The sequence below is a fragment of the Centroberyx gerrardi genome, chromosome 24 (assembly GCF_048128805.1).
Source record: "Centroberyx gerrardi isolate f3 chromosome 24, fCenGer3.hap1.cur.20231027, whole genome shotgun sequence".
NCBI lineage: Eukaryota > Metazoa > Chordata > Actinopteri > Beryciformes > Berycidae > Centroberyx > Centroberyx gerrardi.
The window spans coordinates 7,333,436-7,477,614 of record NC_136020.1 but is presented as its reverse complement, the minus strand read 5'-3'; the positions used below and the strand labels follow the sequence as shown (position 1 = coordinate 7,477,614).

Genomic DNA, 144,179 nt, shown 5'->3' with positions numbered 1-144,179 from the left:
ACACACACACAGACGCAGGCTTGCTAATTGCGAACTGTCTCCAAAGCTTGGCTAGAGACGGGCTAAGAAAGTCTTGATGATCGCTGCGCTCTCAGCTCCTGCGAAGACTTCAGAAAAATAAAAACCGCTCCTCCGAAACTTCATAAACTAGTTCAGACCCTTAGCTCAATCTAGTGGGAGTTCTATTATCATTTTGAATGTGTTTTTGTCTGTCTGCAGCGTCCCTCTGTTGTCTCCCTCTTTCGCTCCCTCTTTCGCTCCCGCTCTTTTCATGGTGTTGTTTTGAAGATTTGGAATGATTGCTGTGTGTAAGTGGCTGAGCGTGAAGAAGGGCGTTGCTGAAAACTGAAAGTATGCTCAGTCGGCATACCCTGGAATACAGATTTAATATAAACACACACACACACACACACACACTGATATGAATGTCCTGTCATTCATCATGTAACTGATACAGAGCCGGAGCTGGGCACACATCAGCTTCATACCAATGCAGAGAAAAAGGGTTTTGGAATTCCACACATTCAGTCCAGGATTGTCTCAATGGAGACATCGCTCCTCTTTCAGACATACACACACACACACACACACACTCACAGATCCCCCCCCCCCCCCCCCCCCCAAAGGACAATCCAATAGATAAGCAGCTAGCTCCTCATTATCACTCTCGGGCCCAAACAGCGGCGTGTCGCTTGGCTAAGCTACATTTCCTCTCCAGCGAAGCCAACATTTGTTGCTGCCCGCTACTGTCCCCTGATCCTCAGCCAATTGTTGTTTACTCTTCCTGGGCAATGAGGCTCGACAAGGACTGGAACTGCTGTAGGGAAGAGGAGGAGGAGGAGGAGGAGGAGGAGGAAAACAGCAGTGGTCAATATATGTTAATGAACAGTCCTCCCTCTCTCTCTCTCTCTCTCTCTCTGCAGCAAGGATCCTGATACCGAAAGTGAATGTAGGTCATGCATTAAGCCCGTTTTGTGGGCATGTGTGTGGGTGTGTGTGTGTGCGTATGCTTTCATGTGTTAATAGGAGTGTGTGTGTGTGTGTGGAGAGATGTGTGGATGCAGTGCAAGTGATGACAAAATGCATCCTGGCCTAACACCTCAGTGTTTGTGTGATTTGGAGACCTAGAGAGGCAGAAGTGTTAACAGAGGAAAGGCAGGTGCTAGGTTCAGTGTGTGTGTGTGTGTGTGTGTGTGCGTGTGCACTCAGCCATAAAGGCATAAATCCTGCACACTAAATGACAGAATTTAGACACCTAAAAGAATTACACTATGTCTAGTTGGGCGGAAAATAATTCAGACACCCCCGCGTTCTAAATTGAATCATTTGTTTAATTTACCGTTACGGCCCCTCAGTTTTCAGCTTCCTTGGAAAATGGATACACTCGGCGGTCTAGGTGGACAGAACAGAAGCAGAGCCTTGTTAATGGAACTCCAGAGGTAAACAGGGAGGAAAACAAATCAATACAGGCACCGGCATGATGCACGTCTTTGCTGTCGGGCGAAAACCACGGATCTCCCAAATGTCAGCTTTTCAGGAACGAATAAACGCAGCCTTGTTTTCAGATTGACTGCCGTGCATTCTGGAGTTTATCCAGTAGGGTTTTAAAAGGGGTTAAAGGCCAAAGGGGTTGTCAGACTTTCTCAATCCATAGAGGAGCATGTAATCCTTCCAGTGAAGTTAAGACATGAAAATCACCTAAATTGGAGTTACGAGGTTTCCACACGACAACAGCGATATCCTTTTGTGTTACATCTGGTTCTACAAATTACATTCGATCGGCACGCACCATACTAACATTTCACACTCTGGGCTACACTGGCCTGGATTGTCAGAAGTTATCAGAGTTATCGGCCATAATCAGGGGTGGATTCATTAATTTAAAAAAATAATCTAATAGATATATTACTGGTTGCCTGTTTAGAATAGGAGCAGCATAATCCATTATAGCACACCTCAGAAATCTGATTTAGTAAGTCTTTAGAATATAAAGATAAATAAACAACATATTTTACAGGTTGCAATTTCAATAGCACTATGATCTTATTACTGGCTGATTTCAGTTACAGTTTCCCTATTTTGCAAACCAATGGCTGTACTCCCATGACATATAATCCATTACAGCCATACTTAAGCCATAATATGCAGACATTATTTTGAGGAAAGGGAAATGGAAACCAATTTTGCCATCAGAGAGAGAGAGAGAAATAGATACAAACAGCGATTTCGACACAGTATTTCTCTCCTCTGCTCCCCATAAACTCACTGCATTATCCACATTCATTTAGTCCCTGTTGTCCATCCCTATTCCTGCTGCAGGCGACACGGCCACTTCCAGCAGTATGTAGCAGTATGGCCTTTGGAGGTGATGCGGTAGGCAGGGGCGGAGAATAAACAGTAGTAAACAACAGTAGCAGTGGGGAGTGGGGCCTCCCCGCTGTGTTGATTATTGGAGGGCTGTAAACAGGCCCGGTCCCCCGGGAGCTCGCCGAGCGGGAACGGCTGCTGCTCGCTGCCCACAGAGAGGCAACAACATCTGGGCCTCAGCTCAGCTCACCTCATCACTCTCGTAATGTTGCGGTGGCGTGGTGTGTGTGTGTGTGTGTGTGTGTGCATCATCACTGGGGGGAGAGAACGAATAGCAATAACAAGCGAGCGTTTAACAGAAAATGAGGAAATGACGCTGCAATTTACTGTAAAACTGCGAGCTGTTATGGAAAATGATGTGGCGAGCAGTGAGTGAGCTGTAATCAAGAAGCAGGAGCTAGTAGCCCATAGTCAGAATCTTAAAATTGGACCATTTTCATTACAAACAATTCCAACAATTACTAGGATTCAGAGTTTTCCCCCAGAATTGCATTCTTTTCAGGGTGGAAAAGCCTCTGAAACTGCATTTAGACCATCATGCAACTCTAAAACTCTCCACTGAAATCTCCTTTAAGGCAGGGTGGGACAGGTTTCATCGCAGGTTTTACACACTGACACCTGCAGGGGGTCAAGTGAAATATTGATATGAAGGTCCATCATATCAGCAGTGGAAGACACTGTCTGGTCAATATCTGATTTTTATAACAAGGCCAACACCGGCCTGGTATATCAGTCTACCTCTCTCTCCCTGCACAGCACAGCGGTCTGTTGCAGAGACTGTTGCAACCCCTCTTGTTTAAAGCAGAGTGCCAGCAGAATGAGCCTGGGTACCACTGCTAGACTTGGCAGTTGAGCTACTTTATCCAAACAAGTGGATTTAGGTGACTTGCTGGAAGGCATTTTGGCAAGGCCGAACACACTGTGGAACTGTGGTCAGATGTGTATTCTTTAATTATGTATTCCTTGATCTGTCATAGGACTATAACAGAACCTTTCTGAAATGGCAGCAAGCCAGTTGAACATATGTTTTCTAATGGCTTGTGGTGGGGGACTAATGCATTACATTTGTACTATCCGTTCACCATTGTGTTATAGCACCCTCTGCTGGTGAAAGGTCTGCTGGAACTATCATGCAGGTAAACTTATAGTAAACTAAAACTCAGATGAAAACTAGGTGTTAAAAAACTGAAATAAGAACATAAACAAGACTTATGAAATGATTTAGATTTTTTCTTTTTGCTTATGTGCAGGGTAAAAAAAGAATGAATTTTGGGCAGAGAATTTGGGCTATTTTTACAGTGCTATTTTAAAAATGTATGTAAATAATTTTTTATAAGAATTTGATTTATTTGTATCACACAATATCCGTTTCAAACAAAAATACCTGTTCTGAACTTCTATCATTATACCTTTGAAAAATACCAGGCCTACCAAAAATACTAAAACTAGAACTGAAATTAAATAAAAACTAAAATAAAACATTTGTAAAATAAACACACAAAATTAAACATACAAACCCACATGAAATTGAAACTGTAATAAAATTTGAAAACTACATAAAAAAAAACTACTGAAAAACCCACAACTATAATAATACTGATGTAGGCCTATATAGATTTTGGTGGAAGCCTCTATAGTGTTTTTTCAGCAGCTAACTACATGTCAAGTATTCCGGGTGGTTATGTGCAGAAACTACAAACTACTTGTACATAATAAAGCAGTTTCACTTTAATTTTAGTGATGCCTGTAAGGAAGTTCTCCTTTGTCTCATCCCCCTCAGAGGTCAGAGGTCAGCTACAGAGCAGCAACCCTGGAGCTGGTGGGGATTCAGTGTTTTGCTCAAGGACACCAATTAGTTTAATTTCTTTTTGTGTGCAATATTGAAGCTGACAAAGCATACTGGTGGCTTAATATTCAGAGGCTCCCCCAGAACTGCAAACAAGCTGACACTACATCTAGTAGCCAAGGTGAATTGATGTGCATTACAACTCACGTTACTGTCAACTGTTGGTCCATATGCATCTCAGTATCCAGGACACTATGCCTGAGTGATATGCAGTCCATGTCTATTTTTTTTTTTTTTTACATATTTTACATATTGTTTTGTATTGAGTATTTTCTATATCCATTAGCACAGTATAAACTTTGCAATGTTGCAAAATATATACCTATGCCTATTTAACATTATTAATCTTTTTTTTCCATTTTAGCTTAATGATGCTGTTTAGACAAAGGCGCAAACAAAGACTAAATTACAAATTGATTAACTGAGATAGTAATGTCTGACGTCATCAAGGCAACACGTGATGCCACAAAGTGCTGTCCCATTCCTCATATACCATTTCGAGCCCTCATGACTTCTCACACTCAGGCACTACAGCTGCGCATACAGGTGACGTCAATTAAGTCTGTGAGGGCTCAGGGTTCAGTCCATAGGGGGGACATTGGGATTGGGCCTATGTGAGGTCCTGTTACAATGGATTATCATGCATCAGTATGTACAGTTAACAGAGTGCTACATCTCTGCAACTGTGAAACCAAGACAAATTCCTGTACATTTATTGTATTTGGAGGAAAAATAGATTCTGATTCAGCAAGAAAACATCCCTGCTATAATAAGGTATAAGGAAAATAAATTGTTATGAGCAGGCCATCTATACAATTTATGAATTTTAAAAAAATGACAGAAACGGCATTCCTTTCTTCCTCAAATTTATTATGAAAATGTACAGAGGGATTAACGGTAGGACTTCTGGTAGCGGGCACGAGCTCCAGGTCCACCGAACTTCTTGGACTCGCAGCGACGGGGATCAGCAACCAGCAGGGTCCTGTCGTACTGGATCAGGATGTCCTTGATCTCCTTCTTGGAGGCCTCATCCACATCTGGAGGAAGACACACAGTTCAGGTTATCTAGCAGCTCTTCACAAGCTCCATGTCCTTTAATCCATATGTGTGTGCACACCAGGGCATGTTACATTTAGTCTTAGGGACTCTTCATGAACTTGAGCATGATTCAAATTTGTTAAGTGCGCCGCTCCATCTGCAGATCTCAAAATTCTCTAAATCGGATAGCAATTTCAGAGTCTGAACATCAAGACAAACAAAAAAATCATGGTATACCACGATATATATATATACTACAGAAATGTCATCACAAACAAATTTAAATAAAAACATCTTTGATCATGACAGTTTAGCACTTGTGGGTTATGCGCCATTTCAAAGACTGCCAAAACTCATGTAGATGGGAACAGGTTTCAACATACTGTCAAAAACAATTTTGCAAGCTGTGGGCTATGTATTGGCTACAGTGCGGGCAAGATGTCGATCTAATTTTCAGCAATTTAGCCAGGAGAAAAACAGATGCAGATCAAGCAGGGAAGTCAATTTAGAAGTTCATGGAAATGCAGACAACTAGAAGAAATTGGCTTACACAATATTCAGGAAGACAGCAATAATTCTATCCAAAACAACCATCTCAAAGAAAGAAATGGAACAGTTTGATGATGCATATCCTTTGTTTTTTCTTAATTCTTGTACACTGTGCGTGACAGTGCACAGCTTGATGCAACTCCCATCAACTGAACACATTTTCTGATTCCTCTACTTGAATAAAAAAAACACTTGGCTCATTTTAGCCAATTCATGCGAACCATTCCCCTCATACCTGACAGTGGTATCTTTAATTGAAGTATTTACAACATACATGTTCAACAGAAACATCTGAATGTAATGTACCTGTAGAAATGATAGAGGATACGACATGAATCACTTTGAATGCAATCTTAATACTTACACTTCTGGTAGTATGCGACCAGGGATTTGGAGATGGCCTGACGGATAGCTGGAAGATAAAAAGTAATATGTAAGGTGATTGGAGTCTCCTCTAAAACCAATACTCATCACAAGCCCTACAACTCAGTCTGACAGGTGAATATGGATCAGATACCGACATGTCATTCTTGAGGGGGGAAAAAGGTTTTGCTTACCATAGATCTGTGCGACGTGTCCACCACCCTTCACTCTGACTCTGATGTCAACTCCAGCAAAGCGCTCCTTGCCCAGCAGCAGCACGGGCTCCAGAAGCTAAAGAAAGAGAGATATAAATCAGCTATGTTGCATTTTCAATATATGATCATCCCAATCAGTGACACTGGTTACAAATCATGGCCTACCAGCCTAAGACATGTGTGCACCTTGATGCTAACCAGATGTTCACCATGAGGACTTACCTTGTACTGGAGAGTGGCAGGCTCAACCATCTCCAGGGGTCTGCCGTTAACCTTGATCAGGCCATTCCCCCTCTTGCAGTGAGCAACTGCTGTGGCGGTTTTCTGTTAAGTGACAAAAAAACCATCATGATCAGCAAATGTCTTTCCAGTAAGGAAACTACTAACTACTACAAGTGAGGGATAATCTATCAACATGTTTAAGTGTTACAGACTGAGTTGAATCATATTTAGTGCCCTAATGCCTAGAAGCGTGATAGTTACAAATTCGCACATCCCTGTCTAACCATTTAGTTGACGATGCTAACCAATGATTTACTCTCGTGATGGAGTAATATCGACTTAGTTCTAATACTTACCTGACATTAGCTAGTTAATTACGGTGCAAGACATGTGATAAGACTGTCATGCCCTGGAAAGTTTCAGAAATTCAACGTTTTCTGGCTAGCTGGCTGGCTAGTAAGGTAAGCTAGTAAGCTCCAATACATAGCATGGCCGGCTGGTGGCTAAACTAGCAACAACCCTATGCTTGTGCTTGGTAAGACTGAATCACCGGGGCAGAGTGAGAAACATTCAATTACGTTTTAGAAAATTTAGTGACAAGAACCATATAACTATACATAAATGAGTACAGTCTGCCCGACTGGGGTGCCACAGTGTAAAGATCGAAAGACAACCAATTTGCTAGCTAGTTAGCTTATGTATGCTAGGGTAGCAGGGTAGGCAGAACATCACACGTGGAATAAATCTAGATATTTACTCACTTTACGTCCAAAAACCTGGACAGACTGCAGAGGACCTTTAGCTGGCATGTTTCTGAAACACACAATGCACAATAATTACATCAAAACTCAGTTAATACATGTATTTTTTGCCATTTTAATGGTTCGGGCTGAAGAACATACCGTCTTCAGCTTGGGTGCCGTACGGAGAGGCCGACGGGGTTTCACACGCCGAACATCAGGGGCAATTGCACGACAATTTAGACATGCTTTGTGGTACAATTTACGACAGTTGCTCTCGCTCTACCTCCATTTTGCACTGCGGTTGAGACCATAGAGACTGTATATATAGAACCTCCTTGGACTGTTAGCTGCTGCAGTTGACTTTGGTAATGAAGCATAGGTATTTTTTTTTTATTATGCACTGATATCTGTTTGTAAATAAGGTCTACCAGGGGTGATTTGTCCAGATTTTGTTAGAACTTTAATGAATACCTGCCTGGTAGATTCACACTTACACGTTACACTCCGTACACCACAAGATTGTTTTGCCTACTTTTTCAATGCAATATGCTTCTAATGCCGCAGAAAAGCATGTTTGCAAAAAAATATTCAGGATACCTGTGAATGAAATGGAGGCGGAAAATAGCCAAAATGAACAAAGTTTTCACACGCACACAAAAATCCACAATTTACATGACACCTCCAGGAAACCTGTGTTCTTCAAATCCTTCTGGCCCAAGGAGATTTTGGCCCAAGTAGGGACAACATCAAATGATATGTGACCAGTTGTCTCCATTAAAAGCTACCAGTAGGCCTATCAGTGATTTCAAAACCTTTTAGGGAGTTAAAGTCATCATGTCTCCCTCTGGTGTACATTGTATGAAATATGACAATATTCCAAAAATAGTCATCCTTAACCCTAAGACAGCATACAGTTTTTACATGGTTTTATTGCAATGAGCTTTATTGTAGGTTCATGTTTATAATAGTATTTATTCAAAATCATTGTTCTGGTAAAGACTATGCAGTTACTTGAATGGAAATTCTTTTGAATTTGTAGCTAAAAGGCAAAATGAATGCGGATTTGCTCAGGAATGACCACTTTAACTCCCCATGGAGGCTTACTGCCAACAGACAAACTGACTCTGAGTTTGCAGACAGTTTATCTGCATATAATGGGCGCATTAACTCCTGAACAGTCTCTAAATTTGGAAACAGGTGACTTTGGAGCTCATTTTCCTCAATGATAGTAATTCTGAGGTGACATTTTCTGTAGCCGTAGAGGAGAAGAGACATTTTACATATAGTTCTTATACTTTTGAGGGCCAAAATACAATATATTTTGGATATACTGTCAGCAGCAAAGAAAATGTATTTTCAATATAGGCTATTTCTAATTAATGTTATCTAAATGTACAAATACATTTTTGCCAGATTTTTGTATATTTTTAAACATATCTCTAAACATTTGGAAGTATAGATGAAATGTATTTTTTACTGTATGATGTATGCTTACAGTGTGACATTTGGGCGACCTTGATCTTCTAGGGATAAGACTTTTTAATGTACTTGGAATTGCACAAAGAAACCGTTTCACTGAAAGAAGAATGGGACTATGACTGGTGAATGTACTGTTGGCTATAGAGCACTAAGTTGGCTGGTTGGTGAAAATGTGACGTCAATTTCCTGGATCGCCCATCCCAGGAACAGTAATAAAGTGGTAATGATTAATATAATAATAATAAACAACCAAAATAACAACAGCAACAATAATAAAGTGGTAATGATTAATATAATAATAATAAACAACCAAAATAACAACAGCAACAATAATAATAATAATAATAAAAGTATTTTATATTATATTATAATAATTTGTTCACTTTTGTCAATTCAACAAGATCAGGTGGAACCAAATCACAGCTGATTTCAATCTATATTTTAGTATGTTTTTGGTTTCTGAATTTGACCCCAGAAGACTTTGAAAATCATGTTGAAAAATCCCTGAATTGTTATGTTTTCATAGGAGTCCTGGTAGCCTGGTAGTAGCTTTTTAGACTGGGCTCATATTTTTATATCCAATAGTTTAAAAGTCAGTCTACTCCTCATCCACTACTCTAAAGCCCCGATCAACAGCACCCTCTGGTGTTGTGAATCAATATCACAATGTTAAGTGTCACGTCATTCCCAGCTCTAACTGGAGGCCAGGTTGTAGTTTACCTCAGTGGCTGACTGGATCAACAACCAGAAGCTCTGGCAGAGTTCATTGCAGATGATTCATTTGCTCTGCATTAAAGCCAGATTGTTGGTCTTTACCAAACAATACAGCTTGATCTCATCAAACCTAACTTCTAAGCTTGTGGTGAATCTGACCACAGAGATCATAAGGTTCAACGCTGCTTGGGGTGAGAGAGCTGAGGGTCAGGCTATGGGAATGGGACATGATGTGGGAAAAAGGAAGTGGGAAGCTTTTTGGACACCAACTATCTAACTGTAGTCCAACACAAGAGACAATCTTTGATCTGACCACAATGCTGGACGATCTTTCATCTGACCAAACTAGACCCTGCAGTTTGTGGGAGAAACTGGCGTCAAACGGTCCCCACTCCGCGTTCTCATGATTCACCGTGGCACTGCTGTTGACGAAACAAAAACGAAATGGAGTTTTTGTGGTGGCGATTGATGGAACTTGATTGATGTGAGGATGAAACATTGTACCAGGACCCTTGAGTGGGACGCTTCTCAAGAATGTCAAGCGCACGCAGCCCGCGGTCCGACACTGGACGAAAGTGTCGGCATCTAGACACCGTCTTACCCTTAAAGGAGGGAAGCGGCGAGGCCATTCCCGGGGCAGGGGAGGGCCCGAAGACAGATAGCATCTTGGGAATCTGTACACAGTGGCATGAGTCATGTGTGCGGTGTGCAGTGCCTACCTATGCCTGACATTTACTGCGGGGAGAGTGGTGTTTATAGTGTCGGCCACGGGTGAACAGGCACCTGGCTTCTTTTATTGTCAGAGGGAACGCTTACTCCCCCCGGGGGCAGTCCGCTGATGAGCTGTCCCGGACGCCTAATGGTTTTGCTCCTTCCAGTCTCATCTCTGCTCCGGTACTGACCGGACTCCCCGGCTCTGGCCCGGAACAGTGTGCGGTAACCCGCCTCGCTTCTGTCCGTCCATCCATCTTCTCCCGTAGTGTTACCTCACTTACTTCTTTTATGGCGCAGGCCTATAAACATTTTGAAAATAAAGCAAGTGTCTTTTCGCCTTCTATTTTTGAAAGTAGCACACGTCTCCAAATTCGCAAGGCTGCTTTTCCTCCGCCAGTGAAGTGGGAGCAGAGGAATGAGAAGAGGTCTGCGGTGAAGTTTAAGTGAGTGAAGACATGCAGTAGGTGTTTGGACCTTTTCCCCCCTAATGCTCTTCTAGTGACTGATGGAGCCTGCTCCATTGTTGGGTCATTATATGAAGGGCCCAGCGCAGCCCAATCTTTTTCTTCTTCTTTTTTAGAACACTCTATTCAGCAGAAGCTTCGCAGTCCAAACGCTACATGATGTGCCCTCCCCTTCTGGGATGAAGCCACGGTTTATGCGTGACAAATCTGAGGAGTTTATTAGCCAACCGATAACTGGGAGGGATGTTCCAGTACTATAGGCGTAAGAGTGCCAATGTCTACAACCCAGTGAGGCAGACAGAGAAAGCACTGTTTGGGAACCCAAGGCTGGATGATAAGCGTTCAGATAGACCTGTGTTTGTGTTATAGGTCAGTGGGGGCCCCCCCTTCCCCGTCTGCATAGGAAACATGCTAAGGCCGCTGAATCGTCCCCTGATTTCCTGCTCTGTCCGGCGGCCCGCTAAAGCATACAATCCCTTTGTGTTCCCAACTGTCAAGTTCATCTTACAGTGTCCAGGCCTCTCAACCATTTGAAGTTAAACGCTCTCAGATTACCGCTTCGGTTATGGCATTTTGAGGGAACTAAAAACCCAGCGCCATCGCAATATAACTCATTCTGCTTACATACGGCGGATCAAAACGTAGCTTTAATAAGAGAGCCGGATTCTTAAATCCCAGACCCCGCGCTTCACTACACTGGAAGAAGTGCAGGGCTTGCAGAAGAGAAGAGTCTGCGGTCATCCAGTAAAAGAGCCGGCAATAAATAAAGACCACACCATATATGTGCATTTCCTCTCCGCGGCCTCTTATGGAAACACATCACCTGGAGGCGCGACCCCTCGACCTTATCTTGTCACAGCACCCCGAGCATGAGACAACGCTTGCAGATTTACAGGGGAGGAGACGCTGTTTCTGGCCGGCCATATCGTCTCATTTGACCATAATAGGCCTTGCGGTGGTTGAAAAAGTGTTGCCGGTAATTGAAGTTTCCCCGAGCAGAAGGAGAAGATCTGCTAAACCCAGGAGGCGGAGAGGGGGCGAGGGGAGGGGGGGGGGGGGGCGCAAAGGTTTTGTGAGGTATACAGTAGTGCGGTTGCCATGGGAACAAGGAAGCACTCTGTCGGGCTTATGAGGCAGAAAAGTGACATCCCTGAGAAGCACCCATGAGGCCCACGGATCCGCTAGCCAAGAGAAATAATGATTCAAGACAACAGGTCTTACCTTTTATATCCTTGTGCGAGGAGCCATGAATAGCTCCTCTCCACCTTACCGTTTTTCTGTGAAATGTTCAAATGCACTTTCACATTCCCAAGTTTATGGCACTGTAAAAACCAGGCTGTGTCTTAACTAATCAGACCAAGTAGGAATCCTTCAATCAAATCGAAAAGAACAGATTACTTTGGTCTTTGGTTGATATTTCTTCAGCTTCACCAATATGTAGTGAGGTTTGTGCATATGCCACTGACAGCCTTTCCCATAGTTATACAATCACTGAGTGGCGGACATCTCGCTCTGTATTTATGTAACACTCGAGCCTCTTTCTCAGAAACAACAATCCCCAGGTGGGATAACAATGGGCCACGGAAGGGGGGATTTCCTCAAACTGGCATAACGTTAGGGGGCTTAGAGGAGGGCACCAAAATGGCTGCCAGCGCCCCCTTTTTTCGCCCGTCGCTGTGCCATGGCAGCAGTAAATATTGATGTCTGCTCCGGTGGATGACAGCTCATAGCAGTAAAATGTAGCCCGGTGCTGAACCCCGGTTTGGACTTGAGCCCCTTCCATTAATTTGGCTATTTCAGCACGCATTTGCCACATAGCAATGGGCCTTGCAGCTGTCCCGTGGTCTGTCATCCCCCATCTGGCCTTGCAGTCGGGGCCACAGGCTAAAGCTGAGGTGAGCGGGCTCAGTGGGGCAGCGGACATGTTGTCTCCCCTCCCAGAATGCAGTGCTCTCCAGATCCCGGGCATTAGCTTGTAGTAAGAGACGAAGAGGGGAAAGGAACGGCGAGGGAGGCATGCTGTATGCGTTGAAACCACCTAGGCTGCGTTGTTGTGGGCGTGTCTTGACACCTTTTGAAGCAGTCTCATTGGCTGATGAAGTCCGTTAGTGGATGATGCTCACCTGTGCCCCATCAAAAGTTCAACTAGCTTCAACTTGAAATACATGGGATATTGACGTATCGCAAATGCTTATGTGAACGAAGCCTAGAAAAAATTCACTTGTTTCCAATGCAGTTTCACCTGTTGATTTGCACTGGAAATAGGCAAAATAATTTCACCCCATTGACATTGACTGACCCTATTTTTTCAATTATTTTAAGAAGAATAGGATTTTATGACTCAATACTAGACGTAATGACTTGGTAAGATGAATAGTTTTTGCAGTGTGAGCTTCATAGAACATTAGCATTCAGGATATAGACTCTAACTGAACGGATGTTATGGTTTGGCTAAATGTAAAAAAGCAATTCCTCATGCGCCTTCATTTTGACTAGATGGGATGTGATATATCCCATCGGTTCTGTTCGCACAAACAAATCTTCTTGGTCCAGATCACTCGTTATGTATTTCACAGAGGGTTGTTGTTTATAGAGCGGGTTGGATGGCTCAAAGCGTCCGTCTGAAGCTGCACTTGAAACATCGAAACACATTGAGCTAATCTGGCAGCGGAGCGGGGCCTGATGTGAAAAGAACCAAGCTTGCCAACATAACAGCCTTTCACTCGCCATTTCTCTGTTCTGTCACACACCGCATCGGTACTTCCCCTCTATCAATCTCTCTCATACACACACACGCACACACACACACACACACACACGTTTGCCCACACAATCTGCTACCTCACCCTCCCTCTTCACTTGCTCCTTCTTCGTCTTTTTCTTCTTCTTTTCCTCCATCTCTCCCTGTCTCTGTGTGTGTGTGGGTCCACTCTGAGGGTTCATGTATGAGGCAGTGTACAGGGTGTGTGTGTGTGTGTGTGTGTGGTGGGGGGAGGTGAGGGTGAGAATGGGGCCATGTAGGGTCTCGCTGACATCAGCAGTGATATGGCCAGAGAGGGTCACCGCTACAGCAAAGCCCTTTTTGTTCCTCGCTTTTATTTCTTTTCTTTTTCTTTCTCTCTCTCTCTGTCTCTGTCTCTCCCTCTCCCTCTCTCTCTCTCTCTCCATCTCCTCAGTGTTTCTATCTGATGGGCTCCGGAACACTGAGCTCTTTGGCCCTTGACAACATCTGGGAATACAATGATGAACACGACTGCTGCCAGCAACTAGGATCCCCTCGTTTCTCTCTCTCTCTCCCTCTCTCTCTCTCTCTCTCATACAAATATTAAAATGTCACGCAGATGATGAAGTGTAACCTTGACAAGATGATAACCACGCTTTCCACTCGAAGTCCATTTCCCTCACAATCGCACATAACAAATGGCGGGGGAACGCCACCGTCTTACTTTCCACGTAGTTCCTCTTCCAACCTTTGAGTCGATTTATTCTGTACGGTGTTTTTCGGTACGTTATGAAAACACACATCCCATATCCTTATTGTCTTTCTTGGTGTCCATACTGTGTGTGTCTATGAGTCTGTGTTCAGTCACTCCGTGTTCCAGGCTCCCAGGGGGAGCGGGGACGAGGCTTGGGAAGCTCTGATGGGAAAGTGGGCCAGCGCTCTCAGGCCTCCTCAGCTCCTTAAAAGGCCTGGAGAGATGATGTCGTGGACTCTTTCCTCCCCCCCCACCTCCCCCCTCCCCCCCCCCCCCCTCTCCTTCCTACAGCAGCGGAGAAGCCCGGCAAGCGGGAGCGGAGCCAGGCTTTGGCCAAGCTCATCATGCACATCGGAGAAACACACACACACACACACGACACTGATGACTTCATCGGGCCGAAATAAGGCTCCCATCCATCAGACGCTGGAAAGCACTTGTTACGAAAGATAGGGTTTTCCTAGATTGGGAATTATTCTGCCCCGCTGTTCCCTACTGGGCTGCAGCGGAGGTACAGTGCCACTGAATCTGCTTGAACTGTGCACTTTTTGGTGGATTTCAGAAGGTGAACACACTTGTGGACCAGCTTTGCGGAACTGCAGCGAGGTTCCCTATATTTGCAAAAGCAGAAATGAAGAGGAAATGCAATATCACGATAGCGACAGTGGATGCAGAAGTAGTCTTTTGTACAATGCGCTTGCCTCATAGCGAAACACACAGCTGCTGGCCTCTGTCCGTTTCAGCGAGTGCGACAAAGTTTTTCCATCACGGCCTCTGCGACGGGGGTCAAGAACCGCCTCACGTACGCAATGCGTGTAAAGCCAAAACAGATCCCTACGCCCCCGTTAACCCCCAACCCCCCCCCCCCCCCCCCATTCGGGAGCTTTTGTCTCGGCTTTCCCCAGGTGATTTCCAGTACCTGCAGTGATTTGCGTCAAGCGTGTGCGGGCGAGCTCTTCACCACTTATTCCCCCGCGAGGCCCGAATCTGGGAGCCATCTGCTGTTATCTGGGGAATGTTCTCCGCACACTTCATGGACATATATGTACCAGCGCATTGACGTCTTCGGCTATTTTTAGCCCCGGCCCGCTGCTGGAGGTTGTTATGATGATGTCACGCAAAGCTCTGAAAATAAATCAGATTGTTTGTCTTAGGTTGCGCTTCCCGCCCGCTTTTCACGTCATGTTTGTTTGTGTTTACTCGTCGGTCAAGCTGCATTTTTTGGGGTTGCGGGCCTCGTTTTGCTGCAGCATAACATCCATTTTCAGCTTTTCAGTAAAAGTATTTTCAAAGTGAGATCCGTTCAAATCAGAGCTTGCGCCAGCTTGTTAATGTTAACTCTGGGGAGTGAGTGAGGCGTGTGTGTGTGTTCTTGTACTTCTAGCCTTGTGCAAACCAGTGAGTTCTAGACCTTCAAAGTGAGGACATATTTGCAAAATGAGGTCATTTTGGCCCGTCCTTCAAGGGGCTAGTTTAGTGTTAAGGTTAGTTTAGGAGTAGGACTTGGGTCTAGGGTTAGGGTTGGAGTTAGGATTAAGTTTAGTGTAGGGTACAGGATGGAATTAGGGTTGGTTTAGGGTTAGGACTTGTGTTTAGGATCAAGTTTAGAGTTCCAGTTTTAGATGAGTTAGGGTTAGGGTTAGAGTAAGGGTTAAGGTTAGGGTCAGGGGTGAGGAAAGTAATGTAGATACTGGAAGATCTTCACAAGTATATAAGGACAAATGTGTGTATGCGTACACATGTGTGCAGTTGGGGTAGAGCAATTCACAAGTCATGGATTGACACGTGCCTCGCTAATCGGGTAACGGTTTGGTATGTTTCCAGTATACCGGGGAAAAAGTGTCGGTGCCTGCTGGTTGCATTCATTCAAGTGTGTGTATGTGTGTGTGTGTGTGTGTGTGAGAAGACAGACAGAGGCAATGGGTTGCACTGATCCTGTGTGACAGGAGAATTGTGTTCTGCTCTGTCTGAATTTCGAAGCTCCGGCATGGGAAAGGGGAAGTCACCTCGAGGTGTTTTGGGGGAGCGTGCAAAGGAGACAGGCTGCGCAACACTTCTGTCACGCACACACACACACACACACACACACACCCTCCCCCCCAGCTGCCCTCCGATCACTTCCCACCCCCTCTATCACCCTCCTCTCCGGTGCAGGTAAGGAGTGGGAGCAGATCGGGGCTGTTGACAGAAACCATATGTGATGAACAGTGTCAGTCGTCAGCCTGTCAGCTCCGACACACTCACACCTTGCTGTGAGGCCCATGCGTAGCAGATAACACCGCTCCATCAAACGCTACGCCATTGTGATTGAAATGCTTTATGTTGTCCGGCACAGATCGGACCTCAGTGTTCGAAATGAACTTCATTTGCATTCGTCTGTTTGGACTTTGGACATGGGAGACCAGGATTGTGACTATGGGCACTAAAACGGCGTTGACCTAATTTAGTCTTGGACTCTAAATTTAAACCACATCACAGAGAGCTGTCCGCTAGTTGGCTGCCTCCATCACAAAAGTGTACTAATTTGCATTTGCGTCATCTATTTCCATGGCTAGAATTATTAGAAATTAATGGAAGCAAATGAAAACAGTTTAATAGTGAGATGACACATCAACAAGAGCACTGTGTTTTGAATGTGATTGTATCTAACCTATTTCACTCATTTTAATGAGGAAGGTATCAGTGTTATTTTTTATTTTTTTTGTTGCACATCTCAGTTCCCTGCTACTTCAGAGACCCATCAAGATAGTTGGTCAGTGGTCATTGGTGTCTGTTGTCCAAAATATACTTTGAAGTTGCATTGCAGTTCATTGCTCATAAAATCCTATAATCTGAAACCCAGTCAAACATCCTGAAGAAAGGCAAAGCATGCAACAGGTACTATATAGGTTTAGTTTAATATATAGTTTAGGCTAGCCAGTTTTATCACCTCTAAACAGATAATTGATTTTTCAAAATATGTGAGGTGAAGGGATGCGTTGTTTATGTTTTTTTTCAAATATCAGCCTGTGTTATACTAGCTTTCATGCTGCATAGGCTACTGCTGATAGTGGTGGCAGATAGCAGCATAAAGTGTAATAATAATCAGTGGGTGGCTTCACTGCAAGAGGAGAGAGCTGAGCAGCACAAGTAAGACTTATCTATTTATAAATTGCTGCTTGAGGGCTTCCTGTGTGAAATGTCTGGATGGATCTTGACTGAACACTGAGAGCTAAAAAGAGATAAAAAGATAGATTTTAAGACCGGTCATAATGCCTGCTGAAGTCATTCTGAACTGAATCGGACATAATATTCTTGATTTAAAGACAAAAAATTGCCCTGTATTAGTTTTGGAGTACCCTTCGAAAATATACCTGATATACTCAAAGACATTCCCGGATTGGGGCTTCAACCAGTCACTGAAACAAAGTGAATATGATTGATGCCGGTTACAGGAAACGCTGCAGCCAACAGATATCCATTGTAACTTGCTGTAGATTTTAGGATTACCAAGGTCGTGGGAGATGAGCACAGTTAGGAAACAAGATATATGACACCTGTTAATTGAAACATGAACCTGTCCGCATGTGGACCGAAGTGCCTTGAAGAACTGCCCATGACAAATGAGATGGTTTGTGACCTTTGACCCCAGAGAACGCACCCACCGGGCTTGTACCCCCTGATCATCCACAGGGTTGACTTCAGTTCACTCTGTGCACGCGGTATGTAAACCCGATAGGCCTTCGGCTTTAAAGACTGAACGTGGCTCTATTTTTCCTCTCACGCTTCTTTTCATCAAGGTGAATGGAAATAATGCAGCGGCTAAACCAAGAAGTCTAAAACAAGAAAGCCAGTGCCTTTGAAATGATCCAAGAGATGAATGGTGCCACTGAGAGAGAGTCCTTTTGGTTTGAGGATCAGCTTTCGAGGAAATCATTTTGAAGAGGCTATATTTACTTTGAGTATGTTATCATGCTATTACCATGATGTACAGCAACAATTGACCATTATTACATGTTGATTGTGTCAAAGTGTGGATGTGCAAAAGCCTCTTCAATCTAAGTTTTGTTAACTATAATGTATTACAGTTGCTGTTTTGTAGTTTGTTATCTTATTCATCTGAATAGAGACAAAACATGCTCATTTCCATCTAGCTACCCTATCAATGGAACATGATATTCATTTTTGACAGCAAAAATTGATGCTCTTTTTTCCATGCGCTGCTTGGCTGGAATGACTCATTGTAGCTTTTAGCACTAACCCATTACAGGCTTCACCGCAGCTCCAGATTTGGCCTATTATTAGCCTCTTTTCTCTAGGAAACAAGGTCACTCAAATAGCCTTGTCTTATTAGGCTGTCACTACTCATTTGGCCTTAAAGAAACATGCGTCCCAGAATTAAAAGTGTCTGTAGCATATACTAAGTCCTCTGTTCATTTGCACATACCTGACATAACACCATCGCCGCTCATTTGAATTGACTTAGCGCAATCAAACATCCATTGTTATCATGCCAGCATAATGGACTGGGATTGAAAGAGCAGAATCGAGTGATACTACAGCTGTACGGGCCGCTAAGTGAAGGGGGCTGCCCTATTTCTGTCCAGGGCCGGAGCTCAGCTGTCGTCTGGGAGTCGATCACCTCATGAGCCCCGCCCCGCCCTCCGCCACCCTGCGCGCCCCGGCCCTGCGCCCCGGTTCTGGCGAGGGGCGCTCTTGCTGAGATAGCCCCCCGTGTCAGAACGGGCCGTTTAGACTGCCAGGTGGCACGCATTACTCCGTCCAGCTGGTATTTTCAAGAAGCTCCCCGAGCGCTCCCCGTCAGGCCAGTATGCCCCCAGTCCATGTTAAGACACATGCTCACTGGTGTATCTATCATATGAGCGAGTAATAAATGTGACAAGCTCTCTGTGACGGCAGGGAGAAGCTGCAAAACATCCCCCACAGTCCAGTAAGAGATCCAGTGTGAGTGTGTGTGTGTGTGTGTGTGTGATGACCCAAAGCTTCAACAGGCAGATCTGTGTCGATCACTCAGTGTCTGTGCATGGAAAGTTGTTGCTGCAAGTTAACGCTTGTCTTATTTGGTTCAAATAATAAAGGGGGCATCTAATGGATTTACACTGCACACACACACACACACACACACACATAGAGGAACTCAGACACAAGCACGTACAGCAGAATTCACAGCTGAGGAGATGACCACAGCATGTGACCACTGGCGAGATCAGGTTGCTATTATTACTCCCCTTGATGAGAATGGTCTGAAACCCCCCCCACACACACACCTCCCCCTCACACACACACACACCACCGCCACCATTCTGTCTCCAATTGGTTTCTATTCCTCTACTTGACTGCCTGACTATTATTATTCCGCTCTTCCCCTACATACCTTGAGAGCTGAAGCCCCCAGTCACATTGGAAGGTGAGGTGAAGTCCGACCCATAGCATGCTTAACATGCGGTCAAATGGAGGCCCGTTCATCAGTGATGGACATGGGTCGGCGGTGTCACCTTGGGCCTGCTGCTCCCTGGAGGAACGCGCCGTACCCTTCTGAATATTATTATATTCCAATGGCTTATTACAATGCAGAGTTGCACCGTCTGCAGACCCGCTAACTCTCGCCTGATACCGCGGGCCGGGACGAGCTTTACGACCCGACAGTGACTAATTGGAAGGAGCTGAAGGGCTGAGCCAGCGCTATCAGGGTATTTCTTGCCGCCACTTTTTAGACGTCCCGCGATAACATCAAAGCGCGACTATTTCTATCTGTGCGATAGCGCTGCCGTCTGGATCCGACGGGTCTGGGAGGAGATGAGTGTGACGGTGTCGCAGGCGCCAAACGACAGGCAGCGGGGCGACGCGGGAGCGCGGGCCAGCGGGCATCTGGCTTCTCTCAGATGCTACTCAGCTGTCCGCACTTCAGCAGTCACCCCGCTCTGAGTGCTGCTGGTCTGGGTTACCTGCGCTGACATGCTGGGGGAAGTGTCTGCATAATGGCTTACAGTTACTGTATGGGTACTGGAAGTGAGGTATCCGACCGATATGGGTTTTTGAAGGCCGATACGATACGATATATAGCTGATATTTTGTCTATTTTCATGCCAAAGTCAGTGTTTCCACCAGAATTTTATTCTTGTCAGGGTGGAAAAGCCTCTGAAACAGCATTTAGACCATCATGGGACACTAAAACTCTCCATTGAAACCCAGACTGATGAAATTCTTGTAGTGTTAGCAGCTCTTTAAGGCAGGGTGACCCACCTGTTCAATAGTAGGGAAACTCTTGGATACATTAGGCCTTTAAATGAAGAATTGATTTCCAATAAAACATAATTGAACAATTAAATGAATAAATAATGTGCCAAGAAGATCAAATTTCATGCGGGTTTATACAGACTGTTTTTATGTTTTTAACCTCCATCATATCAGAGGTGGAAGACACTGATTGGTCCATATCAGATATTTAATGAAACCCAATATATATGCAAACCAATATATCGGTCTAACCCTATTTTTGACTATCATGAATTTCCAGTCAAACAGCCTCCCCTCCCGAGAAACTCCATCACACACACACACACACACACGCAAACAAACAGGCCTCCTCCCCCCCTTTGCCAGCTGTCTTTCCAGAACACTTGACTTACACACCTCATCTGGCTTCACAAACCACACCAGAGAACAGTCGTTTCGGAAACACTCAATTACTACAGTAAACACAGGCTTCCTCTCAGGCATCAGTCATAGGTGCTGAGGCTCTGACAGTGATGTCACGCCGCTGAAAACACGCCTACAGTGAGATGACTTTGAGATCTCTGGTTGGGTTTTTTTTAACGCACATCGCATTGGCACAAGGCAAACAGTGAGAGTGCGCCGCCGGTTTAATTGTGTGGTATCGATGCACTTGAGTCAGTCCCAGACACTTTGATCCTCGCGAGGAACGGGAACAACAGCAAACAGTCATCTGACTTCAAAGTGAAGGGTAATGAGAGAGTTTGTCTAGAAGTCTGATGACACACGCACTGTAGCTCTGCCCCCCTTTATAGTCACAATTGTCTGTCAGAGCTGCAGCTGATAAATGATTTTCCTCTGCTGCTGTATGATTTATTTCCTGACAAATGATAAGCACATCCTCTGACGTGACAACATCTAAAAAATATTGGTCTTTGACAGCCTCTCCATCTCAAGTGGGGACATTTGCGTTGATTGCGTTCATTTGCAGGAAGGCATGGCAAAAGCACTTAAACAGGCAGTTTTACAATAAATAAATTCCCTATAAGATTAGTCAAGGAAATCTTGTGACTGCTAATATCTGTACTCAGGTCAGCCTTACTGTGCTATAGGTCATGGGAGATCTCAAGTTGATGTCATCGTGGTAATACAGCTGTTGAGCGGGTAAGGCAAGATGCATAAACATTTACTATACATTCAAGTGGTTTGTAATTATATAAAATGGAGTAGGCGGATATACAGTGATGAGTTGTTGGGTCCTCAGTGCAACAAATAGCCCCTCTTAGATAACTGTGTGGTGACATGGATGTTAAGCTGTTAACTGTTGGTGCGATCTGCAAGGTTAGAAATGTACAGTGCCTTCAGAAAGCATACAAACCCTTTGAACCCCTTTTTTCCACATGTTTTTGGTGTTACAGCCTGAATTCAAAATGGATTCAATTAGGATTTTTGCCGCATCGTCATTATAGAGTATTTTGTGTAGACTGTTGACAAAAAATCTCAGTTGAATCCATTTTGCATTCAGGCTGCAACGCCACAAAATGCAGAAAAAGGCCACTACATGCGAGAGTTGACGGCGTATGAATTTACCTTTGCACCACTGATGGACGCGTTTGATTGGACATTTGATTAGAAGGCTGTGACAAATTACCACCTCGGACGTCTCCAAGTTCCTCAGCCTGGAGCTTGTCGGCTGGGCTTGGCAAAAAAAACCCAGCGGCAGATGGTTTCATGGCTGCCCCGGTCTGCCCTGCACAGCAAAGACAGCCAGCATGAAACTCCTCCATGTTGGGCCCGCTGAAGCATCGAGGCATTCAAATGTCCTGAAAGTGCATTCTAGATTCCAAGCAAAGACAGCGCTGAAACTCTGTATCACACCAAGACAGAAAGACTGATACACACACACACACACACACACACACACACACACACACACACTACACTCAGGTCCTGAGCTGGATGTGGCCCACATGGCTGCCCTCACACTGTCCATCACAGCCAGGTCTGCTCTCCTCGCCGAACAGCAGCTTACGCATCACTTTCCCTCCAGCTCTCCTGATATCAGCACATCCAAGCCTCTGGCCAACAGCCTCCTGACACTCCACCATCCCCGTGACTCACTACACCCACTGCTAGGAAATCTGCCATGATATTTCTGTAGCACTAAGGCCGGTGGATGCCGGATCAGAACGAGCCGAGCTGCTCTTCTTCTGCATGTCTTAAACCTTCTTGTTCTGTTCTGGTCCGGAATCTTCTGTGCCTGAGCAGAAAAGACTCATTTGCTGCATGTGCCGAAATATGAATTACTGCAAATCTGTCTTCCTTCAATGTCAGTGGCGTGATGAATGACCCACTGAGATGGGGAAAAAGAGAGGTAGCAGGTCTTCACACGAGAGCTGACGGTCCCGGTTAGTTGTATAAATGTTTTGGATCACGGCGCTGCCTGAACAGCCCGTTGGCTCTGGAAGTCGACTGCAAGTTCAGTAGGTGGGTGGTATCTAATCAAGCGCGAGCAGTAAAAATTTCATGCATTTTTAAATGTTTTTAAAGCCACAAGCACTATCATTATCATCTGCTAATGGCACCTCAATTTGAAAAGTGTTGCGGCATGCTCCGGAGACACAACCTGCGTATGACGAGGCAACACCGCACCCCCTACTGAGTACACATGGGAGTCTGCCAACAATAACACATGGCGCTGCCAGAATTAAAAAAATAAAAGACTTTTTGCCAGGCCACCTTGTTTTCACTTCAAGTTGAACTGGACCACCCCTGTGCTTGAGTCCACTAGACATTCCTAGCACTTTAAATGTTACCCATCAAATCATTACAGGTACTTGCTTGTATTAAAATGGCCTTTATTTTCCCTGTGCGAGCAATATGTTTTTTATTAACATGGGAACTAAGCATGTTACATGTGGCCTAGTTGGAATAGACATTTCCATTTGTCCTTTTTTGACTCATCCATATGTGGAAGAAATGGGAAATACCTCTAACATGAAATATAGCTTTAGTCAGGTTAGCACGGCTGAATGCCACTGCCCATAATAAAGAGTAACAGAAAGACTCAAGTATCCTCGATATGAGAAATGCTAATGCACTACCAAGTGAGAGCAAATGTATTACATCAAATTGAACCAAATTGATTTAGAGTGCATTTCACACAGCGGGGTCATAAGCTGCTTTACATAAAAAGTGAATGAAAATCACTAGAAGTAGTGAAAAAAATTCAGTTACAAAGAAATTAAAAACGTAACACAAAAAATGCATCAAAATACATATAAAAACAAATGGAAAAGAGAAAATGAAAAGGGACAAGGGAAAAAAACAGTAATGAAAGAGTTGGTGGGATAAACCAAACAAAGCCCCATTCAGGGTTGGGGGGGCTATAGTTTTTGGTGGGGCGCTTAGGTCAATAGTCAACTCCATATAGTCTGCTGTTCATGATCATGGGGGGCCGAAACAGGAAGGTAGATGGTCTATGTCTCAAGTTTTTATTGACATAACACATCACAGCCACTCCACATTTGTCCACATGTTTTTTTTTTTTTTTTTTTTTTTTACATACTGGTTTCAAAATGTTATACTTGGTCAGTTGCTCAAAACATCTTACGCAAACAGCCTGCTCGATGTTATCTCCCATTAACTGCCCTAATTAGAGCTAAGGAATGTACAAAAACACCAGTATACATAGAATGACTAACTGAATCATGGAATGAATAACTACAACAATGCAATACAATAACATAATTACAAGAAGACCTTAAAGGAAAGACACATTTATGAATTTGAATTTCACAGATTTCTTCATGGAAGAGTATAGGACAGTATCCATATACTGTTCAATATACTTACAAATATAATATATAATATAAATAAATTGTTTTTGTTTGTTTTTGCTCGTGTTATGTTGCTCATGTGATGGAGTGGTGAATAAAAAGGTGGGCAAACTGTGACCTCCAGTCAGTGATCATCATAGGTCAAACATCCACCAATTTAAACAAAAATCAGCATGTTTTTCCCCAACAAATGCATTAATACTGTTTCTGGGAGGACATTACAGAATGTGCAGTTTTTCTACTGCTGGCCCTGTTCAATTTCTATTGAAAGCTTTGAGTACAAAAAGGTATTGAAACACTTCACTACAAAACAAGAAACAGCATTACAAACACAGATGAACAAATTAAATAGAACTAAATTTACAGAAAGAAAAATAGTTGAAACAAACAAGCAAGCAAACAGACAAGCAAAACAGAAAAGACAGGTCCTTGAGAATGAAAAATGTTATTATAGGAGACAGGCTTTTATTGGTATGACATTTTAAGGAATCTATGGACAATGTGTATTCCAATTCCCTACTGTATTTATATATAGCTTGCTCATAAGTATCATCAAATTAACAATGGTGACTCTGTTCACTTGTAATTGAACAATACTCCCAGTGACTACTCTAGCAGTCAGGGTCAATGGGTTATCTCACAGAATTAAGTCAACAAATTGTGAACTGTGAACAAAAACAGTCATAGGCTATATTATAATTACATTAGATTAAATACATCTTATAGCTGTTGGTTTGTAGCTGGAGCGAGTCTAAAGCGGCAAATTCATGAGAGAAGGCTTGAAATCAAGAGTTTCAATTTTGAAGATGTAAAAATAAACTACATTTCCCCCATTAAGATCATTATGATTACCATATGATCTGCTTTCATGTCTTTGTCGCACAACATCCTTTATATTCAAAGTGAAGTTATAATGGGAAATCTTTGTAAAGTGTGTAGATAAACATACCCAGAATTTAGCAGTAATATTACAATCCCAGAATAAGTGACTCTATTATACAGACTCTTGTTTCAGCGCTACAGAAAGAGCAGTTTCCATCAGTGTCTGCAACCTCTGAAGCGAAAATGCTTGTGAGGTGAATGTTATGTAATATGTTCAAATGCTCTTGTCTTATTTGGTATACAGAGTCTATAAGGGATGACCCTGTTCACTCTCCCCCTATAATCTGCTGATGATGACGTTATACTGCAGATCCTGAGCTGACGTTTCCAGATCTCGCGAGATTATGGAAAACAATCCAGACGCCCTCTCAGTCCCCCCTCCTCCACACCCCTCCCTTCCCACGCCCCAGTGCGCTGTGGGATAGTGGCACTATAAAGTATATCCTCTCTCGGAGAAAGATAAGAAGCCCAAGACAGGAGGGGGATGAAGATGGCGGACGCCAAGCAGAAGAGGAATGAGCAGTTAAAGCGATGGCTGGGCTCGGAAACGGACCTGGAGCCTCCTATTCTGAAAAAGAAGAAGACGAAGGTGAAGTTCGATGATGGCGCCGTGTTTCTGGCCGCCTGCTCAAGCGGCGATACCGAGGAGGTGCTCAGAATGCTTGACCGGGGCGCTGACATCAACTACGCCAATGTAGACGGTCTCACCGCCCTCCACCAGGTTTGTGTTAGCCTGCTATACATGTTAACGTCAGTCTTCGACGCTGCCACTAGCATAAGTATGAGACATAAATATCGTTTTGCTGCCAACAACTGCTTGTCCTGGAACACCTGTCAAATGGAAGCCATTCTCATTCCGTTGTTTACCTACCAAGCACACCCGTCCGTTTCGACGCAGGGCAGAGATGAACACACTGGCTTCTTTTCTGAGCTGTGGTTGTGGGTTATTTAACTCTGGAGGTGTGCTAACGTTAGCTGTGAATGCATTTTTCCGAGTGCAAATCACAACGAACGATCAAGTTAAATGCTTTGCTTTCTGGGTTACTTCTTGCTTCACAAAACCAACCTGAGTCTAGAGTCTCTGTCAGTGGGTGCAGTCTAATTGCTGTAATGCTGCATCTATGATTGTAACGTCAGGTCTAACGTTACGTTAGCTGGCTAGTTTATGTTGTATAATCAAGCCCAATATCCATCAGTATTTCCATGGTTCAATAATATTGTTAGTTAAAACTCATATATGGGTACTAGAACCCCATAAGACTAGCAAGATCAATGTTGTCATTGATTGAGTCGCTCTATCCAGGCAAGTTGGATTCCATGATTAGCTATATAACCCGGCTAGCAGCAAAAGTCGATTTGTATAAACCACCCAGCGCGGTTCAGACTAGCCTCTGGAGAGGAAGCAGAGGCTAGCTGTCTATACTCTGTTACAAGCTAACGCTATGTTTACAAAGCCAGAACAGTGATGTTATATCAGTCAATTACGGTCCATGTTGTTTTATTAGTACATTTTTTTCAGATTTGTTGAAATCTGATAACAACATGACAAATGATGGTAAACGTTAGTTGCAACGTAATGTTAACCAAGCCGAGTTAGGCTAACGATAGACTAGCAAGCTCAGCTAACTATCGTTAGCCGTTGTGCAGGTTTAGCTAAGGTTAATTCATTCGTTAGCTAGCTTGCTAACTAACGTTAGCTGTTAGCGTTCGTTTGGTCTCCAAACATTGGTGACCATCGTAGCTTGGTTTTCTCAAAAAGTATCTGTTGGCGAGCTACCTTGCTATTTAGCATTAATGTCAGCAGTGCAAAGCTAAGTCTTTGCCCGCTAACGCCAGTAGCTACATTAGCTAGCCCCTATACACAGTCCGAAATGAAAATGGCAGCTGATGTTGGGTATATCGTTAGCCAGTAACGTCAGGTGCTAGCTTATGTATGTCGCTTAACCTTAAATCAAACAGGAAAATGGCTGATGTACTCACCAGCAACAACAAAACGCAAACCAATGTTTTGACTCACTAAAACCTTGATTGTGGCAGTAGGTGCTGCTTCTCTTCACAACCTGAACCGAGAGTCATGTCTAAGTTGATATTTGCCAAGTTGGATTCAGTGTTTTGCAGCCCACGGTAGATTTGTGGGTTAACTTACATTGCTTCACTTAGGTTTGAGTATACAGTACCTAGTTTGTCAACAGTTAAAGAATTCTTCTTCCTTGGTATCATCTACCATATGGTTTATTATGTATTGCATGCTAGATGTGGCCTAGTACCCCCCAAGCTCTATGTGGTAACATGTCAGTACTCAGAATTAACTGCTGTCATTCAATAAAAAGGTTTCTTAACTTTTGAGAAATGGAATGGAAGTATGAGTCATTGTTGGTGGAAAAATGAGGAGTTTCACCTTGTCAGTCATTGTATAAGCCTTGTGCAAAGATGCTTTCTAGGTGTCAGGTTGTTTGGATGGCAACTGCTAAAATGATTAAAAGATTAACAGAAGAATTCTTACATTAAATGTTTCAAACTAGCATAGATATCCAGTGATGTCATCTCATTACTCATTGCCCACGTCTAGTCTGAGTAAGCCTGAGGATTGCCGTGTGCATCTTGCTTCATGCAGTATTAAGCATGTCTCAGTGTTTGCTGTCCAGGACTTTCTTTAACATATTAAAAGTTTTGCAAGCAGTCTTCCAAGATCTGTCATTAGTTTTATCTTTGGGTGAATGAATGGATTTAATTTGCATCAAGACTTTTCTTAGTAGTTTTATCGATAGTGTTGTTAAATCAACCCTTTGTTGTGTTCAGAGTCTGTTATAATTTCATCTGGAATCAGCATGCCCCCCTGCGCAAACTCATTGGGTGGAAACGTTGCCTTTTTTTGGGCCGATGTCCAGGGATGAGCTAGAGTGAGGAAAGAATTTGCAGTGCCGCTCTTCAGACCTAACCATCTCTGGAGACGAGAAGCTGCTCTGTGTGTGTATGTGTGTGTGTTCTTGGCCAGCATGTGATCCGTGGGTTTTGGGGTCTGAAGGAGTTGAAGGCGATATAGGGATTTGCGTTTAACGTGCTAATCCTAGGATTGCAGGGAGGTCAAGCTGATATTGGTTTCCTTAGACGAAGTGAAGAGGAGACGGACAGCCAGAGTCACCTGACGTTCACAGCAACAGTCTTTCTTGCTTTCTTTGTCATGCATTTCTTTTTGATTTTGGATAATAGATGTGAGATCATCCCATGGCATGATGTCTATTCTTTTTTGGAAAACAAACAAGATTGTTATTGGCAAACACTTACACAAACACGTATTTATCTTTTTTTTTTTTTTTTTTTAAAGTAACTTTTGTTTCTTTTTACCATCAGCTCTAAGCCTGTCAATTACTGATGACATCACAGGCAATTTTGACAGTTTCATTTTGTCGCCAACTCAAATTCCTGTCTTCTGTTATTGGGCTAGTGACCTCTGGCTTTGTTGTGAAGTGTGTCATGTTTGTACAGGAGGGGTCACTCCTCCTTGGGTGCAGTGATATCGCTCCCAACACTGGTGAGTGGTGCGGGGTTATAAATACCACTACCACAAGTTCCCCCTAACTGGGTTTCAGGAGATGATACTAAGTTTGGGTATGACTCAGAGTCTGTAGCTCTGCTTTGTAGTGCAGGCCTGGCATAAGCTTACATTTAGGCTAGAGGTTGAGTCTCTGTGTGAGTCATACCATCGACTTTGTGTCATTTAAAATGACTTGTCTCTGAAGGACTCGTAAACATGTTCTCAGTCATGGTCTGTGTGATGTGATTCACAATGAAGGCCATTTCTGCCTTTGGTGTGCATTTGGAGGTTAGGGATGAGGTAAGGAGAATTTAGCAATGATAGTAATGTATGACGTTATCAGTTTTTTGATATACACGCAAGAACACCATGATGAAAAGTGTCACTTCGGATAGCCTCTTTTTGAGTTTTTAGAACACATTGCCTCTTTGTAATGTGGATGACTGAGACGGGTCGGCTTCCCCCTTGTCCAAAAACCCAGCACAAATCGCATAGATTCGGGTGGAGGGGTAGAGAGGATGTACAAGTGAATGAGCGGTTCAGTAGACAAGTGGAGATTCCAGATCTCGTCAGCTAAGCTAGTCTCAGAGGGTAGCATTCCAGGTCCTGTCGTCCTAGCCCGTGCATTCCTCACATGACAGTCGTTGGAAACCATGGCAAAGGGAGAGCAGAGCAGGCATTCCTCAGCTGTCACCTAACCCCCTCCCCTCCAGTCATTCTCTCTCGGGCTTGTCTGCCTGCCTCTCCCCATGCGATGCCAAGGCCCAGCTGACTGCTGCCCACTGAGCTCCATCAAGGCCATTAGTGGGGAGGGAGCCAGAGAGCCTTGTTGCTTTGCACAAGAAAATCTCCACACTGACCTGCACCTGAACCTTTTTCCTTTACCGTCGATAGCCTTCACTGATCCCAGGGGCCGAAGTGACAGGAGTCAGCTCGGCTAAACATGTCAGAGTTGGGTATTACAGTGCCTTTTGCTCTGTTGACATTACACACCCTCGTTATGGCCCTGAAATCTATGAGCATTATCTTGTGCTGTCTCCATGGCAACGACTTGGGGCAGGTTGCTAGTCACTTGTGTTGGTGGATTTGCATGTACAGAGAGGGAGTTACATAACAGACTGAACAGAGAAAGAGTCTTCGGCAGTGCTCAGCAGTTTAGAGTGAGATAGAGCTGCATGAATCTTGAAATGGAACAAATATGGAGCACATGAAAGGGTGGGGGGGAGGCGGCTCCATTTCTTCTCATCCAGATCAGCATCAGTCATATTAACACATTACATAATTGCTGCAGCTCTAACTACAGCCCCAGCCCTGAGATTCTCAGCTGTGCCCTGGGCTCCCAGTTGGCCAATGAGAGGAGCAGGGAAGCGATGTCGCTGACATGTCCCTGTCCTCCTGATAAAAGCATCATGGCGTCCTCTTACAGACCCCAACCCTTCTGTTTGTCTGCCTGAGGGAGAAAATCCCGCCATCTCATGTGGAGAGGCCCCGTGGCCGAGACAGGCAAAACATCTGTGCATCACATTGCACCACAGCTCTTCCCTGTTACTCTCACCTGTTCTGGTAGTCTGCACAACAGAGACGCAGGTCAGTGACTTTGCTGTTGAGGAAAGCTCAGTCCACTGAAATACCTCTGGCCTTTAGCCTGGTAAACTGCCTGCATAATAAGCCTCAGACCTTACAACTACTAGAGAGAGACTACACACTATGAGGCAAAGTCCTTCGCTTTAAGGTAGCCTTAGGAAGGAGATGCATGCTCTTTTCAGTTAAAGATGCTTTTCTGATTGTTCTCTTTTTGGAATGATAAGTGAGACTGAGTACTTTGTCTTAAGTCATTGTTGGACATCAAGGTCCAGGTAGTTAAGACATCACTCAGGTTGACTTGGAAGTGTAGCATTTCGGTCAGTATTCCGTCCATTGTTGAAGTGTTTCTCAAGTGTTTGTGTGCTATAAATGGCCTATTCATTGGATGCGCTCGTTTTTGCGACATGATCTGATGAGCATGGCCATTGCCTGGAATACAGCACATGGCAGTGTGTTTTGGTGTGTAGATGGGTCTGCATGCCATGTCCAGAGCCAACACGCCTATTTGTTTTGTTGATTTAACGCAGAGAACTGGTCTCTGAGCCAATGCCTCTGTGACATTACCAGCATTACCTGCCTTGAAGAGAGGCCATTAAATGGACTTGATAAAGGTCAACAGCATTAGAAATGGCGGCTGAATGAAATGTAATTGTATCGTTAGCTTTCTATGTTAGAGTGCTACAGCATTTAGGCTGCAGCCTCCTGCTGTAATAGGATCTCGGCACCCATCAATGACTGCCCAAACTGTCTTGAGGCATTTGATATCTGCCCATTTTGGAAAAAGTCTGCTTTCAATTCACTTTTCTTGTAAAAGGGTGCGCTGGGCTTCCAGCTTCTTTGTTATGATTTAAGGCTGACTTATGGTAGCAGCCAGCCACTCATGCATTTGTAACATATTGCAGAATACATTAAGATGCCACTCAATAATTCATAGACTGGAATCTAGACAATCTAGATTTTATTGTTCTTTGTCCAGCCCAAACAGCCAACTGCCAGTACTCCTGAAAGGTTAATGGTTAATACCATGTTTTGGTATTTTGTTGTGGCTAATATCTAGACCTAATTGCTACTTGCCATATGAGTTATGGGTGTGTATCTCTGTCAGTTAGACATCTTCATTTGGTATTTCAACACCTAGTCTACGATGCAATACTCTGAATCATGTAACCATTTAACAACATTTGTTATAGCTCTGGTTTAGTGCAATGTGATACTACACAGACTAATCTAGTTATCTTTCTTGCAGTGGTCCTATTTTCATTTCACTTCAATCCAATTTAACATCTTTGTTGCCATTATTTCTAGTTTTGACTAAACTGAATCTTATTTGTAAATCATTTTACAAAATGAAGTATGATTAATCATTCTTTTAATCATACTTCAGTCACATCCTTGAGGCTACAGTAGAGCATGTTATATTGCATCGTGACATTATTAGTCACGTAAAACAAAAACAGGTCTTGCAGAAGTAAGCTGGGACCTTCCTATTAGGTTCAAACAGATGGTAGGAGCAACATCACAAATTATAGAAAGAAAGCATGGAAACAACTCCACGTCTGGGTGTATGTAGATTACAGCCAACCAAACCTTTACACAACAGCAGAGACAATAGGGGATGGACAGTATGTGTATAGTTCAGTGATGCCCAGGTAGATCTAGGAATGTCTTGATAGGCTTTGCTTGCTCTGCCATTACTATTCCGTTTCAGCCTGACACATGGAGAGGCAGCTGGTTTGTGTGCTGTGGTTGACCAATCCTGAAGGTGTAAGGATGTATCTTTACCTTAACACAACACAGACACAAGTAGGCCCTAACTTTGGGCTCCTTTGGGTGTTTGAACTGGCAAAGTTGTTTGGCAAATGCATTAATCAGTTAAATGTTACGCCCTCGGTTCAGCTTTTCATTCAGCAGCATAGGTCAACCAATGCAATGTTGAATTCTAGTCAGCGGTGAATCACTGTACTGCTATTGTAACCTCCGCCTGATTGATGACTGAGGACATTAATTTTAGAACCGGAGTCCCAGAACGTGCACATTTTACCTGTATATAATTGGCAGGTCTCGCCTTGTCAAGCAGGCCACGCTGACGGTTTCATTCAGCCTCTCTACCAACCCCATAATCAACAGCAGGAAGTCCTTGTGGTGTTTGCGCGCCAATGCTTTCCAACATGCCAGGTCATCTGCTGATTGTGACACGTCGGTGTTGTTTCCTTGCACACTATCTCTGGAAGTCAGATATGGCTTTGAAAACAGCCCGCCACAATGTAAACTAAATGGCTTTCAGAGATAGTCTAAAATCATTGAAATTAAACAGCCACCATGCACAAAATGTCTTAAAACAGACAGTCTATTTCTAAATGTTGCATCTTGCTAATATTGAATTCACATTGTTAGCTTAGATGGATTTCTAATGATCCCCCTGGGGAAAGTGGGTCGTTGTGGCAAAAGTGAATATGATTTATAGATAAGAACAAGGAAAAATGGAGAGTACTGAAGATGAGATCAACCAAGCATATTGAAAATAATACAGTAAATGTATGAAAATTTGTCTTAATTGACGGATGTTGTATCTTTATCAAGTTTGCTGATAAGTTTCCTTGAAACGGGTTGGCCTTTCAAGAAAGGGTATAGAGTTTCTCTCAAACTAAAAATCTACTTGGTTAAGTTGATTCCTTTTTTGTCGGATCATTCCTATGGAGCCCAACTCCATTTGTGGTGTTGCTATTGATAAAACCTTAGCAAGGATAAAATGCTGGAGGCATCCCCACTAGAGGGTTTGGAATGGTGAGGGCTCTCTGAAGTATTTCAGATGAGCGTTGCTGCAGGTTGGAACTGGTTCACCTGGGGTCGTAAGGAGAATTCCTCAGTAAACCTATTGCCACGTATAGGAGCTGTGCTGACTTGACAGCCAGGCTACAGAGATTGACTTGACCTTGTCCAATAGCATGTTTCGCTGGGTCCAAAAGAGGCCATTCCATGTCATACACACGTTTTTGGAACATTGTACTGATGAAAGAAAATAAGGAGTTGATTTGAAACCAGAGGCCGCCATATCATACCTGTCCCTCTCTGCTGGATGCCTTTTGATGATGTCAGTGTGTGTGTTCCTGTCTATGCAGACCAGGGTATTTCTCGCCCATGCGTCAGGACACTGCTCTCTCATTGCATCGTGGAAGGGCTCCTCAGGTTGATGAGAAATAGCCTGAGTTAATACTTACCTGCTGATACTTTTGTGTAAGATAAATTAGTGTAGGACTCTGCCAAGTGCTTTGACAGACTTGCTTTTCTGTCTGCTGCCACATTTCCAGGCAGACTACGGCTGTGCATAGTATGGAGCTGCTGTGAAATGTTTGTGGGATGACTTCAGCTTGTTTTTTTTCCACCCTGTGGCACATAGTGTCTGTCCTCTACTTAAGCTTGGTCTTCTTGAAGCCATCCCACTGTTGTTTGCTTGGCGGCAGTCACATGCCTCACGCTGAGTGTTTTTTATGAGCTGTTTTTGAACTGAAAACACCTGGACCCGGAGACTGTGAATTCCTCATTGTCTTACAGCGAAGTGAGCACAATTAAGGCAGGGAACGCGTGTCCATTTGTTGTCTGTGGGAGGGTGAGGTTACATTCTTTCCATTTAATCTCAAAATGGCTGCATCTTCAGCTGACGAAATGGGGGGTAAAGGTGAAAATAGTGTCATTGCTGCTATGGAACGTAATATCTTCATGTGTTGTTTACAGTTTGCTGCCTATAGCTTCTGCAACCTATCGTAGAACGTCATAAAACAATACTTGACCCGTCCAACCATGTGAGGCAGTCTACACATCCTTTTCCTTCACAGCTGATTGATATTGATCTTAGTTTATGCTGATCCATAAGAGCCCACAAGAGTGTTTGCCAATGAAACTGCTTTGTGCTGTGATGCAACCCCATTAGTGTTTGTGTGTGCAAGTGCAAGTGAGTGATGCTCGGCCCGCAGAGGAATAACAGTGTCAGTAAATGGGCCTGAGCCTTAACAGTCAAAACACTTTGGCTTGTGATTCAAACATAGTGATCAACGTGGCCTTTGATCAAGATGGACTCTGTCTTTATACAGATTGGCTTACGCAGAGTGATCAACGTGGCCTTTGATCAAGATGGACTCTGTCTTTATACAGATTGGCTTACGCAGAGTATGAAAATAGCAAAGACTAGGCCTTTATTGTTGGCAACATTACCTACTGGTACCATATTTTTTGTATTAATCCTTCAATATGATGGATTCTTGGGTTTAGAACTCAACTTTATGGGTATTTTAATTGAAGAAATCAACTGAGCATGAACTAATTCTAGGCTATTTAGTAACAGATGGCACATGTAAATGTTAGACTAAAATGTAGTACATAAGTGCTTTCATTCATCACAGAAAGGAAACAAAAAGCATGCAATTGTAAAAACAAGACTTGATATCGGTATCACACATTAATCCAGCCCTATATTCAAATCAATGCACTGTTTCCAGGGTGAGACAGATAAGATGGATATGAAATGAAGTCATTACAGCATCATAACCTAGATTTGATTTCCATATTTTATAGAGCATAAATGTCAGGTCAGTGAGTCTAATCGAGCTGAGATGTTAATAGACTGTTAAATGAATAAGTAATGAGCCAAAAAGATGCAGGCTGCTGTATACAGAACTCCAGAATTAGTGCCGTTGCAGCACTAAGCCGAAGTCAACTAATAGCCCTCTAGGTTTAGGCCCAGACACATAATGAGAGTAAAAGCAAAGTGGTAGTAAAAATAAGACTTTTTTTTTTGGTCGAGCATGAAGGAAATCCCACCCATAGGTCTTAATCAGTTTGTTTGAGGGCCAGTGAAAGGTGTATGCCCTCTGCTGTCCATTTGCAGGCCCAGGACTAGGGGAGGAAGGGGCATTGCTCTTCTTTCCTCAGTGAGGTGGTGGTGGTTGTGGTGGTAGGAGGGATCAGGGTGTTGGAGATTTCAGGCCAGAGAGGAACAGGAAGTGGCTGTTTATTTTTCTCATTTCCTCTTTGAGGCTCCACTGTGAGCCCTGCTTCTTCCACCCCCTATGCTTTTATCACTGCAGTTAGCCTAACAGACACACACATGTATACATACAGCTATCTACACTCTTGCCTAATAAATCCCCAGTAACCGACCAAACAGAACATGCATCCTGCATCTTTTAAATCTTGTTGTAAATTCAACAGAGCTTGGTTCCTAGATTGCGTACACTTTTCTCAAATGGAAGAGGACTGAGATCTGCGCTGTATCAGTGTCAGATATTATGGCTTTGCTATTTCTGAACAAACTCCCACTCTGAAATGCAAGTCTTGCCAGTGGCCTACAACTTGCTCTTGTTTCTAATGTTGCACAACTGATGAAAAGCAAATCAAAATTGCAATATCGACTATTGCAATTTCCAAATTGTAAGAGGCTGCCATTTTTTCTTCTTCAAACAATAGGCGTTTCAGACAAGTTATTCTGTGCAGAATTCTGGGCCGATTCCTGGCAAATCTTAGAGAAAATTAGTACTTTCATTCAAACTGAACAGCCTTATTTTCTTGCTTCGACAATTGTTTTTTAAAGCACTGAAGAAGTCCTGTAGACAAAAGTTGCATTGCAGTATTCAGTAAAAAATGTCAATACATCTTTTCTCAATATTTTTTCCATTAGGTTTCCTTCTCACTAAATTTGATTTTCAGCAATATTGATGGTGTATCAGTGTATAAAGCATGTTTATATATTTGAGTGGGTTATTATAGTTTGGTCTGACCAAATTTGTGGAATCCATCTTGTCCTTAGCGTGACAACATAGTGTTGTGATGCATGGGTTACTAGCTAGTATTATGCCAATAGCTTTTGGTGACAATCCATATTTGTGCTGGTAATGGCTATGGATTGGTAGAATGCCTGGAGGGCAGACCCTGGCATCCACACTGTCCGTTTAACCTCTTGAGGTCGGAGCTTGTTGGCATGAGCGGTGACACAGTGCCAGTACGCTGGGGGTGGGTGGGGAGGGGTGATGCTCTGTGGAACATGCTCAATGCCTCTTTAGTGGCCTGTTATGTCAATGACTGCTGACTGAGCCATCTACTGTCCTCCGTATAGTAGCCTCCACATAAGGGTCCTATTATATGGAAATATCAGCGATTGTGTTCTGCTGTCTCTCTCTGTGGCTATTTGACCTCTCGGCCTGTCCCCTCCTGGTGCCCCCCTCTCGCCTTTGGACCCCCTCACATGGAAACAAACTTGGCTCTCAAGTGGGGCTATTGTTTTGGCTGCCGAGCATAAGCCCAAGTGAAATGTACAGTTACGATCTCCATGGCCTTTTTCCCCCTCGTCTTCCTCAATCCTGGCCTTCTTTTTCCATGGGAATCCCAGGGCCATATATGGTTGTCCTCAGTAGCAGCAGCAGCAGCTAGAGCAGTGAAGGCAGAGGCTGTGTGTGTGTGTGTGTGTGTGTGTGTGTGTAGTCTGGCTCCCAACAGGGCTCATCTAGTAGAGGGACCCAGCTGGTCGCCCTGCAGCGCTCTAACCCTCCCCCCGTACCCTCTGGTCTCCCTAACCCTGCCATAGCACAGGAGCTGTGTGCTCTTTGTCTGACACACACACACACACACACACACACACACACACACACACACACACACACACACACCACCTTATAGAATGAACATTAAAGCATAGTCTCTCACACAAGTACAATTTCACTCTTCTTTTTCGGTCTCATCCTTTTTGTCTTTTACACCTCTTGTTTGTTCCCAATTTCATTTGCTTTTTCACTCCATCTCTTTCGTTTTCTCTCCCTCTCTCTGCTGATCTTTCCCTCTCTAACACACACGCAGAAACACAGACACACACACTCATACACACATACGCAGGCGGTAAGAAGGAATTCCTTTTGTGGAAGTGGCTGCGCGCCTCTGAGCCGATGACGTAGCCCCGCGAGGAGTGGCCAGAGCGCTGATGCCTGAAGCCCCGAGGCTCGGAGTATTACTTATCTGGGAATTTCTCCACTGGTATGCTAGTCCAGGGCCCTGCTGCTGCCTGGCTAGGTGGTTACAGAGAGTAGTCGTACTACTAGAGGGGGAGGGAGAGAAGCAAAGCGAGAGAGAGAGAGGCCAACTCTGTGATCCAGAAGAAGCTGCTTTGTCCTCCATACTGTTGCTTTATAAGGGAGTAAACTGGTCTTTCCCTGTAAGAAAACAACGCCTGTGTTATTAAGCTCCACTGTGGATGCCCTATCTCCCGTTACTACATAGGCCGCTGACTCTGACAGCCAGCCGGCCTTTTCATTTATTTATTTTTTTGTACATGTGATATTTTAGAAACCATACCCCATGATAGATGATGTTTTGGTTTTTCTGACAGATACTCAAAGGGTTCAGCCTTCATCCGTCTCACCGCAGAAATTAGATTACTAGTTTCACCCCCTGCCCCCCTCCCCACAAAAAGCCTAGAGAGGCCTGTCTGGAAGCGGCACACGATGGCAAGGGGCTGCAGAAATGACCAAATGGAGAGAACCGTACTCATCATTTGGTGTTTTAATAGGTGTTTTGTAGATAGAACGGTAGCGCTATCACTTTGTGTTCTGACATGCAGTGTTTTCAAAGAGCTCTTGAGTGCCCGGTGGCGGTGTTGGTGCTTTGATCCCAGCCAACGTCCTGATCGCTATCGTAGTGAGAGTGACTCAGGCCTTCTGCGGTTTGGGGGTTTGAACAGCTGCTCCGGTACCAAACAGCTCTCCAATCACGGCGCGCTGCCTCTCGGTTTGTTGCGGTCATTGTTTACGAGCTGGTTCAAAAGGGAAGACTCGTCTGGTTGCTCTTTCAGGACAGTTGATTTGGCTTGATCAAACTGTAAAGGAAATGGTGACAATTACAGTTTTGTGATTAAGTGGTGTGATTTGCCCACTTTCCCTCAACCTGCCTCGTCTACTTCTGCTTCAGTTACTGATGTCCTACATTTCCCAGGATGGCTTTCGACAGTCCAGAGAGAGGGGGGTTCACAGTGCTGCATACGTTTTGGTTGAGAGAGCAATAGTGATATAGCGTAGTAAGTTTTTCCAGTTGAGAAAAAGTGAGAGTGGAGAGAGAACAATGCCGTGCTTTTCTGTGCCCGGTTGGAGAAATTGGTATCTTTGCCTCTTCAAAGATGGGTTTTTTGCTGTATGATTGTTGAATGTCGGTGCAAAATGGTGGGCAGCCTTTTCTCTTTCTTTGATTCTGAGGGGCTGACACCAAAACCTGATGTTTACCATTGATGTTTTAGATATGAAAATTCTTCTGCTATCAAACTCCACAGTATCTGCGCTGGAAATATCTGGATATGACGTCACGTCGTCTACGTTTGGCCAGTTATCCAAAACAGACAAATGCCACCAAACAACAAAATGGGCCCAGAAATGCAAGGTACATCGACGGTAGCTGTGTTTATAGTGCCAAGTGTTTTAGCTTGGATTTTCCCCTGAGTACTGTATCACTCTTGAGCGTATGGCAACAGCCACAGGTCTCACTGCTTTAGTCTCAACCACAGGACTGCTTTAATGGCCGCTGTACCACCCAGGCATGCTGGTGTCAGTCGTGGGATGTTAACCATGGGTATGTACCAATGATACCGGCATTGAATATAGCATAGCTGCTAGCACAGTGGGATTAGCTGACTGTCGGGACCTGGGTGTTCCCTGCCTCTCTGAGCAGTAAAAAGTGCAGGAGCCACAGGAGCAGCTTTCTGCAGGGTGTTTAAGTTGGCCATCTGAGGGTGCTACTAGAGGAAGTGAAGGAGGGGAGGGGTCCTCAAGTGTCTCTCCTTGATGTGGAGTGCTGCTAAATTAAGCTTGGAGCTCTCTGCACGATGACCCGGTAGATAATAAGCCTCCCCTTTTTATACACACACAGTAGCTATACCCCTTTCCCGGAGCAGGAGGAAGACGATGCCTTTGAAAGTGCTGAGGGAAAAAAAGCCAGACGTGTCCATCTGTAGAAGGGGAAGCACATGGTAGAATAATTCAGCATTGTATTATAATTGTCATGTCATTGTTTAGCTACTACGGCGACGGTTTGGGCGGCTTGAATCCTATTGAGTTACAGTCTGTGTAAAATGATGCTCAGGCCCTGTGTGGGTGTGACGGAAATTACCTGAAGGTTTCTGTCTATGTGCTTTACACCCAAACTAGCTGCATAATGTGTTGACCTAGCTTGAAGATTAGCTGGTGTGGTTTTATCATCATACATGCATCTAGCAGGCTTCCATCTATACCTTTTACAGTCAGTACTTTATGAGTTTTCCTAGAGGTCACAAGCTGTTATTCAATAGGAGATTTCGATGTGAGTAACCTAAATATATGTTTGGTAGATGTCATATGTAGCCCAGGCCTATTTACTACAAAAATGTTGAGTCTGGTGTCAGTCTTTCACAATCAAGTCTGCATCTGGAAAAAGGAAGTGACTGTATTACAGATTCTGAACACACAGGGTACAGTTTTTAGCAAGCTTTTTTTTTTTTATGTGGTTCCTTGTTTTTTCATGGCCTACATCACCATTCACTGGGTGATGAGATTTTAATAAAGAGCAGTGGCATCTGCTCAGATGTCTGACTCCATTGAGGAGCACCTCTCCTTTGGCCATAACAGGTCATGAGAATCCTTCTAATAAGACCTAAAACTCTTGCCCGCTAGAGGTTAAAAAAAGAAAGATGGCACCTCGAGACACTCCTCTCAAGATTAGCTTTTTGATCTTGTCTTGCAACGGTCCGCTTTCTGCGCTGCCTTCAGGGGCTATCCGAGCAACCCCAGTGTGCTTTAAAATGAAGTCTTTTCTCTATTTATTTATGTTTCTTACAAAAGCCTGACAAGGCCTGAACCCAAGTCCTCTTTTGGGCTTTGTTGTCGTGGCAACAGACCGGCCTCCTTTCTTAGGTGCACGTCATGGGTGCATTTTTGGTCCCGCTCCGAGAACGGCTTTGCCCATCTTCTTTTGCGGCGCTAGTAGGGAGTAGGGCTCGAATTCCTCCATATTATTTTAGGATTAGACTGGTGCATATGATGGACACTGTATTGTTTCTGGACTAATCTTTTCCATATTTATCCCTGCTGGTCTGGGGAGGTTTATTGAGTTAATCTATAGATAGCGCCTGTAATCAGCCCCATGTGGGTGCGCTAAATTGAAGAGAATGTGTGAGGTGGGAGATGCAAGGTCCTGCTTCACTTACCTCTCTGTCTTAGGAAGTTGTAGGCTAATTGTGGCTCTTCTCTGTTGAAGCCTTGGCCTGATGTGACAAAAGTGGATAGCGAGTAGACAGAGCCAAACGAGTTTTATCACAGTTGTGAGGTTAGTATTTGTTGACTTTTCCTGTCAACTTGAGCAACAGAGAGAGAGAGAGTATTTGCATATACCCAACATTTATGACTTAATGCAGTGACATCTATTTAGCTAGCAGGCTTAGCCCTCATGACATGTTAGCATTTGCCTGTGCCAACAGTGTGGTTTCCAGTTGCAAGGCCAGTATATGTGTGTGTGTGTTTTTTTTTTTTTCTGTGTCAGGTTTCATTGGGGTGCTCTGCATTGACTCCGGCCTACTAAGGGACAGGCTTTTCTTCCCGCCTCGGCCACTCTCATGTGAAGTGGCACTCGAGGCCAGTCCTTTCTTGACAAATACAGGCTGACCTTCCAGTGACGTCTGTCTGATGTTCATTTTAATGTGCTTCCACCACAGAGTACACCGGCTCATAAACACAGTAGACGCGTTGGTGATTTAGGAGCACACGTTTTGAGGAGTTGGAACAGAACATGTTAAGAGCAGTCCTGTGTTGTGAAATACGATGCTAAGTGGTCTGTCACAGCCACCGGGATCAGATGGGTTCTGTTGCAGCATTGCTGTGGATCCTGCTACACTGTGTATTTGTGTAATATAAACAATAGAAGATCTGCTGTGGTATTACGATTCTGCTTTATAGCACTATAAATGTTGAATGTCAAATCACCTGATCTAAAATTTTTATGTCTGTGTAGTATTTTTTTCCATTAAATTGTGTTGGTGACACCCCTCAGTGAAAATTTTTAATGATTCCTACTTCTTGTGGATTAGAGATGCCATGGTTTCCATTAAATTGACCCCTTGACTCCTAATATTGAGCATGGTTGGATTTTTCAACTCTATTAATTTCTAATGGGAGATTAATGATTTTCCCTGCTTTTTTTTTTGCTTCACCGCTAATCACATCTCACAAAGCCTAATGGATAAACAGAGCTGTTTTCAGAGGCTGGCTACACGATGTACATTAAACTCTATTGACCAATCGAGTAGCGCATCCTGAGTTCATTGATTAGGTTAGTACTTGATTGTTGCCGTTACGTCAACTTCCCAGAAGCCTCTGTTGCCATTAGAGAGGGCCTTTTTCCAGAAAGAGCGGCAAGGACTCTGCCCATAGCCTTGACTGGCAGGCCAACAGGATACATCAAGTGTTGTCTAGTAGGGTTCGGCCAGACTAGTTGACTAGTCGGTCAACAACCGACCTTTGGTTTATTTTGATTACCAAAGTATGTCAAAGTATATTTTACACTATGTTACTAGTGTTGTCATGTCTACTAAAAGCCAGTAAGGCCAAGATCCACATTTTGAACCCCCACACGGCGGCATGTGGCATTGCATGCTATATCCTGCTATATTTTTTTGTGATGACGCCAAACTTGCCTAATCCCACCAATTTTTGTATTTTTTATTTTTTTGTAAAGGTTGTGGAAAGCTGTCTTAAATATGTCCTATTAAAGTTTCATCATTCATCTGTCAAGCAGAAATTGTAAACAAGACCAAGGCTGCAGGTCCGTGTTCAACATGAGCACAAAGGAAGAGATGAACCAGAACGATCTTTTACATTTCCCTTTGCCCTTTTTCTTAATTTCTATCCCTATCCTCAGTACAGACTAATATAAATGTAGGCCTTTCTTGAGACCAACTTGAGATGGACTGTTGCACGTGGATGCTAACATGGTAGAAGCACTTGTTCCTCCTGTGCTGCGGCCACAGTGGAGTCCAGCCAGTTATTGTTTCTTTCTCTTTCTCCATGAGTGGCTAGCAGCCAGCTCTGCTGTCTCAATGCTATGCTAAGCGCTAATGAAAGTCACACATGGACATGTGGAGAATACTTTAGGGTGGACAGGGCTACAGTTATCTTAACAGGGAATGAGGATGATTGTCCCTGGTTGTCAGCTTTGGAGCTGTCATCATATGGGAACTTGGGGACACAGGATGGATGTCACTGTCCAGGCAAACGTAGACCCCACAGTCAAATTTGTCATTAATAACATGATGGAAATAAACCAGCATATTAATTTTAATATGCATTTTGTTGTCTGCTTTTGCTTAGTGAAGTGTAATTACGGGGCGGCTGTGACCTTCTGATTAGCGGGTCGTCCACTAATCAGAAGGTCAGTGGTTCGATCCCCGGCTCCTCCAGTGCGCATGTCGAAGTGTCCTTGGGCAAGATACTGAACCCCAAATTGCTCCCGATGGTTGTGCCAGCACCCTGCGTGGTAGCTTGCTGCCATCGGTGTATGAATGTGTGTGTGAATGGGTGAATGTAGGCATATTGTAAAGCGCTTTGGATAAAAGCGCTATATAAATGCAGTCCATTTACCATAATTAGCCTAGTACAACATAATGTCTGTATGAGTCTTGCAGTGAAATGCTAGCTAAACTGTCAATTAGACTGTAGTCTTGTTGTAGTGAAATTGTAGTTTGACCTTTTTAAGCTTATGCTTGGTTTGTTTCATATTTTTTTCCTTCTCCCTCTCTACTGTGGTGCCATCCAGCCTGTTGCCTTCGTGCTTGACAAGGCCTCCACTCTTCTCCCCCTCTCAGGCACACTGGCCAAACAGGTTTGAATGGCAACGTGTCTGCCGGAGAGTGAGTCACTACATGTCTGTGTGTTTCACTGAGAGCCTAGCACAGGTCCTATCTGTCATTCAGGGGCTGATGGTGCTGTGTGAGGCAGGATTTAGCCCACAATGCTGCCTATTATGACCGCCATTAATAGTCAGATCCCCCTCCTCTACTCTCTGTCTGTCTCACTCACTCGCTCTCTGCCACCAGCTATAAATGACTTTGTGTCCCCGTAGATTTATTTTAACCCTGCAAGTGAATGTTTCTACCAGTACAATGCGGGGTCGCAAATGTCTCTGCTGCTTCCATTACATTCCTAAGTGGCTATTGGTGGAGGAATGTGCCATCCCCCCCCTCACCAGCACAGACAGAGCTGCTTCACAGGCTCTTAAGAGACGACCGTGTGGTAGAAATAAGGGAGAGAGGCTGCCAGGTACCCCGGCTTCCTCCTCCATTGTCCCACCTCCACAGCCCATCAGGGAAGCTAGAAAAGACTTGTTTCTAGGGCTGCAGCTATCGATTATTTTAGTAATCGAGTATTCTACCGATTATTCCATCGATTAATCGAGTAATCGGATAAGAAATACTTTTGCTTTATTAAAGAGCAATAGTAAATATACAAAAGAGAAAAGCTGTCCGCACGAAGCTGTCCATACGACACTGTGATTTACTGAAAACGAGGTGAAATAATTATTATTATTGATATTTATTACTAGGCCTAAATATCATACAAGTTCATAAGACTGGCTAATGTACATTTATTTACTATGTTGAAGGGTTGCCCTACACCTGCTGACCCTACTCACTGCAATCAAACTAAACTGAATATACCTGCTGTATTGGACTGGTGCATTTTAGGCTCCAATTGCTACTTACACCACCTGATATTTTGGGGTATTTTATGCATCACTGTGAGGGGAGTAGGTGTGTGTGTGTGTGTGTGTGTGTGCGTGTGTGTGTATGTGTGTGTGACTATCATAATAATAACATGAATGAAGCTCAGGCTTTCACAAATTGACTGCAGCATTTTATTTTCTGTGGTTATTTTCTTGAGCAAAACTTAGCTAACTTAGGGACATCATAACTAGCCACCATATTGATTTACGTTCTTAACTAGCCATTACATATAGCCATAATTAACGTGCATTCTTTACTAGCCTTCATCTCATCCCGTTTTAATATTAAGTGCTGACTCCGCCCACCCGGGCCAGTTTCGGCGTACGCCGGTAGCAATTACAAGTGGACCCTATCCTACAGTCCCTGCTCTCAGCGGAGGGAAGGAGCTACACTGTGTGGGAAGCGCTGTGACCGTCAGACCTCTCTGGATTAGACAGGCAAGTAGAGAAAACCGGCATCAGCCGAACCAATTTATTGCCAAATGCTTTGGGATTCAACACATTAACATTGCATCCCATGGTCAGAAAAAGTCGGCAGATTTGTCGCTAGTCGCTTTTGAGAAATAAAGTCGCCAGGGGGGTCTGAAAAGTCGCTAAGTCTAGCGACAAAGTCGCCAAGTTGGCAACACTGGATCCGAAACTTTGGACACTTTCTGTCGTTTTCTCTGGCCCGTCTCTTCTCTTCGCCCCTCGCTATTTTCTCTCTCTTTCTCCAGCGCGTTGTGCCACAGTAATAATCATCCGTGCGAAACACTGAGTGTGTATATAGTTATATGGATTAAACGAAGCTTCGATGCAAATAATTTGCATCGATGATTTTTAGTAATCGAGTTACTCGAGTTTCTCGAGGAATCGTTTCAGCCCTACTTGTTTCCTCCACTCCCTCTCGCTTTCTCTCTGACTCTCCTCTTCCTTCTCCTGTCCCTCTGGCCACTGCACTACTCATCTCTTGATGCAGCCAGTAACTCTGGCACCTGTCAGCCACAGACAATTACAGCCATTAAGGGATTACCTTTGTTGGGCTCCTGTAGCTGCCGGGCGGGGCTTGTCGAGGAGGGCTGCTGACGCACAGTGGAGGGAAGCTGCAGCCCGCACTGAGTTTGCCTTAAGGGGCATGGTTCCACTCTGAGAAAAAGAGAAGACTTTGAAGAAATAATAGGAGCATGGGGGAATGACTGAAGGGGAGGATTTAGACGAGGGGACAGACGGTCGTTAGATGAGAGGCAGAGAGCTACGACGATCGTTATTCCAGTTCCGCTTAATTTTGCAGCAAACATGGGAATGAAAATGGCAGAATGATGGAGGATGGTGCCGTTAGACTTTGTAGCCGCATCATTAGCATCATTAAGGTCACGTTCAACTAACAACCCTAATAGGGTGCCATTTCATCGGGGAAGAGAGCTGAAGCGCATTCAGTTGTACTTTTTCTGTCTGCCCTACAGCAAAGTCAGATGAACCCAGTCTGTTAAGTCCATCTGCACCTGGAGAAACTCTGTCAAACTGCCTGAGCAGCTCCCCCCGCACCCCGCACCCCACACACACACACACACACACAGCAGCAGATAAGCTCGGTGAGGCCCACGCAGGCACTCTCCAGCCCTGGCCATGTACGGCGTTGTAAACGGCCCAAATTTGGACAAGGATTCCAGCCAGATAGTCGTGTGCCCTGAACGTGAGGCCACTGTGTGCATGTGTGTACGTGTGTGTGTGTATCTGTTTCCCCCGTCAACGCTTTTGTTGCCATAGCAACCCCCAGGAGAGAGTGGGAGACTGTCCAGGCACGGTGTTCAGGGATGGAGAAGTTTTAATAGTGCTGAGTGGTAATTGTTGTGGGAATGAAAAGCAAGGATTTCAAGTTGTAGTCCCTATTGTACATTTACCTCAATGCTAGCCAAACAGTGGATGTGTGAATTATCAGATGAGCATCCAGATGTTCATTTTATAACTGCTGAGCATTTTGTTTGGGATGTTAGATTGCTGTAGATATATTGGAGAAGAAAGATTTGGATGAGGAAGAGGTGAGCTGGGTTCACCTGAGTGTAAAAATGTCCAATTTCCACAACTGTAATGGCTGATGGCCTGAGACTTCATCTGTTGCCATCTAAAGTGAAAGCTAGTCTCTGTCCTGTTCGGCCTGGCCTTTGATCATGCACAAGCTTCTTGTTTTTTTCCGCTTGGGGCCTTTCTTTCTCACCGCTGCTTTGTTGCAGGTCACCTTGTTATCTGTCTTTTGATGTGAGGTGACTTCTTAACCCCTAGGCCTCTAACCTAGCAGCCCCTAGCTTGTCCTCTGAATGAACAGTGCACTGCAGGCTCTCTGCTGCTGCTGCTCCTCATCTGTCTCCCTGGTATGGATGAGGAGAAATGTGACCTCCTCACCGGCTCCCTCCTTCTGAAGCATGTGGCTAAGCAAAGCCACGCTGACCCAGTCTCCCCTTGATCCCTACCTATCAAGGCAAGGAACATCCCTAGAATGCATGCAAGCATGCAAACATGCCACTTGAACCGGTTTTTAAGTGTTCTACGAAAGTCCTACGAAAACTTTGTGTGCTTCTATTATGCATGCATAGGCATATGGTGACGTAATACAGAAAATGCAAACACATTAAGTTCAAGTTCCAACTTGTTTAGATGAAGGCTTATGTACTCAGAATAAATGACTAGCTTGTTTCTCAGTTTGCAAAACCAGGAATGTGGATTTGACTTGGGTGATTCATAAGCTCTTCAGTATAAGAAGAGGATGTATGGTGTGTGTTTTTGGTTAGTTCAGTGGTCTGATGATTTATCACACTTGACTTTAGTAAATTATTGACTTGTGGTATAAAGGCTGCCTAAGTTTAAAGGTAAAGGCAGTCTTTGAGAGTAAGTTTTAAATGCAAGCCTATCTCCATCTTTTTGCATAAAGGAGTGGCACAGAGCGGCACAGCGCCTCGCCACCTCCATCAGCAGTACTACGCGATGTGGTATTCCAAGCACCCCCGCTATGTGCAGGCATTTTGGGAACACTACGCCTGCCAAAATTCCCCAACAATTCTGGAGGCACGTGGCAATCTATCAAAAGCAGCGCAATGCTCTTTCCATGCTGGCTGCTGTTAACTACAGTGCAGGCCATCCCGCTGACATAAGCTCACATGCATGTGTACACACACACACACACACACACACACACACACACACACACACACACACACATATATATATATATATATATATATATATATATATATATATATATATATATATATATATATATATATACACACACACACACACACATATATATATATATATATATATATATATATATATATATATATATATATATATATATATATATATATATATATATATATATATATATATATATACACACACACACACACACACACACACACACACACACTCACACTCACAGAGAGACAGGGCAGGTGGTGCTGCATGCTTCTTTCAGTGGCCTTACTCTCTCTCTCACTCTCTTCTCCCTCAGGCATGCATAGATGACAATGTTGACATGGTGACCTTCCTGGTGGAGCATGGAGCCAGCATCAACCAGCCCGACAACGAGGGCTGGATCCCCCTCCACGCCGCAGCCTCCTGTGGATACATGGACATAGCAGAGTAAGTAGTGAGGGGGCTGTTAGCAAGGCAATTTATTCCATTTTTAACAAGCAGTGAAGTATGGGCTGCATCAGATTTGGTTATGCCTTTTTTTTTTTTTTTTTTCGCTCTTTGCTCCTGCAGTGTTAATGGTATAATCTTTTGTTCAATATCAAGCAATTGCGACAAGATCGAAGTAGCAGGGTCATGATACTGTCCTGCATAATGGCCCAATTCCTACTGTTCTGTCACTTTCATTTGGGATGCCATTCACAAAGAGCCATCATGACTGACATGGCTAAGCTCCAGCTGAGGTCTGCACTGCCCTGTCACCCTTCAGAGCCCCCATTAGTGACCTCTGTCTTTCTAATGCTGCTTGCAAGATTGATGCCCACCCTCCCCAGCTTGGTTTAATCATTGGCATTGGTCTAATCAGATTTTTTTGCAGCTCAAGAAAATTGGTTTTTGTTCTCCCTATGATGCTATTTTAGCCAACATACCAAAATCAACATGTCAAGAGCCATCATCCTCAGTAGCACACAGCTCTCATTACATTCAACAGGAGTCGCAATCCATCTGATGGCTCAGACGTCATACAAGTTTTAGAATGATGTAATCAAATATGGAGAGATCAGGGTCACCAGTTATATCTGGCGTTAAGCTCTAGAGTTGCCTTCTAGTGTTTTCTTTCCCCAAGTCCTTTTGAGGTAAGAAGGCCGTTCATAGGGAACAGAGCGCAACACAGAGATATTATCAGTAGATATTTAAACAGGCTAAAGAGGGCTGAAGGAGCTCACTTGCACTCATTGTTCGGCATATTGGGAGTGTGCTGTGACCTGCTTTACTTCTGTGTTACATTACAGGAACCTGGCTACAGCCTTATTATTATCCCACTATCAGTATTATCCCAAGAAATCACAAAGTATACCGTAATGTTTTTCACTATTGACTGTTGCAAAATCACCATGCCACTTCCCAGAGACATTTCTGCTTGGTACTTAAGTTATAATGAAACAGAAACAGTAGAACAGTAAGAATACCCTCATCTTGTGGACAAATTAAGTATTTGCTGCTTAATTAAAATGATCAAATTCATTTGTAGTTTTCAGATCAAGAGTTATTAACTTTGAGACAGTGGCAGTCCGTGTCCAGTGAGCCTCTCATGAACCCAGCATCAGTGCTGGGCTAATATTACCGAGGACAAGAAGTTTTTTGTTTTCACACAATGAATGCAAAGGTCAAGTTGCTGGCCTGATATGGATGACTAATGGAGACATCGTGTCATAGGGAGCAGCTCGGTGACCTGATGTGGGTGGTGAACTCTTAGTAGACCCATTTAATCCCACCACCCTCAGTCACAGTAATGAGAACTGCAAAGCAGGAAGGCAATATCTGTCTTCCCCTTACGTCCTTGGTGTCAAAGCCACAGCCATCTGATGGTAGGCTTAGTTAGGACTCCCATGGTGGGTCTCCAGGCCACAAAGCCACCAAACCTAGTAAAACCGACCTAAAATAGGCAGAATAGAAAGTCTAATCAAGACAATGTAAAACTTAGAAACGTAACTGCGGTCAGTCAATTACCATTTGGGGGGAAGTCATAAGCGCTGAGCTCGTTTCAAGTGGTGTGTTGGCCTAATGAGAAGGGCCTGAGTCTCTCCGCAGCTTTAATTGGAAGCAGCAGAAGTCAAGATGTTGTGTGGTTTAAAAGGCTCTTGAATCAATGCAGGGGGGAGATGTTAGAGTGTGAGACATATATCACAAACATTTAAGGGGTTAATCAAGTAGTTATGAATATAGCAATTCAACGTACTAAGCCCTGGTTATCTGACATTTGTTATAGAGGGTTTTATGGTTTAGCGCTGGCTGTTTTAAGCTCTCAGGTGATGAGTCAGAGGGACATGCAGGCCAAGACTTTTCAAGGTTGCAATAACCATTACCACAAGACTCATTATGAACTGTTCATTCATGATGTTAACCAGTTGGCCTACATAAAGGACATAAATGGTATAATCTTACTTTTGTCATATCACCACCGTTGATTTGTCCACTCGTCTATCTTCAGAACACCCACAGACAGAAATACCGTGCTCCTTGCCTCTAGCTATCACCCCACTACCCTCAAGAAGAATCTCCCCACTGGTCACTTTATGCATTTACGCAGACTGTGCCTTTTAATAAAAAAAAAAGTCTAGTTTGTCACTGCAGTGTACATGGAACATAGATTCACAGCTTATAATAGTGCACTCCACTCACAGAGACGTTCTGTCACAATCCCATGTACAATGCCCCTCCAAACTGATTTACAGAGAGTGCTACAAATCCACAACACCTTCAGTGAAACACCCCGTGTTGCATTCAAACACACTTTGCAGATGTACCACCTCTGTGGTTTTGTGTGTGCTGATACTTGAGTCAAAAAGTCTTTTATATTATGAGGATGCTCTCTTCTCTTTTTTTGGCTGTCACACAGCTCTTGGAGCCTCCACTTTCAACACAGTCTTCTGCCTCTCAACACTAGTTTGCACCAATAGAAAAGCACTATTGACTCTAACCAACACACATGCAGCCCGTTTCCTCTTCATTTTTGCAACAGTTGATTATGCATCTGAAGCAAACGGTGCAGCTTCAACTTGCTTTTGATTCTGCTAGAAGTAAGAAAAAAGAACTGGACCCAGTGGTGTCTGGAAGATGTGGCTAGCGACACAGACAGGAGATGTAGACTGTAGTGTAGTGCCAACGAATGTTGGTAACGAGCCAAAAGCAAAATTACACTGGTCCTGTCATCCAACTGTTTCCCAAGCAGCTGAAGGAAGTGACAGTTGCCTTTTTAACTTCTTTCTTTTTTACCCTGTCAAAGGCCAGACATTGACTTCAAACATAATGCAAAACTGAGCAAAATATTCATTTCAGACATTTTTTTTTGTAGCATCTTGTTCCCCCCCCAAGCAATATTTTTGTGTGTGTTCTGTTATTGCAGGTATCTGATCAGTCAGGGTGCCAGTGTAGGAGTTGTGAACAGCGAGGGTGAGACGCCTCTGGACATCGCAGAAGAGGAGGCGATGGAGGAGCTCCTGCAGAATGAGATCAACCGACAAGGTACAGTACTACAGACACTGCGAACCCGACCCTTTGTTTCACACTGCACTGGATTTATTCTTTAACCATTTATAGTCAAGCCTGTGCCAAGTATAACGGTTTGAAGAGTGTTCAAACAAGGAAAGAGAAGAAGCAAGTGCCAGCATTCTATATTTCATTTATGAAAAATGCATTTATTGCCCGCCTTTTCACGTTTGCCATTGGTTAGGTTGTTATGCGCTGTCAACGTCTTTTATCCTTTGCTCAAACTTGTGAACCGTCCATCTATGGAAGGAGAATATTATGAAATTCTTAAATTTCAACACATTTGAGTATTCCAGTGACAATTCTTAAAGGACAAAAATATTGCAGCAATGTAAGTTTTGTGAGGGAAAGAGAACTCCGATTTCAATGTGTATACTGGACATGCACTTCAACAGCAAGTGTAAATGTTATCATGTAATCCAGCCTAATCATATCTAGAAATAATCCTGTGTGATACGCATGTTAATGGCAGGTGTAAAGGGGGCCTGTGTGTATTGTGTCCAGGTATTTCACGCATACATGGGTACATTGTCAAATAGGATCTGTGAATTCTCAGTGAGTGTCAAGTCACCTGCTGTTTTTCGCTCACTTGCTTGAAGAAACTTACATAATGGAGAGAAGTGATCCACCTGCATTGCGAGCTCTCATGTGATGATTCGGAACTGGAAAGCCGGGTCTTCTATTTTCGGCCGGGGCATTCTTGAGACGATGAAAGGCCGTCCCCCACCGTGAGAGGCCACGCACAGACATGTGTTACTGGCCCCAGGGCAGAGGTTTGCTTCTCAGTGCAAAATAGTGGGCTGGCTTGCCGTTCTTTGGAGCACATTATGCCTTCCATGAGCAGCCTTTGCCTTCTAACGTTTTACAAACCCAGTTTGTTGGCATGCAGAGAGAAATGTTACAGACCCATGTTGGTGACTTCTGCTGTTAGCAGATCACCTTGAAAGTGCAATAAATGCACTAAAAAAATCTTTGCCTTCATTTTCACAAAAATACTGGTTGTGGGTTTATGCACCCACATTTTCACTACATCTAATACCTGTCTTGATAACTGTGGGTGTATCCCTTTCTTTCTACAGCGTGGGCAATGTGATCTTAGATCATAACCGGTGAAAATTTGTCCACGATCTGCCATTAGTGTCAAAATACTTCAGTGTGATACCTGCCCTTAAATTAACAAAAGTAACTGCATTGTTGAAACCTCAGACAAAAAACAGGCATTTCCATGGCTTTATTGTACGTAACATTTTTACATTACCAGAAAAAACAGTATTTCGTGAACACCTGGAAATCGTGATTGATATCATGAAACGTGATACTACTTGAAAAGATGGTGATATGATATTTTGGCCCTATCGCCCACCCCTACAACAGAGCTTTAATACATAAGTTGATGGCCAATCACACACTGGAGGTGAACATGCATGTAAACTGTAAACAGCGTTGGAGTGTGTTGGACAGACGCTAGCATATGAAAGCTAACATTACCTGTGAATAAAAAGCAGTGGCTTTTTGCAGATTGTTGCTTATTTGAGTTGATTGAAGGAATGGCATCAGGTGTCAACCTAGCAAACTTGGCGAACCCACAGAGTGTTCAGAATGCAGTCCACTGCATAGGGACGCTGAATCTAAACGGAACAGTCCAATACTTGCCAGTGAAATGGCCAAGATCACCGTAAATTTTGTGCAGGTTGACACCCTGGCCGCATTCGGAATGGGACACTGCCATACTAAACATACTACATGTGCCATAGAGTTAGATGTAGCATGTAGTGTGAATCGTATTCCATTCCCGAACGCGGCCAATGGCTATATGCCATGTTTGATTAGTAATTTTGGCAGTATGAAAAATAATTTGCTTCTCAAAAATAGCTATCTAGCTTGAGGGTGGTGCATTTGCTGGTGGGGCAAAAATGCAACCAATGATATGTACCGTAATTCTTGCGTTAGGTACGTTAAGAATTTCACCCAATTCTAAGCCGATTTTGAAACCACTAGGAGCAAGCTGAGGTTTTGGTCATGGAATGTTTATTTAAAATATAAATATTTTCAATAGTCATTCATGCCAATTTATACCCCAAATGCCTCATAATCACACAGAGAGCTAGGAATTTGCATTTTTCAATGGAATGGGCCTTTAAATTTGTGGCTGCGGTCATTGATAGTTTATGGTCCAGTGCAAAATGCGTAGTCTTCAACAGGTAGCCAAGCAAAGAAGTTCTTGGCATGTAAGCCTTGTTCATACATGTGTCTAAAAGCAGCCCAATTAGAAATATACATGATGAGCTTGCTTGCCCACAGGGTGAGGAGATGAATAGCCTCCATATAATTTATGCCTCCATCTGCTTTGGCTGACACTCCCTTTTTAAGTGTAGTCCAGCAGTGGAAACTGTCTAGTATCACGAGCAACCTTGAGAAAAGGGCTGTCTGTGAGCTGTCAATCCCTTGACAGTCCTTTAACTCAAGTCCCAAGAGCTTGAAAACCACATGCATCCAGTGATAATTACCCCCGGACTGCTGTTTGTTAGCATGTTATGCTCCTCCAACATATTATGTAACGGTGGCGAGACTCACACCCACCCAACCTCGAGCGTCTCAGCCAGCGGCAGCTGTCAGCCTTGATTTGCCGTGGCTTGATGGATGCACCGCCTGGTTCAGAGCATCCACACACCGCCTCCCTAAAGATCCCTCAATAACGGATGTAAACCCCAATGCACTTCTGTATTTAACATGCTCATAGACCACAGAGCCAGGCTACTGAAAACTTTTTCATCATATAGACCTAATGTTTTTCAGCTTCATCTTTATCTGTTTCATATTTTTATTATATTTAAATATTTTATTGCATTTTTTAAATGTAATTTCTATTTATTGCATTGCTTGGGATGTAATTACCCTGGCAATGGGTGTGCAGCAGAATTACATAAATGTGCTTTTGAGATAAAGCTCAACTGAAGAGTGAATCCACAACGCTCCTGACCTTAGCGCCGCAGCAGACAATCCACAGCTCAATTCTCCACGTCCAGAGGTAGCAGGCAGCATTATGTAACGGGCTGTTGTGTAACGCTCCTGTATGTTTGTAATGTGATTTTCTCCTCTCTCAAAGAGACCCCAGTCATGAGGTTAAACTCGTTAAGGAACGGCCACGGTTTCCCCCGTGGCAGGGTCAACCTCCAGATCCTCTCGTCGACTCTGGGTGGGTCAGGTGACCGGGCGGCCCTGCCGCCCTCCTCTCCTCCTGCTTCAGCTGCCCCATATAAAAGCTGCAGCCTGTCCCTGTCATGGGCTGAAAGTGGACAACCCCTTGAGCGGCTGTAACCCACGCTCTACCCCTGTTGGCTCGGCTGCTGAGGGGCCAGGGGGGTCATTTGGACTGGGCTAGTCAGCAGTTTCCTCTTCAGCTGAGATTAAAGCTGTTTAATTTTGTCCCTGTGCTCTTGACTTCCCTAAGAAGCCAGGGACTGTGTGCTTCCCTCTGAGGATCCTCGTGTTTGCTCCGGGGCAGATTCCTTTGGACATTTCATTTTGGCTTTACCAGACCATATGTAGTCTGTGAGGTGAAGGGGGAGTCAAGACTTAATCAGTCTTTTTCTTTTTTTTTGGTCTAGTGGATTTTCTCTTTATTCTCTCAGTGTCCTGGTAGAAGATGCACTGTTCCCTTGTAAAAAACCCAACTTTGAACTGCTGCCACCTCCTCCACTGGGCTCTTGTTCTGTAGTTCTACTTAGAGGCCATTAGGCTCCCTGCTTTTTATAGACCGTGTAGGCTACTCCCCGAGAGATCACAAGACGCTGCCCTACCTGGCTGGCTCCCATTCACTACAGCAAATGAACAGGCTTAGTCCTTTTTCTACCACAGCGCATGTGTCGTGTACTCTTTCTGTAACTTTTCATGTTGGGGAGCAGGCACATCATAACTGCTCATAATTTGAATTCTGCCAGCTCTCTGGTTTCTCTATACAGGTTTGATGAGTAAATAGTCAAATCACATTAGGTCTTGCTTATGGTCTGAAATATGATCTCAAAAAGCTTATGAGATTTGAATTCTTATGTAGATGTAAGCAACAAATTCAGTCTTCTGCTGTCTGATGCATTTAAACATAGTTTTGTAGACCTCTACCCTTTTTATACTACAGTATAAGCCCAAATGGATTGACAGTGGGGCTGTCAATGTTCTCATCTTTGAGTCAATTTAAAACCACTGCTAGGTTTATTCTGTCAACGTTATCCAAAACTTTAGCAGTTAAATCATCAGCGTAACACTTGATCTATGTATTGATGAGATGCACGAAACAAAGCTGGGTCCCACATCAAACTGTAATGCAGCATAAAATTAAACGGCTTTGTGAACGTATCAGTGAGTTGCAAGTAAATGATTTTGATTTATATTTTGATCACCTCCCCATTGGGAATCTGATTGTGTAAGTGTGTCCTGGGCTGTATCACTATGGGGGATAGGGGAATTACAATAATCCAGTCAATTTTTTTTCTATCGTCAAGGTTCTGTTGTATTGAGGGATTCAAATTTTAACATCAAAATGGAAAGTGAGAGCCCTTGGTGGGCAGTACTAAAATATACTGCTGTTGTGAGCAGTCCATAGAGACAATGGCCTCTGCCTCTGCTTGAATTGATTGATCACAAACACGCAGACACAGAGCCGTCTTCTTCCCCTTTGGTTTCACTTTGTTATGGTTCAGCTCACTAATCCCCTTAACCAACATGTCCAGTCTTAAATAAGACACTAAGTTACTGCTGCCTTGTCCAATTTAAGCCAAGGTCACTACTGTGTTTTGTTCATTGGAAAATGGATGGATGGAGTATTATTTATTTGCTGAATGGATGCAGTATTGTTTACACTATGATATGAAATTGTCCTTAGATGTAGGCAGAGAAAACCAAGGCTTATAGACCAAATCTTGAATCCTCCTTATTTCATCCCATGGTGGAAGAGCAGAATGCAGATGAGCAGTTCTGTCAATGAATTTGTTAAGGACTTGAGCGTGCTTCTCTCGGCTAACAAGTTTATTTATATAGCCCTTCATCGCAATGTAGCCTATGTCTCAAAGGACTTTACGGAGAATAAGCCTACATACATCTAACTAATCAACAGTCATTCACAAAACAAAATGATGCAATACAGTATGCAATCACAATAATACACAAGGAAACAAAATAAATCACAAGACACAAAATGGCATGTTGAAAAGGCATAAAAAGTCTACCTAACCTGCCTTGCCGAGTCTAACTGGCACCACCAACCTTAGTCCTGTGCTATCTCCTTGTGCTGTTCTCCAGCTGGCAGGGGTCAAACCTCTGAGTAAAGTTAACCTCTCCCCCTGCCTGCCCTCCCCTTAAGCCAATCTCCCAGACAGAGAGTTGTCTTCTTCCCCTTTGGTTTCATTTTGTAATGCTTCAGCTCACTAATCCTCTTAACCGCCAATATGTGCGATCCTAATTAAGACACAAAATTATTGTCACCTTGTCCAAATGAAGTCACTTTGTTGAAGGGTTCCTCCGTCTTAAGATTTCAATCCCGATGTCGGATGCAAACTGTTGTTACCGAAGCTTGTGTGGCTTTCATCGGCCCTTTCATCAACTCTGTTTCCCTGTGTAAAAGCTCGAGGCAATCTTAATCTTAGTAGGGTGTCAGGAAATGAGTGATGATGTGTCTTTGGGAGTAAAACAAAACCTATAGGATCAGCTGAAGTGCTGGCTTCTACCCCAGAGCACTTCTGGAATCATTGTTTATGTAGTTCAGCACAGTCAACGCTCAGCTGACTAGTGAGACACTCATGCAGCAGTGCGCTCCCCCTTTTCAGGCCGTCTCGCGTTCCAGCCAGGTGTCAACAAGACAATACAGGCCTGTTCTCACTGCTGCCCTGCATGCAGCGTGTTGCTTAGACATACTGACCCACTTAGGCCTAACCAGCTGGGGCCTGTGTGTGTTTTCTCCCAGAGCTTCATAGTCAAATTGACAGAATATTGGCATAAAACTGCTTATCAAAGCAGGACAAGCGCTCGGCAACACCCTCTAGTGTTTAGATTGAGAAGGTGGCAATGTAATGTTATGCCTGCTTCACTTCTGTACTGTAACAACAACGAATAACATCAAGGCCTGGCTTAATGAAAGTACAGGGCTGCATGGATTGGATCTTGTTTTACACAGACATGTAATCGATGTCATTATTATAGCAGTGTGTTTAAACCTAGAAAGATTTAGCTCATGGTTATGTAATATTCCAATTCATATAGGCCTATCTTTGCCTCATCTGTTTTTTTTATGGCACTGTCCATATTACTGTCCATTCCATGCTCAGCCGTCTCGGTGGGGGATCCCTCTTTGACTTGGCCCACCCAAGGTTTCTTCCGTTTTTTTCCCTAATAAGGTTTTCTTGGAAGTTTTTCCTTGTATGCTTCGAGGGTCTAAGGCAGGTAGAGCCGGGTAGGTTAGGCTATGTAGAGGTAGGCTGTTATGTCTTGCTAAAAATTTGCTGTTGTGTGTCTTGTGCTTTGAGACATGCTTGTGATAAAGGGCTATATAAATGAACAAACTTGAACTTATATTGGTGTATAAATAAAAAAATATAAAAACAAAGACCTAATGTCCGTTCGCCTCACGTCTCTGCTGTCCAGCTTTGGCGTTACAGCTGGCAGCCTCTTCCTAAGATGACCCTGATGAAGGCCACAAGCCGAAACGCGTTGGTCTAACAATAAAGTTGTTCTATATACTACAAGTGTTGCTGGAGTTTTGACCTTTTTAGCCTCTTCCTAAGTAGCAGGTAATCCTCGGAGGCCAGACTGACAGCCTCTCTCTCTCTCTCTCTGTCTCTCCTGTCTCACCAGGGGTGGACATCGAGGCGGCCCGGAAAGAGGAGGAGCGGATCATGCTGAGGGACGCCCGGCAGTGGCTCAACAGCGGTCAGATCCAAGACATCCGACACGCCAAGTCTGGAGGGACGGCGCTCCATGTAGCTGCTGCGAAGGGATACGTCGAGGTTTTAAAGTAAGTGCAGGTCTTTAATTCGCAGATAGGAAGCTGAGTGCAAATAAAGTTGGTGTTCTATTTGTTGAAATTGCTGACCCATTTCCCTATTGGGACAAAAACATAATTGTCAACACATTGATATAAATCTCGGCTGGTAAATGAAGTGGTAGGTGGGTGCTGCTTACGACTAACAAGGGCCTTTCCTGTAAGTTGCAGTATATGGGTACTGTTTGTAGCCAAGGCAATGGTGAGGCTTAGTGTTGGTTTTCTCTTTGCTAATCCTAGACGTATCTTGGTCTCTGGGTCCTGTCAATGCATTGTTCATACATTGTCTCTGTGGGCTGACAGCTACACTGCTCTAGGAAAGGTACTGCAGCACCCTGTCCATCTGGTCTGGGAAGCCAGCCAACTCACTCCACTGCCATAGATAGCACTAAGATCTCCAATGTGGAGCACGACTACCACACACAAGAGACAGGTCCAAATGTTTTCCCCATCATGGCAGAAGATTTATCGGCTGAAATATTAAGCTTTTAAAATTTGCCAACCTCGTTCTGCTTTTTTGCTCAGGGATGACTAAGCTTTTCAGATTATGTGCCTGTGAGTTTGGGGGTTGGACCCTGTTTGTATCTCGTAAATCTGAACTAAGGCTACAATGCTGACGCACATCTAAAAGCCTGGACCCTGGCAGCAACTGACCAGATTAGTTTGCAGAACCAAATCCAAGAAAACCAGATTTGCTAATTCTAACGAAAACTATTTTTGTTGACCTCCCCTCACCCTCCCTCCCCCTTGTGCAGGCTTTTAATCCAAGCAGGGTATGATGTAAATATTAAGGACTATGACGGCTGGACTCCTCTCCATGCAGCAGCACACTGGGGCAAAGAGGAGGCATGTAGAATACTGGTGGAGAACCTATGTGACATGGACCTCATCAATAAAGTGGTGAGTACCCAGTCTCTGGAACTAACATGACTACTCATCTACCTATCATTTAGCGCTGTATAAGCCGCTTTCATAACGGCATTTCTGAGAACGGTGTGTGCGCTATTTTTTTCCCCTCAGGGCCAGACGGCGTTTGATGTAGCAGACGAAGATGTTCTGGGCTACTTAGAAGAACTACAAAAGAAACAGAATCTGGTAAGTCTCCCTGGCTGCTGATTGCATAAGAGCTTATATCTGCACAAACGAACTCAGCTACCCATTTTAATGCAGGATGAAGCTAAAGAGTTATTTGAATAGGTTCAGTTTAAATAATGTGGAAGCCCTTGATTGAGTGAGAATGCGTGAAACCTATAAATCTTGTTTTTTATTATCTGATTTCATTGTCTGTGCTGGATGGAAGTGCCTTACAAATTGTCTTTTGGCTCTGTTGGCATTGCTGATTGGCGTTTTCTTTCTTCCAGCTGATGAGTGAGAAGAAAGATGTTAAGAAGTCTCCTTTGATAGAAACAACAACCCCAGGGGACAACAACCAACCACTGAAACCACTCAAGAGGTAAATCACCACTTGAAATCTCGCTTTATATACGCTTTATATACCTGCCTTTAGCATGGGTGTGATTGAGTAAACTTCCATGCACTGCACTGTACTGATGCTGTGGTTCTGTCCTAATTTTGTTATTTTTATGTCTTGAAGCAAAGAGACGCTGCTTCTGGAGCCAGAGAAGAGCGCCCCACGCATCGAGGCCTTGGAACCGGAGAAGGTGGATGAAGAGGAGGAGGGGAAGAAGGACGAGTCGAGCTGCTCCAGCGAGGAAGAGGAGGAGGAAGATTCGGAGTCGGAGACCGAAGCAGGTACTGTGTGTATTTGTGTGTGAAACCCACAAGTGTCTGATTTTAGACTTGCCGTGTGGAATCACTAAAGCTGGTCTGAGGCCGCTCTCTGTTCATGTTATTTGAATGACCCACTTAGAATTTGACTCAATCAGCTCTGCATTTTTACCACTGTGTTGTGGCGAAAAAGAGCCAAATTTTTCCCAGTGAGTCAGGAGTGAGACAACAGGCGCTTCACTCCTCTATACTTGTGGGTAATCAGACATTTTGTACAAATCATGCTGTTCTTTATTGAACAGTATCGAAATAATAAAAGTTGTATTTTGGAAAAGTCACTAGCTTAGCTGTGATTTTTCACACAGCTTCCATAGTCCTCTTCTTGTATGCAAATATAGTTGAGATGATGTCACACAAAAAGAGAATTTACTTCTGGGTTCTCAGTTGATTTGTTTACAAGCACTGCTATGATGCAGTGGCGTTATATATTATTCAGTGTTTTTATAATCCAACGACTACACCAACTCTGCCAGTACTAAGCAATACTTCTCTTTATGTATGTAATACGATCTAAGCTATGTTTGCTTACAGTTCAGTTGCTAATGTTAACTAGCAAGCCAAGTGGCCTAATGCTGCTGTATTCTGCACAGAAGAGATTAAGGCAACTGATCAACTATGGAGCCAGTGAGCTGAGATCACCTTCAAATAAGCTGCTAATTAAGTCTATACGTCATCCAGTGTGCCGTGGGAATGTACAAAATCTGTACTTATTCATTTATTACTATTCATCGCCATTGACATTTCTTACACCTTATCTTCTGACCTCTCCAGACAAGAGCAAGCCTTCCGCGCCAGTGAGCAACAGCAACAGCACGACGCCCGGGCCGGCCAGCATCACCGTGTCGTCTCCGACCAGCCCCACCAACCAGGTGACGACCCCCACCTCACCGGTCAAGAAGGTACGGCCTGGTGGACAGGTCTGCTTCATCCCCAGCCTGCTCTGACAAGCCGCCACATCGCTGGCACCAAACCAGCTCTGGACGTTATTAATCGGCCCTCCAGCAGACAGGTTTCACTCAAACGAACAAGCAGTTTCTGAGCGCCGATGAATGAGCTTGGGGGTGGGAATTAAACGCCGCAGCACAGTGATGATGTAATCACGTCACTACGCTACCCTTGCATCACTCCCAAGCCGTAACGGTACCTCCCCTGCTACGTGAGGCCCTGAGGAGCTTAGCACTAGCGAGACATGTCGGTGCCTCGTTGTGTATACAAATCAATAAAATTGACCATCTATTTAGTTTATCTCCCCCCGTGAACACAAACCTAATTTCACAGCCGGGTGAAGATACAGGGGTTTACATAAATGAGGTTGCAGTTCATACTCCAGGCCATCGCAGGAGTAGTAGGGCTTGGTGGGGATTTGCTCTCGACGTTGCGGTACATTGAGCGAAGAAAGCTAACAAAACGTCACCGAGCCCCTGAGAGCCAGAGTTACGATTAGTCGTCTCTGGTTTTTAACAAACATGGCAACTGGCTGCGCAAGGGGGATGATTGGTAGCCAATGCTGGATGATGTTAACAGTTTACTATAAGACTGTTTGGCTCAGAGTTGGGACATCAGGAGGCTGTAGTGTACAGAGCAGTGAATTGTGTTGGTTGTTAATGAATACAATGAGGGTTGGTGTTCTCTTTCTTTTCCCTTGTGAGACTGCTGCCCTCTGCTGGCAAGATGAGGCCAAGCATTTAACCTATATGTGCCTGGTCATCTTCTCTGATGTTGGCTGAAACGGTGATCCTATGTCATATTATCTGTAGCTGTTGGAAAGCTGTTTTCTCATGTTTTGATGAATTAATTTGACAGTTTGTTCTAAGAAATATGGACGGTTCTGCTAAAACAGAGAGGTAACATAAATTGAGTGCAGAAAATGTCAGGACAACACAATGAAGCCATGATGCTTATTGCATTAAGTCAGCGATACCAGACACCGCCTGCTGACTGCGTTAACATTTCAGAGTCGAGCATTAATCTCCTCCGGATGCACTTTAAATAGGAGGATACCTTTTATTGGATTCTGTATCGTTCTGCACCCTTTAGTCCGTGTCCATCCAGCGATCAGTGTCCACCAGTCCATGACTTTCTGAGTGTTATTTCTTATTCTACTTATCGTCTTACAATGATCTTCTTATTCCAATCCTTCTATGAAGCCTAGCGCTCACACAGCACAATGTCCTCTGTCTAACAAGAGTGGGCGAAACATTAACAATGTCCAGTTTGACACTACCAAATGTCTATTGTCCTCTCCATGGCTCTCTTGTATACATAACAGAGCTGTCACTCACACCAACTGAGAACAATAATGATAGTGGTGTGGCAGTAAACATTGTGTGGTGTGACCAGGCTTTAAAAAAAAAATCTCTGTCCTTGTCATGAAGTGTGTTTCTTTTGCTGCTGCTTCCATCTTATTCAGGCCTTTTCTCTCTCAACTGTTCTCTATCCGTCTCCCTCTCCCCCTCTCTCTGTCTCTGTCTCTTTCTCATCCTGGGCTCTTGTCTTGGTTGGCTTTAGTCTGATTGTATTACTCCCCTCATGCCTGTGGCGGAGCCAGGCTGTCCTGCATTGTGGCGTCAAGGCTTGCGCAAAACTGGCATTTCTCTTGCGCCCAAAAAACTTATGGTGAGACATCGGTGTGCACCAGAGTTGTCCTCTCGTCCTACATCATGCACCTGTGCACTGACAACAACGTAACAACCCTAACCACCTTGGCCCGACCCAGGCGACGCCAACTTAACTCCCCGTACCGCTGACTCCCACTCACCAACCCCACATGGTGTTGTTTTCGCATGCATCAACAAACGCACTGTCCCAAACTGTGCTTTCACTGTGTGTCTGCGTGGCTTCTGTGCTTTGTCGTCCGCCTCTTCTGTCATGTTTTTTTTATATTTTGTTTTTTTGCGAAAATATATGCGTAGCCAGACCTTGTGTGAAAATACCAGGACTCGGGCTTCTAAACCCTAACAGGTTGAATGGATCCTGTCTCCACGCATTGTCAAAGAGCATTTCTTTAACAAAATCAACATCCGTTTCTGAGAACAGCATGTTCTCCGGATTAAAATGAGCCCAACATTTTGACAGTGCAGGAGTGTATATTTTGACTCTGGGCAAATGTTTCAACTATACATCTGGATGTGATCGTACCTCTCCCGACATTGGCATGTCCCTCCTCAAAATGTCCTCTTCCTCTACTCCCCATTCCAACCAGGAAATCGCAGCTCCCGCAGATTAATCAAAACCTGGCCCCCTTGCCGTTTTGACCTGATTGACCTTTGTGTTACTCACCAAGATGACTAAAACTCTCATTTAACAGCTCTGTACTGTTAGAAAAGTTAACTCATTGAACTTAACCCCCAACCCCACCCGTCCTCCCTCTCAGGTCGCCCAGCCCGCCGGGAAGGTCTCGACTAAAGTGGAGGAGGAGAGGAAGGACGAGTCGCCGGCGTCGTGGCGCCTGGGCCTGAGGAAGACCGGCAGCTACGGCGCGCTGGCGGAGATCACGGCCACCAAGGAGGCTCAGCGGGAGAAGGACACGGCCGGGGTGATGCGCTCGGCCTCCAGCCCCCGCCTCTCCTCCTCCCTGGACAACAAGGACAAAGACAAGGTCAGCAGTGACATGGCACTCAGTCAAATACTGAGCCATCACATTCTCTCTCTTTATCTCCTCCTCTGTCTTCTTTTCATCAAAATGTCTGTGATATACTCCCCAAGTGATTCCTTTTAAAAGAACAAGGAGCGTGAGTGTTAAGTGTTAAAATTGTATCACTGTCTGGCCCTGTCCAGCCATATAATGAGCTCCTTTTTTTCTTTTGGAGTGCCTACTTAACAGCTGGGTACAATATGCATGGATTTGAAACGGAAGAAATAATTTGCAATAAGGCTAATATGGTGGTTTGAGGCTGTCATGTAATGCAGTGCTGCTGTCAAAGCTCAAATGATTTTCATTAAGACTGAATTGCCATCTCTGCAGATAGTTGAAAGCTCTTGGTAGTGGCGTTTGACTTCTCCTCTCTTCCATAAATGGCCAGTAACATGGGCTGTGTTTGTTCCTCTGACTAAAGGAAAAGGACAAAGGAACCCGACTTGCATATGTGGCCCCCACCATCCCCAGGAGACTGGCCAGTACCTCAGACATCGACGAGAAGGAGAACAGGTGAAGTCCCGGGGCCAAGTGTCTCAGACTCTGTGTAAACATGCATTGGCAGGAGCGCCACCTGCTGCCCACAGCTGTATGTTGCAGGCAAAAGGTCTCGATGCTCTGCATGGTGTGTGGCTTACTGCAGCCGCTGGTAGTATTGGTTGTGCAGCAATAGATTTTGTAGATCTACTACTTGGAAAAGTTGGGTTTCATGGGGTTTGATTTGGGTTTTAAAAGTCGGTTTTCATGGGGTTTCATGAGGGTGACATTTACCTAGTGTTAGACTTTACTAGAATCTATGAAAGCGCACATCTACCACAGTGTCAGTATCTGTGTTTGTGGAGCCCCGGGGTGCTATTGTAGCTTGTGGTTCCCCAGGGACTCGGCTGCTAGTCTGGTACGTAGCGGCTCCTACACCCGGCGACGCTGGGACGACGACCTGAAGAACAGCGAAGGAAGCGCCTCCACCAACCGAACCCCCAGCTACCAGCGCAGGTTAGCCCCTCGCTGCCATACAAAGCTCTCCCAAACCTCCGTCCCCCATCATCTCGCCATCAGATCCCCGCTCCATCGGATCTGACTGGTTTATTATCCTTTACGAGGTTGACTTGCATAGCTTTTGGACTATAACCACCCTTGACTAACAACACTATGTAGACAGCATTGACAGTTGTTTAGTATCTTCTTCTACTGTACATGTCACATGGATTATGTCATTAGAGACATGCACGTACATGCTTCCATGCGCAACAGCAGCTACTGAGAAAGCCATGCAAATCAGCCCAACGCCTTTCTCTGTCACTGCCACAGAGTCTGTTGCATGACTGTACCTGTCCTGTCAGGTTGCTGTGCCAGTACGTTTGCATTAAATTACATCACTTGGCCCAGCTACCTGGGTGGCTCCCAAAAAAACTCCCACAATTTCTCATGGCACAAAACCTAGACGCGGACAAATGCTGCATTCATGTCATATGGGAAAGATGGTAGATATGAGCTTCCTACTTACAGGGCTTAAAGACCTCCGGCCAGGTGCCGGATTTCCGGCACATGGACGTTTTAGATTCACAAACTATTTTCGACAAAAAACAAAAAAAAACTCACTCCACGGGTTTTTGTTTTTGATGCGTTTTATCCAATCATATTAAGCAAAGCAATATTTTACATTTACCAATGGAATGCGAGCAAGTTTTTTTTTTTAATCCAATGAACAGCAAGCTACTTTCTATCACAATGTAGCACCGATTCCGTGGTGTAGCACAGCTGAAATATGGAAACAAAGTTTATGAAAGCTGGTGAAGATGCACGCGTCACTGAGAGAGGAGTAAAAAACAAACGGTGATAGGTATGGATTGAATAAACGGGTGGAGACGGGAAACCGTTTGACACTTGGTGCGACAAATCCGTGGGCACGGTTTAGTGTGAATTGTAAGAAAACCGTGCCCACTGATTTTTTTTTTTATAGATTAGTTTATAGTTTATAGATTAATAATGCTGTGTGTTGAATATTCATTCATTCAGCACAGAAATGTGTCAGTTGTTTTCGTTGTTCTTTTTATTGGACTAGTTTTATAGAGAAATAAGTGTAGTGTGCCCAGCCCCCCCCCCCCCCCCCCCCCCCCCCCATCAGTCAGGAACATTTCAGGCTCAGAATGTTTTTTTGCTTTAAGCCCTGTACTTATAAAACACCATTTACTTCAGCTTTCAAGTCAAGTAAATACTTCTTGGGAACTCGAGGTGATTTCCCTGATTTCTCCACCTTCCTGAATTCTGACGTCACCAGTGAAGAAATACTTGAGTCAAGTGTAGGGAATGATATATTCATTCCAAATAAAACAAGCAAAATTAATGATTTTCATTGCGTAAGTCATTTTGTGATCACAGCTCTCAAAATTCCATGGCAGGACACAACTATTGGCTGGATTTTTCGTTTATGGTAGACATTGCAATGTTTGGTTTGCTGTAAAACAAGAACTCAAATGCATCACTAAGCACATTGAGTGTAAAAAAGGTGATCACATGCAACAAAAGTCTGTAGAAAGCTTCAATCGCAGCATCTTAACGGCTTCAAACGTGTTTTAACCGTTCTGACAGCTATTCCCATATGACACGAATGCACCGATAGTGTCAGAGCTTAATAGTCTTTTATCTGTATGTGTGTGTGTGTGTGTGTTTTTATATTTGTGTGTGTGTGTGCGCGTCCACCGCTAACATGCCTCTCTCGCCCACCCGCCTGCCAACACGCCAGCACGTCCCATACGCTAGCGCTAGGGCGGAGCGGCAGCACGCGGGACGTGCCAGCCAAGTCTTCGTCCACCTCCAGCTTGGACCCTAACACCTGTAACACTAAACCCTGGCAGCCACCCGCCTCCCACTACCAGTCTTACAGCATTTACCGCAGGTATACCAGCCTCACCCGGGCACCCACCGCCTCTACACCCACCTCTGTCTCTCTCTGCTGTATCGGAGTGCCTACCACTTGTTTTGTTTTTCCCTTGTTAGTCTTAATATCCAAAGGAACAGTGGAAGATCTCTTGTGGAAATTATGCTCTATGTTGGTTTTTTTTGACTCCTTCAAAATTAGCCTTGGGACACAGCCAGGTTCCGATTGGTTTCCATAATGTTTCAATGAAGCAGCTTTTAGAAATGAATTGAAATCTTTCTCAAACCTACATAATTAAAGTAAAAAGTCTTAAAATGGAGTTCATGCTATTCCTGTGATCTTGGACAGTACAGTCTAGATTTGTTTAGATGAACAAGTCTCTTGGAAAACTAGAAATAAAAGTGCCAAACCTTGATGTCATCAAGTCCAACTTGGCTTTATCACATACTCAGATTTCCCTGTCAAATCAAATTTTACTGTCCGCACTACTATTAGATAAAGCTAATGTTGATGAAAAAGAAAAAACCTTTCACAAATTCTGCCTCCCCCTCAGTGCAAGTGGAACAATTCTTGATGGTAGTAGGGATTAATGTCATTGTTCTTTCTGAGAGAGTTGTTCATATTCTCAAACACTGATTTAAGCTGTCAAAGGTCACAGCAGTTTTTTTTTAAGAGGGCTTCTCTCTTTAAAGCAGTGTATTAATCCTTGAGTGTCATAAGCTTGATCGACCTTTTGTTGGAAGAATTGTTATTAATAATGCTAAAATAAGAGAAGAAGAGAGAGAATATAAGAGGGAAAGTGGAATATCAAATCTGATTTTCCACCCCCTTCTATCATTCCTTTATTTTGTTAAATATTTTAGTTCAAGTCATCAAGACAAATAATCCCGACTAATGATTGTGATGAGAATTATGGGGATCATGGTTTTATCCGTGACTGTGCTGCCCCGCTTTCACCCCGCTCTCCCTCCCCCGCTGACTACGCAGTGTTTTGTATGTGTGCCGTTTTTTTGTCCCGCAGCGGCTCCTTTGGCAGAAGGCACGAGGACTTGAGCTCCTCGACCACCACCTCCTCCTCCACCACCACCACCTCTTCATCCGTTACCTCGCCCACGGGCCATCGTGGCCTGCTCTCCAGCCTGGGCTCCTCCTCCACCCGCACCGGCTCCACCAGTCTCACCAGCAGGTACGGGTACAGGCCTATAGAGAAATTTACATGGCCGGGCAAAAAGTGTTTGTTAGTGTTGTTTTTGTCACCTGAAATCCCTCCACAAACGCACACACGTCAGTTTTATAAAGACAGCTGCAGCAGAACCCTAAACCGCCGGTGTGTGTGAACAGGTACTGGTCAGAGGAGAGTGCAGAGAGGGAAAAGGAGAAAGAGAAGGAGTCCGCTGCGGTCATCCCCACTATAAACACTGGCTCTACCACCACCACCACATCTACCACTACCACCACCACTGGCACTGTCATTGGCTCTGACGGCAGGGAAAGACGCAGGTAACACACACACACACCTATAACCTGCACAGTACATAAGCTCATGCATGCATACCCTTACATTTGAAGACATACTCGTAATTAGTTATTTTCAATCACTTTATAATGAGTTACTCCTGTTTGATCTGAACTGGATCAGGGTTAGACCGATACCTGGTTTGCTGCTCTTGACCTTTTATTAAAAATCCGATATTGGCCACTCTGTGTGATCCACCTCTGATATGATGAATGCGATACAGTTTGTTTGTAATTGAGGATGCATGAATGTTTTATTGCTATTGTTATAGCATCATAGTGGAGACTTTTAGTGTCCCGTGTCCCGTGTCGTCCGCTGGTTTTTCAGAGGCTTTTTTTGCTGCCAAGAGATACAATTCTATAACTTGAATATCGGCACAAAATATTGTCTATCGGCAGCTTCAGTCCAAAAATATCAGCATTAGCCTTGAAGAAAAACCTATATTCGTCGAACCCTAATCCGGATGCATTTCCTCTGTTTGAGAATGGGGTGTGTGATCTCCTGCTTTGTGTACACAATGTGAAGGGAGAGAGAATGTGTGTGTGTGTGTGTGTGTGAGAGAGAGAGAGAGCGACTGAGAGAGTTTGTGTGTGAAAGCACGCGTGCACACTGGTTTGCACGTGTGTGAGTGTCTGTGTGTTTGAGTGGGGTCGAGTGCATGTCTTCCTGTGACAGTGCTGAAATAAGCCACCTGCCATGGTGGGAGTGGGTCAGGCCTGCTTCAGAGCGCTAACTGCTCCAGCGACTTCTCCTTATAAGGAAGATGGGCAGAAGCTGCACGTTTTCTTCAAGGCCAAGGCTTGGCTCTCCACTGAATGAGTTCATACTTCTAACAGAGGCGTATTCCAGACTGGGAGAAAGTGCTAGAGTACCTTGCTGTTTTATTCCCCTAGTTATGTGGCCTGTTCATACCGCTTAATGAAAGGTTAAACAGGCAGATTTTACCACAATATTACAATGCAGAGTAAGAGATGTTAACAGTATTTACAGTTTCACCATCCCAACAGTCATCCCAGTGATTGTTGACAGTACATTTTGTGTGTGCGTGTGTGTGTGTGTGTGTGTGTGTGTGTGTGTGTGTGCCAGGTCATACCTGACGCCAGTGCGAGACGAGGAGTCCGAGTCCCAGAGGAAAGCTCGCTCCAGACAGGCTCGACAGTCCAGGAGGTCCACCCAGGTTAGTCAATACACTTACGCCCATCACTCCTCTGAGACACCTATTCCACCTTTCATATATGGCCACTTAAGTCGTCTCTCTTTCCTAAAAAAAAGTTGTCTCTCCTAAAAAATAAAAAAAAAAACCCCCAAAAGAACAAAAATAAAAGACAGTGGAATCCTTCATCAAAACCAAATGGTGAGCTGTCTGTGTCCCTGTTTTGCATTATGATTTCATAGTCCTAGACCGTTTCAGCCATAATAGTCCAACCACCAGAATTCAGTGCAATGAAATGGTTTTGCTAAAAGCTGAACTTGTTTGTGTTAAAAGTAAATGAAAGTTGTTCTCCTGGTTGACACGTTACTTTTTGTGTACACTGGCACCCTTTCTTAAGTGTTCCTCGTTTATAAGGAGCTCCTCATTTACAAGCTGAAAGAATTTGAGCTTTATCCTTTCCTGCTAAAACTCTTGGACTGTACTGTTCTGTAGCCAATGCACTTCAAAATTAATGACACTTAAGGTAAGCATCGTAAAGGACCTATTAGAGTGTTTACGTTTTACTGGGGAGCTAATGTGAACAGTGAATTTCTGGTTATAAACCTTCCTCATCATTAACCAGAGAGTGCTATTTTGTAAATTCATCCAAATGTGGATATAAAAATTGGAAACCTGTGAACAAATGTTCTGACTCCAGAGGCTCAATCTCTCTCTCTCTCTCTCTCTGTCCTCCTCCAGGGTGTGACTCTGACCGACCTCCAGGAGGCGGAGAAAACCATCGGCAGGAGCCGCACCACCAGGAGCCGGGAGGAGGAGAAGGAGGAGAAAGAGAAGCAGGACAAGGAGAAGCAGGAGGAGAAGAAGGAGACGGAGACCAAGGAGGACGATTACCGGTCGAGGTACCGCAGCTTCGAAGAGGTACGTAGTAGATCCACGTTTCGACTTAAATACTTTACCAAATGTGCTTGTGTTATTGTATTACTACATACAAGGGGTGGATGAAATTCACAGAAAAAACACAAGAAAAAGTACTTTAACCTTGAAGTATGCTTTGGTCACAAAAGCATCCCAAGGTTTCAAGGATGATTGAAGCTTGAGTCACTTTCCAAAAGCAGGTCACTGTATCTTCTCCAGGCTCTTTTTAGACCCGGTATATTTCACTGCACTGTCCTTGTCATCCGTCTCTGTCTCTCTCCCTACCAGACTTACCAGCGCTATCGGCCCTCCTCCACCTCCACCTACACCACCTCCACAGTCAGCACTGCCTCCACCCCGTCCTCCTCTAGCACCACCCTGTCCTCCAGCTCCCTCAACAGGCCCAACAGCTTGACGGGAATCACCTCCTCCTATAGCCGTTCCTCCAGGGATACAGAAAAAGGTCAGATAGACCGTACTGTGCCACTCAAATCAGAGGGGAAAGGGTGTTCTGAGATGTGCTTTTTCACACAGATTAGTGTACATACTTAAAACTGAGGATCCTTTAAAATCCTATACCGAATATTGGTCTTATCTACACACAATCCTTGCCCATATTTACAGCTTTAAAGAGTTATAATCGATGGTCTGTTATGTCACTGTACCCCAGGCACTTATTTAATGCGGGGTTAAGAAACATTTTCATATATTGTTCCCTCAGTTGACCAAGTCTTGGTTTTGTTAGTTTGTTTAAGCTGTGGACACACTACATGACTTCTAGGTCAAATATAGGCAGGCAAGCAACCTTATCTAACCTTATCTGTTGGAAGATCACTGACATTTAGAAGACCATCACCTCGTTGTTATAGAGGCCCACTTGTGAACCTAGAAGAACACATGAAAAACTTGACTCTTGTAGAGTCAATAGAAGCGATTTATATGATCCACATTTCAGTTTTCACACACTTTCAAATAAGAACGTGTTATCTAATTAGCATTAAGACAAAATACATGGTATCAGAAATCGGGTAATGTGTGATCCCCAAATCCAGCTAGCATTAGAGTGTGTGTGCCACAAGATGGAGTCGGTGAGTGTGTGATGATCAATCTTTCAGTCTGTTCAGTTATGTAGTGTGTCCCCAGCTTTGCCCATCAAAATGGAAGCAAAGTTGCAGCAGCTACCAGCAAACCACTATCATGTGGTTTTAAATAGGAGTGCTAGCAAGCTGTTTCTAGGCTTGCTGAAGTATCAATACACTGAAACCTAAATAGCAGACCAAAATGAAGAATGCTACAGTATCCCTTCTAATATAAAGCTGTTGATGCACAGACAGGTTCTGCTGAATTCCACCTGGCTCTGCCATTTGTCCCCACAGGCCCAGATTCACATGGGCAGGCTGCCACATGCTGATTAAGGGCACGGAGAAAGAAAGGGATTGAGTTGCCTTTTTAAATTAAGTAGCTCTTCTTTTAACAAATAAAGCCATGAAGCATCCCTGGGAAAATAGAAGGCAGCTTCAGTCCATCCCACTGAAGGAAACAGTGACCACTTTGTTCTCCCACGACCAAAGTTTCCTCCTCTGAACTCAGGCCAACTCGGTTGTTGTCCTAATCGTGCCTAGTGCAGTCAAATAAATGCATTGTTTGACCTGAACTTTTTACATTATTAAAGTCTGCATTCCTATTAAGATTACTTCAATTCGCTAGCTGTTGAAGTCACAATAAAAAGGGTCAATTTGCAGTGCTCAGGTCAAATGCAAATGATTTAGAACACGCAGTACAAAGGGATTTACACACAGATTAAGTTTGCCTTGCATTATATCAGAAAAATATGCTCCCTTTGATTTAACATTATCAGTTTTTTTTTTTTGTACGACTGCTGATTTAAGGTTAACATGCGAGAGCAAGGGAAGTTGTGCGTCAGCAAAATATGTCCTGCAGGAAACGATTATTTAAGTTTGTGTTCATCCCTTCAGAATAACTATCAACGGCTATTGAATTGGGGGGGATGGGGGGGAATAAAGTTTACTTGTATAATCATTGCATTTTAACTACCATTTCATGTTATTTTATTGATTCCGAGTATTGTTTTACAGTAAACATAGTGACACTTGGGCTAGTAGTGGTATCAAAGTCAAATTCTGGTATCATGACAACATTATCATGTATGTATGGACAGAGACAGACAAAAAGGAGGAGGAGAAGGAGGGAGAGGACAAGTCTCAGCCCCGCTCCATACGGGATCGCAGGCGGCCCCGCGAGAAGAGACGCTCTACTGGGGTTTCCTTCTGGACCCAAGATGTAAGAGACTCACACGCAGTGATTTAAGCATTTTAAACATTTAGAAATGTTGTGTGACCTCCTCTCTTGTGTTTTTAATTCCAGAGTGATGAAAATGACCCCGACCAGCAGTCCGACTCAGAGGAGGGCAGCACCAAGGGAGAGCCCCAGGTAACCTCAACACCCACGCACCTGCCCACACAGACGGAGCAGAGAGTAGATGTAACTACTGAATTTTAAGTAGGAACTATTACTAGTCTTTGATTTGTCCGAGTCTGCCCCGTGCAGCTATGAGTTCCTCCCCTGCCCTCCCTCCCTCTTATCTTCCCTTCTGTCCGTCTGCGGCCTTTGAATTTTTATTGTTCCCCCGTTTCCATCTTCCTGTGATTGTCTGGTTGCTAAGGTGACCTTGCGGACCAAAAGCAGTCTCGGCCACAGATCAGTAGGTCTCAAAACAAGCGGCACGGACAGGAAATCTGGCTCAATGGGGTCAGGGCACACACAGGAATCGGGGGGCAGAAAGGTTGTCCAATTCCAAGTTCAAGACAGTTTGGTGATTAGAGTTAAGAGGGAACGAAAACACGCCTGAACCCTCAGTGTACGCCATTTGTCTGCCAACAGTGAGATGTCAGAATTGAGATTTCTTTGTTTTTGGCCAAAACATCCAACAAATATTCTGCGCTTTTTACAACATGAAGTAATTGTTAAAAGCTGGAACAATACGATTTTAATTGAGGTAAATAAAGTAAATAAGGAATTTGTGTTTTTCACATTCCGGGCCCTAAAATAGAACTGAAAACAATAAAGAAGCTGTCAAATACAGTTTAATGCATACCGGGCCCCCTCTTGGAGCGTGGAAGGGCCACAGAAAGGGCAGTGTTGTGGAAATCTCCCTGGCTGGGCGAGCTTCCTGTTTGAATGGGAGTGTCCTGTGCAGCGTAGCGGAGAGAGCAGACAGTAGTAGTTTGCCCGGGTACCTGGCTTCACATCAGACGCTCAGCGGGGAGAGGAGGAGGAGGAGGAGGAGGAGGAGGAGGGGGGGAGACGGAGCTGCCAGCGTGGATCTCAGTTGTTACAGGGCAGTACAATAGGGTGGAGCAGCAATGAAGCACTAAATAGGAAACGGGCAATTATCTCTGCATGGATGGGAAAGCGTTCAGGAAAAGCTCCGTCTCCTCCTTTCCAGCCTGGCACTCGCTATTTAAAAGTAACCGTCCTCTACATGGTCGAACCATTTCTAGTGGTGATTGCAGATTTTGTTTTTGTCATGCAACCCTCCCAAAACACAAGCCGTCGCATTACTAGAAACAAGGAACCAGAACAAGAGCATTTTCCTCCCACCCTTCCTTCCTTAGTTTTTTTTTCCTTCTCTTGTGCTCAGCTCTCATTGGCTATTGCCGGTTTCTGATCAGATTTGAATTGTTGACCAGCTCGCACTACAGGAGGACGCCAAGACTCAAAATAATGATAATGCTTCTGACTGGATTGGGAGACGAGAGGTTAAAGTCCTTAACTGTCACACACTACAATATCATCGGTGCCGACTGTCCATTATCTGCTTCAAAACACGAAAAATCAGACATAATGGCCAAATCGTGGCTAATATCCGTCTAAAAGCTGTGTAGTGCGTCTCCAGCCTTGAGCATCAGATGTTTCCAACTGCATGTCGATCATTTCTCCAGAAGGCCTGCATGACTTCTTGACACAAATTGTAGCTCTGTGTTCTGTAATCGCTCTCTGTCTGCTACAGGAAACTGCCTGCAATTTTAAAATAGCTGGAGGCCTGCCCTCCACCCTGACCCCCCCCCCCTCACCTTATCTGATGTCTAGTCCCATTCTGAGGCCCTCTGCTGGGGCAGCACAAGCGAGGCGAGGCTGGAGCAGCAGTAGGCCTCGAGGCACTGGCAGGCATGGCAGCTGTTCAGGAGTTTGTGTGTGTGTGTGTGTGTGTGTGTGTGTGTGTGTGTGTGTGTGTGTGTGTGTGTGTGGGAAGCTGGCCACAGGGGAGGGAAGGTCAGGTGCTGAGACAAACAGAGAAAGCTATAGCTTGGAGCAGAATCTGCAAGCAGAGTTTTATTCAGCCCACTGGGTCTGAAATAGCTGCTTTAAATGAACAGCACATCTGATTTCATTTCACTGTTCATTTTGTCTTCTTTTTGTATGTAAGAGCTTAATACCAATCCACGTCACAGCTTTAATCAAATGTTAGCTGCTGTCAATTGTACCTAATGCTTCATTTGAACACATCTAAAGACATCAAAAATTCACTGTGTGTTTTTGTTTTCTTTCAGAGTGACAGACTGTCCAGGTATGTTTATACCCCTTCATGTTATACTCCTTATTATCCTTCATCTGTTATGTGGTCCTATTACAATAGGGTTGCTATACAAACAACTTTTTGAAACAAAATGCCGTCATTACTATTTTAGGAACGAGAGCAGCACTTCATCCTACGATCGCAACGACGCTCTTGGTAGCCGCAGCTACGGCGAGAGCCGGAGGCCATACTCGAGCAGGCTGGATAGAGACGACGCCACTGACTATAAGAAGGTATATCTGGCTATCTGTAAAAGTCTGCTACCAGTCGTCCCAATAAAGTAAACCGCACCAGTCGTGCACATGCAGCTGTTGGTTTGAATGGTCTGTTGAGTGTTACGTGTGTTTCTCCTCCCATCAGCTCTACGAGCAGATCCTAGCTGAGAACGAGAAGCTGAAGGCCCAGTTACGCGACACAGACCTGGAGCTGGCGGACTTGAAGCTACAGCTAGAGAAGGCCACACAGGTGCGCTGGGCTCACACTGCTTCAGCTGATAAGCCAGTGGGGGGTAATTAGGATGTTTCCCGACGTGTCCACTAACCCTCAAACTGCTGTTTCCTCATTGCAGAGGCAGGAACGCTATGCCGACCGGTCACAGCTTGAGATGGAGAAAAGGGTAATGACACACCAACTTTAATAACCTCTATTCCAAATGTCTTTCCTTTTGTTGTGACTCTTTGATCTTTACTGAAGAGATGTATTTTATAACTTCTCCTCTTTTTAAAAATATGTTATCTCTGAAACTGAAGAACTGAACTCAGAAATCCTTATTTCCGTTATTTTTGATTGAACTGAATTAGACCTGGTTCAACAGCGTGGTAACATAATGCCAATGGGTTTATGTCTGAAGGTAACAAGCAGGCCCCAATATCATCTGGGTGGTGGTATGATCTTAACCTGAGTATTTTACCAGTCTACTGCCTTTTTCTGCTGCTGGCTGTCATGTCACACAAGCCCCTGTAGCTGGCGTCAGGAGAACCTCCGCCCTCCACACCACCCAGAACACTGGCACCTTCTCTCTCACTTGTTTTTGAATCTTGGAGGCAACGTGTGGTCACCACTTCTCAAAACTGTTCTGTTTTTTTTATTTTATTTTGGTGTGTGTGTCAGTGTGTGCAGGCTATAGAAGTAGTGTTGATTTACTGTTGGAACTACCTCTGCATGCGTTTTCATTACCATTTTGATGCACTTTTCACTCATTCATAATTATAGTAGTCATGATGGCGGCTGAGAGGAGCAATAAAATTCATTTTCCCTAGCTGCATCCCATAGATTTGTGAACTTTATCCCTTGTTATTGCTTAAAGTCCATTCTCTAACGTTAGCCAGATCATCCTCCATGCGTCACTTGTATCATGGCCTTTTTCATACTGCATGGATCTCCCTTTTTGTTCAGAAGACCAGTCCAACCTCTCTATCCATGAGTCATTTCATTAACTTGGCATCTAACGCAGCCTCTAAACATCATCTACTACCCCATTTCCTGACTCATGCCTGCCATTGGTTAGTTAGGCATACATCACTGAACATGTAGGTCTAAACATGTAGGGCTCTGGTTGTGGCTTGCAGGCACCTCACAAAGTCATGCGTGTGTTCAAAGCGTGTGCTCTGGCTCCCATCCTTCACCCTCTTTCACACCTGTCTTCATCTTATGCAAGTGTGTAGAGCCTGCGCTGAAGTGTGTTTGTGCTAATTTGTCCACGTGACACACGTGAACCCCGGGTGAACCCGTTTTCCTCTGTCCCGCAGGAAAGAAGAGCTTTAGAAAGGAAGATCTCTGAGATGGAGGAGGAACTCAAGGTAGCATCTCGCATGACACACACACACTGCATTTCATTTTCTGTGTTTGTGCGGTGGGGTTTAGAAGATATTCACCAGTGGACCCGGGACCACAGCTAATACGCAGGTGGTACTTGTGAGTTGAAGGTAGCCGACTTCAACTTCTAGCTCTCTATTATTTAAAATTTCAGTGGAAAACTACAATTTTGTCCTTGAGTATGGATCACTGCATAAGTTGGGTTAATCCGTTTTTTCAGCGTAAAATCAGCGGTGAGTCATCTGAAATGTAATAATGCTTAAATGTAGATTAGCCATGAATGTACTTTCCTCCTGATTTAATTGAACATTATTCACAAGTAGACAGTTCATGTCCTTTGTAATGGGTCGTTCACACAGAACGGATATGGATTTATAAGGCAATGATAGCTTGATATGGGTGCTTAGAGCCACTAAATCAACCATTTGATATCATAGCAGTGTCAGTTTTGGATCCAACAGACCCCCACCTCCATCCCCACTCATTATTTTTGGATCTTTGATTTTTAGCTCCAGCGTGTTGCTGCTGAATGTGCACCTGTGCATCTCTGATTTTGTTTCTGGGCACATCTCAGGTCAACCATTGTAATCTATGTTGACGTAAGGTTTAAGCTCTTCAGAAGAGACGACCAATTAAACGCCCCTTTTCTGGGAAAGCAGAAAAGCCAAATCCATTACACCCTAGTCAGCAAGTGTTTCTTCCCAGCACTGTGATAACGTAGTGTGTTTATTCCTCCGTCCTAGGCAGCTGGCCCACCTTATCTCTTGTCTCTTTCTATTCTCCTCTGCTAGCGTAGATCGACAGCTCAAACACGCCGAAGCGGAAAGCTCTTTATCATTCCTTCGGTTTCCAAAATCTGTCCCCATTTTCTAACAATCTTCCTTTTCTGTTTTCCCTTTTTTTTTTCTTCTTCTCTCGGTCCCCTCTTCTCTGTTAATTTATATTGTCCTGTCTCTCTCTAATCCTTTCTCTCTCTCTCTAATTTCTCGGAACACTCTTAACATTTTCCCCTTTTCCTCCTCTGCCATTTCTGTTACTCTCGCTCTCTCCTTCCATCCCCTCTCTCTCTCTCTCTCTCTCTCTCTCTCCTCCTGTGTTGTGGTTGTTGTTTTCTCCCCCCCTGCAGAACCTCCCCCAGGTAAAGCAGGTTCAGGCCCTGCGGCAGGTTAAGGAGCGGCTGCAGGCAGAGAACCGGGCGCTGGCCCGCGTGGTGGCAAAGCTCTCCCAGTCCGCCTGCAGCCAGCTGCCCGCCGTCGACCTCTAAGCCACGTCCGTCCGTCCGTCCGTCCGTCCGTCCACCACCACCACCTTCTCCTCTTCTTCCTCCTCCTCCTCTACCTCCTTCTCACCTCTCCTCCCCACCCAACCCCACCCTTCTCATGCTCCATTCGCGCTCCGCCCCGCACCCATAGACAGGCAGGTGCCCAGCCGCCCAACCATCGTTGGTTTTGAATTTACTCCCCTTTCCGCCCCCCTCTGCCTCCCCAGACCTCTTGGTTTTTCACATTGGGGAGCGTGTTTTTTTTTTTGTTTATTACAAGAGGGCACTCTCCTTTTACAGTACACAACTATCAGATGCTTTCCACTCTTGTCAGCTTATAAAAATGTCCCCATAAGTCATAATAGTTAACATGTTTATAATGGGGGGGGGGGGGGGGAAGGAACAGGTAAGTATCATTTCAGACTGGCAGGTGCTGCATTACTGCTGTAAAATCAAACCAAAATTGACTCAAAATATCTTTGATTACAGTAGTGGAATCTTTATCTTTATCTGATGTTTTATCTTAGTACTGTAAAGGAAAGTGTCCTTTTTTGTACAATTTGTAGTTTTGATGCTTCCATCAGGGAGCGCCGTTGTTCAGTTTGGCTTGTTCTGGCTTCTTTGCATGAAGTGGCTTCCTTTTTTGCATCAACTTGTGGCCCACATCTTCAGAGACTGAACTTTTTTTCTCCCCCCCCCCCCCCTCCTCTGTACTTCCCCAAGTTTAATTTCACAGATGACATCAACAAAGCCTTGGGTCAATTGCATGCGGCAAACAGGTTCATTCGGTTGCAGGTGTAGCGACTTGTTTGGTCAGTAACGAGCACAAATATTAGACGAGGGCTTGCCTGCCATGCAGCGGTGCTGCAGTATGGCGAATTAACCAACAGGTCGGTTGATTGTCATCTGTAATCATTGTGCGATAGTTTGTTTTTAAGTGGACTGCAGTCTTCTCTCAGTGCCGTGTGTCAATAGGGGACCTCTGAAAATAATTGGAACATGATTACTAGCTGAAGCACTCGCCCCCGTAGCTTCTGTACTACGCTGCTGAAAGGAAACGCCAGCTGACAATACTTTTTAGAACCATTTAGACTATTTGCACAGTAATGTCTCTAGTCATGTAGAATGAAATGCATCCCACTGCCTGGGTGATTGAATTTTTGATTATTTTTTTTTAGCAATTCAGGTTTTTGCATATCATTATAGCACTTTTTAGACTTTAGAATCCAATAAAGGGAAATGTCAAGCTTTTCCACAACAGCAAAAGTGCAGTAGTGGGTCATGACACCTGCAGTCACAGCCATATGAAAGGCGAGTGTAGGTGTTCACCCACTATGACTTGGAAGTTCAGCTATAAATAGATGATGTGGTGCGTGCATTGTCTGCCTATCAGACATGATGGAGCGTCACTGCGGACGCCACAACAGGATCTAGATGTGAACTCTTTGTTTGGGTCAAATAAAGGAGTGACTCTCTATCGTTTTGCTCTGCTGTGTATTGTAAAGACGGCTTGTTTGCCGGCTGCCAGTTCAGCAGCCGTTCAGGTTCTGCATGGCTATTCATCAGGAACTTTGGCCTGTGGTGTGCCCGCTTCATTTCTCTCTCTCCTGACTTGGAACAAGGATGTGAATTTTTTTTTTTTTTTTTTTTTTAAAGGAGAAAAAAAAAGATTGAGAGATGCTGTGTGACTGGTCCAAGATTGCTGACACACGCTGCAATTAACAGTTTGTAAAACTGGCCTGACTGGTTAACAGCACCATGTATCTGTCAAGACCCGTCTAAGCCTTCTCTCCCTCTCTCTCTCTCTCTCCCTCCCTCCCCCGCTCTGTTTTCTTTTACTCTCTTCCAGACGCTACCAGACTTGAAAGCAGACAACCAGAGACTAAAGGACGAGAACGGAGCCCTCATTCGAGTCATTAGCAAGCTTTCCAAGTAGAACAGACCCCCCCCCCCCCCCCCCCCGCCCCGTCTTCTGCACCCCCACTCCCCCATGGCAGTGACTAATGGAATTGCACATTTAGATATTAATTGCAACAGACATCAGAGACGAGACTCCTGTTTTTTTTTTTTTTTTTTTTTTTTTTTTCCCCCCTTTTCTCCTCTCCCAGCTCTTATCTCTCTTTGCTCCTCCACCGCTGCAGCATCCACCCATCCATCCGTTCATCCCACCCCACCCCACCCCAACCCCTTGTGCCACCTCTTAGATTATAATCCACTTGATTCTGTGGCTGCTGTCCAGATAGAACCACTGAGTTTACAGAGCAAAAGGAAAGAAGGGTTGAGTGATCAGCATGTCAAAAAACATCGTGGGCGGGGAAGCCTGAGAAAACTATTTAACCAATAAGCCTTAGTTGTACATAAAAGAGATAAAAGAAACACTTGCATCGATTCTCTCTCTCTCTCTCCCCCTCTCTCGCCCTCTCTCTCTCTCTCTCACTCTCTCTCGCCCTCTCTCTCTCTCGGCTGTCACTGAAGAACAGTTATTATCCAACACCTGATTTTTTTTTTTTATTTGTGCCACGATCTCTCTTTATTTGATGTCATTTTTTTTTTTTTTCCTCTTCCTTGTGTAAGTGTTGTGTGCTGTGCAGTCTTTTTACCCCCCCCACCCCCCACCACCACCACCACCCTCCCAAGTGCCACTTCTGCCCCACATCAACTGCAAGTGATCGCCTCCTCTCCTCGTTTGCCCCCTTATCCTCCACACACACACACACACACACACACACACTCAAACACACCCCTCCCCCCTCTCTCCATGCCCCCCCCCCCCCCTCCCCGTACCTCTGTGCGTCTTCCTCCAAGAGGGAAAAAAAAAATCGAATTCTCGCTTTACCGATCGAGGCGGACCTGGTGGAATTTAAGCTTTCACTGTATGTGCAATATGCATTTATTTCTTTTTTCTTTTTTTTTTTTTTTTTTCCTTTTTAAAAAATGCTTTAATGATGAGTCCATCACAAGTAGGATTTTTTCACTCTTCCACCGCTTCCATCGCTCACCTTCCTCCCCCTCTTTTTTTTTTTTATTTTATTTTTTTTCCAAGTTTGTAGTGTAGTCAGTTTATACTCTGTATTTCTCACTTTTTTGTTTTAGCAGGTACTGAGTGATGCTGTATATACCTGTATGTATTTGTTTGAGACCAGCACATGGCATGCGTTTATGGTTCCCGTCTGTTACTATTAAAAGTATACAAATTCCAGAGGACAAAAAGGTGTGTTTTTAATTTTTTTTTTTTTCCTTTATAGTCTAAAGACATTGGATTACAGTAGGGCCTCTCTCTTACATGAGACGGCTGGCAGTGTTCAGTGCTTTTTTCTTTTTTTTTTTTTTTTTTTCCAGTTTAAAAAAAAAAAGTGTTCACATAATTGTGAGATAAAAATAATTGCTTCACTACATTTCACACATTGTATCCAGTATCTTTGGAAGAGTGCTGTTCATTTTTTCCATTTTTTTTTTTTTTTTTTTTTTTTTTTTTTTTAAAAGCTGTAGTATTATAGCCAAGGTGTTGTCACTAAAAAAAAAAAATCTTAGGTATCGCTAACCCAGTCCTTTTTACAATGTCTACATGCACTGTCAATGCCATGTGAGGAGTCTTGATGTCAGGTTAAAGCAACTTGCCACCATCAAATAGTCCATGCATCTGAAAACATTTTATGCATTTCAGTGGCCTTTTAAGAATATTTTAGTAAAAGAAAAAAAAAGTCGCTGCAGATGGACTGTTGACCATCTACTTCTTTGGTTTAGAACTTTTTTTTTGTTTTGTTTTTGTTTTTGTTCTGATGGTTTTTTTCTTTATTTTATTTTTTCCGGTCATCTTGTAAAATAGGTGTGTGGCTTCATACATGCAAGCTGTGCTGTGACTACCAACCACTGAAGAGTTCATTAAAAATAAACTTGTACATTGTAAAGTTCCCACGTTTGGTTATTTTCTTCTTGAAACATATGAAAATGGCAGGAAATGCTTATTTTTTCCCCCCCATCCATATGTTAAAACGATCTTGGTATCAGATGATAAATGATTTATTTTGTTTACACTCTGGAATCCAGACACATAAAAATATTTTTTTTAAACGTAAGGCTCTTGGATGGAAGGATAATAATGTTAAAGGCTGTTTTGAGAATTTGGGGTGTATTTATATATCTTTTATACCTTTTTCTTCACCTCAGGAGGCTGCCATCTTTGTGTGTACCTGCTCCATCACTGACAGGAACCAGATGAACCATTTTAGTGTGCTGCCATACTGCGTCTCACCACTAGATGGTGCACAGCTTTGCATATTGTTGACCAGTCAGGTGCACTGACCATGAGTTTACAGTAGCCTGGGTTTTTGTAGCCACTCCGTTTCCAATTGTGTTATTTTTTCACTTAATGCTTAACTTTACACTTAACTACTGCATGGGAAATTAATTCAATGCTTGAAACTGATTACAAAAAGCTCATATACTGACATAAAGTAGGCATAAGGCATTAGTGTCTTCATACAGCTTCATCTTCTGGCTGTTTTAGTGTTATATTGTTCACCTGGATAATAAAAAAGTAGTTACATTTCTCGGATTTGAAGTGGCAGATTTCAAATTTGCTTCTCCAACATTGGGGGGGGGGGCGTGGATCACTTTGTTTGCAGCTTTACATCAGTAACAAAGTACTGACTTCTCTCCCTGTCCTCCTTTCCCTCCCTGGGCTTAAAATCACTACCGACGCATTCACAGCCTTCTGTCTGCACTGCTTCACTTCACTTGAGTCTTTATTACAATCCCAGACGGCCGTGAATTTGCAGCAAATGCAGTGGAACCCAGTACTAGACAATAACATTTACACACAGCCATAAAACGACAGAATAGCCGTCTACGTTTTGCTGCCGCTTCCCACTCCTTGAATAAGAAACAGCCTTCCTACTTCTTCTGCCTAAAAATAGCCCGTCTGCTTAACTCTAATGAATCTGACAGGGATCATGTGGTAAGCGGCGTTCACTTTGATGGAAGCAAAGTTTATTCTAAGCTCTCGGTGACTTGTTTTTGCACGTAATAGCTCTTGGCATGGGGGTGCTCCATTCAGTCTTCAGATAATGATAAGGTGATGGTATGTGCTGTATGTGCAGAAGAGTCGTGCTTTTCCACTTTTCCGTCGCCTCGTGGAAAAGTGGAAAAGGCTTTGAGAGGCCCGGGTCTGGTTTGTGTCTCCATGCCTCCTCCAGCTGAAGCAGATTGTCCTCATCAGGACCTCGACCCGAGATAACGGGAGAGAAAAAGACCGTTCTGGACGGCTTCCCGGCCTTAAAAGATGACCCCGGATAATTAGAGTAACAATTTTAATTATTGCAGGGTGGTTTTCAGAAGCAAAGGGCGGACGATGTCAGGCTATTAGTTTCTGTCATTACTCTACTCTGCATTCTGGTGGTGTTCAACCTTGCACATTTATTCCAAAATGATAGATGTTTACCTCCTTTACCTCCTCTAGATGCTTCATTCTGAAATAGATTAACTGAGCTGAAAAGTCTTTGGACGAAACTTAAAAACGTGTCTGCTGTCATAAAAGCAGCTGTAAATGATTCCCACTCGGCGTTTTAAATACTTTATCAGCAATTAAATCATCCCCAAACTTCTTTCCCCATTCCGTTTTAAGTCTCCGGTTGGGACAGAACTTGTTAGCCGCTCGCTGAGACATAGAAATGTGAACTATTCCCACCAATAAGTCTCAGCAGGAGCTTAGATTCAGAAGCCTTGGAAAAAAAAAAAAAAAAAAAAAAACAGCTCATGATTGCTCGCTAGTCTCTTTGATTCCTGACAGGCGGTTCCACCACGGGATGATGTGCTGTGCTTTTCTAGGTTGGAAATCATCCGTACAGAAAGGAATTAGATCTCGGCAACTCCTGTCACACACACACACACACACTGATCCTCTCCTCTCTACTCATTTTTTCCACACCATAGCCTAATCTCCTTCTCTTCTGTACCGTACATTGCAGCAGAAAAAGCTCACAGCCCAAACAAACCTCCCCAATTACAATTACAACACACACACACACACGGCGGAATTGGACACACTGGCTGAGCAAAGCCCCCCTGCTTCGAAGACAAACAGCAGCAGGCTTTCCACTCTCTCTCCATATTAAAGCGTGTGCCACTCTAATGGCAGACTGACAAACACTCTCAGTCAGAACGCTGAGGCTCAAAGCAGCAGGAGCTTGACACACTCGCTGTAGATGCATGTAGTTAAAGAAGCTGTTGATGGGCCTCAGTGGGAGCTGCCACACCCTTCCTGTCCTCTCACTCTCTCACTCTTTCACTGAGGTGTCACCAGCAGGGTTTACATGGAGGCTGATGCTCCTTTAATAATCAGAATAACAGCCCAAATGCCTCATGTAACCACAAACTACGGAAGCCCAGAGCGGCCATGAATGCTCATTTTTTTAACCCCTTTATCTCGAGAACATGACTTTACTATCTCACTATCTCAAGAAATCTACGTTCAAGTATCTCAAGATTTTCTCGAGATCACAACTTCATAAGGTATGAAGATGATGAATGAATGATTTTGGTTAGGTCACACACTGTTGTGATGATGTCACACTTCAAGATTTTATTCAGATGCTCGTCCCCCTGGAAAGTAAAAAGTGTAGACAGACTAAAGTGGAATTGACAATGTCAGAAAGAGAGATCATGACTGTAAATCAGATTTTTACTTTAGTTACTTAAGTAAGTGGTGGTATAAACCTTTAATAATCCATTCAATAGGACAGCGGTTCTCAAAGTGGGGTCCAGGGACTGCTAGGGGACCTTGAGGGGGTCCCAGGGGGTCTCCAGCAAAATAAGGAATGATTTAATGACATTGTAGTTGAATTCACTAGGAATTATCTCTTAGAGAATGTGACTATTCTAACTGTAGATTTAACTCTCATCACTATGATCTCCCTCACATAGAGTGCAGTTAACTCATTCAGTTAGAATATTATCAGCCAATAGCAGTGTAAACTACTTTCTTTCATTTATTCTCATTACATGCTTTGGTGCATATTAACCCGCACCGCATCAGATCAGATCATCCATGTAATCAGTTAAATATCCTGCATGTAATTGTAGCAGGAGCCTGGAATCTGGAAGAGGCCGATACAAACCTCACACACTTCACTTGAGCATGCTTCAATGTGACAGCGTTGACTTTCTCGGAGCGAGTCTGCCCCCTCCGACATCACTCACTCCCTGGCACATCTTCATAATATTTATGGTAATTATACGATGACTTAGAGGCAGCGCAGTTTATCCACTGAGCCGATCTGCACGCAGAGGGCTGCGCTGCAAGAAATATCCATCTTGACGAGTCATTTAGTCTTGGGTTGAGTCTTAAAATCTTGTTTTTCTTAAAGTGAAGTGAAAAAATCTGCCATTAGGATGAGATGAGACTTATTTCCAGTGCAGTTTCACCTGTTTCAAGAATTGTTTTTGTACAATATCTTCAAATAAAGCAAATCACCCCTCTAGTATCAAGATAATGTCACTTGATTCAACAATACTCATGAACCAAGTTGACTTACATTGGAAACAAGTGAAATTAGCAGATTGTTTTCCACTTGTTTTAACAAAAATTAGATTTGAACACTCAATACTGAATGAAATGAGACATTTCTTGCAGCGTGTGCAGCTGAGTCAGCGACACAGAGCATGGGGAGGAGGTTGGCAGGCTGACCCACCCAGTCACCCACCATCACGCCATCATCATCAACAGATGGCACCCTGCAGATGGCACTGGGAGGGCACCAGGAGCCGTTGGAGGGTGCAGCAGGGATAACGGACAAAGCAATCAGCCGGACAGAGGGGCGGGATCCACGGCGCAGAGTGGAGCCCTCGTCACCAGGGGAACATGAGGGGGGCAGGGGGTCGGGCTCATCACTCAAAGAAGTAATATATTACTCCAGCTACATTACTCATTTCAGAAGTAATGTTATTACTTCTAATTACTGGCTAATTATGAGGAAACAAATTGGGATGGGGGTGTTATGTAGTTTTTGGATGATTCACCTTCAATCTAATATTTAGAGGAGGGTGCTAATGAAAGTAAAAACCTATTTTTTGAATGGTAACTGTAATGTTATCTCTGAAAGTCAAATAGTAATTTGTTACTCTACTTGTTACAGGGAATGCTGCTTAATGGAATACACCAGGTTTTGGGAAATCGGCCTGTTGGTCAACTTAAGTGATGAGAACATAGACACCAAAATCATCCATGTGTCCCCATCACTGGCTCCGGTGCTCCATGCTAACACTTTAGCATACACTATGTTGAGTGATAGTGGGACACTAGCATTGCATCAAAAGTGAGAAAATGAGAACTTTTAGAAGCTCTAAAGCTAAATGGTAAGTCATCTTAAATGTTATGTGGCTAAGTCTGGCAGTTTTGTGTAGGAGATTGGTAAAAATATGATATAAAAATAACATGCTGTTATGAACTATCAGGGACTTTCCCTGTTTCCCCAGGAAGTGAAGGTGATGGGTGATGGGAGACTGTTTACAGCCAAAACTCACTGTGCAGTGGATGAATAATGGTTGCTCACCGGAAATAGTTCCAAAAATAGACCATTGCTAGAGCTATATTGACTTAATGACTAATATTTCATTTTTAAAATGTATGACTCGACAAGCCATATAATAAAAACCACAACGTTTTATGACTAAAAGGTCAGTGCTCTTACTTTGGAGAATGCCTCTTGCATCCTCAGTTCTAGTCGCAGACTCAACATGTAGCTTAAAGTCATAATGACATGGCATTTAGAGCATCTTGTTTATGTAATTTGACTTCTTGCCTGTTGAAAGTGGATATTGCGGCGGGACATAACGCAGGCAGGGATCATTCAAGAGTGTAAACCAATGGGAGATCAGTTAGGAGAGAAAGGCAGTTTTATTTGATGGGGAGGGCAGAGGGTTGTTTAAAAATCGGTGATGTTTTATTGGTAGGAATTTGTATGTTCGTCTCCTGGTTCATCATTAAGATAAACTGTTTTCCAGGAAGTAAAAGGGATTTTGATACAAAAAATTGGACATTTTGGGGCATTTACTGTTAAATGGGTGTATATTATGACATGGAAAATGATCTAACAAGATGAAAAAGTCATGTTTCATTTCATTTTCACTCTCTCATGACCTCACTCTCTCTCTCTCTCTGTATTATTCGAGGAAGTGTGTCACCCTGCTCTCTGTTGTCCCTCTCTTTCAGCTTCCTGCCCGCCTGTCGACCATGCAGTTTACTGCAGCGCTCCCCTAACTTCCACGAGAGGTTAGAGCGGCCGGCTTGTGTCAGGAAGGTCACCTGCTCAAATCATACAGGATCGTCTGGGTATTAAAAATCAGGTGGGAACGTGTGGAACTGCGTGAATGTGAAGCAGGGAGTTGCTGAAAAAAAAAGATCATGCTGCTCTGCAAACCCTCCCTGGATAAATAAAAGTTCAACAGAAAGGAGGGGAGGGAATTCGGCGTTTCCTGTGCATCCACCCATGGGCCAGAAACCCTCACTGTTGGCTTCAAATCACAGAAGTACAAAACTTTTATATAGTACACTGGGAGTTGTGAAATCATATTATTTATCCTCACAACCACATCTTCTTATTGACTAATTTAGGGCCAAAGAAGACGGTTTCCCAATCTCTAGGCTCCGCTATACTTCCCAGTCTAACCTCATACTAGTAAACTACATACTGCATGTCTGTGTGTCCGCTAACTAAACATCTGAATACTTCTTTACACTTGGATAAACAGCTGCATGGAGGAGTGAGCTCACTCCTAGCCCAAAAATCGGCCACCTAATAGCTTTTCGACTGCAACATTACTGTCAAATAAATGAAACCCTGCGAACGCAAGAGCAGCCATCACACACTGTTATGTTTAATATAAATTGTGGGCTACTGGGCAGTGATGATTTTACACACTTTGGCGAGCGCCGTGTTTTTCTTTTTCACCGCAAGTGTGTTACAAAGAACTGATATTGCCGTTTATTAAAAAAAAACACAGCGTAAAACTTTCAGAGAGGGTGTGGGATACTGTGAACCAACTTTATGAAACACTCACAAAGCAGAGGGAGTGCGCTTCTACTCCCATATCTCCCTTTGGAAATACATTAGTGGAATGCTAGATGGGATTTAGTTGAAAGCGGAGGAGAGTTTGCGTTGGCAGGGAAGGAAACACTCAGCGACAACCCTTGTGCCCCCTCGTTTTTTTTTCTCCCTCCTCAAGAGCAGACAGAAATATGCTAAATATGCAGCAGTGTGACCTGAGTCCAGAGATCAGGGTTTATTTTTAGGAGAGGCGCCTCACTCCCTCGCTCCACCTCGGCTTTCTCATTATCATTAGATAATGGGCGAAAGCCTGGATCTGGCCTCCCACTCACCAACATGATCTCCTGTGACACATTTTTACCCTTTATCACAAATAGCATTGGAGCTTGACCTGGTCCATCAACATTTTTTTACACTGTCCTGTTTAAACTGTATCATTTTAGATATATCAGTGACATTTTTGGGGGGAAAAACGTCTTACATATTGATGATAAAGCGGCCTGAAAGTGTGTGCACCCTTGGGAGCAGGCTAGACACACAAATCTCCCACCACAAGGCTCTATCCACAGCAGCACCCTACAGCACAGTGTTATAGTGCTATTATCCTAGCATGAAATGAGATTTCTGACAGTAAGCACCTATAGCAGGTTTAAATCACTGGGTTGAGGGGAAACCCATAGAGTTAGGTAATGGGAATATGCACAGGGACTGAATCTCATTGCATTGCCAGGCAGAGTTATTACAATGGAGCTTTGCATCAACACACAGCAATGAGATGCAGTATGTTGAATTATATTTCCTTTCAGCGGGGATCGTTACACAGGAGAGGCAAATTAAGCAACTGCAGGGAGATATGACAACTTCCACATAGCATGCAACAAAAAACTCCAATAAGGTGATGTGGGGTGTGAAAACTGAGGCTTACCGTATGGCTGGCTTTTGAATAAACATTGCAGAAAAAAAAAATACCTACACCAAGTTCCTGTCACATCATAATTCATATTGAAGGTCCTGGACTGAAATGTGTCATGTCTAATTGAATGAATGAATGAGCAGTTTCCAGGTGTGCAGGGGATTTCTACATTCAGTGTTCTTAACATTTGCACCATGCCAAACCTGATAAGCAATGCACTCCTGACTACTCTCCTATTGTTTTCAGCCTGCCCTCCTGCAAGTGCGTATACATGGGCATGTCGTGCATCAGCATTGCTGCTGTGCCAGAGATGAACGAGGAGGATTCCCTCTGATCAGACCCGGTTGGGTGACTCACCCAGCGCCTAAGGGAGTCAGTCTGTGGGATCTGCGTGGGAGAGCTCAATCATCAACAAACTGTTCTTCTGGAGGAATGCTGAGCTTCAACAATATAAATATCAAAAGGCCTATTGAAGAGTATGAACCACAAAAATAAATCATAAACATTGTGGTGTAGTAAGTCAACCTCACGGTCTGTTGAGGTGTACAGAGAAGCCCCGACCCGCCTTTTAAAATACACATCAGTGGCCACTGATATGAAATTACCACTGAAATGCTGCTATCAAGTTGCCCAACTCTTAAACTACCACTGTACCACTAATTGTGGTACAACAGTCATTTTGGGGGTGGGGAATAGTTTAATTCAGTCTCACTCAGAACATTATCATAACACTTATTCACAAGCATTTAGGTGCATTTCCACTGGCCTTCCCTTATAATAAAGAACTAAGGATACAAATGTCACACCATTATTATAAGCCCCTATACACATTTTGTAGGAATATTGTAGTGATACCATAAAAGATAAAGTACATTAATGCCACTATAAACTCACTATTGAGTACTATAGGCACACTCTGATTCCCTACAGGAGTATTATAGGAATAGCATAGTGATACCATAGGAGATGAAAAAATACCATAAAGTACAATAAAGTCACTATAAACTCACTACTGACTACTACAAACACAATAAGTCCATATATTATGAGATTAAAAAAATACCATAGAGTACAATAAAGTCACACTGAACTTATTCAGAAACTTGAAAATTATATTGATACAATATGAGATAAACAAAAAAGCACACTATAAGTCCCTATAGGAATATTATAGGAATATCATAATGATACCATAAGAGGTAAAATGTACTATAAAGTATGATAAGGTCACTATAAAATAAGTATTGACTACCACAGGCACACTATAAGTTCTGGAACTATTATATATAGGGACAATTATATATAGTCCCTATATTACTATATAGGAACTTCACAAGAATATAATAGTCCCAATTGGAATATTACAGGAGATAAAAAAACAAAAAAAACCCATCAGAAACACTCCTATGGGAGTATTATAGGAATATTATAGTGATTGTGTATTGGGGTTGAGGGCTTTGTTCACTTCGGCTTCACTCGGGACAGCTCGTGTGTTGTCGGAGCAGCCCGGTGCGCCAGTGGGCAGAGCGCAGCGGCTCGCGCTCCAGACAAGCGCCATTCATCTGAACGGACCGCGGTCACACCTGAGAGACCGAGGAGAGCACTTTATCACGCACAGCAGCTCCGCAGGTGAGTTTCCACCGCCATTTATACTTCTGCTCCACCGTCGTCAACTTTGGAAACACTTTGAAAACAAATTTTCAAAAAAACTCACTGGAGAAAAGTTCATAAGAGAAACTCCGGAGCTTTGCAACTTTGAAGCATAACCTCGCAGCGAAAGTTGGGAACCTGTTACAGTTTATTGACGTTATGTAATAGCCGCGAAGTGAAAGAATAACTCTGAGGTTTGATAATAAGCCAGTAAAGATAGTGTAAAGTTTACTTTGTCGTGAGGCTGACTTCATTTTCCTCCTACCTGTCAATAGCCCCGGGATTAATCACTTGAGGAATGCGGTGTCGTTAGGACGGGAGCGGAAAGTTCAGTATCAACTTCAACAAGTGCGTTGAGTTAATTCAGCCCCAACTTGGCGTGCTTGGAGGAACTTAGAACAAAAAAGGGATCATGGCCACGGGCGGATTTAAGTCAAACGCAACGACGGACTTTTTGGAGGAGTGGAAGGCCAAACGGGAGAAAATGAGAGCGAAAATGCTGGGGGACATTGCCGCGGCCACCGGTGCGCCCCTCGGCACCGGCACCGGCACCGGCAGCGGCAGCAACGGCAGCGGCAGCCGGGGCGAACCGCGGAACGCCGCTCCGGGCACCGAGCTCACCAACAACGGCAACCCGGAGAGAGGCGGCGGCCCCGCTGCGAACTGCGTGTCGCCCTACCCGGTGGCTCGGTCCTCCTCCGGCTCGGCTCTGAAGAGACCCGAGGAGGAAACGCCGCACCACCCTGCCCACCCCTCACCCGCTACCACACCCACACCCGCAGCCGCAGCCGCAGCCACCCCACCGGGGTGCAACCTGAAGAAGAGCCCGCCTCAGACGGAGAAGGTTCCGTGCGTCTCCCAGGACTCCAGCCCGTCGGCTTGCATTGACAGCGACAAGGAGAGCCCGTCACCCGGTAAGGGCAAGGAGAAGAAGAGCGCCGGTCCCAGCGCCAGGAAGGGGAAAGGGCAGATAGAGAAGAGGAAGCTGAGGGAAAAGCGCAGATCGACAGGTGTCGTCAGCATTCCATCCAATGAGGTGAGTCAGTCCAGATTGGGTTTATTAATGTGATGATGTGACACTTTATTGATCCCAGTGTAGGGGGATTCTCTTGTCTCTTGCCCCCCATCTCCAAAGGGAGGTCAGAGGTCAGCTCTACCAGCTCAGCAACAGTGTTCCTTGAGCTGGTAGGAATTCAGTGTCTTCAGCAGGGCAGATGCTATTATGAAAAGGCCGTTCTTACTTTCTTGCATGTAAAGAAAAAACATCCTAGCCAAAACAGCTATGAATTTAGACACTAAAATAATACAAGTAGCACTCATTCCAAAAGTCTACCAACTTATCCCATAAACGTGTCGGCTCCAATCGACTCTGTTTGCTGGAGAAATGAAAACAGCCTTCAGTCCTGCCAGAGAGAGAGAGAGAGGGTGTGTGTGTGTGTGTGTGTGGGGGGGGGGGGGGGGGGGGGGGGGGGAGTCATTGTTATTGAATGTAAATCATGTCAGAGTCGTGGCTAATGCCTATGGTTCAGACTCATGCAGGAAACGCTGATATGAAGGCATGCTGCGGCGGGCCTCCCTGTGCCAGCCAGCGCTCCGCACGTCGGACCATGCTGCTATTACACTCGCACATAGCTTTGAGAAGCAGTCAACTAATGCATGTTGGACTGAATGTGTTTTTTATATGGTGTGGTACTCAGAAACCGGTCCGTAACCCTCCTCGGGCCAGTACAACTTGGAGTTTGACCAGTGTCTCAGTTGGCGCTCTGCATCCTGTTATTAGGTGCTTGGCAGTGCCAGAGCAAAGCAGTCGGGGGAACTGGTCATGAGCCAGGCCGTAATGCTAGGTTTCAGCACGCTGGGTCGTGCCAGATATGTTTGATCATGCCCATAGGCAGCTGATTATGTTGTAAACTAAGGGAACGCAGGCTGCTGTTGGAGGGTGGGAGGCGATTCGATGAATGATGAAGCGGTATGCTGATTTTTGAGAGCGAGTGTGACACAGACAGAGAGAGAGAGAGAGAGAGAGAGAGAGGGAGGGAGAGCTCACTACTGGTTTGATCCGTCAGCTGGAACTCTGTGATCCCATCTGGAATGCTGCGGCCGAAGCTCAGTTTGTATAAATGGCCCTGAGTCAGCTGCCTTTCTGTCCGCTACAAAGACACATTTCTTTACATCACATCTACTGACTCAGACATTTCAATTAACCGATGATCTGTGGCGCTGTGGCACCCTTAGGTGTCATGTCAGGGGTCAGTGAGGTCATACTGTTACCAGCTGATGTGATCTTCTAAGGCTTCCTTTGACAGCTCAGCTTAACAGTCATTACACAATTATGCAAATAGCCTCATTAGATAGGAGGGAGTTTAGTTTTCACTGTTATGGACATTAACTGTATTGGAGAAGCGTATGTACAGTATGGTCCCATACATGACTCACTCCACTTTTCCAAGGGCTCATTTGCATCTGTGTGTAATGATGTGAGAGTTTTTTTTTCTTTAAACATGTCTGCACCCATATTCCTCGTTTTTTTTCTATAACCCAACATTGAAGCTAAGAAAGATCATTTTTTGCTTTTCTTTTTAGATCAATGAAATGCTTATTCTTTATCATCTGTATCTGACATCACATTGGATCTACATTAATGATGTATTCAAGCCTTGATATAATCTTTTATCCCTGTTTTATCCACCTTTTCCAGTCAGCTACTCATACACAGTGGAAAGGGTGAAAAAAGTTGATTACACAGAAATTGGAATGTGCAAAAACTCAAGCTTTCTTATCCCAATTTAATAGTAGAATCTCTCTCTCATGGCCCATGATCCTGCAGGGCTTGGAAGCGAAACATAAAATGCAAAAATCGGCGGGCTAACAGATACACATTCATTTGCACAAAGTGTCTCTTTCCCCTCCTATTGCATATAAACAATCCCACACTATGCGAGTGAAAAACTCCCTCACACAAGCTCCTTTTGTGCTGTGAATATGAGTGGACAGGTGTGAATAGGGACGCCCGGGATTATCTGCCCGCTTGTTCTGCGGAGCATAATAGCTGTTGAGAGGGGGGGTGGGGTGGGGGGGATTTCAGCGCGAATAGGGAACCCAATCTTCTGACTGTTGGGGCTATAATGGCCTGATAATAGCTTCATGCTTTACTGGAGCAAACACTCACTTTCTGCACAGCGTCGATCGGCACCGCCTCCCGCATTCCGGGAAGGTGTCTCCTTTCTCCCTCGGCCGCTCACTGCCTCTGACCAGCCTGTGTTTGTGGCTGTTGCTGACCTTTGACCTGCCCGCGACATGCTTACGCAACCCAAGAATCCGGCAACGAGCGAGAGTGTGTGTGGAGAAGTAAAGGTTTGTGAAGTTTAGGTCGCTTCTCGCCGCAGAATGTGTCTGGTTGTGATGTCAGCGCTCTTCCCGTCAGCCCGCGCCTGATTGATTGCCGCTCATTGTTCGGCGCTGCACGGCTCTTTATGGCCTCGGTGAGTTATGAGCCGCTGGTCGGACACTCAGCCAGGGAGCGTGAACTTTGTTTCATGTCGGACGACTGGATCTGCCTGATAAAAGGCCACCGCTGCTGCTGGCGTGTCTGGAGCCCGCCGGCCCCTCGCAGCTATTTGTCGGCAGCGTCTCTGAAAAGTTCAACGTTTAGTGTGCGATGCAGATCTGTGCCAAGCGCTCTGGCAATTAGCAGACTGGTGATAGGACCACGTGGCAGCCAAGAGGGATCCTTGTTTAACAGGTTTCTTACTGAATCCAAGGCGTTGTTCATCTGCCTTGCGTTTATACAGACGTCTCATAACTGAAGTGTGTGCGACACATGTATCTGCTGGTTGGCCCTGTCAGCTTTTCCCCTTCAATTTCAGACAAAATAATAGTTTCTTGGCACTTATTTCAACATGAAATTCAGCAAAGATCAGCAAAATGCTAATAAACGGAAGGCTGATTGTTTGAAAATCTGGCATTCCTCTGAAATTTGATGGTCCATTTGTTGATAAATCCAATCTGATTGGTATATTTGCCAAATTAGAGCTAAAATGCCAGCTGAAGCATAATTTGACAGCCCATGTTGCCTTATTTCAGCCCATATGAACTTGGAGTCACATGGAGCGAGGCTCTATGCATCGCTGGGTTTGCTGTCAACTGTTTTATCTGCTCTCAATAAAAACACGGCTCACGCTCTGACTGCAACATTAATCAGCAAATGCCTTAAACCGAAATGCCCTTGCCTTGTTTGTGCCCGACTCTCTTCTGGATCATGTTATTCTGCGGTGTTGTTGCATAGCGTCAGTGAAGGGTGAAGATGCATGTGTTTGGAGACGGGCCACGCAGAGAGCATTTGCATTTGAACAACACGAGATCCAGTTTGGCCTCCAGTTGCAGCCCCGGAGAACGCGCCATTTGACACAGTTTTGATAAAGGAGCCTTACGCTAATGTGTATGTTTTCGTCGCCATCTGCTCTCAGAACAATCCCTCTCTAAGAAAGACTAGCAGCATATTTGTGGGAAATGAGCTTGGAATTGTGGGAGGCCCTCACTGCCTTTTCCTGCCTTGCTTTCTGGATGTAGCAACCATTTTTGCTCCATCGCCTATTCAGCTTATGTCCCCAAAAGCTGTATATGATGTTTCTGTGTTGCAGTACATTGCTTCAAATAGGTGACAAGTGGTCTCTAAAAGAAGGAGGATAACAACATCATTGTAAGGCTAACAGTAGTTTGTCCAGCATAGGTTTATTTTCCTGATTCACATCTGTTCAAAGGAACACAAGAATGTAAATCTGCATTGGGCGGAGCATGTTTCACTTGCTCTTAAAACCTTCTCCAAACAAGGTCACATCATCACAGCAAATACCACAGGGATTTTATCATGGACTTAGGTAAGCAAGCAGTTATTTAGGCAGGGTGTTTTTTTTGTTTTTTTTTCCTTCCTCTTTACTTGTTGGTTGAACAACAGGAATGTTAAACTCTTTAATTGAAAGAAGTGTTTCTCAAAGTGAAACTTCCCCAAGCTCCGAAGCGCCAGCAGAGTTCCCAAGAACATTCTGTTTGGGTGACTTATTGGAACGAGCCCTAGATTGTTTACGAGGGCCACTGTCACTGGAAACGTTTCAAGGGGTGACTAATAGAAAAGTCCCAATAGAGCTGTTCTGTGAAAGTTGGGGGAATTCCAGAGGGGGAAAGAGAGGAAAGAATGTGGAAGTGCTGTTTGTATGCCTCTGCAATATACTGTACAGTAGTTAGCAGGTAGGCCCCTTTCCACCGGGACACCCAGGGGTCTCTCAGCACCTCGTAAAACACCAAGCACCCTCGTAATGGGCCGTGGCACGTGGTTTTGTTCAGTTTGGAGGAATGTTACGTAAACGTCAGCTCTCATTAAAGTGGCCCCTGACTAGGTGAGCTGCAGTGGATGACCGTCCATTATGCTGTCGGATGAGATCAGCTCACCGGATCAGCGTCGGAGGAGACTGATAGGGAAATACAGCAGACATACAGTGTTGTACTGTTACTCTGAAAAGGCCAGACACAAGTCATACAGCTCCTGCTCAACCCCATCACCTTCTCTCATACTTCCATATATTAAGTAAAAGATGCTGTACCAACACAATCACATCCAGTTGTTGATGATAGTATTTCCATAGTGTCAGTACATCCTGCATCCATTTGACCAGCTTTGAAAAGCATTAATCAGTCTATTCTAGTGTTGTCACGATAAACAAAATTTCGATGCTACTTCAATACCGCTGCAAAAGCTTGAATTGAATATTTAATTTTATAAAAGTTCAGTCCTTTCACTAAATGTGTTTTCCAAGGTGAAATTCCATTTGAATTTTGGAATAGTTAAAGGAAGAAGAAGGAGGATTGGAATAGAAAGAGCTGCAGTCTGGCTCTTGACAGTGGACTGCAAAAGAAAACATGGCAACAGTGTCAAACAGTCTTGAACTGGATCCCAGTCCAACTAAACTGGTTGACAAAACTGTTGCCAGGAGCAAAATATAGAACAATTTAGCTTAGAGAGCAGACAAAGAAACCCATGTGACATCAAAACTCCTGTGCAAAAGTTGCTACAAAGCTAAGTGTGGCTGCTTTTTCTTGTTTGTGTGGTATTGTAGTAGTATTAACTTTTTAGATATTAAACTTAGCATTGGTATCCAAGTCAAAATCTTTTGGTTTGATATTCTGAGTTGGAGTTCTGCTATTGTTTGGACTTTGTGCGCACAATGCTCATAGTCCTCTATCTAGGTCACTGCTCCTTAGTTATGGCTATTAAGGAACTCTGCGGCGCAGACTGTAGATTATTACTGGACAAGAATGTCCCCCTGCACCGCTCGCACAAGAATGCACAGTCATGCAAAACCTGCGCTGCCCCGAGCATCGCCAGGGACAAGCGCACGCCTCGTGTTTAAGAGAGAACGAGCTTATTCCCTTCCGGCCTGGCTTGCTCTCTCCTCTTCCTCCAGTCACGGCCTCTCAAATCTCAATAGCAAAACAGGCTTTATCCCATAACTCTACATACAGCTGCTAAAACTGGTCTGAAGACAAGGCCTTGGTAAAGGTAGTTTCCTTCCAGAGGCTCGTCTGGACTTCATGTTTGCGCGAGACATTACTCACGTCTCCGCTACTGCCGGAGTGACACGACGGCTGTCTCTGCGGCTAATCATTAACTCCGGAGTGTACCGCATCCACCTACGACGCACTGGGCGCTATCAATACGCTATTGTTGTGTCGGCGTTGGTTCATGTCCTCTTGAAGTGCTCAAATAAGCCCCTAAATAGAACAGAAGTGATTGATCCGATGGAATGTGCATCCGTCAGAGGTTGTAAGGCCTACTTAAATAGATTGGTTGGACCCACTGTGCAACATAACCCATGTAAATATTTAACCAAATGCACTTTGACTGTTTTCTCTGCAGGCGCAAGACAATGTCAAAGTGAATAGCCTAGTCCTCGTCTGACCCTGGAATCATGCCATTCCTTTTTCTCTGGAACTTGAACGTCTTCCTTCAATAATTTTACACCTTCTCAGTTCCTTGACATATTCCTTATCTGTCCTCCTCAAACATGTGGAGAACATTAACATGAGCTGCTGTGTGTTATGGTAATGGACGTGCAGCTTGTCGAAATTTACTGTCAGGCGTTTAATCCTAATATGTTGTGGTGGACAAGGGGTAATCGTTTTCATGCCTTTTTTTGAAAATAAGAGGCCCCCCCCCCCCCACCCTCCGCCTCCTTGTGTGAATCTTGTGGGAACTTGCTGTACTTAGCTGCCGGGCTTCTTACTAGTAGGACAGTACACACACACACACACACACACATGGCAGGGGGCTCTGAGATTAAGCGAGTAGTGGATTAGAGCCTGTCTGCTGATCTGCTTGCTCTTCCCCTGCTGATCTAGCCGCAGAGTTGTGTGTGTGTGTTTTTGTGTGTGTGTAACATGTCACTTGTTTGCTGGACATTCCTGTGTGTTTTTGGTGATGACTGGAGGAATCTGTGAGTCAGCCCTAATCAGGCCACTCTGCGTGATGAGGCATTTGGGAGCCTGTCTGTTTATATTCACTCAAGCAGAATAACATAAGAGACCCCACTCTTCCTTTTTCCCACTCTGTTCCATTCTGTCTTCTGGTACCCATATTGAGTGTGCCTACTGGATGCTTTCCTCTCTGCTCTGAGAATTTGGTTCCATAATGAGAAATCCACAATTTGAAAACTTGACACTCATTAATTTGTATTTCTGAAATATCATCTCTTGAATTTCAGGTAATAGTTTGTTCTCAGGGTGGATAAATAACATTTCAGGAATCAAAGCCCTGATTCATTTTAGGACGCCTGCAGCATGACACTTCATTCACACTTCATTTGGGTGAAACCAAAATAGAAACGAGCGAAACACGTCACAAATGATGCAAGCAACCCACGGGCCAATCAGCAACGAGATGCCTCATCCCTCCCAAGTTTCATGAAAGTTGAACCAGCGGTGTAGCAGCAAGGCTTGTGTCGATCAGACTCAGAATGTAGGATTTGTAGGAGATGTTGACCTTTGACCAGTAGTGTCTCAAGTGTCACATTTGAGTTAACAGGTAACAGGTTTCACACACCGCCTCTGCGTTATGTCACCATAGTTCCCACTCAGACTGTTTCTCCAGATAAGCATCGCAGCTATCAATCAAGCCCGTTTCTCATGCGCTACCTGTGTAACCTGACCTGCACTTGATGAATGATGAGCAAACACGAGTCGTAAAACTTCTTCCTCGTTGAGAGAGAAAGTGTCATGGCAAAACCAGACGCCGGCGTAGGAATGTTGGCTTCACAGGACGATGGTTTTGAATCTCGCCGGTGTTTTGCTTGGCAGTTTTCTCTCTCTCTCATTTCTTACTATGGAGAGGGCAAACTTCATTTTCACAAATACGAACTGAACTGTCCCGGGGCACAGAAAAACCATTTGAATACAGAGCTTCATTGGTATTCTGGTACTCTTGGCATATGCATTGCCCTTGCATGAAAATAAAGATTTATTGAAATAAGATGTAGGAAGACTAATGTAGTGAAGCAGTGATTTAGTCATTGGTATTCTGCTTTAAGCTCAGCACCATTTTGAAATTTAGAAACATTCAGCTATTAGCTGTGGCATGGCTGAATTGTTGAAAAAATATTAAGAAGAACAGCAGTGAATTGATTTAATTTTCCTGTTTAGACACACTTAGGTACATGCAGAGGATTTTTTCCCCCCCATGCCTATCGTGTTTGAAAAATGGTAAGTAGGCCACAGCCAGTCGCACATCAAAAGGACACAGTATTGAAAACACAGCTCAGTGGAACGGCCCAGGAATGCAGCTGAACTCTTGAAATCGAATAAATGTGTGGCTTTAAACTGCCAAAGGTACGAAGCCTTGATCTCTAAGCCTCTCTATCAAACAAAGGAGTATGAAACCTGCTTCAGTCAAGAGAAGGGCCTACTTGTTATCCAGTCCAGGCTTTGAAGCTGGAGCGTGTGTGTGTGTGTGTGTGTGTGTGTGTGTGTGCATGTGTACCAGGCTGTAAGAATGACTTATGATGCCTCATCGGTTGTGTTTACCAAGCCACTGCACCACCTCAACACACAACAATAAAACAGCGGATGGAGTGATAATATACCACCCTCAAAATGCCTTTTATCCTGATCCCAACTCTCTCCTGGACCTGGGAAGAAGCCCAGTCTGGCACTTTTTGTCGAAACTCTGTAATACAATGGTGTGTGGCCCATATTAGTCATGTGCTGAAGCTGTAAAAAAGCGACGAGCTCTGATGACCCCAGTTGCATTTTTACTGTATTTTAGTGCTGTATTATTGGTAGGGATGAACCTGGCAAGCCTTAAATTTACTGGGAAGTCTGAGGATGATATATTTTCTCAAACCTACAGATTGTATGTCATAAGAGCAGCATTGGGCCCAAGGACACGCAGCGTCACCTGATGCAGAACCTGCTGTGTTGTAGCTCCTTGCAGCTCCTGCCACGCTCTCGACCTACATACCTCCACTGTGCCGTGCGTTGAGAATCTCTATCACTGACCTAGTCGGCACAATTAACATTCTCACGCCATGAGATTGTCATCTGGTGGTGACCTTAAGGGACACTGAGGCAGGTACGTAAAGTCAACACGGTGCTCTAGCAACAAATACAACAGTAGCCAGTGCCAAGTGCCAATCTTGACATGGAGGGCACACCCTGTTACTGGGCACACGTAGCCGAGAGCGAGGCCAGTACACTGCACCGCATACCAAGGATCTCGCTGTGTATGTGCGGCATTACACACCTCACTCTTGCATGCCAAATATTGACATATTATTGTCAAGTGCACCAAAGTGACTCTGTACTTTATTATGGTGTATTTTATTGTTTAAAGCTACAATATGTGTGTTCCCCGTGTTTTCATCTGCTGCATGTTTAGCTTTGGTAGACTTTTCTTAAAGCCAATTTCAGGCAAATGGCAGGATTTAGGCATGAACACACAGGGTCACAGACAGCGACTAAGAATGTATAATATATCCTGTGTATCTATTGTTATTTTAATGTGGAACATGTTGCATTTTGCAGCATTAAATCCCCGTTCCTTGCTGCTAAACATGCATGGTATCTGACTGATGGCTTCTGTCCCGGATAAATGATAAATGATTGAGTTGCCTTACATGATCAGGAGGGAGATTCAAGGCACACAGCAGGAACCGGACACTCTGATTGGTGTCTGCTCTGATCTCCGACCTTCACACACTGGCCACATCAGCGCCGCTCTCTGCTCATGTTACAACCTAAAGCTGATCCAGGCTCATAATGAGTCCTTTTTGTCCCATTCAGGTGATGGTGGGACTGCATGATTACGGCTGAAATGATAATCGCGATTATGTTACTTGATATTGTAATCACAGGATTATTAGCCTTGATGATGTGAAGAACAAAAACTATTCTAAGATTGGAAAAAGAGGAAAAGTTCTCTGCACTTTCTCAGTAATTGAAAAGAGGTGACACCGACATGAGCGGCCCTCAGATCTGCAATGTATCAGAAGAGAACAACTTGTTACAACACTTCAGTGAAAGTGCAGACAGAGCATGTCATTTCCTGCGTGTTTTTTTTCCCTCGGGGGGGTCGGTTCCCTCACCCCTTCTAATTTTTGCATCCTCCACGCTCTGTGCCGTAACCCGTCCGCTGACCTGATCACAGCGGCGGAATATTCCAGACCCCCGGGAGACATTCGGGGGGGGGGATCCTCTGCATCCTTATGAATATCTGTCTGGACCGCTCTCCTCCCTGCTCCCCTCACCGATCGCAGAACGCTGCATTATTGATGCCGATTCTAATTGGTTTTGCCTGTTGCTGTCTGACTACACAACTGTGTCCAGAAACCCGCGAGTGAAGGTTGGAGATGCGGAGGCATTTCGGTCACGCCTTGATGTTCAGAGAAAGAGAGGCAGAGCGGTAATTTTCAGTGTAGCGGTGTCTTGTAGCCTCCCCTCTGTTGGTATTAACCTTTGCCTGTGGCGCTGCCGGCCTCCTTAAAGATTCATAGCCAATGAAACTCCTCAGTTTGGCGTGACAGATTGGATTTTCATCACGAGCCGCCCCGCCTGATTGTGTATGCTTTGCCCAGAATCTCCACCAATCCCTCTTTTTCTCCACCTTGGTTGGTTCCTTGTTTGTTGTTTGTCGTGAGCGGCTCCTCTCTGTTCCTACCCTCTATTAGCGTCCTGGATTTGATCTCTCTTCTGGTATTTGGCCTGTGGGATACACATGATTTATTTTGCTTCGCCCGGTATGCAGGACCCATGTTTTCCCGTTTATTCTCTCGTTTTCTGATTCTAATAAAAAAACTAAAAAAAAAACTGCTGTCCCCGGCTTCTCCTCAAACAACTCATTTGCATAGCCGTCCTTGAGTCCGCGTGCATTCATTTGTTTGTGTCCAGACAGAAATTTCAGGCTCCAGGCTTCAGGCTTATAAGTAAACACGAGGTTGTGTGTGGCCTATGCCCCCTCCCTCCCCTCCCCCTCCCTCCCTCTGTCTCCTCATCTCTATCTTCCCTCTGTCCTCCCTCTTTCTCCATTGGTCCAGTAACGAAATCTGCAGCCGTCCAGAGCAGGATGAATGGGCCGGTGTCACCTGCTCTATCTGTCCACAGGGCTGGATTTATCTTCCTCATGTCAGCCTGAAAGGTCACACAATCAAGTGCAAACAGTCCCCGGCCCACCATTATCTAGAGGACAGAGAGAGACGGCCATAGAGTGCTGCCCGGCCCCCCGGGGGATGCTTTGGAAATGTCACCACATGTATACAGGGTGCTGCCGGTGTGCAGGCTTTGACTTTCAAAAGAATACACTTGATGAGTGTCACAAATGGACAAAACATAGATAATATTTGATTTTAAAGCTGCCCTAGGCAAGAAGAAGAAGAGCAGCAACTGAGCGCTCCATCCAGAGAAAGCTGGACTCACCAATGTTGCATCTTTGGTATCTGCTGGTATAAAGCATCACCGACCAGCCAGGTTGGTAAGGTGGTACATGAGTTTACTGACGGCAAGTTACATGATTTCTGGGTATTGAAGTTCAAATTTTTCCACCTGTTACCTCTTGACTGCACTAGGACAGAAGCTAGTTTCATCCTAAGAAATAACCAACCTCAAAGTTTTATGAAACGGTTCCCAGCAACTGCTTTTAACTGGAGGAGAGCAACCATTTGATGTAGTTAAAGTGACACGTGAAATTGAATTTCTTATTTCCCGTGCTTTTTTCCCCCCACAGTAGCATGGTCTTGGCAGGAAAAACTATTTCCTTACTGCACTCCTGTGTACTGTAAACCGGTGTTTTTCATTACCAAGCTCGTGCGCCGGTGTCATATCTCGTGCTCGTCTTCTGCGTCATGGCTGTCAGGCGGAAGAGGAAACAGGCTTGAATTTCGTCCCGAGTCTCAGGTCCACGCGGTGAATGGGCTTTAACCTTTCCCAGCCTGTGCTGCTAGCTGGTGGTGGGGAGTTCAGACGGTGCTTAGTATGACTCATGGTCTGGTTTGGTGTCTGCCAACGGCCAAACACAATGGCCTCTGTACACAATGGTCCAGCCTCTCTCCTGCTGGAATGCAAAACATGCTTTAACGGTTTCCGATACAGTATATCGGCGTATTGTGTTACCCGGTGAGCAGGCAAGGTGCACTCCATAACCCGGCCCCACACACACACACACACACACACAACCACCATGACCCCCTTTTCACTTTTACTTTTGAACATGCTTGCTCAAACATATTTGTTTCGGAAACATATGAGCTATGTTTTGACATCAATCACTTCCTTTTAAAGTAATAATTTGCAACATTTTCATGTAAATAAATGTCCGTTTTGCTAGTCTGTATCACCGATTGATTCAACCTACACCCACTTTTCCATTTGCTGTTCTAAACACCCGGTGTCTGGTAGCTCTTTCCTGGGAAAAATCCTCTGGGTTATTGGAAGTGATGCGTTTTATGTTTCCAATTTGTTTGGAATAAATAGAAGAAGAACTGGGTAGGTATCATGAGCAGTGATAGCCACCATGGCTGAACAGACGAAGAAAAGACAGAAACTCAAACTTCATCAACAGAAAATCCAAGGAAAAAGACGTCACAGTACTGACTCCAAAGATGGAGAAAAAAAAAAAAACAAACAAACAAGGAACTCACGGATTACCACTTTAAGTTTTTACCTTTTTCCCTAACAATTCTAGGTAGTTTTAAAATGGCGAATCTCATTAGTTTTGAGTAAAGAGGAAAAGCTCTTCGGTACAGGAAGAAGAGGGAGAGTGCTGCTTCTGATGTTGCTGCCTGGAAGTCGAGCCCCCTGGGGACCTGTGACACATTCATGCACATTAGAGGGGTCGCTGTGGAGATACAGCCTCAAGAGCAGCCAGTCACATGCCGACTGTCAGGCTTATCCTCATGCACCCCGCACTTCCTATTCTCTCACCCTCTCTCTCCCAAGGAAACATGATACTTGGTATTGCAGCAATGTCGCCGCTGAGTAACAAGCTCCTCTGAAATACCGAGAGAGGTAATGACTCTCTACTGCTTTGTCACACGGCGGCCTGTTTCCCAGCCCGATCCGCCCTCCCCTTCCCCCCCCTCGCTCGGGGGTTAATGGCGGGCCTTGTAATTGCTTGAGAAAGTGGAGTGCCAAGTGTTCCTCTGCCTCCTCATCCTCCACTTTGTTGTTCCCCTCCCTTCCAGAGAGGCTCTTTAAAGCGGGGATCCGGCATGTCCTCGCATGCAGAGCGCAGGAGGGCGATGACTTGGCAGCGGCGTGCGCCTCTCTCCGCTCTCTTGAACGCGCGCCACGAACATCGGAGTAAATCACGACCGCCTCGGGGGAGAGTGATTTATAGCGTGGATCGATTTGTCCCAGAGATCGGTTACATAATGTTACAGCGAATGCGCTGTTATGTAACCGTATCGTACCCTGGAGCCGTCGTGACGCACCTCTGATCTGCCAGTCTTTCATCAGAGCGATGCTTTTGGGGTTTGTCTTTGATAGAACGCAGCACTGATTTGCCAGTCTGCGGTTATTGCTGCCCAGATTAGCATCTACCTGTGAATCATTAGCACCAGCCTGTATCATTCAGTAATCAGGGAGATTGGTGGTTTGGAACCAGCTGTGTGCTACCAGCTACCAACGCTACTTTGGCGCGAGGTGTCTTCCATTAATCTGGATGTGCTTTTCAGTTGGCTTCCTCATTTGCATGCAAAGCTCTGCCTCTCTCTCCAAGCACAGAGCTGCCCCTTCTCTCTCCAAGTGACACTACAAAGCCCAGATAAAGTGCTGTAGTCGTGAAATATTTAAGGGGTGCAATCAACTGCCTGTGATAATATATTAGGTGGCAGGCGCCGTAACCGAATATCTCCTTTATCTCACCAAGGAGGCATTGCCTTTCACTTTTTAAACTATTCCAGGGTGTCAGACTTCTGCACAGTGTTTCAAGGAATGAACAATGCTATAGCTTATTAACATTATAATGGAAGGTTAAATACAGATGCAGATGAATGTATTCTGTTCAGACTTGTTATTACAAGTCCCTGATGAAGTTTAGACTTGGTGGTTTTGTGCCTGAGTGCGCTCTCTTGCTTCTCCTCCTTTTCTTTTACTTTGCACCTCTTTGTCTTCATCCTTCTCTCTTCCTCCCCGCATATTTTCCCCCATGCACTGATTGGGCTTCTTCCAGGGATATCCATTATCGAAATACTGAACTAATTCCCCCACTCGCTCTCTCGCTTTCCCTCTCTCTTTCTCTCTCCCTCCCTCCTCCTTCCTCTCTCATTCTGAACTGACCAAAACCCGAGCCTCTCTCCTCTCTCTCTCTGCTGTGCCAGATAAGCCGCAGCAGGGCGCGGGGTCGCGGAACACTGCGGAGTGACGGCAGCCATTTCTGTCCAGCTCCAGAGGGAAGCGGTTCATTTGCCCAGACCCCAAAGTGTAACTTTCCCAGAGCCTGACGAGGAGCGGGGGTGGGGTGGGGAGGGAGGGAGCCGGCTTTTCTCATGAATAACAAGCACAAAGCTCCGCTCGAGGGAGAGAGTTCACACTGACTCTCCTTCCTCTCTGCGTTCTCACCTTGGACCTCCAGGCTGCTTCTGAAAAGCCCAGCAGAGTTTATTGCAAATTTCTGGGGTGATCCTCTCTGCGGGGCTGGACTTAAGCGGAGGGAGCAGCCGTGTGAGCATAAATCTACCTGCTGCAGCAGAGAAACAAACACAAGGGAGAGAGACGGGGGCCTTCCTTGCCTAAAGGGAAGTGTAGATGAGCCTTGATTTATGCCTCTCACCCGAGGATGTTGGCGGTTGGGCCTCCTGTGCCGATGTGAATCCGCGGCACGCAAAAACCTTTATTTAAAAGACTGCTATCCCCCCCCGCGCCGCTGTCATCGCACACCTGGGTGTTCCACGACTGCTATCTCAAGGCCTCAGTCATATTTGTCACTTCTATCCTCTTTGTGTCCCCTCATCCGGCACTCGGAGGTTAAGGGAGGCTCCGGCGATGGGAGGATTGTCAGTAATAGCCCCGGGCTAACAGAGTGGCCGTTCTAATCTGACATCCTCGCTGCTTTTTTCGGAGCGAAGGGAAAGACCCGACGGGTTTAACAGCAAGTTATTACCACTGATCTGCTCCGGCAGGCAGCGGGGGAAAAAGGGGGGGGGGGCAGGTAGCGATAACTATCCACATCCTGCTCTTATTTGTATGTAAATGCAGGGGGATGCAATGATGCGGTGAGTCAGCGCTCTATAGAGAGAGGGGAAGAATCGGGGAGAGAGAGAGAGAGAAAGGTTATTGTTGCTCTAAGCCTGTCCGCTGTCTCTGTCCCGGCGCACCGGGTGGGGCGGAGCGGTGAGGAATGCACTAATCACGCAAACCGTGCTGCCCTGCCCTGCCCTTTTGTCTGCACTTCAAAACAACACACACACACACACACACACACAAAAAAGAAAAAGTCCCCAGGCCTCGACAATTTGGGTACATGTCCCCCCTTCTTACAGCACAATTAGAGAGAGAGAGAGGGGGGGGGGAAGTGTCTCGTTCTACCAGGAAGTGCAGAACCACCCCCCCCTCCTCTTCTTCTTCTCTTGCTATGACGGGAATGTTGTGACACAATCGGTAATCCAGGCCGAACTGTATGGCCCGCTCTGAACCGCAGAGAACAATAGGTCGCATTCACAGTGTCTCCTCTCAGCCTTCAACACTCCTCACCTGGCCCAGGCTTCCTGAACCAGACTCCTCTTCAGATATCATCAGCACTATTAGTCCCGTTCTAGCTCGGTACTGACATATAGGCAGCATACACACAAACACAAGCAGGCATTTTTTCCCCAAATCCTCTGAGTTCACTTAAATACTGTTTTATGAGACAATAAAGTCGCAGCCAAAACTTGTCTGCACGGGAGCTGCATGCTTTACATAGCGGATGGGCTTATTTTGAGCTGAAGCATTAAGCTTATTGTTTCCCACTGCATGCCGTGCTTAACCTCCTTACTTAATATTTTTATGCAGCACTGTTTTTCCGGTGCAACGTTGTGCCCAGCAGCCTATTTACAAAATAAATCTTACACTCCGCATGGTTTGGCCGGAAGCACAATAGATCTTTCATCAGGCTTACACTGTTTTCCCCCCCAGTATACCGTTTCCGGATTATTTTTCCATTCTAACATCAGTGATTGACAGCAGAAAATTTCGGAGTCAGCGTAAAGTTGCTGATTTGCTCACTGAAGGGGCAATTATCAAATTTACTCCATGTGTGTTTTGCAAAAATTAAATCAGCTATGTTTTGCATATTTTTTTCATCAAGAATACAGCCAGTCATTATAGGCTGATGAATTCTGCATATTCATTCTTATCAAGTGCAATATATAAAAAAATATAAAAAAAAATTATTTACCTCATTTGAATTTTTTGGAACATTTGGCTGTGCTACAACATGATTTGAAAATACATTTATTTGGGATTTTCATGGGACTTTCATGAAGTTCTTTAAATTAATACAAATGCATGAAATTAAAATAATAAAAATCTAACTGAAGTTTATTCAAACATTATTTAAACTGTCAGTTGTGTTGAGATTACACATCTATTTAGCCCAAGAGACTGGGCCAAGAGAGCAACAACTTGCCATACAGATGCGACACGGTTGACTTTATTTAATGAGAGTTATCTAGTGTGGGCAAGTGCTTTGTTTCCTTACTCATTAACAGACTGTGGGATCTTCTCTGACAACTTGTGGGTTGCACAAGTTGGGCGTTCGCACTTCAGAATGATGACTCCCTCTCTCCTTAGCCCGGATTCATATTTGAAGTGCTTCCATAAGAGCCTATCACTGGATGCCAACAGCCAAACAGCCAAACAACTAAATAGTGCTGTCATCGCAGAACGAGTTGCTCATCCTCATGCTCCTCCCTCTCTCTCCTTCTCTCTCCCTGGTTCACGTCCTATTATGGTTTACATCTTCCAAACAAGTTGAGTTGATAAGGCGATGTCGGGGGTAGAGAAAACGGCAGTCAAAACACAAAGCCCCTGGATTGTCCCAAATGTCAAAGCACACTTACAGGCTCTGAGCCACTCGCATGATGATCAAACCACAGTACGTCAGATGCTGCACTGGGTCCAATTCCCTTGTCTCCTTTCAACAGACTGTTAACAAGACGTATTGGGTTACGATTGGGAAGGTGTCGGGTAACTGAGAATTCACTTTGTGTCGGCCTTGATTGGATGCATTGTCCTGATTAAAAGCTTCTTTGTAGAGATTAGGGTTCGACCAGTTGGGTTTTTGAAGGCTGATATTGATATTTTTGGATTGAAACTACTATTGACTGGATGATATCAGATTTTATTTTAAAGGACAGTATCGGCAAACTGATATATCGGTCTGACCCAATAGAAATATTTCCACAGACAGTGCTGTATTCCACTGAACCAGGTGTGAATAATCCCTTTCCAGTGTTGTATTAAAGAGGGTGTTGGCCTTATATAGCCCAGCATGTCCTGACAGGATAGTAATGGTGCTGCAGTTTTGCTTATGGAAGAGCATGGTGTGTGTGTGTGTGTGTGTGTGTGTGTGTGTGTGTGTGTGTGTGTATGTGTGTGTATGTGTGAGAGAGAGATAAGACACATCTAAGCCATCTTGCGCTGCCTTTTGTGTCCAAAACAAAAGCCTTCTGTTACTGGAGGCAAACACCATAAAAGTATCAAATAACTTCTGATAATACGCAGTTGAATTTAATTACTCTTTGCTTTAGTGCGCGCAGAGGATTTAAGCTGCCTCCACCTCGCTATCGCTTTCAAATTGCTTATCAGCGTTGAACCGACGCCTTCATTTCAAGCTCCACATCAAAGCACTCATTTTAATTTCGGGTTAATTTGAGTTAAGTGGTTGGTGGTCCTGGCGCACCGGAATCAGCAAGCTAATAATCACAGTATCAATTTAAACAAAATGATCACCTGACCGTATCTGGAGGTAGATGTCCAAAATAGCGTCCTCTGAGGTGGCAGTCCATCTCTCACAATAGACTAGCATTAAATTTCATATGAAAGTGGTGGTATATACCTTTAATAATCTGTTCAATTGGACGACAGTGGTTCTCAAAGTGGGGTCCTGGGACCTTGAGGAGGTTCCGGGGGGTCCCCAGCAAAATGATGAATAATTTAATGTCACTCTAGTTTAATTCCACAGAATGCATAAGAATGACTATTCTAATTGTAGCTTTCACAGTCAGTAGCCTAATGTGTGCTTATTTGACCGTCCGTTACATGAAAATGTTTGAAAGCCCCTGCAATATGAGAATATTATTTGCTAAAAGCCATGTAATCACTTAAACTACTTTCTCTTGTTTTGAATACATAATATTCTTTCTGCGCCTGTTTGTCTACTTAGAGTGACGTCAACAGGATTCTGGGAAAGTCTTCTCAACATTTACCGCTTTTACATGCTTCGCTGCATGTAAACGCACCACATTATCAGATCACTTTAATTGGCGCTCATGCAACCAATTGGTTTGGAGTCTTCATTAGGAAGCAATTCATTCGGAACGAGCGAATATGCTGCATGTAACTGTAGCTAGTGTGTCCCTGCCATATTGACTGATTTATTTGCTTGTTTTCTGTGCCAAGAGTCAGGTTATAAAGCATGTCGGGATGTGCGGTCAACTTCCACCGAGGTTCTGAGTTGTTTCAGCTCCTACAATCAAAATTCCATTTTGTCCGTGGGGGAATCCATTTAACCACTGTTTTATGGTTGAAATTGCAGTCCTGATTGCTCCAGAGAGTTTGCCTTGGGGAGAGCAGATGGCAGCTTACTGTTTCCCCCAGTGGGTTCTTGTCCTTGAGGGATGTAAAGGGAAGGCATGGGCAAAGTCACCCCGCGTGGAAAAACAGACCCAAACAAGATAAGGATCCATTTTGACCCATTAATGCCGGGAAGGATATTCGAAACATATTGGGTATGGAGAGAGGCTAACCATTCCGCTACCTCCAGTGGAAATTACATAACATAATCACAGGCTACAACCACACACGCATAGGCTTTCCTATCCAGCGTCTTCCTCCTTTATCATATTCCCCCACCCAATGTTGAAGAGCCAGCTTCCAGCACTGCTATGCCACTCACACACCGGTTTATTTTGGACCTGAGGTTTTGCGTACGGAGAATATATTTGGACAGGAGCCCCATCTGTGCTGCCTCAGGGGCATTTTCATCACACTCTCCCCCTAACAAGAGAGCACAAAAACACAGGGAGGACAAAGCGAGAGTAAAAGAGGAACCAAAGTGTTTGCTTTGTGCTTATATCTGGGGTTGTGCGGTTGAACGGCAATCTTGGCAAAATATCCTACGTTTGTCCTCAGCCTGAGGGTATGACGTGCAGAGAAAGCCTACCAGCGCGCAAGAAAAGTAACTCGCTTTCATCTTCTCCCCTCTATCATTGTTGTCTCTTGTTGTTTTGATATGTGTCTGCTGAAAGAAGATAAGAGTATACCTGCCAGTGAAATGAGACGGGCGTCTGAGGCTGTTATTGCGGGGTCGTAGATAATATCGCTTCATTTATTGAACACTGTTCTGTTCAGGGACCCCGCCGCCTGTCTTTTCACATTAATCTCACACCGCGCAATCCTCTCAGTGCGAAGGCAGCACCGTCTCCTAAGCCCGGCTCTCTTCCTCGGCGGGTCTAAACAGTCACAGGCCCTGGAAGCAGACCTGCCAATCCTGTATGTTTTGACATTCACTGCACACAGGAGCATCTGCTATAGCATTGCATGTCTGGTTCGGTCGGATTGGTCAGCGGCCACACAGGTTTAATCCCTCCACCAGATGTCATTTCCATGTTCGGCAGCTGCAGAAGGGAAAAAAGGGTTATTTTCTTAAGCGTCTGCGACTCATCTCTCCCGGTGCGAAGAGCCGACTCTGGAGAGAATGCGGCGTATTTGGCCAAAGTAAACCCACAGAAACCTGATGAGTGTCCCACCGCCGTGGCTCTGGGGATCAACTCGCACTTCATTGAAATTCCTCTGATATTGGAACCTGGCTGGGCGCTCACCGCTCACTTTTTTCAGGCTCATTACCCTTTCCTCCAGAACTAGAGTCATCCACTCGCACACATACACCAATGCTACTGTCCTTATCTATTTACATATTGATTTAAAAAAAGATCCCTTCCACCCCTTTCTTTAGCTCTTATTTCTTCTTCTAGCACGTCTCTTGTTCATGATCATTCCAGACTGAAATATTGTCACGGCACTGAATTTAAGCTTATTCTACTGCTGCACTTAAGCCACTCTGGATAAGAGTGTCAGCTAAATGCCGAAAGTGAAAGTGTGCTCTACATGTTTGATAAGGGATATTGTTCAAGTTCCTCTACTCTCTCTGTGCTAGACCACTCAATAGGAGTGCTAGACTGCTGTCACTTGACCTTTTTATTCGGGATGTTAGGCTGAATGCATCCTTGACTGCAAGCTGCACAACTTAAATGCAGAGTTGTGTCCTAATGTCTACCATGACTTGATCCATGCTTACATCTGTGCATATTATGGATACATTTCTGTATGTTCTGTACATAATGCTCTTGACTATATGTTCCTTTTTGTATGATCACATTCTGTTCATGTCAGTCTGAATGTGGACAGTTAAAGATGCACGTTTGCTTTTACACAGTTTGCACATACAGTATGACTTACCAACACCCTCATACCTGTAAAATTCTTAGTAGCAAGCAGAGTCTTATTTATTGCATTACCTTCATTTATTTCATTGCTATCTATATCCTACTCTCTGATTTTTGCTTTCTCTATCTAGTCTTAATTTGTTGATTTTTGACATCTGTTGTTGACAACAATACAATTTAAGTCTCGTCTCAGTTGAGTGAGATCAAAACACTGTTCCCCTCTCCTGATTGGCTCCGGTTGGGTTCTATCCACTCCAAACATGGCACCTGCCTCCGGCCCTTGTCCTCGCCTCACTTCTACCACCAGGGCTGCCTTGTAAAAAGTTTCAGTCCTCTCAAGCATTCTGTGATTTTTGGACATGTGCGTGATCTTTTATGAAGGGAAGTCAGATGTGCGCAAGTATACACACTGCATACTTTAGGTTTGGGCTGTTTCTTAAATGGTACCAAATGGTTAGGGAATGTGTTGATGATGTGATGCTGTTGCCTGTCTTGTGGGCTGGTGGGGGACCCAGGAACATGTGTGCAGCCATAAAACATCGACACTTCAAGAACCAATCCATCTTCAGCTTCTTATTCCATCACTTCTGTCTTTCCTGAATAATAAACTCTGAGGATAGGCTTCCTTTTGTTTTGGTTATAAATCGTTTTCTTGGTGCGTCTGCTGACCAGCTTGCCTTCCTTTCCTCTGAAGCGGTCCCTCTCTCCAGGAATCATGAATAGGAAATGAAAAGGGGGGAGCGGTATCGGGGAATAGGCTGGCAGACTTGGACTTAAATGGAAGTGTTCCCTGTGTTGTTTTTCTTCCTGAGCCATGTCAATCATAGGTACAGTCGTCCCAGAGGCCCCTCTCCTGCTGTGCGGTAGGTAGGCAGGTAGGTGGGTAACTCAGTCGGCCTTTTGTTTGGAAGAGCCGGTCTTATGGGCTGTAACTCGGCTCAACTGTGAATTCCACACATGGATTCTACTATGTAGGTTGTCATGCAATAATACAGGCAAAGGCGGGACATAAGGACCTGGTATTAAGAGGCACTTGAAATTTGACATCATTTTTCATTCCATTTGAAGCATGTTTTGGGTTTGGCATGCGAAAAAATATGGACCTTTATGTCTTCAAATACCTCCAGTCATCCAACAAAACGCCATATCTTGTGATGGATCGCTTTTATGTAAACTGAGTTCTTTTACAATAAAAAAGCTCTATAAATAAATAGCAGGGGATACAGCATGAATTAGAACAGATGGATGGAGTTGTTGTTTGGTGGAGGGGACCTCACTCTGGGTCCTAGAGTGGTTTGCAGATGGTATCAATTATATAGAGGTTGCCAATTCACTGACCGGTTTAGCAGTGCGTGTCCTTGTGTCGTCTAATGTGTGAGCCGCTGTGCAAATTGGAGAAGGCACCGTATGTGTGTGGTATTTCCCTGTCTAACGTGGCGGAGCTCTGAAATTTTCCATTCTTTGACTTTCCAAATAGGAAATATGAGCTTTATAAAAAAAATATGAAGGGGAAAATGAACAATGAATCCCAGCTAACAAGACTTAGAAGACTATTTATTTTCGAAAGGCAGCGTAATCCCATTATTAAATTTGATTTTTAGGAGACAGTCCTTGTCTTTTTTTGCCCCACAGAGAGGGAACAAGAAGCTCCATCTGAAATAATTGAATTGTGACCTACTCTGGAGCTGCAGGGTGCGCTGGTTGCCAGAGGTATTTGTTTTGTTTCTACAAGACATTATCTCTGTAATTAGGCTGTGATTTAGGCCTAGAAATTGCTCTCAAACAGGCCAGACCCTTTAAAAAGACAGAGGAAAAAAATCTCGGGAGGAAATCATTCCTCTCCAAGCCGTACTTTTGTAATGACTGAACCCAGGCTTGGAACAAACTACAATATCCAAGCACTCTGGCATCTCAAGAGCCGACCACAGTGTTTTTGTGTGGTATTTGATTGAATGCTAAATTTGCCTGGCCTCTATTTTGAAACATGAAGGATGACGCAAGTAATACAAAGAGACAACATATTCCCTTCCGGCTCAAGTAGTTGCGTTACCCTCTATAGCTCTGCTTTTACCAACAAATTGCCTCAAAATTACCCATGGTGCCAGACTGCTCCCACATCTAAAACTCTAGCTGCCCTGTTGCTTAGCTTGGTAATGACAGTTCTGAAAGCGACAGAGTCCACTTTGAAGTCATCAGGTTAATGGACATGAGAACAAAAGTACACACTTAGACACTGATTGAAGGTCTGGTTGGTCTTATTGTCCATTGAACTTCCCACTAACTTCAGTTATGGAGCTGGCATTCAGAGCTACAGTATATTCCAGCACCAGCATGACTGTGAGAGTCGTCCTGTGTGACCATGCCACCAAGTTTCGCAAACACGCTCAGGCTAAAGCTTACTGTGGGAGGGGTGCAGAGGTGTATGGGTTAGGCCTTTAGGTGACCTAACATACCCCTCCGCTACAACTCTTAGTAGGCCTACATTGGAGTAGAGACTAAGGCTAAAGACAAGACGGTTAATCCTACTGAGTCACAGTAACCTAAATGTGGAAGCAAATCTACCTTATCAGACTACCGTATTTCCTCTAATAGTGGCCTGTAGTCAATTAAAAGCCGGGTCTCCGATAATCGTCGTCGACACGAACAAATAAAGGCCGGTCTCAAATACAGGCCGGGGGAAAAAACAAAGGAAACAAGACTAGGTCAAAACCTAGTATATAGCTGCACCGTGTCCGTCTCCTCTCTCCGCCGCTGCCTCTCCACCGCGCCCACGGCCCGCATTGATCCTCCCGATCCGAGCCCCGGACCCCCGCCGAAATCTCGGCCGGATCACCGGGAACACATCGGCGCCCAGGTTCAGTTAGCTTCAGTTAGCTTCAGCTTACATGCAAACAACGGTGGATACCGGTAAACTCCTGGTGCCTGTTTGTAACTGTAGTTTGTAGTAACGTACAAGTGCCACAAGATGGCTCGGCCGGCGGAAGTCTCTGGAGCATGCCGTCGTCGATTACCGTAATTATCGTAATGCATCGCAGTAACAAAAAAACGTCTACCTAACGAACCCCAACAGAAGCAGATCAGAAAACAAGGAGGCTTCGTACTAAAATATGAGCAAATATACTTATCAAACAGAGGGAATTAGAAATAAAGGCCTGTGTCTAATATAAGCCTGCTTCCAATAAAGGCCTGGTACCCTCTGCAGCTGAGGTAAATAAAGGCCCGGGCCACTATTAGAGGAAATACGGTATTCACTTTTACTTATAACATTACAGAATTGACTTACACCCACACCACAACAATCTCTTTTCTAGCTCGGTTGTTATGAATTTAGCCATTATTTGGGCACAGCCAGTTCTCCAATGGATCTCCATGATGGTGCCAGCCGTTTCCAGGAGATATATGACACAAACCCAAAGCCTTCATTGCCAGGTGTATAGTTCAGGTGATGCCGGGAAGGAGGATGGTTAAGCACTGCCATCAGGTGCCCTTAGGCTGCTACTGCTCTCCAGCCGCCCAGCAGTCACTCAACACAGACACAAAGGGCCTGGCTGACTCACCACTACTTGTTCTCTCAACTGCTGCCTTCATAATCAGGCTCTCAGCAGGTACCGGCTGTCTCATTTTTAGCCTTTTTGTGCTTTGCAGAAGAGTCTTGATTACTCCACATAGGCGTCTTCTAGGATTGATTCCAGTAGCGTAGATTATATTCATCTCTGGTGATATAAATGATTTTACTTAAGTGTAGTGAGCAGTAAAAAGCTCATCAGCCAAATGCATCTTCTTGTTTTTCATAGCCTGGCTTAGTGTTTCACCAGGTCACAGGCCTAGAAGTTCTAACATGATTTTAGATGACAATTTATTGCACTGTGTAGGATAGTAATAACTTGGATGGGTTATTATGCTTCTCAATAATCTACAATTCACTACTAGGTCACATTCTACATTATAGAGGCAGTTGGACAGTAATATCATGAAGCAGCCTGACAATGTGAGAAAGCCATTTGCACTGTGGTTGCTGCTGCCTCTTTTTGTAGCGTCCTGGATGCTGCGGACCTGGCTTTACTCCTGCCCAGCATGTCTGTGGTTCTTTTGATAGGTCTATGAAACCTGAATAGTCCCAGAGTTGCTGGGGCTCTGAATGAGAGCGAGGCCACAGCCAAGAAAACCCAGCGTCGGCCGCCAAAAAACACGATGGCCTAGCAGAGAGGCGGCGAGGACTGAATGACGCTTGGCTCTAACTGCCAGCGGCTCGTTCTCACTAGATAAACCCAATCAAAAGGGAGCTAGGACCGATTTCCCCTCCTTAAGTGTTGGAGCGCCACAACGGCCCAAGACGTCTCTGCCCCTTTGTTGGGTGTCGGTCGAGAAAAGGGTCCGCTGACACAATAACCCACTGTCTAAGCGCTGGGTTTGTTTCTCCCCTGCCAAATGGATGAGTTCAGTCCGTGCCAGGTTGCTAGGTAGCCCAGGGCCAACGCACTCAAGAGGCTTTGGGGCTGGAGGGAAAAAAAAGCAGAATAGTCAGGGACACCAGCTGTTAAACAACACATTTGGCATGACACTGTGGGCCAGGGAGAGGAAGTATATCAGCCGTACATGCGAGCAGATACCAGGCATTCCAAGGAGGAAGTTTGCAGAGAAGGGGAGGCTGTCGGCCGCAGCTCGGGGTCAGGGGCCACATTGTAGTCTGCTGATAAACACAGGAGGAGCCGGTCAGGAGATAAGCAGCCATTAGGCACAGGATCTTTTTCCTATCCATCTCCATCACTCCAGCTCTCATTGTTCTCCCCAGCACGAGTCAGATATATGCATTCAAGTGATTGCTATGTGGCTGTTTATCCACTATTTGAAATAATGACTGGTGAGGGAGAAACAGTGGAAGAGAACAAGAGGGTGAGAGGATGAAATATGAAATGAGAGAGCAGCAAGCTGTCGGATGCTGCCCTTGTGCCCTTTTTGTCTCCTGGCTCCTTATCCTCTGTTCTCCTCTGCCCAGCATGATTTCTCAGCCGCTTGTGTGGCTTTCTGAGTACCGCCCGCGTTTGGACGATGTGCTGAAAGACAGGAAAAGACAGGGTAACTCAGTGGCTCTGTCCTGCCACGGATGCAGCCTCACGCTAGTGCTAGAGACAACATGACACATGACCGAGGTGGGGAGGGGTGGTTTGGTTGGGGGGGGGGGGGGGGGGGGGGGGGGGGCGGGGGGGGCGGGTTGCACTGCGAAAAAACATTAGGAAGGGAAGGAAGAGGAAGTGTGCATGCCAGCGCTGGGGCGAAAACACGATTAGGGTTAGACAAAACACAGGGCCACCCCCCCACCCCCCCGCTGCCTCCGTACGCTACACAGCAGGCACCCCGTTATTACTGCTGGTTCGCCGGAATAGGATTCATTACCAGGAGGCCAGATCCAGGAGAGGCTGCCGGTCTAAAGCGCTCTAGCAGCTCTAGCGCTCTAGCTCCCACTCTCTCGCTCCGGCTTGAGTTACAGCCCTCCCGGTCTGCGGTTGGGACACGCAGATGTTAAACCTATCTTTTCCGTCTATTGTACAACTAAGCCCGAGACGGTCCAAGGCCCTCATGCAAACTGAGGGAGAAAGCTGTTATTACTGCATGTCATGGATCAAGTTAAGAGGGGGAGCATCAGTTTGGACAATTCAGGACAACTGAACATTGGCTGTGCTCAATGCTTGATATATGCATTATTTAGATAACCAGGAGACAAGCACTTTATCAAGCTTCCCCTCCTATAGTGCGGATTTCAAGTCACTCACCATTGAAGAAAGGCAAGATTGCACCCGCATAACTTGATCAATGTGGCTCAGCAAGCCTAGCCCGAGCCAGCGTGGTGACGTGGGCTGATTGTCTGTTTGTAGTTAGTGGGTGTACAGTCTTCTGCCTGGTCAAACACTAGAGAAAACAAACAGCTGACTTGCTAATGGGGCCGTAACTACAAGCTGCATACCCCTCATTCAGAAGCAGGTCAACAGTGTTTATGGGGTAGCCTTGAGCAAATACACAAAAAGATAAAGACCTCCTGCCTGACAGGATAGTTCGGTCTGCTCTCTATTTCCTGGGATGACAATGTTTAGACCTCGAGGACAATACAGAACAATACAAAACACAAAAACAAGGGCTGGTTCATTGTGTAATGGCTTTTAAGATGCAAAGCAGACTGTGTTTGACTTGCAATGAGGGCATTGAAATCCAACACTCCAACTCCTAGTATTTCTTTTCTTTATGCAGTTATGTGAACTTTATGTAAACACAGGTCATTTGGCTATATTTAGTACTTTGTGCCAACTAGGTAGCATAGATGCAAAACTGTAAGAATTAAGTATGTATATAGTACACATATATACAGCACTTGCCATCACCTCCAGCTGTCTTGTAGCATGATGTGAAGTCACTGTGTTCTGGTAGCAATGGAGGAGAGGGTTTGTGTCTTAGGTAAAACAGTTTCTTAGGTCTCTCAGTATGCTCGGGCCTTGAGAAACATGAAGGCTTTGGCTCTCTGCCTTTTCCCCGTGGCTATACAGAACCAATCTGTTGTGCATAAATTTACCAAACACCTAAATATTTATCAGGAATCCAAGGCAAAACCATGTAATTACGCAATTTTCCATGTTCTTGAAAAAATTGCACGGCATTAAACATAATCAGGTACTGTCATGCATTAACAATATTTCACACTGCTTTCTGTCGCCTGTCATGTTATCCAACAGTTCCTTTCTGTTTGAGTCATTAAGTATTGCTTACCTGCAACTCTCATCTCGCCTGTCTGTGCCTCGATTTTAACGCTTTCAATAAGTAATTGAGAACTCATCCACAGCTGGATGCTGGTTTGAATTGCTAATGATTATTTTGCACCTTAAGTCGACAGGAAAAATATTGCTGTTGTTCAGATTGATATGATGATTCATTGTATTAATATTCAGCTGGGTGATTCACGCGGTGTTGATGGCCGCGAACAGCTCGGTAAACTACCATTATCCCTAAAGCCTGTCAGTTTGCATGTGATACATCGCGAAAACACGCGGAGAGGTCATGGCTGTGTCCGCCGAGGGCCGCCGGGGGTCGCAGGCACAGCTTGAGCCCGGACTAAGTTGTCGAAAGGCAGGGAGGAGGGTTATGTAAGGTCTGCCACTCGCCTCTTAAGCCATTCCCCACACTGTAATCCACTTCCAAGGAACTCAAGATGGGCTGCATAGCTCCCATTCAGTTCTGTGGAATCATAAACCGAGCCGTTTCGAGGCAGCATAAAACATACGCCAAACGGAGTGATTGACAGTTACTGATTTCGAACATGTTGCCCTTTCATTCTGTGTTTTCAGACTTCTTGAGAACCGCTCTGTGAGAAGGGGGCTACAGCGGGGGCCATGTGGTTTTCTGTGGAGGTCTGCGGTGTTGGAGTGTAACATAGCATTTATACAGAGCGAACCCCCCCGAAGCTACGAATACCTCCTCAACCCTACACACACACACACACACGCACACACAGCCAGGTTCGTTACAAGCCCAGTCGACTCCGCCGCTCCTTTCAAACCTACTGTTGGAGGTTATAGACCGGAGAACAAGTTTGGCAAACCAGAAGTGCGCCAAGGGCTGTTTCCCACAGATGTATTAAAGCTCTTCCAGACAGTCAGAGACCTCTGTCCAGCCCCAACCGACTGGCCTGCCCCCGGGCCTCGGCTCTGTCTGACATGCAGAGAGGAATGCTGATGCTGCCATCGGCGGGTCAACAATCACAGCGGACCCCTGTTTGTTTGCCGAAAGCTCGTTTTCCTTTTTTTACCGCGGCCCCCGTGTAAAGCGAAACTCATTCTGAGGTCTGGCTGAGTAAGTCTTATTGCGCTGCATGCTGATTAAAATATTATAGTCTCACTTGGAGTTAAAACGAGGGTCAAGCGAAGTTCAAAGCCAGCGAGGCTTTCACTCGGTAAACATTGATTTTAAAGAAAGGAACTCGAGGCTTCATGGCCAATACAAGCTTTTGATTCATGAGAATGTCTTGTACGCAGTTTGACTCTCTGTCCCCAAACAACCCACTCTGAAAAAAAGGCTGTTGTGCAATTTCTTAGTATTTAATTCAGATGAAAAGGCAACTGATTTTAGCAAGGGTGAGGCAAACCAGACTGGGATTGATAATGGTGATTAATCTTGAATTCTGGGTTTTGGGGAGAAGCTTGTAGAGGGTTTGGCACCGAAACGTGATTGAGGATCATCCTCTGGTTGTATATTTGTGTGCGAGTGTGTGTGCATGTGTGCAAAACTAAATGGGGACAGGCCTTGAGCACCACTGGCACCCTGTGCTTAGATCTGTCAGTGACTTTTGATGGTGTTTTGGTTAAAGAATACCTCATATTTGCATATAGAGGTGAGACAAAAATTTTACAGTTTTACTTTTCTTTACGGGATGAAATGTAACATTATTGTAAATGCAGTTGCCACAGGTCAGTGAAGCTCAGGTCACACCTTCTGATGCTACCAGATGATGGGTCACTCACAGTTGCCATGCCTCTCCCAGGCATGACACTGACCTTGGCAGCCTGTAGTGTCACATTAATCAGCCACCAGCTCCAGGGTGGGTGTCCTTCTCACTTTGATCCGTGCCGTACCTGAGCCCAGCACTGTCGCCCGAGCTGACTGGCCCTCCTGATTAAAAGACAGTGGGCATCAGTGTGATCACCATTCGCGCCGGCGTCCCCTCCCTCTAATAGATCATCTTAATGAAGACACTGTGCTGGGACGAGTGGCAGGTGATTAATACACACAAGTCATTAAGGCTGCTGTATAAGAGTGCAGCCTCAGGCGGAGGTGCCCTTTGCTTGTTTAGAGATAAATCTGAGGACTAAGTGGATGGGACACTGGCAGGGCAACAAGGCAGCACTTGTGCTCCAGTTGGATCTTCACTGGGTTGTCTGAGGAGATGGAGGTGGTGTTAGGACTATGATCATTTTTCGCATAAGTATTGGCATATACCAAGTCTATGGTTTCTAATTTGTTGCATGCTCAATTCTGATTAGCCAATGAACACATTCTGAGGTCTGTTATTTCTGGATAACAGACTGCTATTTCACATCTACGTATATCACCCCACAGTCAAGAAGTCCGGTCCATTTTGTTGATGTGTAATCAAATTAACTGGGGACACCTTGTGCCAAAAAAACGTCACTCCTTGGTTACTGCAGAACCCAGGTTAGAATAATTGTAAATTATTCAGAGAACATGAAACTGTTGACAGACTCTTAACAGACAGTCTTACCGGATTTGTTTACGTTGCTGTGGCTAAACTGGACATTATCCCTTAAATAATACTTCTTTCCTAGTGTAGTGAAGTCATGACTACATTAGACTGTATGTGGCACATATCTGTAAAAGATTCCCTTTCACATAAGACACGTTGTGCAGGTAGACTAGTTTCTGCAGTATTTTCCAGCTTTACTGTGAGTACATGCCAGCAACCTGAGGAACCAGTCACCGGAAGTCCATTCATTCTCTATGAGCAGATAAACATTAGCCAGTGCCGACCATGGCTGCCTCATTTCCTCGTTAGGGCAAAGAGGTTAGCTGCAGCTCATCAGTCATCGGCAGCTGATCACTTACTAGCATTGCAATATGCTGCACAACTGTTGGCACTACACCTAAGAATCAGCTAGCCCAAATTAGCCATCGAACAGTAACACAGCATGGGATTGCTAGCAGGTTTAAAATTAGTTATATCATTGTACTCACTATTGCATGAATGCTCCAACTCCTTACATAAGGGATGTAATGCATCACATAGAGAGGGAAATGCCCAAGCCTCAGCCTGCTGTTGTGCCGACCAAAAATCAGATGCATTCAAATTTTTGCTGCCAGGGACGGCGCTTAAGAATGATAGATGGAGGATCATTTTCCTCCCCGAAAAGAGAGGGTTTCCAACCACAACACATTCCAGCAGACCGAGACGGTCCGCTCCAGATGTAGCTTCTTTAATTCACGTTGTGCAGTGTGACGGACATGGTTATTGAGGCTTGAACAGACCTGGGTGCTTGTTTTACTGGAGAGTAAACACTCCTGCAAGGCCCTGACACTCTGTCCTAATGTAAACAGGAAGCAGAGAGGATTGTGGAGGTCTGGTTGCTTCTTCTCAGCTCACATTCCTTCTTTTTATCTCTTTCACTTGGCGCTAGTCATCATTGCTTTATTAGAGAATCCTTAGCCAGCAGTTATATGCACCAATATTGTTTCCTGGGGCCCCCTGTGGTTCTTTTGATGACTCATTTTACTGCATTTTATTGTCTTTAGCTATGGCTCATTAGGGCGGCACAATTAATTGTAGATAATCGTATATAGCAATTTTATGTTTGCAGGATTAATAATCATGTAATTTGGCGATACTGAAGTGTTTGTTATATTTTCAATTCCCCTTAAAGTCCCGGTGTGGTATATCAAGTGCTTCCATTACATGTAACCAATCACAGCTTTTGAATGCGCAACGTGCACCATGTGACCAAAACAAGTTCAGATGGAGAAGCAGCAGAGAAACCTTACATAGACTATCTTTGGAAAAACCTAGTGGCGAGCAAAGTGGAAAGGAAAGGATCTGCCTGATCCAACATTTTCAGGATTTTAGTTTCAGGTTCACTTTTCAGTTCCTAAAAGTGAGTCAGGATTAGAATTTTTTGCTAGTGTGCAGTTTATGGCAAATACTATTTTAAAACTGGTCCCAAACTCTCAGTTTTGGGCCCTTCTGAATGATTAACTATGAAAACATAGTCAAAACATTGCTCATTCATCATTCTACAACCTCTATTTGTTTCCAGAGTCCAAGGTGCGGAGTTGGACTGAAAAATAACACAAAGAGACTCATTTTGATGATGTAAGAAACAAAAACACCCCTTATATGGTTGCACACAGATCCCCCATTCCTTTATTTGGAATAGAAGAAATGCATAGCAATTTCAAGTATTAGAGAGCAAAATGGGCTGCATCTCCATCCAAAATAAACGGTGAGATTCCCAGTTCCAGATTTCAGGCAGCTTGTGCATAGCAGAATGTTTAGTCACTGCACATTTCACTGTGTTGACACAAACTGACTTCTGTTTAATTTTGCATTATATACTCCACGATTTCTACCATTTATTGTCCACATATCGTCAGTTCTTCCTTCTGGAATGCTGCCATGTCGAGTTTACAGCCACGCATTGCGGCAGGAAAACATTTTACGGGGTGTGTGGACACATTACATGCATGTGAGAGATGCAGCAGACTGGTGAGCACCTAGTTATGCCAGGAGGCAGAGCAGAGGCTGAGGCCGAGTGAGAGTCAAAAAAGAAAGGAGCTGGCATTTTCCCCAAGGACAGCTGATAAACCGTTTTGGCAGGAAAGGCCTCGCAAATGAGTGCATTCCTTGTTAACCCTGTAAGGCTATTTTTACCACTGAAGGGCCTGTTGAGCGGGTGTCTTTTGTTCACCCTGCAGCGTGAAGCAGGAAGGGCCGGTTTGCATTGTGGCCCCTCTAGGAGTTTGGCCCCCTCTCGTCAACGATCCGACCGTCCGTCCTCCAGCGTCGAGCTCTGCTTTTACGCAACTAAACGCATCTTCGCCTCTCGGACAAAATGAACTCGATGACCCCAGCTGCACGGTTCACAGTAAAGCAAATAGGAAAGAATATTTCATGATAAAACTAGGAATCCAGATTAGAAGAAGTTGGAGGCTTTCCCAGGCAATGTGCAAAATCTCTGACTGAACATTAAAGGCGAACTCCTCAGTCCTGCGTCAAAGACATGTTTGCTGTGTGTGTGTGTGTGTGTTTGTGTGTGTGTTTTCAAGGGACATTCCACTGGTCAAAAAGCCCCTCTCGACTGTCCCCAGGAGGTGAAAGGCCCCCTGCACCCCGCCGTCTTCCTGTTGCCCGCCCAGATTCCCATCAAGCGTTGGGTAGTGTTTGAGGGATTCCTGGAAGCGAATGCGATCATGTTTTAAGAGGATTAGCAGGCGACCCTGGCTGATGCCAGTGCGGTGGGAATGACCTCGCCTGTCACCGCGCATCGGCGGGACCCGTCCTCGCTCTATCCGAGCCCGATCTAATGATTTCATATTTTATTTGTCTCTCAGAGCCTGGACGAGCTGGACGACGACGACGGAGGGGAGAAGGAGAGGAAGAAGGAGGAGGAGCTGGTTCAGGCCAACACGTTCCAGAACGAGGCCATGACTGCCGAACCCGGCACCGGACACTTAATGGTAAGAAGCGGGTCACATGACCTCCAGATCGTCTGTCATAGGATTTTTCTTTTCATCCTCTTCATGCGATCCTGTACTTTTCCTCTACCTTCTCCTTGAGCAGAAATACACATTGATGCATCAGTGCTGCCAAACAGAGGCACTGTTGCACCAATGAGACGCCTGGCTCTTTAAAGGGAGCACTTAGCAACAGATGACTTTATGTGTAAGGCCTGTGCCGCAGTGATGCAAAAACAAAAGGTGTCTTGGCATTTCATTATCACTGTGTAATCTGTTAAAGGAAAAATCCACCCTAAAATGCTGTAACACTGTTACAGCTACTGGTGATGTACTGTACCGTACATGTCTGGGCCCATTTTGTTGTTTGGTGGTGTGTTTTTCTCATTCCTGCAGATATATTTATACTGACGTCAATATATTTCGAGTGCAGTTACAATGGAGTTCAATAGGAGAACAGTTCTTTCTAGACTCACTATTTTGCACTGACATTCAATAGTCATACAGGGAAACATCCATTGCAGAACAGGCAGAGAGACCGATTTCTACACCAACAGCAGCCTCAATAGACCAGAATGCAATGCAGCCACAAAACATGATGTGTTTTGTTATTCTCAACTGAAAAAACTATGCTATCACTATCGCTCTCTCCACCTACACATATAACCTACAGCTGAATGCAACAAGTCCAGGCCTTTCTCTGGGGGGTGTTGAAAGGCATTCTGGGAAATGTAGGAAATCACTAACTGAAGTAGAAATACATGAGGCAGGTTGAGGGAAAGTGGGTACACCAAAAACGTAAATTACAACACCTCATCACAAAAATAACTCCTGGAATGCAGTGAACATCATAAATTGATGATAAATAGTAGTATCAGAATATTGGAGGGTGGATTTTTCCTTTAACATGAGCGGCAGCAAAGCAGTATCTTCCCAGCATATACAACTGCAGCTCAGCTCTGTGTAAGTGAGACCTACAAAGTGAGGAGCTGCAATTAATCAAACCTCGTTTTGAAGCCAGCGTTAGGATCTGCTTTCTGTATAGTGTCTGGTTCTCATCTGTGTGAATTAGAGGCTATTGATATCTACCAAATGAGTCTTTTAATCTTGGCAAGTAATACTGTGTTTATTCAATAAATCTGAACCCATGCAGAGACTGTCTGCTCCTGCTCCAAATAAGTGAGGTGTCTGTAGAGTAAGCATATAAATGAATTAATGAAAATGAAACCAAATCAGAAATGACAAGCTCGTAATGTGAGCGTCTCACCTTTGAAGAGAGCAGTAATTTATATTCAAGAGTGCAGTGCGTGTGCTTTTCGACTCGAACGCACGCGCAAGGATTTTCAATAAGAAACTGAGCACAAAGGGGGATGTGGAAAGCATCCAGCTGCGTAACAACTACTGAAACCTCCATTCTGTTTTTGTATTTCTGTAAGAATTCAGCTGACTGACACGAAAATTGCCATTTGAAAGAAACAAAAAAAATACACAGCTAAATGGCTTTCGCCGCGCGTTCATTTCTGCGGATGCAGCTAAGAGTCGCTTTCCAGATGGATTGGCTGTTATGCATCAGCAGGCTTATTTTGTGTTGGGCCGCAGCCGTCTAAGGGCTGTTTACACAGAGTGAGGTCTTGTGTATGAAATATGTACACAAACACCGCACTAACAGGAAGAGTGTGACAGCACCTGCTGAGATGTGGCCTGAAAAAAGTATCAAGCGAAGGAGTTCACCATCTACACAAATTGTCTGCATAAACAAACAGCAATTCGGCGACATTTCTTCAGCCTAGCCGCATATCCATCCATTTAGAGAGAGGGTTAGAGTCTCCGTCCATCATTTCAAATGGAATGCGTCCATTCATGCCCGCTGTTTCTATTCTTACCATCACAACACAAGCCCTAACGCAGACCAGATGTGGCTATTCAGACGCTAACCATTAGATGTCTCACTGTCACTCATGCAGAACTGACATTCATATTCTGCTGTGATTCCTGTGCCAGCCATCGCCTTAACCGTAGCTCATAAAGAAGCGGACAGGGAGAGATAAAGAGCAGGGGGAGACACAGTTTGGCCGGTGGATTTACTACGGAGCTGTCAGTTAGACATCTGTAAAGACGGAGCATCCCAAAAATGCCGTTTCTCTCGGGGGCCATTTATCACGGAGAGACAAGCAATTGCCATGTCGGGCCCGTTATGATGTACAGCCACGCCGAGGGTGAGGGGCCGTGCCTCTTAGCTGGTATCAAGATATCTGGACACGCGAAAAGTTATAAAGAAAAAAGTGCAGTTCAGTTCAACTGTTCAGAGCGGTGCTGTTAATTATCTCCCCAGACTTCAGACCGCTTCCCAACCAAAACACACTGTAGCTCCTCTGTGTTAAGATAGCTGCTGCAGATATAATGGAAACTCCATCAAGGATCTTGGAATATAAAATGTCTTATCAGATGTTTTATATTCTGTGATGGTGACTCTTGTTCTCTATCCCTCTCCGAACCAAGATTCTGTTTTCCGCTTATTTGAACAAGGACCTGTTTGTAAAGATGATCTGTGCTGCGTGTGTGTGTGTGTGTGTGTGTCTTTGGACTATGCACTTGGACTGGCCACATCCTACATACTATACACACACACACACACCTACCAGGACACCTTTATCAGGAGTGGCAGGTCACAGAGAGGCCCTCTGCAGGCATGTGGTCCTGGTTATCAGGCCTTACCTCCCTCTGGTATGCGAATTCGACAAGGAAACCTGTTTCCACGATCCAGCAGCCAGAACCGTATGGAACATTCCTCGGAATCATCTGCTTTTCATGTGGCGCCAAGTCCACAGCAGAGTGGTTCAGGTCTCTCGTTCTCTTTCTCTCTCTCTCTCTCTCTCTCTCTCTCTCTCTCTCTCTCTCTCTCTCTCTCTCGCATAGAAACACATAGCGATGACAATCACCATCCAACACTTTTTAACAAGCCTCATTTGCATTTTTAATTAGCACCTTTCATTCCAAAAAAGGGTGATTATGCAGAGCATCTTGTCTGAACAGCAGGGAAATGTTCACTACCCACCACATGGCATTGAGCACCAAGAACAACAGCTCCTGTGCTCCTCGCAGCGCACTGAATTTCATCTTGTTGCCCGAAACAATATTTGATCAGATTCTCACCTCTGTTGACTAAAGATTAGAAAGATTACGGTCATATAAGCCAAGTTATCCAGACCAATATTTGTCTTGTACAGGATCGCCAGCAGCAAAAATAGTTGAGCTAGTTAGTGAGAAAAATAGTAAGAAACTTCCTAGCAGATCCAGCCATCAGGAATCTCCAGGCTAGGGACAGAATTCCCGATCACACCATATTCAGTTATTACACACTCAATAAAAAGAGGGTTAAGGTTAACAGGTTAACAGTTTGGAATGTAGTCTGTTCTCTCTTTTCTTCTTTGGGCCCTGATTTATGATTTAAGTGAGACATTTTGAGAACTTTGTCTACTGCCAGCATCAAAGAGTAGCATCTTGATCAGAATGGTGTGTGTGAGGGCTTGTAGTCCATGCAGACATTTGATTGGCCAATAGTGCTGACCAAACTATATGTACAATCACCACGAGGGGAAAAGGCAGTAAAACAAATAGGTGCAACAGTGGGTCATGATTATTTATCATGGATATGCATATAGACTTCATGAATAAATCGTCAGCATGATAAACCAATTGGGAAAGTTTTCACATACTTGATCCTGTGACAGTGAAGGCCACAGACCTTTCCCATGGTCCGGGGCCTGGGACAGCTTTCTGCCTAGTTTCGCTGGTTGGTGTCTTTGCCCCCAAACCCCCCCCCCCCTCGCTTTTTTAAATGCCAATCATGCGCTATTATTTGAAAAAAAGCATATCTCTCTTGACCTGACTGAATGCCTCCAGTAAAATGGCAATCTTTATCGGCTTTGCGCGGAGAGATAGTCGGAGCGCCGGGCCACTCGGCAGCCGGGCCGGAATGCCCAAAGACCGCCTTTTGTTGGACTTTAAGACGGCGCGCCTTTAGAGATTTTCACAATTTAATGGGCTGTCAAAATCATAAAGAGATCAGGGAAAGCCATACGTTTCTTTTCAAGAAATTTGATTGTGGTTTATCTGGGATTTGAGCATTGGCACGGAATATACCTATAGAAAGTGCCTTACGCACAGGTGCACACACACACACACACACACACACACACAACCCTACAAACACACAAAATTCATGGCCATCTTAAGTCGAAAAAAGGAAACAAATATGAATAAACTGTAGTTTGACCTCAACAAATGTGTCATTTAATGAACTAACTACTTCTAATATCAGCCTCCCATTTGGCCCATAGCTAATGATAATATCAATGGGGGATCAACCCCTCCACCAGGATTTACAGACACATAGACACACACCTGGGCGTTATCAGTCAATAATATAGTGCTTGTTTTACTCCTGATATGCCTTTGTCTGTATTCTTAGTAGCTCTCAGGTCTGCAGCGGGGCTTATGGGAGCTGTCAGCGCAGCTCAAGCATGATAAATAAAGTCGCACAGGCCCGCATTGTGTGCAGTGAAGTAGTCGCACACGAATTGCATTGACCTTGTCTCACGGATTCACATCCTAGGCGGAAGGCACGCGCTCTGAAGCGCGGCCAAAAAGATGCACTAGTAATGTGGCAAATGAAATCCGGGATGCTTTCTGTAAACACGGCATTATTTCAATGTCAGATTCCGGCCTGTGCGGCGGCCACGGAGGAGTTATTGTGTTTCTTATCAGTGTATCCTCAGAGTCCCTCGGTGCTGGAAGGAAGTGAGACTACATTATTAAAATCTATCTGTGATACCGCACCTTGTACAATCCATCCTATTACGAGTTTGTTTGTTGCATCCTTCTCTATTTCAAAATCATAACTATATGATTCACAATTGATCAAATAAATGCTGAAAACAAGACAAAAGGCCATTCCTGTTGAGTTTATTGACTGGTAGAAGATGCTATAGGTGTAAGTTTATTTTTATGAGTATCTTTTCTACAGTGATAGAGCCAAAGCAACTTACTTTTAGGCTTGTGTTTTATATGTGTCCCTGTAGCTCTTCTCATACCAACACAGCAGGACAAATCATAATTTAGACAAATAAATAACCCTAAATATGGTCTTCTTATTGTGCATCAGAGGGTAATAGCACATACCTGCTCCTGAACCAAAAGCAGTCAACATTATGCAACATTGAGGAAGTTTCCAGTGGTCGAGGGCCAATAAAAAGCCACATGGGGCCAGTACAACAGTCAGTTAGAAGCCCACTTGAGCCAACACTTGGCTTTTTTTTTTTTCCCGTAACAGTAATTATGTGCAAGTAAGAAATTAATTTCAAGCAAGCTTTTTTGAATGACAGTTCACTTCAAAATGTGCAAAATGAGACATCAGTATTGTCTGTCAGCAGAATATCATATAATGTGTAATATTGTACTGCACGAATCAACACAGTCCGAGCATAAATATACAGTCCAATTTCAAACAGACACTTTGTTGATCAAGTTGCATCTCTTGCCCTTTCTCAAACATCTCACAAACTTCATACCGGTCCAACCAGTCAATTCTTTTCCAACCAGCCAATGAATATATGGGGAAAAAATGCCCTTCTTTTTTGGCAGTTCACAGTCTGCACTGAATGTTATTTGAGAATCATTCTTGCTTTTTGGGGTTGACTGCACATATCCCAGTGTGCACATCAGGGTTAGAAAAGTCTCGCTTCTTCTTCTGGCCCCTGGTGACCGTCTTGACCCTTCCATCATGTTGTTGTTTTGGTCCATAGTCCACTTTCACCTCAGAAAATAATGAATCCAGTGCACTAACCCCTTGTCAGTAGGCCACTGAGCCTGGGATATGAGACTTGGGCTCATGCAGTGTGTCAGAGTAGAAGTGTGGAGCTCTCTGTTTTTGTTCGACACCTGCAGAACTGGTTTCCAGGCTAATTGTGGATTCAGCCCTCCTGACCCGTTGGTTCCTTCCTATTATACTGATAGAACGAGAGCAACACACATTTACATATAGACAGCATTTTCATCAGCTCTATAGTGTGATGGGTATTGACAGAGTAAGTGCTGACGGCTCTGCTGGGAGAACCTGGGTTTACATCTGGAGTAGAGCTATATCTGCTGTGCATACTATCAAATCTAAATATGACCTCACTCTTTCTTCCTCGTTTTTCTATTTTCTCTCTTCATTTCTGAGTGGGAACATCCTCCTCCGACTGTTTTCTCGGGGACAGTGATGTGAGACATTGGCCTTCCCAGTAAGCCATAATCCTTTATAAGGCTATTCTGTCTGTAACCCCCGACACCAGCAGCTTGGTGCCTACGTCAGACTTTCATTTTCTAAAAGTCTCTAACACGAACAGCTACATCGCTATAGTTCTGCTCTGTATCAAACTGCATGGGTTTTGTGTGTTAAAGACCAAATCTAGAATTGGAGTATAGCGCCATCTGTATGCCTAAGATTGAATTCTTGATATGAAGACAATTTGTGGAGGAGGATTGAACAGCTTGAACTGGCTTTACAAGTGCAGCCTTGGCAGCTGCTGGATTATATGAAAGCCTAGAAACTGCCAGATTCTGAAGCAAAATTTATCAAGTGCACTTGAAATCCAGGTGTTGCTTTAGCCAGGTCTGCTGTGAGGATCGGTTATCAGTGTACGGCCCTTCCTAGCACGCTCTCCTCTCCTCCCGCCTATCCTCCATCTTAGTAAATGTGTCCGGGCCCGAGCCAGGGGAGAGATGAGGGGAGGGATTCCAGCCGCAGCTCTGGATGGAGGTAACGGATGAGATGTCACCGAGACAGAGAGGCCGGCGCACGCCAAGAGTAGGGCGCGGCGCTTCCCTACGCCCGCTAAAGCCCGGCTCTGACTGATAGATGGCAGCAGAGCCGAGGCTCCTCAATCAAACCTGCGACCCTTCACTGCACAAGACCTTAGGAGAGAGCAGATATGTATTCATCTCACAGCGCGTGTGACACACACCTCATTTTTTCGATGGAAATGCTATTTGACCAAAGGCGATTTTACTGGCGCATCACTGCGGTATAGATCTAAACAACCTTTAGATCATACCATAATGGGAAAAGATGATAAACACACACCTCATGTTGCAAAACAAGATTGCCTTCCACAACTCGGGGCTATAGGGCTCTGACTGAACTATTAAATGCAACAAAGCTCATCTATATATCAGTTCAGCAGCTGCGGTTCAAGAACATTCATACACAACCTGCAGGCTTTCTATAAATGCGACTCCTGATAAATTTCTCTTATCCTGTAGATTTTTTTGTGTTGTTTTTCCTCTTTGCTGAACCCACACAACCCAAGGCATATGAGCATTTTGTGTTTTTCAGTTTGCACGACCCACAATGGATGATACCCCCCCCCCTAAAAACTCATTCTGATACATACCGTTTTTCTGAAATAACTATTATTTGAGATTAGAGACTTACAGCACCGCTCTCTTTGCGTTCATTATTCAGGTGTGAGAATTGAATATCCCCTGGAGCACCGGTGATGCAATTTAGATCCTTGACTTATTGTTGTTGGACCGGAGGCTTTCCTTTGCTCATGCATGGCTTTCCTTTGTTTTTCCAGGATACTCCGAGATCCGGGAGCGGCCGCCACAAGAGGTGAGACTCTTTTTTTTAATTATCCCAACACTAAGAGTGGAGCTTATCTGCCACGGCATCGCAAGTAATGTGTTAAGCGAAGGAGCAGAGACCGGGAAGAGAAACAGCAGTTTGAGTCATTAATTATGATAGCAGATTATGCACTTTCTCCTATGCGTCACCGTGGATTTTGTTTTTCCGCTCTCTTTTCCTAATTCAAAGCTGCATCTTTCATTTATTGTTGAAGAGGAATGACAGTTGTGCTTTGAGCAGCCGTTGACGGCGCGCCATCTGGACCTTGGACATTTTGCTCAGACCATCACTTTGCCACTGCAGCTCTTGCTGGCAGGTAGCGCTGCAACAAAATGATTTGTTTTGAAAAGTCCGGAGTCTAAAATGTGGGGTTCAGCGCGGGCGAGATTGCTTTGGTGTTTGTCAAGGGGCTCTCAGACTCTTTCATCCCAACAACAACCAGACGGGTCGATGTTTGGGCAGAGAGCTCCTTCTGGCTAGATTTCCCACAAACTGAGATGTTGTTTTGGGGTTTTTTCGGTTCTTATTATCGCAGAACGTAATCTTCCATACAGTATGTAGTGAGAAATGAAGTAATAGTCAAAAAGAATGATTTATTTTCCTGAATCCCCTCAAAGACTCATGAGGGACAAAGCTCAAGAACCACGTTTCACGCAGCATGTTTCCTTCCCCTTGAGCATGCTTGATTACACACATGATGTAACTCAACCACTTTGCTATTGAATGAACCTCTAGGTATTGTTCATCTTACAATACAGCCAGCAACTCCACAATCAAAACTACAAGTCCTTTGAGAACCTCTGCGTGTCCTCCATATTTATTTTGCGTTATTTGCACGAGACAATAGCCGGCAAATTGCGAAGTTGTGGCCGATCCCAGCGGCCGAGTTCACCAGCTGACACTCTCAATCTGGCCGCGTAATTATGGCCGCCGCTCCGATCGGCTGGCCCGGCCACACTTGGACGCTCCGCAGCTCTGCAGCAGATCGCCTGCCAGGTGGGCCGGGCAGCACAAGATGGCTGACGGAGCGACTATGTACATACATGTGTCTCTCTCTCTCTCTCTCTCTGTGTGATTCTCTCTCGCTTTCTCCCTCTCTGCCCACCCCTTGTCTTTCTCTCTCTTTCTCTCTTGTTTTCTTTGTCTGGATGCAAGCCTTTACAGTACCTGATGAAGTCTCTGCTCAGTTTGTCCCTGCTCTCCCCTCATACTATTTTTGTATCATCAAGTCATGGTCGGCTGCAGCCGCGATACATGACGTTCTATCTTGTATGGGGATAACGTCACACCAAAATTGGCTCAAAAATCTGGCAGTTTAGTGTTGCCTTGCTTATTGACACACATACATACCTGGTAGAACATAACTGAAGATGTTTTACGATTTATTAGGGTCTTTTAGTAAATTCAGCATAAAAATGATCCACAAATTTCTTTAAAATCTCAACTTCTAAGTGGTTCACACTGCTCACTACTGCCCTCCACAATGTATTTTTGTGTGGGAATAAGAGGCAAACCAGTTCTAAAAGTTGAAATTTTATTGAATTATGTCCAGATTAGACATTGGCTCCTAATGATTCATAAAAAGATCTTAAAACAGGAAGTGTATTGTTAGTCCCGCCCTCTTCCCCCTCAGTTGGTCAAGTTCTCGCCTTACTTGTCACTCATCTTGATGAGCTGCCCACAAATCTGCAATAAAAAAGAAAGCAACACTCCCAACCCGCCATTTAGCTGCGCTGTTCTTTCCTTTCTTCCTTCTCTCTTTCATTGTTGCTGGTGTTTGCAGATAAAAGAAATTCTTCATACAGAGGCAGCTAGGTAGGGTGCTAATCAGATGGTTGAATACTGTTTGTTGTGCTTTCCAATGCAGGCGAGTTATTCCACGTCGTCACTTCGGCTCGCTCGTTGTTGTCGGTGTTCCAGGCCGTTATTGGCTCTCCTGTCTCTGCTTTCACCTCCCCACCTGCTGCGGCTCCCAGGAGCGGCTGATTGGCTGAGCCTCCCTCTCTCCCAGGCCTCACACCGCAGGGTGCTAATGGGCCGCGGTGTGATATTTAGTATCGAGGACATGGATGTTTAGGCTGGGCTTCAACACATGCTGAGCACCCTTGAGGATCTGTGTGTTGTGTTTGTGTATATGTGTGTGTGCGTACAGGGAGATATCGCTCTAAAATAGATGACGTGCACACACAGTACACACAGTGTGGTGTTTCTGTCAAGGCCTCTTTTCGGGTCGTTGTGATGAGCGGATGTATCTGTGTGTGCGTACAGGGAGATATCGCTCTAAAATAGATGACGTGCACACACAGTACACACAGTGTGGTGTTTCTGTCAAGGCCTCTTTTCGGGTCGTTGTGATGAGCGGATATATCTGTGTGTGCGCACGTGCATGTTGCATGTACGCTTGCGTAAAGCACGTGCCTGTAATGGAGGAGTAGCCTTGAAGAGCCACCATGAGAGAGACAAATGAAATGCACTTTATCTTGGCGTGGGCGAGCGCCAAGGAGAGCGTTTCAAGGACTTTCCTCTTCATCACAAGCAGCGGGCCGCTGCGACGTTTCGCTCTGTGGAAGAATGAGTGAAAATAAGCTGTCGGTTCTGTAAATGTCAAGCTACAGCAGAAACACGTGGCCTCTCCGCTTGTGCAGGAGAAACGGCACAGTAGCCTCACCAGAGAAAAGAGTAATGGTTGAGTTGAATGTGACGTAGATGGAGGGAGGACTCCGCTACTATTTGAAGTATGGGGTTCATCGCTGCAGTTCGCTTCCATTCTTTAAATCTTTATACAGGACACAGAGGTCAAAATAGTCTGTAATGTAGTCCATAGTTGTTTTTCCCCCTCTTCATTTTAATGGGTTTATCTAGCCGACACTGACAAGAGCTAGAGTGGCTCACGATGGAGTTATATTTGTCCATTGTCATGCCAGCAGCTCTCCTGTCTGTTTCACCTGCAGAAATGTGTCGACAGCCCTCTTCAGACAACGCAGTGAAGCCCAGAGGCTCCGTCATAATCTGATTCCTTGGGAGATTTAAAAACTTGGCACAATCTGTTAGTCAAAAAAACGAACAAAAAAAGAGCCAGCAACTCATTCCAAGTTTCCACGTCAATAATTATTGAAATAAAGTCGGCAACAAAATAAATTCCACATGAATATTCTTTCCCAGCTGCCCCCGGAATCCGTCTCTCCAAGCAGCGAGCGAGCGAATAGGAGATAAGGTTAATGTTCCTCGCCGGCTGCATACAAAAACCTCTGTAACCGTTTTTCCACCAGCTGAAGAATAGGCACGCTGAAGTACTGCCATTCTTGAAGCCTATTTGAGGTCGTCTTATGTAAATCGTCTCTTAATCAAAATCCTTTTTGCACCAAACTTGCAAACCCCTTGACAGGCTTTCTCCATTAATGCAGTAAAAAAGCAAGGGGCTGTTAATAATGCGCGCCTAATTGAAAGCGGCAAATACGCAGAAGATACACCCCCACCTGTTCTTTTGATGATGGGATGTGTCACGCCATTGAAGTTTCATTATGTGGGTATGATTCACACCTTCAAACGGCCTCGGTCTGAATGCGTTATCGGACAGTTTGAGCGGCAGCGAGTTTCTCCACACATATAAGACTTTCTCAACTTTTTCTTTTTGTTGATTGTTGAACTTGCTGATTGTGCTCAGTCGTATTAGGTGTACTAATTGTGTGTGTGTGTGTGTGTGTGTGTGTGTGGAGCAGCTCCGCAGGCCCGGGGTCTGAGGAGGAGGCGGGGGGGAACAGCAGACACCGACACACCCGTCACGGCAGAGACGGCGCCGCCGCAGCACCCGGAGGTCTGGAGAGAAGGATGGAGGAACTGGAAAAGGTACTTCTGCTGGACCCTCTGTGGTTCACTTTGCATGTGTTGGCTGTATATTCCTTGATGGAGTGGTAAATAAACAGGCGGGTAAACTATGACCTCCAGTCGGTCATCATTATAAGGAAAGCGACCACCAATAGAAACACAAATCAATTAGCTTTCTTCCCTATCCTCATATAATTTAGATCAGTTTGATACTACTTATTATGATGTATATTATGAATTTAGCTCCTAAAGATTCATGTCAGCCTAAAAAGGTGCGTGGGTAAAATATTCTGCAAATAAAAAGGAGGGTAAACAAATTTTAGGTGGGTTTATCCTCCACTACTTTTCTGTGAATTTTCTGTGAAATAAAGCCTCACTGAATTGAATTGAATTGAATTGAGAACACTTCCACCACTGCTACACCGGTTTAATTGAGTAAAATTCCCCCTCTAAAACAGAAAGAAGTATAGTCATAATATTTAGAAGGAATGTTTTGGTGAACCTGCACCATAACTTTTATCAGGGAAAACAGGGATGTAGGGGAAAATGAAAAGCTAGAGTATGACCTCCAGTCATCATAAGACAACCATCAATATAAACTGAATACAATTTCATGTAATTAAAGACCCTAGCCTCACAACTTGCATCAGTTTGATACAACTCACTATGATGTATACTATGAATTTGTCATAAACTTTAATGTCAGCCTAAAAAGGTGGATAAACTCTATAATAATCCCTAAGCACCACTGCTAGATACAATCACAGAGGAAGCATCGTCTTTATGATTCATATCTACTGTCACCAGCAAACTCCTATCCACTCCTAAGCGTTCCCTGTTAGCGGCGCTCGCGCTTCAGAAGGGCCGGCGTGAAGGTCTCCAGGCCGGCTGAGAGCGTCCGTCAGCGGCTCGTTGTTGGAAAAAGACGAATTTCCACTTTGATTCCTTTCTGACTTCTCCGGCTGGAAGCTGCGGCTCGGGCCCCCGACAGAAATATCTCTGTGTTCTTGAAGAGGTGACCTTTCGCGGCGGAGATGTTTCAGTCCCTCCTACACCGCTCCTTTCAGACACTCCAGCCCTCGCCGTCGCAGAAACTCCGGCGCAACTCCCGACTCAAAATGCCACCCGGGTGCCTTTTGAAACGATTTTTTAAAAAGCAAGTACCGCCGTGACCCCCGGCGACCCCCGAGCGAGGCGTTTCTGTCAGTCAAAGAACTAGAAACGCCGTCGAAATCCCAATTCTTTTCGCCAGTGTGTACATTATCCAAGAGAAATGTTTGCTCTACATTCCCAGAGAGGAGATTTTCCAGGATTTAACAGCGGCAGTTACCTACAATCCCCTTAATGAGTAAGATGAATACAGTTTCAGTGTTGATTTATGGAAGCTACTTATGAACAAAAGCCTCATTATGCTTCCTGCCTTCTCCCCGCTCGATTGGTTTCTATGGAAACAATTTCATGCTTATCTGCAGTAGAAAGAAAGTGACGCCGGAAAGTGGAATTCCTGGCACCCATCGACTCGGAGCATAAACACAAACATGCAACCTGAACATATGTGCATGTTAACCTTTTGTGTTCGTCCACGCAACTCTCTCACTCTCTCTCTCTCTCTCTCTCTCTCTCTCTCTCTATACAACAACATCCATGTATTTCACTGTAGTTGTTGGCAGAGGAGGAACACACTGGCCTTCAACCAAATGCATTTTGAGGGAAAAATAAAAGCATTTTTCACCCATGTAACGTACAAGGACATACTGTAATGCCAAGGACTATTGTTACTTAATTGGAATAAACCATTAGTGAGTTCACTGGTGTTGTGCGGTCGGCGGTGGCCTTTCTGTGTGGTTGTTCTCTGGCACTAGGAAACAGTAGGCTATGTGCTTTTTAAAAAACAAAAACCTTTCAACTAATAGGCATTTGCAGCAGCAGTGCTCATTACCGACTGGGTCTTGACACCTCTTAAAGACATGCTTTTATAATCAAAATGTTTTTTTAATAAAGTAGCCTATACTTATTGTCAGTAAAGCCAACTTTGCAGCCAGCCAAGCTGTAGCATAAGATAGCAGATTGATGCAGAAGGCTAATGCTTTTCAACTGTAGAACAGAGCTATTCCATACAGTTTAGTTTTTGCAAATGTAGTTTTACAAAGGCTTTTTAGCCCTTTCAGCCATTATTTTTAGGGATTTTCTATCCTTTCAGGCACCATAACAGCCGGTTTGGGGCTGAAAATTGTCTATCATGTAACTGTTTGTGCATTTTTTGGTCCCTTAGGTGCCTTTGATCCAACTCAAGCAAATTCCTAGATGGATACTTTTTGAATTATTCCTCAGTATGGTTTTGTTCACGTAACTGTATGTGTACTTGAGTCCAAATTTTGTGTACTCTGTCCCCCTCTGGTTGTAAACTTTGCAGTTCCTACTGTCCTGTTGACAACTCTGTACATTTGCCTGTGTGTGTATATGTGTGTGTGTGCGTGTGTGTGTGATTTCAGGAGCTGGCCAAAGAGCGGCAGGAGAACGGCAGGTTGCTGAAGGCCCACCAGGACAAAGACGACCTCATCGGGAAGCTGAAGGAGGAAATCGACTTGCTGAACAGAGTGAGTCCCTCCTCTCTGCTCGTCGTCCCGCAGCAGCCACATCATTATCTGCTGCCATTTCTCATGTTTTGAGCGCTCTTTTGTGTTTGTGTGTGGGTGGGTGTGGGGGCTGCAAATTATCAACCAGGGTTTGAGTGGATTCGTGTCTGTACAAATGTGCGTGCTTTTTACAAAGAGTGATTTCCTTCAGCTAACTTAGTATTTGGGCATCAACAAACCTTTATTTATTTTGGTTTTACACTCCTATTACACTGGATGTGAAATGGCATAATAACTATTTGGCTCTAGGGCGTTTCAACTGCAAATTGCATTTCACATAAAATACAAAAGTATTCATCAACATTTTGATAAGCTTACAAGATTTGATTCTCAATTTAACAAAACATGGTAAAATAAAAAACAATAATAAAAATCAAAGCAGGAAAAGAAGTCAGTCAGTCAGTCAAATAGTGGAAAACTTCAGAGCACAACCTCTTGTAGAACAGCAATTTTTTCCTCTGGTGCCAGATGATGTGTGAGCGCTTTGATGCCGAGATCAAAGTTGAAGGTCTTTTCTTTCTGCTTCAGCAGTTTGAGTTGCATCATATTTTTCACATATCAGTGGATACCAAGGTCCTGAGAGGCCACTCCACTCCACATAGTGCAATCATGGAAAAAGGTTCCAATAGTACTTCTAAGAGCTCAGAGGGAAAAAAATGAATATAGCTGGTGTTTGTTTGCACCGATCACACATTGGATCAATGCGTAGTGTGAGTTCAGCCAGCTTTACTTTAGACCAATGCAGCCTATGTACAATTTTTACTTATTTACTGGCCAATGTGGCAGGTGACCCTCGATTTATCCACCAAAGACAAATTGTATCTGTATTTGGTGCTTGCCGGGTGAGAACTTCAGACTCTGATTTTATGTCTTAAGCAATTTGAAGAGGCGTCTATCTGTCTCACGAATCTTGCCAGAATTTGTCAGAGAGTTGTACATCCAGCTCCTCTTCCCACTGATGTTTTTGTTAATTTGTGGGTATTTTCAGCCATTTTGGATGAACAGTTGAAGAACTGCAGCCCTGTCATGGTTCCCATTTCAGAGTGCCCAGAAGTATTTGGAAAGACGAATATTTTATTGAATAAAGATGTCGTTTTAAATATATAGTCAAAAATTCTTATTGTGCAGTGGCAGCTGAAACCAATGTACATCACCAGACCCATGTTTTATGGGCTTGTTCTGTTTCCAGTGCATTTCAGACCAACTCCACTTGGCTTTGAATGACTCTTAGGCAGTATGCAGTACATGGTTGACTTATTGAGCATATGTAAACAATGGTCTGATATGCTACAGAGCCAAATGCTCAAATTACAATTTTAAAGAGTGGATTTTAACCTCATTGTCATTGTGTCATTTCACACATAGTATGATAAAAAGTATGGCATCAAAACAAAAAAGTGAGCTGCTATCTAAACACTCACCAGACCCACTATACATACATTAACTACACTGATATTGTTTCATCCTTTTTATGGACAAATGTACTGATTTATTTCTAGTAAACCTAGTAAAAGTACTTAGTGCCACAGTAAATCAGTCTACCTTGCTGGGTGTCTGGCCGAACAAAATGATCTTCAAATTACAACGTTGCCATCTTCAGGCAATCAGCTTGATATTGTGAAGCTGCCGCTGTTATAAACAAAAGATAATAATCATCCACCATTTGGAAGAACGGCCTCATCTCACAGATAAAATGCCTAAAATGCTTTGCTGTGTTCACCGTCCATCGCCAGTATCCGGTCTCTGAATTTCTTCTTCTATTACCATTTGATAAATATTGTTAAATTCCTCAACAACCACACCAGATAATATCCCATGTAGTTTAATGTCACAGAACTTGAAGCAAACCAATCACCGTTTGATGTATAAAGAGCTGTCAGTCTCCTGCACCTGATGGGAACTTTTTGAAACCCCTGTGCTTATTTGAAGCCGGAGTCAAAGCAGTTGCCCCTTTTTTTTTCAACGATGGAATGAGATCTGCTGCTGCTGTAATCCAAAGGTCAGCTGTGACAATCCACAGATGAGCCAGAGCTTTTTGTTGTGGGTACTAGGCGATTTTAGTCAGTCATATATTCCAGTTTGCATCCGGGAATCAATAGATAAATTTGTGATTAATCGCCTTTTTTGACTTGATGAGTGGTCTCAGCTGTCCTTACTTGTGAGCCAATCAAGTAAATAGCTCACTCTACTGAAGAGAGCTTTAATAAAGGGTCCTCTCTCAGGAAGGCAAGTCTGTAACTGCCCACACAGGAAAACACAGACCAGTCACCATAACTGGACCTAGTTTGTTTGTGATTATTGTCAAAAACAATATTCAGTCCAAATAGACAATGTTCTCTCAAAGGCTTTGGAGGGACCGCTCTCTCACGGCATTTGGCATTGAGATGAACCCACTAGCAGGGGTCATCTGTGTTTTGGAGTTTGCTTTGGCCTTACCGGCCCGGGTCCTGTTTCCCCCTCGTTCTGTGGTCAGGGGTGAGAGGTCAGGGATGCTCGTGTTGCCGATGCCCTCTTACATTCAGCAGCCGGAGCGATTCACAACCCTCCGAACCCCTCTGCACCCCTCTGCACCCCTCTGCACCCCTCGTCTGCCTCGCGCCCCGAGCTGTCAACAATCCCTCCGCGGTGCACGACCTTTGCCCTTGTTTTCTGGGTCACAGTTCCACTGGTGGTAAAACACAGTTCTGTTTTTGGCATCTCTGAAGGGAAACTCGGCAGGGGGGAATAGATCTGAAAGCCTTTTTATGTCTCGAATATTCTGAGAAGACGGATCGCAGCTCTCCCTCCCCCCCCGAGGAGGCAGGCCAACCCAAACAAGAGCCCCGGCTCTGCCGGCACATGCAGCGGTCGGCGTTGTTGTGCACAGCTCCAGCGACCAGTTGCTTTTTATTATCTTGACACTCTTTGCTGTTACGATACTCCCGGCAAACCATCTGCAAACACGAAAGGGGGCAATATCGCAGCGAGGTCAGGAGGGGACCGATAGCATCGCATGGACAGGAAGTCGGTCATAAGAGAAGGGCTTTATGTAAGGACGGTCAACGCAGCGATAGCCATCAGAAATGTCCCCGAGAGAGGCTCCCGCAAGGCCTGATGGGAAAGCGGGAGATAACGGCTGATCCAGTCTGGCGTCTCCGCAGAGGAAGATTGAACCCTGACTCGCTGCAGAAGTTTATTTGGGGGAGAAAGAAAAGATAAAGCCGAACCGCGGGCCCCGTATCTCCCTCTCGGTACGCTTTGAAGAGAGAAAGCCCGTCTTGTAGTGAGCGCAGATCACAGCAAGCGCATGCTATGGATACCGATGAGATCTTCCCTCCATCTGACGATAAAGTCATTTGGGGATTTTGACTTTTAAAAGGTTAACGTAGCACACCAGAGGCCACTTTGTCTGTATAATATATACACGAAGCCAGTCGGTTTGATCTGAAATTAGCACTTTTATCTCTCCGTCCTCCGGAGCGCCGACAACACGCCGCGGAAAAGCTCGTGACCACCTTAGTTTGACTTTTGTAATTCCTCTAAGTGCTGTTAGGCTCTTTCCCGACAGTCGTGCCGTCGCGGCTGGTGATGGAAGAAACCGAAAATGAGGAGTGTCACTTCGATGAGACAGCGCCGTGGCAACGGAGAGGCTCTCTCATTTGCCACTAATTGAAACTGTTAATGTCTAATTTGTTGCTATCAAGGCAGCCTGGCTGAAGGGGAGACCTGGCAGCTCCGACTCTCAGACTAACACTCCAACCTGCCCGGGCCCTCCGAGGCGTCCGGGCAGGGTCTATGAATATTCATCCCGCGAACCCACTAACCCGGGGCCGTCTGCTTTGTCCGTTTTTTTGCAGGACCTCGATGACATCGAGGACGAGAACGAGCAGCTCAAACAGGAGAACAAGACTCTGCTGAAAGTGGTGGGCCAGCTGACGAGGTAGAACCTCTCCGCGCGGCCCAGCCCCGACTCGAACGACCCAACCTCCCCCCTCCACCCCCAGAACGGAGCGTCTCTCATCTCTGCCCCCTCTCCGAAAACCCTCCTGCCCTGGGTCAAGTCCATCAGCACTGGCCTTCTATCTGTTTGATTCTGTCTCTTGATTTGTTTTCACTTTACGGAGGAGAAGCTGTAGTCGTCCCCAGAGCCTCGCAGCCGTAACTGCATCCCCCGAGGCGGATCTGTTTCAGCTGTGGTGGAGGCTGAGTGAACGAGGGGCTAACGTCTCACGGGGAGCTTCTGTCATGGTATATTTAATGTAAATGTATTGTACATAGGCCATTTTAGATTGTTCATTTTTTGATAAAGTCTTAAAAAAAAAGCAAAATTAAAAGTAAAATGAATGTATGTGGTGCACCACCAAGTGCACACAAGGTCTTTTCACAGGTATGTAGGGACTAAAAAAGTCTATCTATCCACTACTGTCCACCTATCAGTCAACTTCAAATCACATCTCCAGTGTTGCATTGTTTGAACTGTGTCCAAGCCCATCATAGCTTTCTCATCTTGTCATCCTATATGATGGAGCCTGTTGTCTAGCATCATTTAGACTACATCCAACACAATCACTGCTACCATCAGCCAAAGTGGGCATAATGCCTTCCAATGCATGTGAGATTTTTTTTTTTTGATGTGAATACTGATATACCTTATTTCCATTTTCTTGAAAACAAATAGTGAAAGCCTGGTGCTTTTTAAATTTACATTAGTGCCAGATTTACTCTCTGCTTCCAATGAGTTTTTGGTACATGTGAATTCAAACATGTGAGAAACCTGGATGAAGTAATGGCATATACTCCCAATATAAATCACAAAATCGAAGCGAGCGAGACTTTTACATCGATTCTATGCTTTAGCCATTTCAATGTTAACAATTGAGTATTATACTTATCGGAAGTGAAATGTTTTAGGGTAAAACCCTTGTGTAGTATATGTGGATTCTTTAAAAAAAAAGAACATTTTGCATTCTGTAATTGAAGCGTTTACAAGTTTTTGTCTTTGCAATATCGATAGATGTTTAGCTGCTCTGTATATGGCAACTGAGATGTGTGGAGTAAGCTACAGCTGTGCATTTTTTTTTCTTGTATGATAACCAAATGAACTGAAGGAACATACTATTTGAAAATGCATCTCTTTTGTTTACTCAAGGGAACCTGGCTTGGCTGGTAGAGGCATATTACTTTACCTATCTATATTTAGATCATCGCATTCCATTGAGAGCTTCCAATGTTTTTCTGGAATGAGTGTGCAGCTCTTGCATCATGTACTCATCATGTCAAGTCCACCGAGTGGCAAAGAATATACTTAGGTCTTAGACTCTGCTTCCACATACACACAGACACACACACACACACACACATATATGGGGATTAGTCTCCTCGCAGACAGACGCACGCACACACACCGCAAACCCATCTCTCTTTCCATTACATTATGCATGTACAGAAGATGAAGTCATTTAATAAAAGTTTGATTATCTCTCTTCTCAGTCGACTCGCTTGTGTTCATTAAGGCTAATTTGATGTGATGATACCATGCCGCCGAGTCGGTAATGCAATGTGACGGTGGCGGGGGTTCAGTTCCTCCGCAGCGCACACACACACACACACACACACACACACACACACATGCACACAGCCATGGTGATTCAACATGCCAATCAACAACCTGACTGTGCAGAGAGGCCGCCATCCCGGGACACGGAGCCTCCATCCACCCCACAGCCCTCTATTACTCTATTCAACCCGCTAATTCCCTCACCTGGAGACAGAGTGGGGAGGGGCGTCTGTATATAGGAACCATATCAGGGCTAATGTCAACTAAATTCCACGATAATAGCCTCTTACAGCGCATGAAAAGTGCTGGAGGCTCTGTCCATAATCCCTATTAGCATTTTTATGGAAAGTTGTATGGTCTGTTATTTGGTGTGGTCACACAGAATTCACTCCTCCAGTATATTCTCCTTCATTTTGCCACGATAAGCTGCTCGCACGCATTTACCAGCACGACCACACTCCTATGGTTCCTACAATATTGCAATCCTCTCTCGTCTTGTCACTCATGAAGCTAATGTTTTCCCGAGCGCTTATCTAGTTTGTCGGCAAAAGTCCTATTAAGAGTTTGAGTCTCTGCCTTTATGTTTGTGTTGCGGCTTTGCGAGATGACCTCATTATGTCCGCGACCTTTCGAGAGCAGCGAAGGCCCCGCGTTGTCATCTTTTGTACCGGAGAACAAAAAGCAGGATATAATGGAAGGAAATGTTACACGTAAATATACCTAGAGGAACACCCTCGAAGGGGAATATCAAGTCTTTGCAGGGGAATACAAGTGAGTTTCAGCTGAAATATGCAACATACAACATATACAAAGAGAAATATAGGTTTTTCATATGCGGATATGAGGATAGTTCAGTTTGTATTAGTAGAAATTTGAAGTTTATCCGCCGAATATATGATTTTAGATCTATGTAAGAGCTGTGAGGGCCTAAACTGAATCGTAATACATCGTAAAAGATCACTGTCATCTTAGTGTTGCTTTCAAAATGCAAACATTTATTCATTGCAGGACCGGATGCAGCCGTCCGCGATCAACATGTGCTTCGGTTTATTTGTATGTAATGGTTGTGAATAGACATATCTCCCTCCACAGAGTGCATTAGATCCCGAGGCGCAGATAGGCTGGACGGAGATGAGAAGCGGGCCTTATCGTGTTCTTGAAGGAGCCCATATTTCATTATCAG

General features: G+C 44.5%; 3 protein-coding genes across 5 annotated transcripts; 2 read left to right on the top strand and 1 right to left on the bottom strand.

The window, feature by feature from the left end:
* Positions 1-5,062: 5,062 nt before the first annotated feature.
* On the bottom strand, positions 5,063-7,544 carry rps16 (ribosomal protein S16). Its single transcript, XM_078282143.1, has 6 exons — positions 7,503-7,544; positions 7,362-7,413; positions 6,601-6,702; positions 6,358-6,454; positions 6,165-6,212; positions 5,063-5,250 (listed from the first exon to the last, which is right to left on the bottom strand). Exons 2-6 carry the CDS (start codon positions 7,407-7,409, stop codon positions 5,105-5,107), a joined length of 441 nt encoding a protein of 146 aa, XP_078138269.1. The 5' UTR covers positions 7,410-7,413; positions 7,503-7,544; the 3' UTR covers positions 5,063-5,104.
* An 18,002-nt stretch (positions 7,545-25,546) lies between these two features.
* On the top strand, positions 25,547-81,228 carry ppp1r12a (protein phosphatase 1, regulatory subunit 12A). Of its 2 annotated transcripts, none has more exons than XM_078282039.1 (26): positions 25,547-25,845; positions 47,504-47,634; positions 50,591-50,709; positions 57,577-57,736; positions 58,519-58,663; positions 58,784-58,858; positions 59,125-59,216; positions 59,358-59,515; positions 60,323-60,420; positions 62,925-63,149; positions 63,607-63,698; positions 64,062-64,178; positions 65,929-66,081; positions 67,085-67,249; positions 67,405-67,563; positions 68,666-68,756; positions 69,471-69,650; positions 69,936-70,110; positions 71,827-71,948; positions 72,033-72,098; positions 74,219-74,235; positions 74,357-74,477; positions 74,605-74,709; positions 74,813-74,860; positions 75,993-76,043; positions 79,170-81,228. In XM_078282039.1, the coding sequence occupies exons 1-26, from the start codon at positions 25,609-25,611 to the stop codon at positions 79,254-79,256; spliced, it is 3,189 nt and encodes a 1,062-aa protein (XP_078138165.1). In that variant the 5' UTR covers positions 25,547-25,608; the 3' UTR covers positions 79,257-81,228. The 2 variants fall into 2 exon arrangements, with proteins under 2 accessions (XP_078138165.1, XP_078138166.1); XM_078282040.1 differs by lacking the exon at positions 79,170-81,228 and adding an exon at positions 77,186-77,453 and having other exon boundaries at positions 60,323-60,450.
* Positions 81,229-89,828: 8,600 nt separating this feature from the next.
* Positions 89,829-142,928, top strand: pawr (PRKC, apoptosis, WT1, regulator). 2 transcript variants are annotated; one of them, XM_071905672.2, is made up of 7 exons: positions 89,829-89,905; positions 90,202-90,962; positions 123,208-123,333; positions 130,953-130,987; positions 134,719-134,845; positions 137,317-137,421; positions 141,297-142,928. In XM_071905672.2, the coding sequence occupies exons 2-7, from the start codon at positions 90,339-90,341 to the stop codon at positions 141,381-141,383; spliced, it is 1,104 nt and encodes a 367-aa protein (XP_071761773.2). In that variant the 5' UTR covers positions 89,829-89,905; positions 90,202-90,338; the 3' UTR covers positions 141,384-142,928. The 2 variants fall into 2 exon arrangements, with proteins under 2 accessions (XP_071761773.2, XP_071761774.2); XM_071905673.2 differs by lacking the exon at positions 89,829-89,905 and having other exon boundaries at positions 89,955-90,962.
* Positions 142,929-144,179: the final 1,251 nt, after the last annotated feature.

Bases quoted from the DNA above. Each gene is read 5' to 3' on its own strand.
- ppp1r12a (XM_078282040.1), top strand. From the start codon at position 25,609: ATGAAGATGGCGGACGCCAAGCAGAAGAGGAATGAGCAGTTAAAGCGA. The intron at 64,179-65,928 runs GTTAGCCCCTCG...CCAACACGCCAG, and splicing joins ACCCCCAGCTACCAGCGCAG to CACGTCCCATACGCTAGCGC. The intron at 67,564-68,665 runs GTAACACACACA...TGTGTGTGCCAG, and splicing joins GACGGCAGGGAAAGACGCAG to GTCATACCTGACGCCAGTGC.
- rps16 (XM_078282143.1), bottom strand. From the start codon at position 7,409: ATGCCAGCTAAAGGTCCTCTGCAGTCTGTCCAGGTTTTTGGACGTAAA. The intron at 6,455-6,600 runs GTAAGTCCTCAT...CTCTTTCTTTAG, and splicing joins CTGCCACTCTCCAGTACAAG to CTTCTGGAGCCCGTGCTGCT. The intron at 5,251-6,164 runs GTAAGTATTAAG...GTCTTCCTCCAG, and splicing joins GGTCGCATACTACCAGAAGT to ATGTGGATGAGGCCTCCAAG.
- pawr (XM_071905672.2), top strand. From the start codon at position 90,339: ATGGCCACGGGCGGATTTAAGTCAAACGCAACGACGGACTTTTTGGAG. The intron at 90,963-123,207 runs GTGAGTCAGTCC...TTTGTCTCTCAG, and splicing joins TCAGCATTCCATCCAATGAG to AGCCTGGACGAGCTGGACGA. The intron at 123,334-130,952 runs GTAAGAAGCGGG...TTGTTTTTCCAG, and splicing joins CCGGCACCGGACACTTAATG to GATACTCCGAGATCCGGGAG.